Source organism: Mus caroli, unplaced genomic scaffold, assembly GCF_978045245.1.
Source record: "Mus caroli unplaced genomic scaffold, Mus_caroli_1 scaffold_18, whole genome shotgun sequence".
NCBI classification, from domain to species: Eukaryota; Metazoa; Chordata; class Mammalia; order Rodentia; family Muridae; genus Mus; species Mus caroli.
This window is the reverse complement of record NW_028227273.1, coordinates 86,772,521-86,893,532: the sequence shown is the minus strand read 5'-3', so window position 1 is coordinate 86,893,532 and position 121,012 is coordinate 86,772,521. Positions and strand designations below refer to the sequence as shown.

Below are 121,012 nucleotides of genomic sequence, written 5' to 3'. Positions count from 1 at the left end.
CTAACCAAATTTTAGGTTTTTGTTGAAGAGCAGTTTGTTCTTCAGATCTGATTTCAGGGAATAGCTACAGAGATGTTTGCTTTAAAACATTGGCCAAATAATGCTTTTTCCAGAAACAGCATCCTTGCATGTATTGTAAGGAGGTCTATGGGTCTGGACATGTGAAACAAGTACCCTTAAGAGCTGTGCCATCTCTTCGTCACCACACTCCCTTTTTGCCCACCTTCTCTCTTCCTCTTCTCCCCACCCATGCATCTGTCAGACTTATATCATCCTTAGTTTGCCATTGTTCTTCTCATAAAATGTGGCAGTGATACCTGGGATGCTAACACTTAGAGGACTATCATTTAAGCTCCCTTGACAACATCCACTCTTACATTAGCAGGTCACCCAACCATGATTCTGAGCTTAGTCCTTAATGTTTTCCTGCCTCCCTTCATGCTTCTGAATAAAAGGAAGAAAAGAAACAAACCTGAGCAGGGTTTGAGGTTGCTGTGCCAAATATTTAGAGATTGGAGCCAGAAATGAACGTGATGGCTGTGCAGTAAAAATGCAAATTAAGGGCTGGAGAGATGGCTCAGCAGTTAAGAGCACTGACTGCTCTTCCAGAGGTCCTGAGTTCAATTCCCAGCAACCACATGGTAGCTCACAACCATCTGTAATGGGATCCGATGCACTCTTCTGGTGTGACTGAAGACAGCTAGAATGTACTCAAAATAAAATGTAAATTATAAAAGCTTTTAAGTATATAGTTAAAGATGGCAGGCTAAGGCAACAAGCTTGATTAAATACAGTCTTTGGAAGCAATTTGAGGATGGTGTGGCTCTGCTTGCTTAGCATAGTCACAGCCCAGGCCATCCAAAAAAAGAGAAAGCAAACAAAAAAACAGTTTATGAACAAAAGAGATTGGAAGCAGCATCAAGTCTAGCATTGGAAGGTGGGCTAGTTGTTATATACTCAGTTCAGTGAGTGAACAGTTGGTTGTGATGGTAGCTGTTTTATGTTGTCTAATCAAAACACTGAGAGGGTGAAACAGGATTGAGAAATCAAGGCCAACCTGAAGCTACTATCTCATAGTGAATCTACTATTGAGAAGACGAATGTGAGCATGTGTAAAAAGTGCTGCTTATTAAAAATACACTTCAACAGATGAGCTTGTCCTTTCAACTGTTTAATACGGCCTTTTGTAAAAGTAATATTCATGAACAAACAGCATTTTTCTGACAGTTGGACTCCTGTAACTAGTCATGAAACAACCCCAGAATGATTGCAAGACCCCTTAAGGACAAATAGTTTGTAGCACCACTATTTTTTTTTTCCTTTTTTCCCCCAAGTCTAATAGCATATGAATCTAGATATAGGTGTTATTTAAGAAACTATTCTAGGGGCTGGAGAGATGGTTCAGCAGTGAGAAAGCACTTACTCCTCTTGCAGAGAACTCTGGTTCCATTCTTGGCATCCAATAATCTATAACTTTGAATTTTAGGAGACCCAAAGCCCTCTCTGGCCTCCACAGGCCCCTGCACATGTGTGCTGCACACATAACACAGGAAAAAACTGGGCATAGTGAGACACACCTTTAATCTCAACACTCAGGAAGCAGAGGCAGGGAATCTATAATTTGGAAGTCAGTTTGGTCTACATAGTTCCAGACCAGCCAGAACTAACTACATAGTTCCTGTCTCAGAAACCAAGCAGCCAGGCAATGGTGACACACACCTTTAATCCCAGCGCTTGGGAGGCTGAGACCAGTGGATTTCTGAGTTTAAGGCCAGCCTGGTCTACAGAGCAAATTCTAGGACAGTCAAGGCTACAAAAAGAAACTATCTAGAAAAAGCAAAAAAAAAAAAAGGAGTTAACAACAAAAATATTCTAGCCCTCTGGTTCCTGTATAGATTAGAATACGACCAATAGCAGATTCCTTCTTCTGCCATGTTTCCTCTCGCTGTTGCCATGCCTTCCTGCCTCAATGAACTCTCCTTTTGGAACTGTAAACCAAAATAATAAATGAAAAGAAAAAAGTAGAAACTAGCCTCTTACCCTTTTCCCCCTTCATTATCTTTGACTTGCATCTGGCACATACGTCTCTCAGTAGACCATTACCAGGAGCTAAAATGAAGACTTCTCGGTGTTGCTGTCAGTCATTCGACAAAAGCAGTTGGCACTGCTGACTCTGTGTATAGCCTCCAGGAAGGAGACAAGTGAACACCTTGTCCCTAGAAGAAAGTATTCCTGCTCATTTTTTTTTTCATGAGTGTTTACGTGTGGAGGCCTGAGACCAGTGTCAAGAGATCTTCAAGAGCACTTCCTGTTCTTCCAGAGAACCTGAGTTTAGTTCCTAGGATTTACAGGACAGCTGACAACCTATTCTAATTCCAGTCCCAGAAGATGCAACAACCTCTTTTAGCCTACTCGGGCACTGGCCTATCTTCTTTTGAGGCATGGTTGATCAGTAAACCAACAGCTAAGCGATACAGCCGACCTAACTAGCCACTTGTTCCAATCCCCCGATGCCCTGTCTCTGCCTTGAGATTAGGATTATAAATGGACTTTCACATCCACTCAACCTTTACATGCAGTCTCAGAATCCAAACTCCAGTCCTCTTGTCAGCACAAATGCTTCAGGCAGTGAACAGACTCCACAGATCCATGTTTGCTTGTCTTTTTAAAAACAAAACCAAGGGGGCTGGTGAGATGGCTCAGTGGGTAAGAGCACCCGACTGCTCTTCCGAAGGTCCGGAGTTCAAATCCCAGCAACCACATGGTGGCTCACAACCATCCTAAATGAGATCTGGCACCCTCTTCTGGAGTGTCTGAAGACAGCTAAAGTGTACTTACATATAATAAATAAAATCTTAAAAAAAAACAAAAAAAACAACAACAACAACAAAAAAAAACAAGACTCCTGCAGCCCATCTACCCTCGGGCTCTTCATCCTCCTTCGTCAGTTTTTGAAATGCTCAGCTTCTAGGCCTGTGTCACCACCCCTGGCTCATATCCATTTATCTATATGCACAGAACATCTGGAATATATTATTGCTCATTAGTTTTGGTACCTAAAATGTGCTAGGCATATATAATAAAACAATCTGAGAAGGGACCAAGTTTTGTATAGCATAATAAAGAAAACTGGAACTGGGCAGTGGTAGCGCATGCCTTTAATCCCAGCACTTGGGAGGCAGAGGCAGGTGGATTTCTGAGTTCGAGGCCAGCCTGGTCTATAGAGTGAGTTCCAGGACAGCCAGGGCTACACAGAGAAACCCTGTCTCAAAAAACAAAAAGAAAAAAGAAAAGAAAACTGGAAACTAAGAATTATATGGTTAACAAAGATAAGATTAGGAATAAGAGCCAAGGCAGGATTTAAGAAGGCTTCCTGGAGGAAGTGAAGCCTAAGCGGAGGTCCAGAGATTTCTACCTTAGCTAACGGAGCCTCACACCACTCACTGAGACTTTCTTTAGTCAAAAGAAATAAGCGGAAGAGGTAAACACAAGTTTGGGTTAGATGTCATAAGTTGTTTTTTATAGAAAGTTTAAATTGAGAGAGCCAGTCTGCTCACAGGCAACAAAATTAGAAAGAAGGATTCCAGAGTTGTCAGCATAATGGGGGTAACTGAAGGGATGGGGTGAACATGCTGTGGCATGTTGGGTGAGGGGCTGTCAGAGTAAGGCCACAAAGGGAACTGAAGAGTGGCCAGAGTAGTAGAAAAACAGAGGGCTAGGGAGGTGACACAGTGGTGATAAGCACTTCTGCTCCTGCAGAGAGCACGTACCTAGCACCATATGATAGCCCACAACTGTCTGCAATTCCACTTCCAGGGGATCCAGCATCCTCTGCTTGCCTCTGCAGACACTAGGCTCACATGCAAGGACGCATACATGCATGCGAGCAAAGACACATAAAAATAAATTATTAAGCCAGGCGTGGTGGCGCACGCCTTTAATCCCAGCACTCGGGAGGCAGAGGCAGGCGGATTTCTGAGTTCGAGGCCAGCCTGGTCTACAGAGTGAGTTCCAGGACAGTCAGGGCTATACTGAGAAACCCTGTCTCGAAAAACAAAACAAAACAAAAAAATAAATAAATAAATAAGGAGGAGGAGTAAGAGGGGGAGGAAACCATGGGAAGTTCCTTGCATTTCTTGGACCCTTGAGGAAACAGGGAACATAATCCAGAATTTAGCCTCATCTCTAGAACCTACTTTGATCCATCCACCTCTCTCAAAATACTAATTTTTTCAGGTTGCTTTACATTTCAGGACGATATCCCAGCTTAACAGGTTGTTGTTGTTGTTAGGTTTGTTTGTTTTCCTTTCTCACAACCTGTGGCGCAGTTCTCTTACTTCACTGTCCACTGTCCCCACTGACGGCAAGACTTGCCTAGAAAGCCTTTCCTTCCACCACAGGATTCTGCTTTCCTAAACAGATGGCATTCTCTGTAGACCAGCAAGCTGCAGAAGCAAACCCGGATGACTCTCCTTTCAAAACACTGGGGACACCGAAGGTGACCTGTGATAGTGCTAGGGCTGGGACTGGGGGGTGGCAAGAGGGAGCCTGCAAAAGGCATGAGAATGACACAAGGGAGAGAGGTAAGTAGAGTCTGGCAGATTCTGTCTTTGGCTGAATAATAAGTCCGAGAGGATTGGACAGTAGAGATCCACTGCCCTAAGGATCTCTGTTAGTAAGGAGGCTACCCACTCGGAAGCTGTCAGCGCTGAGAAGAACCTTCAGAAGAGACGGGAGATGCCTATGTAGAAAAGGTTAGGCTAGGTTCCAGAGTGTCACCTGGAGAAAAGCCTTACCCTTGGACCCGACTCCACCTATGACCCCTAGACCGTCCGTCTGCACACTGCATCGCTCTCCGACACCCCTAGGCTGTCTACCTCCAACCCAACATCCCTGGATCCTCCAAACCCCACCCTAACCCGACACACCTAGGTTGGGTAGACACCACCCACCCCATATCAAACTAAAGTCTCCATCTTACTCAATTCTGGGACTTAGCCCTACCAGCTTCCTGCGCAGGCGTGAGGAGGCGTGGCGTGGAGGCCGTAGCCCCGCCCCCCCAGCAGGGCCTGTCAGGCTGGAGGAAGTTTTACCTCAGTCGCAGACAGGACGAGGCTCAGAGCTAGCAGAGACCGGAGCGACAAGATGAATGCCGGCTCAGACCCCGTGGTCATCGTCTCAGCGGCGCGCACCGCTATAGGTGAGTGTCCCGCCAGGTCACTTCAGCCTGTGACCCTCCTTCCCGACCTGATCGCGGAGACTCGGGCTCTCGTGACGGGGAGGGGGCGGCCGGCCACAGACTCCACAGCTCGCGGTGCCCCGCGCCTCGCCCGCGGCCCCGCCCCTCGTGTTGCGATTGGCTCCTCGCAGTAGAGCCACCGCTCTGCCAGGCTCACCTATTGGATAACGTTGGGACGCGCTCTCTGTCCTGATCGCTGATTGGTCTGTTCGGCGGTGCACCATTGATCACGCTGTGGTGTCGGGGGGCCGAGAGCTGGTGGTCTGAGCTGGTCCTCCAGGCAGGCCTTGGCGTTGGCATTGTTCTGGAAGTCACCATCGTCTTTGCCCGCCTCGGCTGCAGCCGTTTTTATTTGGAATGCATGTGACCCCGTCTCCCGCTCGGTGGTCCTCACTGAGCTCTTGGTTCAGATTCCTTCCCTCTTCCCCATTTCATTGTAGGCTCCTTCAATGGTGCCCTGTCCACCGTGCCTGTCCACGAAATGGGGACAACTGTCATCAAAGAAGTCCTACAAAGGGCCAAGGTGGCTCCAGAAGAGGTGTCCGAGGTCATATTTGGACATGTCTTGACGGCAGGTAACTCCTCAGTAGCCCAGAACAGATCTGGTTCACTAGAAACAGCATTTCTTTATGTGTGCGCACGCGCTCCAACACACACACACCACCACCACCACCACCACCACCACCACCACCACCACACATTGCTTTGCTTGGAGTTCTCTCTGCTAGGATTCTTTCTGTCCCTGCTCCTTCCTCTGGCTGAAGTCACAGCTTCTTTACAAGCCTTTTTCCCTGAGTGATCTTAGACCACGGGGTCTGTATCGCCTTTGCATTGTTAGAAGCACAGCAAAGTATTCACAGTCCTCCACACACCCCTAAAATGTCACACAGTCAATAAAAGTGTGTGGGCCTGGCACTGTGCCACAGCTGCGAGTGGGGCTGCAGCAGAGCAGCTCTACCCTTGTCCACTTTGTCAGGAGATAGGCTGTTCCTCACTCCAGGGGACTGTCCGGAGGAAGGCAGGAGAGTCTAAGAAGGCTTCATCACACCTCCGATTCCTGCTGCTGGGCTTGGAGACCAGTGACTACTGATCTTGATGATTGGTTTGGGGCCTGGGTGTATAGCTCAGTGGTGAAGTGTGTGGTTAGCATGCATGTGGTCATGAGTTCACCCTCCTGCCCTGCCCTGTGCTCCCTCAGCACACATTTGAATCAACTGTAGAGAAAATTGTTAATATTCAACACCGAGTTCTGCTCTTACTCTGTCTGAGACCATTTGTATGTGTGCCTGTTGAATATTGTTTTTTGAAACATTTGGGGCTAGAATTGTTTTGATATCAGATCCCCACTTTCTAGATTTTGCAACATCTGTATCTATATAAAGGATCATTGTTAGAGAACTTGGTGTCACAATCATTATCTCAAGAAACCAGGTTCGGCTAGTTGTCCTTCATATTCTAGGTGGAACAGCAAAATGGAGAGTAAAAAGGGAGCTTTATTTAATTTGGTTAAATTGGGAGGAGATCCAGGGACCCCCTCAGGTCCATCTTCATGCTCCAGAAGTGAGATTAAACTTTAAATAGACAGCTGGAGATTCGCACATCTAAACAGTCAGGTCATGTTATGGCCCCACCCCCTGCATTGACCCATTGTCTGGGTCTCTCTAGCAGGGTGGTCTGGCAAGTCCTCAGAGTGTGTGGAATCTTTTTCCCTGGAAGGAAAGATCTCCTTTGCCTTGTACCAGGCTTCAACTTGTTCCTTCTCCCAGCGTGAGAGTCCAGTCTTTGAGGAGTTCATTGTTTGGTCGTCTGAAAGAGCAAAGAAGCCAAGTGTCTCTGAGAAGTATCATCATCCTTTAGAGGGGAGAGATTGCTCAGCTGTTAGGAACACTTACTGTTCTTAGAAAGCGCCCAAATTTGTTTCCTGGCACCCTCTTGGATTCTTAGAGCCTTCTTCACTCTTCCAGGAATCCAGAATCCAGCACCCTCTTCTAGCCTCCATAACTACCAGGCACCCTCAAACATACATATATACATACATTCACGAAAAACTTTCATACAAGTAAATATATCACCAGACTGTGGTAGTGCACACCTTTATTCCCAGCACCCAGGAGGTAGAGGCAAGTGGATCTTAGTGAATTCAAGGCCAGCCTGGTCTACCGAGCAAGTTTCCTGGACGGCCAGAGCTGCGTGAGAACCCTGTCTTGGGAGGAAAAGAAAAAAAAGAAAAAATATATCTATGATCTTCATCTTCATCCCTGTAAGGATGTTTATGTGGCTGGAACCCAATTCTGAGTAGGAATTAAATCCTGGTCATCATTTGCAGCCCACTGCTGGACAGTGGTGGTCATGTAGTAGCATCTCAGCACTCAGACCTTTTCCATTGCCTCACTTGGTGATCTATAAATGCAACCTCAGCACTCTGGAGCCCAGGCTGGCCTCGAACTCGGAAATCCGCCTGCCTCTGCCTCCCGAGTGCTGGGATCAAAGGTGTGCGCCACCACCGCCCGGCATAGCAATCTCTCTAATGAAAGGTATCTTATTAGTTTAATTTTGAAATTTTGAATTTTTTTACTTTTTAATTTCTGAGACATTGAGAGGCTACCTTTCAACATATGCGATCCTTGAAGCAAACCCGTTACCTTTAACTCCTGAATCACTGGATTACAGTCAGGAGCCACTACTCTCAGACAGAACATTGTCTGATGCCCTGGCCTGTCTTAACTCGGATCCTCCTGCTGCTTCCTCGTTAGGGCAAAGCATTAAGGAGATGAATCATTTTATGTGCTTTTCACTTCTAAACCAACTTCAGATTAATGGCACTAATTAATATAGTTGCTAAGTTTTGACAGTGTCCCATTAGTACTTCTCTAACAGGCATACTAAGGAAAGGATATGTAGATGTGTGTGTACCTGGAACTTGCAAAGGAGAAAACCACTCTTTGTCATTATTACAGTGTGATTAATAGCATTTCAGAATTTTTGACTCAATTATTTTTCTGCTATTTTTAAGGAAGTGGAATTTTTGTTTGTTTGTTTGTGTTGGCATCTGAAGGAAATCTTAGGTGAATTGTTGGCTCTAATTTTGTTAAGTATATTTAACTTAATTTTTTACTTTCTGAGAAAAGGCCTTACTATGCAGTGCAGGCTGGCTGGAAATTCACTCATAATGTAATTCAGAATGCCTTTGAACTGGCCGTTTGGCTCATGCTTTTCTCAAACTTAATATGTAGCCCAAACTAACCTCAAACTTACTGAGATCCTTCTACTTCCGTTTACAAAATGCTGGGATTACAGTGTGAGCGACCGCACCAGCATAGTGCACAGCTTTTGTGCACAGATTTCCTCCTAAAGGTAACCCTCTTTCCTTCCTAGTTACCTTAGACCCTGAGCATCAGAGCACAGTGCACTGCATGCCTGAGTTCTGCCTGTGTTAGAGGGCTGGAACTAGCTGGCTGGTACCTTTGCTCTTAGTTACGTTTCTCCTCTAACAGGAGGACAAGTCAACTTCTCTAGAGACGAAGATCTTACCATGCTGTGTTACCGTATCAGGAACGCTGTGGAGGAGGAGGCTTCTCTTTGAAACACCTAACAATTGCACAAGGTGGCATCTGTCCCAGGGCTAGAGTGACAGGCAGAGAGGAGGACAGGCTTCTCTGCTGCTGTGGGAACTTAGCTGGCCTGAAGGCACTGCCAAAGCGGCAGGCTGTCTCCTGGCACTGAGCCCACACTTGAACCTGCTGTCTTAAAAACCTTTCTCTTCACGGGCAGCAGTTCCTTTCATACAGTTCCTCATGAGGTGATCACCACAGCCATAAAAGTAGGGCGTTGCTGCTTCATACCTGAATGTCCCTACCGTTATGAATTGTAATGTAAATATCTGAGGTGCAGCCCCCAAAGAGGTCTCAACCCACAGTTTGAGAACCACAGACTTTGAGGCTTCTGTGTTCCTTGTTCCAGGTTGTGGGCAGAATCCTACTCGACAAGCCAGTGTGGGTGCAGGGATCCCCTATTCGGTTCCAGCATGGAGCTGCCAGATGATCTGTGGCTCGGGCCTAAAAGCCGTGTGTCTTGCAGCCCAGTCCATAGCCATGGGCGACTCCACCATTGTGGTAGCTGGAGGCATGGAGAATATGAGCAAGGTAAGTGCAGAGGTGCTGCTCACCTAGAGGGCAGGTCCTGCTGAGGAACCCACAGAAAATGACTCAGCCTGACCCCTGACTGAATGCCCACAGCTCTTCAGGTTGGATAAGAAATCCCATGTGAAGAACCGTCTATCAGCCAGGCAGCTGGAGGAGAATGTAATTTCTCTAAGCTGTTGTTCTAGCAGCATACAGTGCTTTCTGAAATGAACCCACAAGATCATTTGGTTGCTATTCCTGCTTATCATGTAGCTGAGGTTAGCCCAAGACTTGCTATGTAGCCTAGGCTAGCCTTAAATGCTTGCCTCTCCTGCTCTGCATCTAGAGTGCTAAGAATATCTTTGGATATTTTCCAACTCATCTAAACTTTTTAAGTTGTCTTCCTTAAAAATCTTAAAATTTTGAGAAGCTCCTTTTCGTTGTACCCAGAGAGTTAATAAGCATGCCAGGTACAGCACATTCATTTTGAGAACACAAGAAAGGGAAAAGATAATACACAGGCAATAACTTCTGAGGGTGTCATTCTTAGGAAGTTGACACCAAGGTCATTAAGACCCTGAGTCCTCCAGGTTTATAATCCAGCTCTCTACTCATTATCAACAAATGAAAATTCGATGATGCAATGAAGGTCATGACTATCCTGGTGAGGTTCCCAGATTTTCCACTTGAGATGCTGTCATGTTATCTCTTCCCGTGGTGAGTTGTTTCCCATCATGCACTACACTAATTCTCCACTTCTTAAAAAAAAAAAATTACAGGTGGGGTGTGGTAGGGCACAACATTTATTACCCCTTTTACTGGGGGACTGCACATGCACCCATACTTATGGAGGTCAGAGAATGACATCCTGGAGAAGACTCTCTCCATCTCACCAGATGGGGATTGAACTCAGGTCATCAGGCTGGGGGCAAGTGCCTGTGTGTACTGACCCATCTCACCAGCACTACCTGCTTACATTTCTTTTCCCTGTGTGTGTGTGTGTGTGTGTGTGTGTGTGTGTCTGTTTGGTGTTCGAGGCAAGGTTTTTCTGTAGAGCTTTGGCTGTCCTGGAACTCCCTTTTAAACTCAGAGATCTGCCTGTCTCTGCAGTGCTATGATCAAAGGTGGGTGTCACCTATGCCCCTAGTTTAAGCAGGGTCCTTTGTATCTTGGACTACCCTGGAATTCCACATGCATGGCTCCACATGCATGGCTGGCTTTGTTTTGTGGAGAGACAATGGGACATGAGCTCTGCTGTTTGGAAGTCCCTAGTTCATTCTGTTATTGAACTTCTAGAGAGGTGCTGCTTAAAGGCCCACAGCTTAAAATTATTAGGGCAACTGAACTCAAACAAATTAGGTAAGATCTGGGAAACAGGAATGTTCTGTTCCTAGGTACAGCTCATCCCTAGAAAGTGTTCTTCTAATTTTAACCTGGAACCAAAGGTCAGAACAGTCCATTCGAATAACCCACACCATGATCTGCATACAAAGCAGAGGGGCCTCAGCATTACAGATCTCCACTTCTGATCCCAGACCAGGGGGAGACAGGAATCAGGCTGAGTCAGTTTGGACTTGCTTTCCCACTGTGAAGAAGAGTCAAGTCACACATTGCCAGTTAACCTTCTTGTCGTGGTTCTTGGTCAGGACAGACCCCAGGGGTCAGACTTCTGATCTCCTAGAGGGTAGGTAGAACACGTGAAAGACACCTGTGGTGAAGCATGCAGGCCCAACTGTTCAGGACCTGAGGCTGAGAAGCACATGAGCCCTGAAGCTCAAGACAGCTTGGGTCACATACAAGTCCTTGTCTCAGAAACTGAAAGAAAGAATGTAGCTGAGGATCATGGAGAGCTGCCCCTCTCCAGGAGGCTTCCTTCTCCCCCTGTCTCGCTGGCGCTGCAGCGGAATAGCATCTTCCTCCTATGCTGGAGGTCTGACCTTGGAACCCACTGGTCAGAAACCTAGTGAGCTCAACTTCTGCAGAGCTCAGGAGGAGGCAGGCTGGAGGTCACAGAGTGAGCCGAGTCCCTCTGGTTAGATGTACTAAGCTGCATACCAGCACCCAGGACTGTTGTGCGTGGTCACAAGAGCCAATATGGAGTCAGTGCTGTTATTCCCAACTTAAAGGTGGGAATACTGATGACTAGAGCCACCACTTAAATGCACAGTTTTTGTTTCTTTACTTCTTAAAAATAAGAAACATAAAAAACTATTAAGCTGGGCAGTGGTGGCGCATGCCTTTAATCCCAGCACTTGGGAGGCAGAGGCAGGCAGATCTCTGAGTTCCAGGCCAGCCTGGTCTACAAAGTGAGTTCTAGGATAGCCAGGGTGATACAGAGAAACCCTGTTTCGGGGGGAAAAAAAAAAAACTATTTAACTATATCATTTTATTCATAGACATCATTATTTTCATTAATACCTCTGTTGACTCTTTGTCCACTAAGCTTTCCATTACATTCTGGCTGCCTTTGAATCGCTGAATGTTAAAATATCTTCTACTCAGAAACCCTCCTCTCAGTGCATTTTACAGCCTGAATATTCTCACTGTCTCCGACTAAAACAGATACTAGATGTGCTGGAGAAACAGGTCAGTGTGTGAAGAGCCTGTGCCATTCTTGCAGAGGAGCCAAGTTCAGGTCCTACCATCCATGTCCTGTGTGTACCACCTGCCTATTACCCAGCTCCAAGGCATCCAATACCCTCTGTTCTCTTTGGGCACACACTCACATGGTACACAAAATCTCATTCAGCCCCCACCACCACCACCGCTAACCCCAACCCCTGCCATCACACACACACACACAAAACATCTTTTGAAAGTAGTACAGGAGTTAGGTTTCTATGCTATCTCCTTAGGTAATAATTATCTATCTGGAAGGAAATAATAGAATCATAAGAATTAAGACACAGGTGGACAGGTTTGATCAAGAAACAAAAATGGGCAGGTGATAGAGTAATGAAGAAGGAGGAAGTACAAGCCAAGCCTCCTGACTCTGAGTGGGATCCTGAGAGACAGTGACAACCATCCTAAATCTGTTCTTCCTTCCTGTGTCCAGGCTCCTCACTTGACTCATCTGAGAACAGGAGTCAGGATGGGTGAGGTGCCACTGACTGACAGCATACTCTGTGATGGTCTTACAGATGCCTTTCACAACTACCACATGGGCATCACAGGTAAGGTCAATATGGCTGCAAACACTAGATTTAAAAAGACTGATGAGAGTATGGGACAGTGAGGCTCATTTGCATAGACTCTGGGTCTGGTGGTGTCTCACCTCCGTACATTGTCGACCATCTATATGGTCAGGAAGCTGAGACATACCGTAGTACCCAGAGAATCATAGGATATGTGCAGTGTTGGAAGCTTCCTGGAACTTCCCTAGATGGCCTGTACTTTAGTTTTGACCAGATGCAGAAAGCTAGCTGTAATTGTGTCATTGGTATGCATATGACGTTGGTGGCTGGACCATGTACACAGGCAAGAAGAGTTCATGCCTTCCAGATGTATGTAGCTCACTCATTTCTATCTTTAAAGTTCCCTACAGTGCCTATTAAAAATACCACCCACATTTTACTGGCAGAGGGTAGATGCCAATATAAAATAGTCACAAGACGAGGTAAGAAATCTGAAAAAGGCAAGAAGAATGACAGATTTTCACCAGATTTTAAAGTCATAAGAGCAAAAAAGGTGAGATTATAACAGAAAATGAACTTTTGAAGCCGAAGGGGCAGCAAGTGACTTCCTGAAAGATCTGTGTTGCTAATGAACACCTGAACTACCAGTGCAAAGATGACCAATATCAGCTGAAGAGATGATGGTTCAGCAGTCAGGAGCACTTCTTGTTCTTGCAAAGGATCTGGGTGTGGTTCCCAGGACCCACATCAAGTGGCTTAGAACTGTCTGCAGCTCCATTTCCAGACAGTCCTATGCCCTCTGGCCTGGATAAGCACTACATACCTAGGGTGCACATGAGCTAACTCAGCCTTATACACATAGCATACACATAAATAAAGAAAAATAAGTAAAAACTTTTTTTTTTAAGGATTTAGCCAGGCACAATGGTACACACCTTTATTCCCAGCACCTGAGATGCAGTAACAGACAGATCTGTAAGTTTTAGATTAGCCTGGTCTATGGTACTCAGTGAGTTTTTAGGCCTGTTAGGGATATACCACATGTTGCTAATGAACACCTGTCTGTAAATAGAAACTCAAAAAGCAAAACAAAACAAAACTTAAAAAGGTCACCATTGTGTGTACTTCAGGGTCTGGAGAGAGGGCTCAACACTTAAAAGCACTTGTTGCTCTTGCAGAGGACCCAAGTCAGTTCCTACCACCCACAAGGTGATTTCACCAGGCCCAGTGCCCTCTTCTGATCTGAGTTCTACCACCCTCAAGGTGATTTCACCAGGCCCAGTGCCCTCTTCTGATCTGAGTTCTACCACCCTCAAGGTGATTTCACCAGGCCCAGTGCCCTCTTCTGATCTGAGTTCTACCACCCTCAAGGTGATTTCACCAGGCCCAGTGCCCTCTTCTGATCTGAGTTCTACCACCCACAAGGTGATTTCACCAGGCCCAGTGCCCTCTTCTGATCTGAGTTCTACCACCCTCAAGGTGATTTCACCAGGCCCAGTGCCCTCTTCTGATCTGAGTTCTACCACCCTCAAGGTGATTTCACCAGGCCCAGTGCCCTCTTCTGATCTGAGTTCTACCACCCTCAAGGTGATTTCACCAGGCCCAGTGCCCTCTTCTGATCTGAGTTCACTAAGCAGGCATATGGTACATAAACATGCATGCAATGAAACGAAGTAAATAGATTAATTTCTAAAGGAAAGAAGGGGGTACTTCCAAAGGCTCATCCTGTACAGGGAGCTGAGGGGGGCACCACGCCCTTAGGAGTTCAGCAGTTGTGTGAGCCACAGCTCAGGAAGACCTCAGGTCAAGCGGAAAGTGGTGTGTACACTCTCCAGTGTGCTCCTCCTTAAGTCAGCTTTCCTCAGTCAGTACTCTGCAGTTGTGAGTCCTTGGTGCAGAAGGATGTTTGATTCTTCCCGATGGAGCCCCCCACCTTATCAAAGGCTGTCTTGTCAGAGAGGTTCTGTCAGATAAACTCATGCTTCTCTGGTTACACACAATGGAACCATTAGTCATGTGTCTAGGTCCTTGTTTCCTGTGCTAACAGTTGAAGCAATTGGAAGCCAAAACAAAACCTTTACCATATGTAAGTATGACTTAAACAGAAGTAGCATTTGACTATGAGTTAAGTAAACTGAGAAGTGAAGCACATTGTTGAAAAGCTGGCAGCAGTGGCCTTGGTTCTACGGGAAGTGTGAGTCATATGAATAAGGAAATAGGGACAAGGCTACACGCAGAAGCACAAGAGACAACTTGTGCAAATATAAGGAGAGAGGGCTTGGGATGTGACAAACAGGGACTCAAGATGTCTCTGTTTCATGAGGTGATAGAAGGCGCCATGGATCCTGCTTGCCCGAGCAGCTAGCCAGTTGCTTGCTTGGTTGCTTGATTTGTTTTGTTTTGTTTTGTTTTTGTTTTTTTGAGACAGAGTTTCTCTGTGTAGTTTTGTCAGTCCTAGAACATACTTTATATTCACAGACCAGAGTAGCTTCAAACTCACAAAGATCTACCTGCTCTGCCCCCAAAGTGCTGGGAACAGAGATGTACCACCTCTGCACCTCCACTCGCAAAGAGCCAGCTTCTTCTTTTTATTATAAGACAGTATATCTTTTCTCTCTTTTTTCTTTTTAACTTATTTATTTATTATATGTAAGGACACCGTAGTTGTCTTCAGACACACCAGAAGAGGGCGTCAGATCTCATTATGAATGGTTGTGAGCCACCATGTGGTTGCTGAGATTTGAACTCTGGACCTTTGGAAGAGCAGTCAGTGCTCTTAACCGCTGAGCCATCTCACTAGTCTCCACTAGCCAGCTTCTTAAGTGTTATCCAGACCACCTGCACGAACATCAACAACATGATTATTAAATATTTAGGACCTGGGCCTGCAGAGATGGCTCAGAGGTTAGGAGAATACTGGCTGCTCTTCCAGAGGACCAGGGCTCAACTCCCAGCACCCACATGTCAGCTCACAACTGTCTGTGACTCCAGCTTCAGAGGATCTGACACCCTCACACAGGCCCCTGAAACACACATTTAACACACACATATAAATATACATATATAAATATATATGTACATATATATATGTATACACACACGTACATATCCTGAAGCTAGGGGTATAGTTTAGTGTTAGAACATTTGTTTAGCATGTGCAGTTTCTTGGGCTTCATACAAAACAAAACAAAAATATGTAGAAACCTGATCTCCAGAGGCGCCAAGCATAACAGATTATCATGTATGCCAAGAAGCCATTATTCAGTTAGGAAACCTAGACAATGTGATGAAAGGAGGGCCTTCTTATCATTCTTCACAAATATCAAGCCATGGGTTAGAGAGACAGCTTGCTGCACTTGGAGAGGACCAGAGGTCAGTTCCCAGCAGTGGTGTCAGGGCTCAGTTCCAGACATCTGATGCCCTGTTGTGGCCCCACAGACAACTGCACACAAGAGCTCATATAGACACATATACACGTAAAAGGAATAATAAATCTTTTTAAAATTAAAAAAGAATATCAAGCTTACGGAACATTAATGTCTGGAGATGGAAAGATGCTGATAAGGAGCACCAGGTCCTGAGCAGGAAGGGACCTGCAGTGCACAAACCTGCTGCCTAGCTGGGCCATCATGTCTGTCAAGCTGCTTTGCCCCTGACTCTTAGTACAGCCAAAGGTAAGGTTTCAAGATAACCCAGGAGTTAATACTAATGTTACATTTCCTGATATAAAAAAAAAAAGAAGTGAGAGAGAAAACTTGCTATAGTTCTCTCCCTCCACCATGTTCATCCCAGGGTCAAACTCAAGTCACCGTGCATGGCAGCTGGCACCTTTATCCTGTGGACAGTCTGTGTTCTTGGACTTTTTCCGAGAAGGTCCACATAGGAGATGTTAGGTAAAAGAGGCGGAAGTATCAGCGGTGAATCTGGACGCAGGTGTCTGGAAGTTTACAGACCAGGGAAGGGAAGAGTAGTAAGTGTGAGTAACCTGAGCTACCAAAGCCCAGCTCGTGAATATGCTGTTTTTGCCTTTTCTTCTTCTCAGCTGAAAACGTAGCCAAAAAATGGCAAGTGAGCAGAGAGGCCCAGGACAGGGTTGCAGTTCTGTCGCAGAACAGGGCGGAGCATGCGCAGAAAGCTGGCCACTTTGACAAGGAGATTGTGCCAGTGCTGGTGTCTTCCAGAAAAGGTGAGTGTGGAGGCCACAGTTAGGCACGGATGACACCTGTGAGGATGATAGGGAGGCTTGGTGGATTTTGGTCTTTACCGGTTGTAAAGGTGTAGGCATTCTACATCTGAATGGGGGAGGGCAGGTTGTGATGTGTTGCGTTCTGAGACGTGGTCTTGCAGTGTAGCTTGGATGGCCTAGTGCTCACTGTGGACCAGGCTGGGCTCCGACTGCTGGGTGATCCTCCTGCTTCTTCCTGATGAGTGCTGGGATTACGGGTTCTGGCAACATCCTTGTCTGGAAAATACTGCCACCACAGCAGGATACGGTCACATGGGAAACTGTCATCTTCAAAGTGTCCACAGCTGCAGTGTGTATCCCATGGGTTTCATGAGAAATGGAGCATCAGTTTGTGGTTGTCAGAAGAAAACAGCTTTCCAAACCTTTCAGGAATGGCATCTGTTCACCTAGTTGATCTTGTATGTCTCTTAAATTCACATTCTAAAGGGGACACTTTTAGGATCTCTGTCTATCTATCTCTGAGTGTATATGCACACATATGTGTGAATACCCTTGGAGGCCGTCTAAAGGCCTTGGAGTCTAGGAGCTGGAGTTACAGGTATTAATGAGCTGCTGAAGAAATGCTAACCAGTCTCTAGAGTTCCTTAAGGACACATTCACCGTGATCTGAAGCAGAATCTGACATTCGTGCCCAGCTCAGACAAGGTGGATTGCTCCACTTCTGACCCACTCAGTTGTAACTAGATGAATGAATTCAATGACCCAAACCTGTGTCCTCAGGAAGGGCTGAGGATTTGAAACACAGGGTGAGTGTCTCATGAAGAGTTCTCATGGGAGAGCATGCAGTAATTCTAGCAATTTCTGCTCGAATGGAAGTGGGTAAATGGTCATAGACCTTTCTTCCAAATGTCACTCCTTGTTTCTGAGAAGTCCCCAGTCCCAGAACTCTGCCTTCTCTGTACTCATTCCAAGTAACTGGCTTTGCTCTCTGCAGGTCTTACTGAAATGAAAATCGATGAATTTCCTCGTCATGGGAGTAACCTTGAAGCCATGGGCAAGCTGAAACCTTACTTTCTTACTGATGGGACAGGAACTGTCACTCCAGCGAACGCATCAGGTTTGAGTTCTGAGGGGCAGTGGGGGAAATACCAACTCTGAGGAGGTCTACCAAGTGAGTGCGTCTTTCTACACAACGTGACTGGGTTTAAGGGAAGGGACATTCATAGTTTCTGCATGCTTCCCTATTTACTTATGTATACTAAATGTAGTGATTTGCTTTCTTTCTTTCTTTTTTTAAAGATTTATTTATTTTATGTATATGAGTACACGGTAGCTGTCTCAGACACCCCAGAAGAGGGCATCGGATCCCATTACAGATGGTTGTGAGCCACCATGTGGTTGCTGGGAATTGAACTCAGGACCTTCCGAAGAGCAGTCAGTGCTCTTAACCTCTGAGCCATCTCTGCAGCCCTGTAATTTGCTTGCTTGACATCTAGACTAAACATACAAGTTTAAACATAAGACAATTAAATTAAAATTCTGAAATCCAAGCGATGATGGTGTACACCTTTAATCCTAGTTCTCCGTGAACTTGAAGCCAACCCGGTCTAGAAATTTACTGCAGGGCTACATAGAGAAGGAAGGAAAAAAAAGCCTCTGAAGTGGCCAGGCATGGTGAGGCTCTCCTTCAATTCCAGCATTGCACAAGATCTCTGTGAGGTTGAGGGCAGCCTGGGCTCATCGGGAATTCCAGGCCATGAAAGCTAAAATGAGGATATTTGCCTTCACACTTTCCAAATTCTGGGAAATCTCAGTACCTGTGAATGAGGCCTGGGCTTGTTTCTTCAGTATCCTTCTCCCTCTCTCCCTCTCTGTTGCTTTTGGGGGACTCTTGTAATATATTGTGTGGTCAGTATCTATCACGCTCCAGACTAGACCATTTCTAAGTTCACTAAAGTCTGATGGATCACAGCAAACAGAACCCTTTGGCAAGATGTCAGTAGCTTAATGCTTGCAGGTGGGAAGCAGGCCCTGGGTCCATACCTGAAGGAAAGGAGTGCTGTAGACACCAGGTCATGTGTTTTCAGGAATGAACGATGGTGCTGCTGCTGTGGTTCTTATGAAGAAGACAGAAGCTGAGAGTCGGATGCTGAAACCTTTAGCAAGAATAGTGTCCTGGTCACAAGCCGGTGTGGAGCCTTCGGTTATGGGAGTAGGACCAATTCCAGCCATAAAGCAAGCTGTGAGTCTTACACTGTAGTCTTTTAGTTGTTTTGTTGTCTGTTTGTCTGTCTGTCTGTCTGTTTGTTTATGACAGTGTTCCTAATAGCCCAAGCTGCCTTCATACTTGGATGAACACCTGGAGCTCTTAGGCCTTTAGCCTCTTCCTCCCAGCTACTAAGACCACAGGTTCCCACCTGGCCGTCTTTCTGTCTCATCTTTGCAGACCTCAGCTTGGCTTTGTTGACCTTGAAGGCAGCTGACCTGCAGCTCTGTACTAAGCCCTCCTAAGCCCCTCTACGCCCCTTTCTTCTGAAGTGTAAAGATGTGCTGGGCTTTGTTACTTCCACCAGGTTTGATTTGCTGTGTGTCAAACATTGTGTATGCAAACCTAAAGTGAATTGAGTTTGTTTCCTTACATTTGGATGACATACTTGTATATGTATTTGTGACTTTGAGTTTGTATGGAGGCAGAGGATACATTGGGTATTATTTCATCTTATAAAAATACTCTACATATCATGCCTTTAATCCTAGCACTTGGGAGGCAGAGGCAGGCAGATTTCTGAGTTCGAGGCCAGCCTGGTCTGCAGAGTGAGTTCCAGGACAGTCAGGGCTACACAGAGAAACCCTGTCTCGAAAAACAAACAAACAAACAAACAAACAAACAAACAAACAAAAAAGAAAGTCTACATATATGAGGGCTAGAGAGATAGCTCAGTGGTTAAGAGTGGCTGTTCTTCTAGAGGACATGGGTTCAAGTCCCAGCACCCATGTGAAAGATAACAAGCATCTGTAACTGCAGTCCTAGAGGATCTCAGGTGCTCTTCTAAAACCCACAGGCACCAGGCATGCGTGGGACGCACTTGCTTACCTACGCTCAGGCAAAACATCTATCTGCAAAATAAACATTTAAAATAAACTATATCTATCCTTTAGTATGTGTCTGTGTCTCATCTGTGTGCATGTCTCTATGTGTCCATATCTACCTGTCTGTCTCTGTGTCTGTGTGTGTTTGTATGTCTATGTGTGTTTGTGTGTGTATGTCTGTGTATGTATTGGTCTCTAAGTCTGTGTGTGTGTGTTTGTGTTGAGAGCCAGGCCAATCCAAGGCTTCTCAAAGTCTGGGTTGACAGAATAAAGGAAATCTAGTTTCATGTCCTTGCCCAGGAACAGACTTGCAAGATCTAGTCTAGAGCTAGGGTCAGGGCCTGGAGAAGTTAAGGTTTCAGTTCCTGGAAGCATGGTGTTTCCCCCTGAAGAGACAACATGATCAGCCCTAAGGCCATTTTGTGTACCATCTGTGGCACCCTGAAGAGACCCTGTGTTCTTCCTGTACAACATTGATTGATTAGCTTCCTGCGGCCTTCATTATCCCATTTCTCCCCAAGAGCTGTATATAAGGTCCTGTGCTTATTAATAAGCTTGCTCAGTATAAGATATAGCTTGTGCAGAACATCCTGGCACGGCTTCTATCTTCTTTATCTTCCTATCTCCTGGTCATCTGCTTTAGGACCCTGTCACTGAAGAATGACCTCCTGGTCTGGTGTGTCTGTGTGGGTGTCTATGTTTGTGTGTGTGTGCACACACAGAGTATATGATACCATAGAGCTGGAGTTGCAGGCACTGGGGAGCCATCCTCCCTGACCCGTCATGAGCGGTGGGATCAGAGGTTTGATCCTCCTGATAGAGCAGCAAGTGTTATTGACCATCTCTCCAGCAACTCATCTATATCTTTATGTTAGTAATGAACAGTTTGACCTCAGTTAATCTTTTCTGTAGGTTGCAAAGGCAGGCTGGTCCCTGGAGGATGTTGACCTGTTTGAAATCAATGAAGCCTTTGCAGCGGTGTCTGCGGCAATAGCTAAAGAACTTGGATTAAACCCCGAGAAGGTAACCAACATGAAGTTGTGTTTGCCAGTGAATTTGCACAGTTCATATTTAAGGCTGTGAAATATAACAAATGGGGTCATTTCCCAGGTCCTTGGCTAGAGATAAACAAATACAAGTTAATTTTCAGTTGGGTTTTTTGTTGCTTTTCCCAGCAAAGAACTGAGTGTGTTAGTTCACATCACACTCAGTGGGACAGTCTAGAAACAAGAGAGACAGCCGGTGTCACACAGGCCTATTTATTCCTAAGCTTTACAGTGAAAGCTGGGTTTGAAAGGATGGTTTGCTAGCATAACACTGTGGGGAGACTTATATATAAAACAGGCACGAGCCTGTGTCCACAGAGGACTGACTTAGGCTCTTCTTCTCTATAGGTCAACATCGATGGAGGAGCCATTGCCTTGGGCCACCCTCTGGGAGCATCTGGCTGCAGGATTCTAGTGACCTTGCTGCACACCCTGGAGAGAGTGGGTGGGACCCGTGGTGTTGCAGCCCTGTGCATTGGGGGTGGGATGGGAGTCGCAATGTGTGTCCAGAGAGGGTGAGCTGCATGCCAGCCACCACCTTGGACGGTTCTTGTTAAATCAGTGCAACACTAAGCAGAAAGGGAAACCAGAGGACCAAACTGAGGACAGGAACCCAGGTGGACAGCTTGCTGTACTTTAATGTGAGACACCCAAGGCTGAGACATTGCACCTGACACTGTTATAAATAAGAGGGAAATCCAATCAGTCATCAAGGGCTCCAGAGTGAACAGCATTTTCATAACTTCCGTGTTTATCGTCTTTGCTTTCTGGGTGTAATTTTCTCTGATCATTGATTTTAGATTTTATTTTTTCTTTGTTTGTTTGTTTTTGAGTTAGGGTCTCACCATATAGCCTCAAAATCATTTTGTAGATCAGGTTGGCTTTGAACTCCCGGAGATCCACCTTTCTGTGCCTCCTGAATACTTGAATTAAAGGCATGCACCGTCATGCAGGGCCCCCAAAATGATCCATTCAAAAAATGGGGATTCGGCTTCTGTTGCGAACTTCAGGCTCTTCACTTTAACTATGGTTGGTTCAATCGCCCCTGCGTGCTTGTCTCGCAGTTTCCCATTGATCAAATCAAGACCAATCCTGTAATGAAAGTTGGATTCAGTGACCTCTTCCAGACTGAGGTGGGGTAGGTATTCCATCTGTTCTAGTCAGAAGACTGGCAGTGCCAACAAGTGTGCCTCTGGGTTGTTGAAAAGTGGGTAGCAAGCAGCGTCCATGTATTTATTTCTCTGCTTGACGGGATGGGATGTTACCTGCTTCAAATATCTACCTTGACTTCCCCAAAATGATGACTGGAACTGGAACTGAAAGTCAAATAAACTCTTTCCTCCCTTACATTGCTTCTTGTCAGTGAGTTTGATCATGACAACAGAAACAAAGCCAGAGCAGAGGATGTGGTGAGGGCAGCCAGCTTCAACAGAAAAGCTACAGTTTACATTATGTTCATTTGTGATCGTCTCTAATAAGCCATATGTTACTCAGATGAACCTGCTGGGAGGTTTGCATGTACTATGGAAATCATAAGCAAACTATAGTAGAGATAGCTTGCAAAAGTCAGTTACTTAAGCCATGTGTCCCACCTGCATGACTGGTCAGGTGATGGGCCAAATGCACAACAGCAATCCCCTAAGAATATCATGGAGTAGAAAGTACCTACCCAAGTGATGTCCCAGCAGCTGTAGTCAGGGTGGTGCATCCCTAACAAAGAGGACTACAGCCAACATGGTGTGCACTAACCTCCACAGCCGGATGTGTCGCTGCATGGCACCTACAGTCTGATGGGAAGTAGTCTTGCCAGTCCTTCACGCCCAGGGCTACACTTCAGGAACATGTTCTGCCTCTGCCTCTGCCTCAGGAAGATGCAATGGAGTTCTACAAAAAGAAATTTACCAGGAATAAGCCAAGATTGATTGATGTGTGTATGTGTTCCCACGTTTGTATATGCACATTTGAGAACCGGAGGGCATCAGATCCCCTGGAATGGACTTGTAAGCCACCATGTGGGTGCTAGGACTGAACCCAAGTCCCCTGCAAGAACTACTAGTACTGAGCCACCTCGCTAGCCCCATTTTTATTTAAATGGTGGGTGGGCTCCATGTGAATAACCTGAGGAAGCCAGGGGCAATGGCTGCTCCAGTGGTGGTAAGCCAGTGCTGGGTGCTGCGTATTGAACTCCAATCCTCGGGAGTTTAAGTAGAGAGGACCAGTCTGCTCATAGACAACTAAGTTAAATACAAGGATTCCAGAGTTGTCAGCATGACCTGCGGTTACTGAAGGGATGGGGCGGACCCGACGTTTCCCTAGAGCTGCTGCAAAGTTGGCTAAGGGACAGAGTAAGCCCACAAAGGGGGCTGAAGAGGGGCCAGAGAGTGAGGGGGAAGTGGAATGGAAACCGCGTGAAACTGCAGAAGCAAACCAGAATGGCTATCCTTTCAGAACACCGGGAGTCCGTTCAGCAGCCAGCCTGCGAGGGAGGGGGCAGGGGTGGGGAGAATAACCACAGGGAGTCTGCAAAAGGAAGATGTAAAGGGAACATTACAGGAACACAAGGGTGTTCCATCTTTAATTAGATAAGACATTTTCTGGCAAAAATCCCTTCCTGCTCAGCATTTTTTTCTCAGATAATAGTGTGTGCCCAAGGTTACATCTGCTTTCAAAAGTTATACACTTGTAGTTTGCCTTGAGTTAGGCAACTATGTAATAACAGTGTAAGGCTAAAGCCAGGTATGGGGGCACCCAGCTTTCATCCCAGCATTCAGGGAGTAGAAGCAGGCAGATCTCTAAGTTCCAGGCCAACCTGACCTACATAGTGACATAGGTCAGCTAAGGGCTACATTATAAAGTCATGTCAGAGAGAGAGAGAGAGTTAAATTGTTAAATTGTTGGGACCTGAGTTAGTTCCCAGCCCCCCCCCGCATGGTGACTCAGAACCATCCTAACTCTATTCCAGGGAATCCAATTCCTTTTTCTGACCTACCTGGGGAACTAGGAACATAAATGGTGCACATACATGTATGCAGGCAAACAAAAACTCAGAACACTGATATACATAAAATAAATCTAGTAATGTGGCCTCCCTTCCCCCAGCCTGGAACCTGCCTGCTCTAGGGTGGAGCTACCGGCTCATTCGTCCTGCCACGCCCACTGCTGGAACCTGACCTTGCTGCCTGAAGGCACACTCATGTTCGTCCTGCTACTGGACCCTGAGTTACTTGGCGGGAAATTGGGTTCCCTCCCCCTTCCTTTATAAACTGAGTGTCTGGAAATATTAAATTGAGTCTTGATCCGAATGTTGTCTTGACTCCATTGTTTCTTCCGCCCTATCTAGTTACCTCTCTTTGCAGGGAACTGCCATTCTCAGTTGAACCGTTCGTGTTGTGGACCGCGGGCGGGCCGCAACAGTTGGCGCCAGAACTGGGACCTGAAGAATGGCAGAGAGATGCTAAGAGAAACGATTGCTGTGTGGAGCTCCACAAGAAAGGAAAGAATCTTCGTATCGGAGGAGGAGCATCGGAGCAACGGACAGGTACACATGCTAGCGCTAGCCTAAAAAATTTCAGTTTTGAAAGTGTTGCGGGGATGCAGTAGGATACGAAGCAAGTTTGAAGCAGTGCTGACCCAACACTGGTTCTACTTGGGGTCAGCAGTTCGTAAATCGGAACTAGATACGGAGACAGGCGGTGTGCCGCAGTTTTTTTTAGAAAACTGCTTAGGTGGAAGAAAGAAGGGTTCTAAAACATGGATCAGGCAATTGTTTTTAGTTTTCAGGAGTTGCTTAAGGAAAAAGGAGTAAGGCTTGAAGTACAATTAGTAAGAAATTTTTTAGATAAGATAGATAGCTGTTGTCCATGGTTCAAAGAAGAAGAAAGGATAGATTGTGGAACCTGGGAAAAAGTTGGTGAGGCCCTGAAGCAAGTTAAAGTTTGAGATTAAGCTTCAGAGGCTGAGTCTCTTAAGATATTTCTAGTTTAGATAATGATTAATGTGGTTCCTATCCTAAATAGTAAAATTTAAGATAAGATATAAAGCAATGCCTCTTTATTAAAGCGTTAAAGCTTGCTTTAATAGGTATTCATAGGTATTAATTGATATCCAAACTTCGTAATATAATAGTAATGCTTCTAATATTGATTTTAACAGTGATAAATTGCTTTAAACGTAGGTTTTGCTTTCCCAAAGTTATAGGTATTATCCTAACCTTGCACAAAAAAAACTTAAAAATTATGGTTAAAACTGCCATTGTTCCATTGACTGCAGCTTGCAGTTTGATTGCAAATTTAAGATTAATGCTCAGATTAAAAAGTATTTTACCTTTGAGTCAATACAGGGCTCTGGGCAGTCCCAGAGCGGCTTGTGGCCCTTTCTTTTGTTTTGCAAACAATGCCTAAAAAAGTTTTTCCCTGTGTTCAAGAAAGTTTCTTTTTAACAGTGTTACAGATCTATTCAGATGTTTAAAATAATGCTTAAATTCAAAGATTTTTGCTTCTAGTAAACTGGTAATCACTAGAAAATTTTGCCTCTATGTATGGCTAATATAGCTTTACATTATGTAAGAAAAATGTTTATTGTTTCTGCTTCTTTACAAGAAGCCAAAAGTTTTAATCTTTCAGTATATATTGTTTCCTAAGTGGAAAGTATTTTATTAACTAATGCTTCTCAAGGGAAGTTTACCTTAAATCCTTGCTCTCACCCAAAAGATTCAGAGACAGTATCCTTTTGTTATTTGGTGTTTTGGTTTGCTGCAAGGGGTTTTGCAGGAAATAAAGAAAGCTTTTATAATTGTTGTTAATTGGTAATTAAAAATTAGTTGTGCCCAAGACAATTCTTTGGCCAGAAAAAACATTATTGTAAAGTCATTTTTCTCATCCTCCCAGCCGATCGTTAGCCCACGTGGGCCCAACTAGCTGCTGTGGGGCGGAGTCTTAAGACACACAGTTGCCCCTATTCCAGCACAAATAATCTGGTTGTGTGCTGTAGATGGTGTTTTAAAATGCTGAACAATCAAACCTTAATTTATATTGATAGTCAATGCTATATCTCTGAGCTCATAATTACTTAAAATTGTTCGTCCCTCAGATACTATTAATTCTCAAATTTACAATTGCTTATACATATTTCTAGTTAATAAATAAATAAATTATGCACGTGTGACTCTTAATAACTTTTCTAGCCTTCTAGTTACAACCGTTCCTTAAGAAAAATAATTGAAAGTGCAATTAGTCACTGCCCCTTTACAGCCAAATATTTAAAATGTTTTGTCCAAAAAGTTATTAATTCAAAAGGTTAGATATTGTAAAATTTTAAACTTTAACCTCTTAAAAGACAAAAGAGAGAAATTGTATCCCCATATATACTATTTAGTGCATTTCCATGCACACTATTTAAAACATACCTTTATTTTCAAAATTTGAGATTAAAATGTCAAATTTAATAAATGCTTTTTAGTATCTTAAAAGGGTCTACTTATTGGCTTATAGATTAATCCTAAAACAGCTACCTTATTAAGAAAGGGAAAAACAGGTTCTCTCCACAGAACTCTATAAAAGCATATTGGTAATTCGTGTGCTGAGCTGACAGGTAAGTTAACTCAGTGTCCTGATTAAAAGGACTAAAAGATTAAATTCATGTTTTAGATCCATCCTTGCTTGTCATTTTTCCAGTTTAGACTAGCTTCTAGCCTTTTAACTTTATGGCAATAGTACATCAGAGACTGTATATTCAGACTTAGTAAAATTAGTCATTTAATAGAGTCATAATGATTTTTCACTCTTCTTCAGTGTGACCAGCCATTCTAACTCAATCTTAGACTGGTCTAATATTCAGTTCAATTATTAGAGATTCCTATATTCTAAATTACCTAGTAAAGTTAATTCAGAGCAAAGGCTCACCTTGCCTTTACCTTATTTGTCCTAAACTTTTTGCAAACTGACATTAAAGGTCAGTCTGCAGCGGAACGCCACTGGCACCCAGTTACTTCTAATTCTTATGCATTGGTAAAATGGAAGGACCCCCTGACTAATAAATGGAAGGGTCCAGATCCAGTCCTAATTTGGGGAAGAGGCTCGGTTTGTGTTTTTTCACGAGATGAAGATGAAGCACGGTGGCTACCAGAGAGATTAATTCGTCAGGTAAACACAGATTCTGTCTCTCCTCGTAAGTATCACCTTGAGGACTAAAATTCCTCTTGAGCTGGGAGTGGAAGCTCTCAAAAAACACTGTTTCCTCTGAGCCAATTCCCCTACAAAAGGCCGGAGATAAACTTTAGCTTTACAATTTGCATCTAAATAAAGTACCTTGACTTCTCCAAACAGAAAATTTACATTACTACACTCTAATTGTTTAGTATTCTTCCTTCTCTCAAGCAGGTCAATCTACATTCTCCGGTTCTCCGCCCCGCCCCTAAGAGCAAACAGGTGGTTCTGCTAATCTCCCTTCCAGGGACATCCCAGCATGTGGCTTTTCAGTCTAAGATAAGATTTAGATTTACCAGGAGAGCTAGGGAAGTAGAAATTTCATATATATTTACAAAGATTAGTTCTTATTTTGATAGATATAGGCTTAGTCCCTTAACTGGCCTCTGGCTTTTCACCCTTGCTGTTACTGCAAGGTGTCCTTAGTTCCTCAGGCTACTGGGAATAACAGAGATGAAGAGAAAAGACCTTCAGCTCCTAGTTTAACCAAAATTAATGGTGTTAATACTGACATAATTCTTGTCTAGGCCTTGCTAAATCTGAGGTTGACAAGTCTCACATAGAGGCCTCGCAATAACTCAGAATTGCGATACTGATTCATAATCATATGAATACGGTATGGGTACCGCTTGGCGCAGGAGATCACTGCGGAGGGAAGGTCCAGTTTGACCGTTTCTGAGTTCCCTGTGCGACACACCTGATTTGAAAGAGGTTGGTATCTGACTCCAGCTAAACACTAAAAATACTTACGGCTCTGCCTCCCCTCCCCAAAAGATACCAAGAGCCACAGATGTGAGTTGTTACGATACTCACGGGAGGAATCAGGTTAATGTCCACCCAAGTCAAGGTTAAAGGCCCACTCATCTACGGATGAGAAAATCTTTTGATCACCTCTGTTAAGCATTGCCTATTTAAACTTAATTAACAGGGGGGAGAGAGATTGGAGACCTTGCTGTTGTAAGAGCAAGCCCTTCACTGCCTCCCACCCAAAAAATAAAAAAGCCAATTGGCCTTGTACTAGGAGCCAGCCAGTCTTAATCGCTTCTCACTGTTTCCCCTGCCTGTCACCCAAAATTGTGGATAATTATCAGTTCAGTGTTATTCTAAAATTGTTTAGCTAAACTCAGCCAGGGTTCCAACGCCCTACTTAAAAGGCAAACAGGTAGCTACCTATTCAGCACTAATTAGCATTATAAAGTCAGAGCCTACAGCCTTAGCCAGATACAGTTTACCATTAGAATAGTTAAGGAATCCCACGGAAATAGGTTTTTTCTTTAGCCCTAGGAACTTAGGCAGAACTATTGAACATAGATAATTTTTCTGCCACAGGCCACCCCTTTTTTATTTTTATTTTTGTTATCTAATGGGGGGAAATGTGGCCTCCCTTCCCCCAGCCTGGAACCTGCCTGCTCTAGGGTGGAGCTACCGGCTCATTCGTCCTGCCACGCCCACTGCTGGAACCTGACCTTGCTGCCTGAAGGCACACTCGTGTTCGTCCTGCTACTGGACCCTGAGTTACTTGGCGGGAAATTGGGTTCCCTCCCCCTTCCTTTATAAACTGAGTGTCTGGAAATATTAAATTGAGTCTTGATCCGAATGTTGTCTTGACTCCATTGTTTCTTCCGCCCTATCTAGTTACCTCTCTTTGCAGGGAACTGCCATTCTCAGTTGAACCGTTCGTGTTGTGGACCGCGGGCGGGCGGCAACATAGTAAGATTTTTTTCCTTTAGAAAAAAAAATATATATATGTATTTATGCACATATGTATGTATGCGCTTGTGTGCGTGCATGGGTGCGTGTGTGTGTGTGTGTGTGTGTGTGTGTGTGGCCAAGCTCTGAAGTGAAGCACACTGGCCCTTCCTGTCTGAAAATCCAGCCTCACCCCAGCCTGTAGGATTTAGAGTAGTTGCGTGGCCTCTGCAGAAAAACCTTTTTTTTTTTTTTAAGATTTATTTATTATTACACATAAGTACACTGTAGCTGTCTTTGAACACACCAGAAGAGGGCATCAGATCTCATTACAGGTGGTTGTGAGCCACCATGTGGTTGCTGGGATTTGAACTCAGGACCTTCAGAAGAACAACAGTCAGTGCTCTTAACCGCTGAGCCGTCTCTCCAGCCCCAGAAATAACTTTTGCTTGCCCACATTCTGTGGATTATTTGGACCGCTTGTGGGAGGACCGATTTCTAGCAAGGTAGAGGTAATTAGAAAGTCCAGACAAATTCTGACTTTGGCTGCAGGTGTTTTAAACAGCAGTGATCTGTGGCCCTAAGGGACCTTTAATGAATAAGATCTTCAGATCACCTCCCATCCTCCGCCCCTGGGGTTCTCCTCTAGACAAGAACACCTTTTAAGTGAATTAGGGTTTACAGCGCCCAGGCACACTTGGAGGAATCTCAAAGTTCCTGAGAACTGACGGACAGTGTATCCTGTTCCTTCTGGCTTGTTCGGGAATTATAGCCAGGGCATTCCAGTCCCGGCTGAATCATCAGAGGTAGACTTTTAGTCACCCTCACTGTTTCAAAAATACACAAAAACAGACGGAGAAGGGATACAGAGAAAGATTCCGGGATTGTGTTGCAAGCGTTCAAAGTCCACAGCTTGAGAGTTCCCCCAACGCTGATCGATCGCTCCCACTCTAACACCCGGAACCCCCAGGTCTTTATCTATGTCACACTCTAAGACCCCCTGGACCGTGCACACCCTGTTCTCCACCATCCCTGAGCTGAGGAGGAGTGGGGAACCCGGCAGCTGCTGAGTAGAGGCGGGGCGGGGCGGGGCGGGGCAGGGCCGTTAGAGGCTCAGTCTCCAACTCAGCCAGAATTTAGCAAAGTTTGCTTCAGCTGCAGCCAGGGCTGTGCAGACGCCAGGGGAGAGCAACAGGATGAACACAAGATCCGACCCAGTGGTCATCGTCTCGGCGGCCCGTACCGCCATAGGTCAGTGTCGCGGAGGCTTCCCACCTGCTACCCTACAGGTGCACAGAGAACCCTGCCAACTGCCTGCTTGCATGCCTGATGGTTCATCTGTCACCCTGTGGTCTGAATTTGGGCAGCCCTGGGCTTGGCAAAACACTGCTTTAAAGTCCCCACCCTCCCCTTAGGTGGTCCTCAGTGTGCTCTTGGTTCAGATTCCTTCCCTCTTCCCCATTCCATTGTAGGCTCCTTCAATGGTGCCCTGTCCACCGTGCCTGTCCACGAAATGGGGACAACTGTCATCAAAGAAGTCCTACAAAGGGCCAAGGTGGCTCCAGAAGAGGTGTCCGAGGTCATATTTGGACATGTCTTGACAGCAGGTAACTCCTCAGTAGCCCAGAACAGATCTGGTTCACTAGAAACAGCATTTCTTTATGTGTGCGCACACACACACCACCACCACACATTGCTTTGCTTGGAGTTCTCTCTGCTAGGATTCTTTCTGTCCCTGCTCCTTCCTCTGGCTGAAGTCACAGCTTCTTTACAAGCCTTTTTCCCTGAGTGATCTTAGACCACGGGGTCTGTATCGCTCTACCCTTGTCCACTTTGTCAGGAGATAGGCTGTTCCTCACTCCAGGGGACTGTCCGGAGGAAGGCAGGAGAGTCTAAGAAGGCTTCATCACACCTCCGATTCCTGCTGCTGGGCTTGGAGACCAGTGACTACTGATCTTGATGATTGGTTTGGGGCCTGGGTGTACAGCTCAGTGGTGAAGTGTGTGGTTAGCATGCATGTGGTCATGAGTTCACCCTCCTGCCCTGCCCTGTGCTCCCTCAGCACACATTTGAATCAACTGTAGAGAAAATTGTTAATATTCAACACCGAGTTCTGCTCTTACTCTGTCTGAGACCATTTGTACGTGTGCCTGTTGAATATTCTGTATTTTTTTAAAATGGGTGTTTTGTCTGCATATATGTCTATATACCACTTGCCTGCCTGGTGCTAGCAGAAGCTGGAAGAAGGCATTGTCTTATAGATGGTTGTCGTTGTGAGCTGCCGTGTGGGTGATGGGAATCGCCACCCCCGGCCCCCAGAGAAGCCAGTGTTCCTAACCACTGAGCCATCTCTTCAAGCCCCTGAACATTTGGAAAGTTTCTTTTTTCTTTATTCAAGACAGTTTCTCTGTGTAGCCCTGACTGTCTTGGAACTCACTCTGTAGACCAGGCTGGCCTCAAACTCAAAAATCTGCCTGCCTCTGTCTCCCAAGTGCTGGGATTAAAGGCGTTTGCCACCACTGCCCAGCAGAAAGGTTCTTATTTCAGAATTTACAACCCCCAACATACTTTTATTTCAATGTATATTAAATTTTAAGTATATGTTGGATAGGTGTAATTGAAGTTATATATATATATATATATATATATATATATGTGTGTGTGTGTGTGTGTATATATACATATATGATACATATAATCAGCTGGAACCCAGTTCTGTGTAGAAATTTCATTTAGTATAGACTTTACATATATAAGCTGAAGGTTATACAAAATATTTATGATTTTGTACTTGAACTAAATAGTGTGCATCCATGTAAAGGGGCTAGGTGGCCTTTCACAGTGACCTAACCCTGTTATACATATGCATTTTGATTCCTGCCTGACAGGAACTCTACAGTGGCATCATCTCAGCATCCAGAAAGTTCCACGTTGCCCAGCCTGGAGGTGCATGGCTATAGCCCCAGCACTCTAGAGTCTGAGAACTGAGCCTTATGAAATTGAGGCCAGTCTGAGCTACTAGCCAGCCTCTTTGTCAAAAAAGAAAAGAAGGGAAGGAAGGAGGGAGGGAGAGGCTGGCGTTGACACTATAGAGAGCTTTCCCAGCATGCACAGAGCTTGAGTTTAATCCTCTGCACTAAGAAAAAGGAAGTTTTGTATTCTGGGTCATTGCTGATTTTGAGAATATGAGTGCTTACTTGACCTGTAGTTTCTTGTGTTGTTTTAGGTCTTGGAGTTTGTTTTTGATATTTTTCTTGTTAAAAATTTTAAATTTATTTATTTATGTATTTATTTATTTTTGAGGGATGCTACAGTGCATGTATGGGGGTTGAAGGACAACTTGTAGGAGTTGATTCTGTCCCCTCCCTCCACCCTCCACACACACACACATAATACAGGTCCCAGGAATTGAATTTAGGTCATCAGGCTCAGTGTCAAATGCCTTTCTCACCCAGAGAGCTGTCTCTCCAGTATTTGATTTTGTTGTTGTTGTTGACATAGAATCCAAAGTTTATGTGTAGCTAGGATAATGACCTTACATTTTAAAGTTCTTGATGTTTCTGCCTCCACTGCCCAAGTGCTGGGGTTTTGGGCATTCGCCATCATACCTGGCGTTCTCATCTTTTCTGATCCACTTTGTCCTCATGGTGCTTAAAGTCTGGGTTGATCCACACCTCTTTCTCATGGCCATCCAAGGTCTGACTGTGATACCATCAGCTGTCTGTAGTCCACCACTGCCCTCCTCCCCTCTTCCCAGACCAGTGACTCAGAACTTTTCCATGTGTCAAAAGACATCCCATCATTTGGCAATCTAAGAGTCATCTGGTACTAGTTTTTTGGTTTGTTTGTTTGTTTGTTTGTTTTGTTGTTGGTTTTTCGAGACAGGGTTTCTCTGTGTAGCCCTGGCTGTCAAGGAACTCACTTTGTAGACCAGGCTGGCTTCGAACTCAGAAATCCGCCTGCCTCCGCCTCCCGAGTGCTGGGATTAAAGGCGTGCGCCACCACCGACCAGCCTCCTGTTTCTTTTTCTTTCTTTCTTTCTTTCTTTCTTTCTTTCTTTCTTTCTTTCTTTCTTTTGCTTTGTTTTTGTTTTTGTTTTGTTTTTTTCGAGACAGGGTTTCTCTGTGTAGCCCTGGCTATCCTGGAACTCACTTTGTAGACCAGGCTGGCCTCGAACTCATAAATCTGCCTGTCTCTGCCTCCCAATAGCATCCATCTCCTTTCTTATTTCACTTAAGCATTTGTTTGTGTTCTTGAATATAATTATAATGATTTCCTATGTCTGGAGTGTCATCTAACTCACTATCACTATATACCTTGTTTTATGAAGTACAACAAACTCAAGCTTATCCCTGACTAGCTTACAAATGAATGAGACTCGGACTATGGTTATTTTACTCGGCTTTGACGATTACTTGGGGGCAGGGGGTAATCTCTAATCTACTCTTCTTTTTTTCTGTTTTTTGGTTTTTGGTGGGTTTTGTTTTGTTTTTTGGGTTTTTTTTTTTTTTTTTGTGGTTTTTTGGTTTTTTGAGACAGGGTTTCTCTGTATAGCCCTGGCTGTCCTGGAACTCACTCTAGACCAGGCTGGCCTCGATCTCAGAAATCCACCTTCCTCTCCCTCCCAAGTGCTGGGATAAAAGATGTGCGCCATCACTGCCCGGCTAATCTACTCTTCTAACTGCTGGCCAGGCTACTTCCCCAGCCCTGAGCCCCAGATACTTGCTGTTTCTTGTGACCATGTCCATCTTCCCTCATGGCAGCTTCCTCCTCCCCTCCCCTCCCCTCCCCTCCCCTCCCCTCTCCTCTCCTTCCCCCCCTTCTCCTCCTGGTTTCTCTGACCAGGTTGCTCCAAACCCACCCACCTCTAATCCCTCCAGTAATTGGCTGTAGCCAATTTTATTTAACCAGTAGTTTTAAATCAAGGAACGTGTTTGGCAGCACAAGCTTGTAAATGTAAGAAATCGCTGGTAAGTATAGAATTGAGCATTACACTCCACAGCAACACTCCAAACCTCAGCAAGGGGTTGGCTTTTGGAGGGCTATGTCTATGTCCTGTATTGGTGATTTAGGCATCTGGCATTGTTTACTTACCTTTTTTTTTTCTTTTTAAAAATCAGCTCTAGTCTTTCAGTTGAAGTATTTGCAGTGTTCGAGGGGGATTTGGAGGTCCAGGTGTTGAGTGTGTAGTTCAGAAAACAATGTCTCAGTCCAGAAGCTCCGGATGCTAGCCAAAAGATGCTTTATGTATTCCCTGGGAAGGCAACAACTGTTCGTTAGGATCATTAAGCAATTATTATACTAGCCCATTAGTAACAGTGGCACTTTGACGTCAATAACATGGAAAGCAAACGACCAGGGATAGCATGGGATGTACTGGATTCCAGTTAATAAGATTAGGAGGGGGGAGGGAAGTAGGGTGGGTAAGGATAAAGGACACGAGTTAAATGAACCTGGAGAGGCGAGCATGCGTAGGATGACGTAAGCATTCAGGTGGACTTTGAGAAGGCAGAGTGGGTAAGGATTAAGCCTTAAATTGACTTTGGAAAGAGAGGGGGAAAAAAACCTAGTAGTTAAGAGGGGAAAGTGGAGACTGTTATACTCCACAGATGTCTGTAAAAGCTACAGACGGTTATAATTAGGAAGTATAAAAGAGAAGAGGGAAGGGATGAGATGGGAGAAAGGGCATAGGACTAGGAGGGGTGGTGCATCCTCAGAGTGGAGTAGAGCAAACTGGGTGAAGAAACCCAACAACATAGGCTGGAGAGATGGCTCAGCGGTTAAGCGCACTGACTGCTCTTCCAGAGGTCCTGAGTTCAATTCCCAGCAACCACAGGATGGCTCACAACCATCTGTAATGAGATCTGATGCCTTCTTCTGGTGTGTCAGAAGACAGCTACGGTGTACTCATATAAATAAAAATAAATTAATTAAAAACAAAAGAAATCTAACAACAGGCCAAAGACCTAACAGCCATATACAGAACAAACAAAACCATCATTAGACATGCAAGAATAAAATTAGAGACAAAGAATACTGGCACAGCTGGGCTGAGATGAAAGATGAACAAGTCTGAGAACATACAGAGCAGGGTTATGTGGTCAGCATGACACTGCTGAGTCAAGCTATTTTCTGTGTCAATGACTGGAAGGCATGGAACAAAATGGCTTCAGCTGTGCTAAAGGAGCAGGCCTCAGGAGAGATGAAGACGATCTTACGGTTCTGTGTTACGGTATCAGAAACACTGTTTATGGAGGAGGACGCTTCTCTCTGAAAAAAACCTATAAATTGTAATGTAAATATCTGAGGTGCAGCCCCCAAAGAGGTCTCGGCCCACAACTTGAGAACCACAGACTTTGAGGCTTCTGTGTTCCTTGTTCCAGGTTGTGGGCAGAATCCTACTCGACAAGCCAGTGTGGGTGCAGGGATCCCCTATTCGGTTCCAGCATGGAGCTGCCAGATGATCTGTGGCTCGGGCCTAAAAGCCGTGTGTCTTGCAGCCCAGTCCATAGCCATGGGCGACTCCACCATTGTGGTAGCTGGAGGCATGGAGAATATGAGCAAGGTAAGTGCAGAGGTGCTGCTCACCTAGAGGGCAGGTCCTGCTGAGGAACCCACAGAAAATGACTCAGCCTGACCCCTGACTGAATGCCCACAGCTCTCCAGGTTGGATAAGAAATCCCATGTGAAGAACCGTCTATCAGCCAGGCAGCTGGAGGAGAATGTAATTTCTCTAAGCTGTTGTTCTAGCAGCATACAGTGCTTTCTGAAATGAACCCACAAGATCATTTGGTTGCTATTCCTGCTTATCATGTAGCTGAGGTTAGCCCAAGACTTGCTATGTAGCCTAGGCTAGCCTTAAATGCTTGCCTCTCCTGCTCTGCATCTAGAGTGCTAAGAATATCTTTGGATATTTTCCAACTCATCTAAACTTTTTAAGTTGTCTTCCTTAAAAATCTTAAAATTTTGAGAAGCTCCTTTTCGTTGTACCCAGAGAGTTAATAAGCATGCCAGGTACAGCACATTCATTTTGAGAACACAAGAAAGGGAAAAGATAATACACAGGCAATAACTTCTGAGGGTGTCATTCTTAGGAAGTTGACACCAAGGTCATTAAGACCCTGAGTCCTCCAGGTTGATAATCCAGCTCTCTACTCATTATCAACAAATGAAAATTCGATGATGCAATGAAGGTCATGACTATCCTGGTGAGGTTCCCAGATTTTCCACTTGAGATGCTGTCATGTTATCTCTTCCCGTGGTGAGTTGTTTCCCATCATGCACTACACTAATTCTCCACTTCTTAAAAAAAAAAAAATTACAGGTGGGGTGTGGTAGGGCACAACATTTATTACCCCTTTTACTGGGGGACGGCACATGCACCCATACTTACGGAGGTCAGAGAATGACATCCTGGAGAAGACTCTCTCCATCTCACCAGATGGGGATTGAACTCAGGTCATCAGGCTGGGGGCAAATGCCTGTGTGTACTGACCCATCTCACCAGCACTACCTGCTTACATTTCTTTTCCCTGTGTGTGTGTGTGTGTGTGTGTGTGTGTCTGTTTGGTGTTCGAGGCAAGGTTTTTCTGTAGAGCTTTGGCTGTCCTGGAACTCCCTTTTAAACTCAGAGATCTGCCTGTCTCTGCAGTGCTATGATCAAAGGTGGGTGTCACCTATGCCCCTAGTTTAAGCAGGGTCCTTTGTATCTTGGACTACCCTGGAATTCCACATGCATAGCTCCACATGCATGGCTGGCTTTGTTTTGTGGAGAGACAATGGGACATGAGCTCTGCTGTTTGGAAGTCCCTAGTTCATTCTGTTATTGAACTTCTAGAGAGACTGGCCCACAGCTTAAAATTATTAGGGCAACTGAACTCGAACAAATCAGCTAGGATCCTTTGAACTGGGAGCTTCCTGTTCCTAGACTCAGCTCATTAATTCAGGGTACAGCTCATCCCTACAAAGTGTTCTTCTAATTGTGACCTGGAGCCAGAGCCCAGAATAATCCAGAACATGATCTGCACACAAAGCACAAAGAGCTTCTGGTGGTGTAGGTTTTTGCTCTCTTGTTGGATTCTTATATCTCTATTCCCCTTCCAACCTTTGTGTAGCAGCATCCCTCCAGCCCCCTACTGCTAGGTGGGAGAGAGAGAAGGCCAGGGGATAGGAGACATAGACTTCTTTTGACTGCTTCCTGCTGTCCAGGGGCATTGAGTTCCTTAGGGCAAGTCCACTTTTATCTTCAGGATACGTCCCTTCATCTCTCATATATCTCCTCATCAGACCACCACAACAAACAGCAGCAACAGCATGGAGCAGGAGGCCCCTACCTCTTGGGGCTCTGGCATTTATTCCCTCTTCAGAGTCCACAGAATTAAACTACCTGCAGCTGGCAAAAATCATGCATCTTCTAGAACGCAAGACAATCATCGTTAACAGCTGTGGGCAAACTGAATTTAATTCCATATCCCAAACCTAGAATCCGTCTCTGAGGGAGATGGATCAGATTTAGAGCTGCAGAAGGAAATTCATCCAAAATGTATGTGGAAGGGAAAGTGACCCTATGGGAGGGGCTGCCCAGCATGTAAGAGGGCAGCAAAGATCAAACATAGATTTAGAAGGGGTTGAGCCAGGAGTATCAGAGGAAAATGTGTGCTAGCTGTGTGGACAATTAGAACTGCTCAGCCTTTGAATTAGTCAGGCATATTAAAATTAACTGGTGTGTGTATGTGTGTGTGTGTGTGTGTGTGTGTCTTTTATTAGGAAATCCATATAGCTCCTGGGCAGGTTCATGCGTTCGACCCATGTGGAACTCAGAGAGACCTAACTAACTACTATAACACAAGTCAGTGATGAAGAGCCTGTGCCATTCTTGCAGAGGAGCCAAGTTCAGGTCCTAACATCCAAGTCCTGTGCCTCCCAACTGCCTATTACCCAGCTCCAAGGCATCCAATACCCTCTGGTCTTTTTAGCACACACTCCCATGGAACATGTAAACTCATTCAGCCCCCCACCCCCCAAACATCTTTTTGAAAGTAGTACAGGAATTGTTAGGTTTCTATGCCATCCTGTTAGGTAATACTGGTCTATCTCTAAGGATATAATAGAATCATAAGGAATTACGATACAGGATGGACAGGTTTGATCAAGTAACAAAAATGGCCAGGTGATAGAGGAATAGATGGCTAAGAGAAGGCAGGTGGAACTGTCTGCTAACACCAAGATGTTTCAGGTCCTGATCTGGAGAGCAGGGGATGGGGAGAAGGCCTGATGGGTAATGAAGGAGGAGGAAGTACAAGCCAGAGCCTCCTGACTCTGAGTGGGATCCTGAGAGACAAGTGACAACCATCCTAAATCTGTTCTTCCTTCCTGTGTCCAGGCTCCTCACTTGACTCATCTGAGAACAGGAGTCAGGATGGGTGAGGTGCCACTGACTGACAGCATACTCTGTGATGGTCTTACAGATGCCTTTCACAGCTACCACATGGGCATCACAGGTAAGGTTGATAGGTCTCTAAAGCGCTGTGCCCTAAGGTCTGTGCCACCGTGTCTGGTAAGTAAAGGTATTTTTTTATGAAATAATTCCCAGACTTGCTGATTAGTTTTAAATGGAAAGATGGAAACTTTTCAATATAGAGCCCTGAGCTGGAATGGTGATAGACACCCATATCCTAGAATAAGAGTGACAGAGGCACATGTGAGTGAGCTCTGGCTAGCCTGGTATACATAGCAAGTTTCCAGCTAGCCACAACCTCGTAAAACACCACCACCGTGTAAACCTGGCACATACAACTTATGTAAGAAAGCCAGCACTACCTGAGAAGATCGGCTTCTCCTCTACTCTGCCAGTGTATTCATGCCTTGACTGTCCTCAGTTATGAGGAAACAGGAGCAATAGAACAGGACAGACAACCCTTGCTCTTCCAAAACATCACATGTAGAGATTTAAAGAGAAGTGCAACATGCACGTAAGCTCTGGGTCCCGAACCAGGGACCAATTACTGTTTTGTTTAGTTTCTTTGAGACAAGGTTTCTCTGTGTAGGCCTGGCTGTCATGGAACTCACTCTGTAGACTGGACTGGCCTTGGACTCAAGAGATCCACCTGCCTCTACTTCCCAAATCTTGGAATAAATGTGCATGTACCCTGCTTCTGGCTTTTTTTTTTTTTTAAGTAATTAAAGATCTAATAGTATAATAGGTAAATTTTGAAGATGAGCTAAAAATTCATATTGATGTTAAATTTCCTGATTGTTAAAAAAAGTTTTTAAAGTTTGTATTTGTGTATGCATAGGTATACAAGTATCACACTGCATGTATACAGGTCACAGGTCAACCTGTAATAGTCAGTTTCCCAACTATGTGCAATCAAGACCCCCAGGGATGGGAACAAATATTTTTATCTGCAGAAACATATCACCAGTCCTGACTTTATTTTTTTCAAAGATTTATTATTATAAATAAGTACACTGTAGCTGTCTTCAGACATGCCAGAAGAGGGTGTCAGATTTCATTACAGATGGCTGTGAGCCACCATGTGTTGCTGGGATTTGAACTCAGGACCTTCGGAGGAACAGTCAGTGCTCTTAACCGCTGAGCCATCTCTCCAGCCCTCATTATTTTTTTAAACAACCCATTATAGGTAAATAAAATTGTGTTCAAGAGAAGTACATAGTGAGATAACAATTCAGAGGTAAAGGGAATCGCATTTCCATCTTCCCTCAAATGCTTAAGAGAGAATGTTAGGGAAACGGGGCAAAAATATCAGTGCTGATCCTGGATACTGACTTCTGGAGGTTTATACTTCCATATATAGAAAAGGACGATGTCTCTCCTGAGGGGTTACAGTTCCCAGGCCCATCGGGGTGACAGGAGCTACCTGAGAGCATGGCCTCTCCTCCTCCAAGCCTGCTGGTGTGTACAGTTGTTGTGTTATGATTTGAGACAGGGTTTTTCTGTGTAGCCCTGGCTGTCCTGGAACTCACTCTGTAGACCAGGTTAGCCTCGAACTCAGAAATCCACCTGCCTCTGCCTCCCAAGTTCTGGGATTTAAGGTGTGTGCCACCACTGCCCAGCTGTGTACAAGTTAATTCTTGTTTAAATGTAACTGCCGCAGACCCTCTGGGTCCCGTGCCTGCGTAAAACGGTTCTCTAGAGTAGATGGGCAAAGATTAGGACGTGACAGACAGACAAACACACAAGAGAGGTGTTGAATCTGAATGTAATCTTCTGGTTGAGCTTAGACTAATTATATTACAGCGAATATCATAAATTGTAAAACATAACAGATACGGTACATTGAAGTTTCCCAGGTGCAAAGGGAGTGACTGCAAAGTTTACACTAGGGATCAGCATCCCTCCAGATGTAAGAGGAGTGACTTCAAAAGGACTATGTTTAGAGTTAATTGGGCTAGAGGGGTATTAACTCTTGCCTGGCCTCAGGAATAAAGTAGTGTCAAGGACTTTTAGGCCTTGTTAATTCTTATCTATGTCTGGAGAATTCCCATTTATCAGTATAGTTACTTAATTTGCTGTTGGCACGGAATATAGTCTGTAATAAGAATTTCTATCTCAGTGAGAATTCCAGTCTCTTTATGTAGATAGGTGAAATAATGACTAGTACTTAATTGGTTATTGAATAGGTTAAACTCCTTGTTGCTATCTGGAATCTAAGAACACTGGGAAAAGGCTTTAGCTATGTTAGAATACAATCTTAAAAGGCATTTACTATAAGGTAATGCTTAATAGAGTGCACATTAGACTAATGTGGTGGGAATTTGATTATTATGGGTTCAGGAGAAAATGCCAAACCTCCAGGAGGGGAATTACCATGGAACTCTGATCCTCAAGAACAGCTTCCAGGCTTTACACCTGTCAAACTGATACAAACTGGAGGGTCAGACCTCCAGGAGAAGAGTCCTAGGAATTCATTTCTCATGAGCAGCTTTTTGGCATTACTGCCTCAAGCTGGCTGCACCGGAGTTCCTTGGCAAGTAACCTGAGCTACCAAAGCCCAGCTCGTGAATATGCTGTTTTTGCCTTTTCTTCTTCTCAGCTGAAAACGTAGCCAAAAAATGGCAAGTGAGCAGAGAGGCCCAGGACAGGGTTGCAGTTCTGTCGCAGAACAGGGCCGAGCATGCGCAGAAAGCTGGCCACTTTGACAAGGAGATTGTGCCAGTGCTGGTGTCTTCCAGAAAAGGTGAGTGTGGAGGCCACAGTTAGGCACGGATGACACCTGTGAGGATGATAGGGAGGCTTGGTGGATTTTGGTCTTTACCCGTTGTAAAGGTGTAGGCATTCTACATCTGAATGGGGGAGGGCAGGTTGTGATGTGTTGCATTCTGAGACGTGGTCTTGCAGTGTAGCTTGGATGGCCTAGTGCTCACTGTGGACCAGGCTGGGCTCCGACTGCTGGGTGATCCTCCTGCTTCTTCCTGATGAGTGCTGGGATTACGGGTTCTGGCAACATCCTTGTCTGGAAAATACTGCCACCACAGCAGGATACGGTCACATGGGAAACTGTCATCTTCAAAGTGTCCACAGCTGTAGTGTGTACCCATGGGTTTCATGAGAAATGGAACATCAGTTTGTGGTTATCAGAAGAAAACAGCTTTCCAAACCTTTCAGGAATGGCATCTGTTCACCTAGTTGATCTTGTATGTCTCTTAAATTCACATTCTAAAGGGGACACTTTTAGGATCTCTGTCTATCTCTGAGTGTATATGCACACATGTGTGTGAATACCCTTGGAGGCCGTCTTAAGGCCTTGGAGTCTAGGAGCTGGAGTTACAGGTATTAATGAGCTGCTGAAGAAATGCTAACCAGTCTCTAGAGTTCCTTAAGGACACATTCACCATGATCTGAAGCAGAATCTGACATTCGTGCCCAGCTCAGACAAGGTGGATTGCTCCACTTCTGACCCACTCAGTTGTAACTAGATGAATGAATGCAATGACCCAAACCTGTGTCCATACAATACAAAGAGCCGCTGTCCTTAGGAAGGGCTGAGGATTTGAAACACAGGGTGAGTGTCTCATGAAGAGTTCTCATGGGAGAGCATGCAGTAATTCTAGCAATTTCTGCTCGAATGGAAGTGGGTAATGGTCATAGACCTTTCTTCCAAATGTCACTCCTTGTTTCTGAGAAGTCCCCAGTCCCAGAACTCTGCCTTCTCTGTACTCATTTCAAGCAACTGGCTTTGCTCTCTGCAGGTCTTACTGAAATGAAAATCGATGAATTTCCTCGTCATGGGAGTAACCTTGAAGCCATGGGCAAGCTGAAACCTTACTTTCTTACTGATGGGACAGGAACTGTCACATCTGCTAATGCAACAGGTATGAGTTCTGAGGGGCACTGGGGCAAATACCAACTCTGGTAAGGTCTACCAAGTGAATACGTCTTTCTACACAAGATGATTCCTTTTTTTTTTTTTTTCGAGACAGGGTTTCTCTGTGTAGCCCTGGCTGTCCTGGAACTCACTCTGTAGACCTGGCTGCCCTTGAACTCAGAAATTTGCTTGCCTTTGCTGGGATTAAAGGTGTGTGCCACCAACGCCGGCTACATCTGAATTTGATGTTAGCCTGGTTTACAAATTGAGTTCCAGGACAACCAGAGCTGTTACAGAGAAACTGTCAGGACACTCACCCCCCCCCCACCCCCACCCCCCACAAAAACACACACTTGTACTTCCAGCACTTGAAAGGCAAAGGCAGGTGGGTCTCTGTGGTTTCCAGGTTACCCTGGTCTAACAGAAATGTAGGCTAATCAGGAACACATAGTGAGACACTGCCTGAAAACAAAACAAAGCCCTCCAATGTTCATCCACTTCCTATTTCTCCAATTCCAGGAATCCCAGTCCCTGTGACCCAGGCTTACTTTTTGGTTTTCTTTGATCTTCATCCCCATAAGCACACAGTTATTGCGGGACTATCATAATGTATGGCCGATTATCACATTTGACTTGACTATTTCTAACTTTACTAAAGTCTGATGGATCACAGCAAACAGAACCCTTTGGCAAGATGTCAGTAGCTTAATGCTTGCAGGTGGGAAGCAGGCCCTGGGTCCATACCTGAAGGAAAGGAGTGCTGTAGACACCAGGTCATGTGTTTTCAGGAATGAACGATGGTGCTGCTGCTGTGGTTCTTATGAAGAAGACAGAAGCTGAGAGTCAGATGCTGAAACCTTTAGCAAGAATAGTGTCCTGGTCACAAGCCGGTGTGGAGCCTTCGGTTATGGGAGTAGGACCAATTCCAGCCATAAAGCAAGCTGTGAGTCTCTTTAGCAATGTGTGTGTGTTGGTGGAGATATGTGTGACAGGGTTTGGGGAAGCCCAGAGTGCTTTCAAACTCAGTGTAGAGGCTGGCCTTAAATTTCTGCTCCTCCAGCAGTACTCTCAGCTGGTGGGTTACAGGTGCGCATCACCAGTGACCTTACCTTTAATATGCTTTTCTGAGTGTAGTGTTGCTCTGTACTAAGCTCTCTTTAACAAACCTTTCCACTCTGAAGACGTAAGGATGTGCTTTGTTTCTGCTACCAGGTTCCATTTGCTACCACCTAGCTCTAAGACCTCTCCCCCCCAACACAGGGATTCCAAGTCTCCATGCCTGGGTTTCTTAGAGGATTGGACTCTGGTGCCATGTAAAGCACTTCATCTGTAGTTACTTTGCCAGTTCAAGCTTTTTAAAAATAAAGTGTTATATTACCTGCAATAAGAAGACAGTTTGGACTTTGTACCTTAGGGACTTAATATATTTTTTTTAATTATTTGAGATAGGGTTTCTGTGTAGCCCTGGCTGTCCTGGAATTCACTCTGTAGACCAGGCTGGCCTCCAACCCAGAAATCCACCTGCCTCTGCCCTCCCAAGTGCTGGGATTAAAGGCATGTGCTACTACACCCAACACCTTAGGGACATTTTAGATGACATCCTTTTGCTTTTGAGGCTGAGCTTTCTTTGTAGCCTCAAATGAGATGTCTCCATGTCATAAATGCTGAGAGTATGGGTATGCCACTGGACCTTGAGAGGCTCTACACTATGGAGTCACTAAAGGAGCCCACCATAATGCTCTTCTGGGAACATTATGCTGGCTTTAGATTCTTCAACCCCCGGGCAGTGGTGGCACACGCCTTTAATCCCAGCACTTGGGAGGCAAAGGCAGGCAGATTTCTGAGTTCAAGGCCAGTCTAGTCTACAGAGTGAGTTCCAAGACAGCCAGGGCTACACAAGAAACCCTGTCTTGTAAGAAACCAAAAATAAAAAAATAAGATTCTTCAACCCTTGTTATAGTCAGGAACCACTGAGGCACATCTTGTAGCTGTCAATTACTAATGATTTAATTCAAATTCCTTTTGTTTTTTGTAGGTTGCAAAGGCAGGCTGGTCCCTGGAAGATGTTGACCTGTTTGAAATCAATGAAGCCTATGCAGCTCTCTCTGTTGCAATAGCTAAAGAACTTGGATTAAACCCCGAGAAGGTAACCAACATGAAGTCGTGTTTGCCAGTGAACTTGCACAATCCATGTTTAAGGCTGCGTCTGCCAGGTGTTGACTTTTCACAGTAAATAACTGAGTGTGTTAGTTCACATCAGAATTAGTGGGACATTCTAGAAACAAAAAAAGACAGGAGCCAGGCAGTGGTGGTGCACGCCTTAAATTCCAGCACTTGGGAGGCAGAGGCAGGTGGATTTCTGAGTCGGAGGCCAGCCTGGTCTACAGAGTGAGATCCAGGAAGGCCAAAGCCACACAGAGAAACCCAGCAGGTGTCATACAGGCCTATTTATTCCTAAGCTTTACAGTGAAAGTTGGGTTTGATTGAAAGGATGGTTTGCTAGCATAACACTGTGGGGAGACTTATATATAAAACAGGCACGAGCCTGTGTCCACAGAGGACTGACTTAGGCTCTTCTTCTCTATAGGTCAACATCGATGGAGGAGCCATTGCCTTGGGCCACCCTCTGGGAGCATCTGGCTGCAGGATTCTAGTGACCTTGCTGCACACCCTGGAGAGAGTGGGTGGGACCCGTGGTGTTGCAGCCCTGTGCATTGGGGGTGGGATGGGAGTCGCAATGTGTGTCCAGAGAGGGTGAACTGCATGCCAGCCACCACCTTGGACGGTTCTTGTTAAATCAGTGCAACACTAAGCAGAAAGGGAAACCAGAGGACCAAACTGAGGACAGGAACCCAGGTGGACAGCTTGCTGTACTTTAATGTGAGACACCCAAGGCTGAGACATTGCACCTGACACTGTTATAAATAAGAGGGAAATCCAATCAGTCATCAAGAGCTCCAGAGTGAACAGCATTTTCATAACTTCCGTGTTTATCGTCTTTGCTTTCTGGGTGTAATTTTATCAGATCATCAATCCGAAGGATGGTGATTGCAGCCTCTGTTGCGAACTTCAGGCTCTTCACTTTAACTATGGTTGGTTCAAACACCCCTGCTTGCTTGTTGTCTCGTGGTTTCCCATGGACCAAATCAAGACCAATCCTATAAAGGTGAAAATTGGATTCAGTGACCAAATTAACGTGGTGGGGTATTCCAGCTATTCTAGTCCAAAAGACTGTGGGAGTTCCAACAAGCCTGCCTCTGGGAGTAGAATAGCTGACAGTGTAGCAGAGAAACCTCATCTGTTGAACACTTAGCAAATAGTGACATGTGGCATACTGTTCTGGTTGGTGTAAATATACTTTATGCTATCTTTATAAACACCAGGGTGTCTACAGATACAATATTCGGAAACTGTCTTCACTGTAAGCTGAGAGCTGCCTAAAATGAGAAAGCCCTACCCCAATATCATCCTCTTGGCCCTTTCTATAGACTAGCCAAGGAGTCAGAATGGGACCAAGAGTCGTGACACCTAGGGCAGAGCACTAAAAAACCAGCCACCATTATGTAAAGATGATATCATGAAAACGATGCCTGTGATGTTTCAGTATGTGACAAGTCCCTTCATATATTTCTAAAAGGTGGAGGGAGGGACAAAGGTACTATTATGAACTTACAATAGAACCATGCAAGTTGACACTAGAACACAAGGAAATCATATACTCACCACTTTAGATTTTTACGTTCCGGGTTAACTTGAGCCTCATTGTGAAAAGCTCTTAACTTGGCAACCAGGTCGGTGGAGTCCTGGGCAGCATTCACTGCCAGTGTATTAGGAATCACAAGCAGAGATCTTGCAAACTCTGCAATAGCAAGCTGTTCCCGAGATCCCTAAGGAAAAAACCACGAGGTGTGCATACGAAAGGAGTCAAAGCCTACAGCGGGCCTGACAGGGCAAAACCCTACTTGTGAACCCAACACCACACCCTATGCCTTTGAAAGCAGCCTTACCATGCTTGTTGCATAGTTTTCCAGGTATATGGACAGGGCAGCTTCTACAGCACCTCCACCTGGGACCACAGATTTTGACTCCAAAACTCTCTTCACCACACAAAGAGCATCATGTAAAGAGCGCTCCATTTCATCACACATGAAATCATTTGCTCCTCGTAAGATAATTGAGGCAGATGTACGAGCCTTAGTACTACAAAGAACAAACATGAGGCTATTAGCATTTTTGTTAGTGAAAACATTAACTGCAGACACCCTTGATTAAATCCCACTAATAAGATATTTAGACATGCCGGGCGTGGTGGCGCACGCCTTTAATCCCAGCACTCAGGAGGCAGAGGCAGGCAGATTTCTGAGTTCAAGGCCAGCCTGGTCTACAACAAAGAGAGTTCCAGGACAGCCAGGGCTACAGAGAAACCCTGCCTCAAAAAAAACAAAGGAAAAAAAAAAGGTATTTAGACATAAGGCACCAGGAACAATGTCTAGACCATGTACGAGAGACAAAACACATTTCATCTCCATGTACAGTGGCCCAATATTGTTTTATCCCATGCGTATAACCGCTCCTATCACTGACAGACTAGAGCAGCAAATTAATGGGAAATAATTCTTTTTACAACGCAATCTGCATTGCTCTGTAACTTACAAAAGCAGTTCTTACTTTTTGATTAAGATCAGCTCATCATCACAAATTCTCTCCTGTACGACCTCTTCCGCTTGTCCCAACATTGTCGCTTCAAAAGTTTCTTCACCTTCCAAATTGGCCAGCGTAGACAGGATACTTGCTGTAAGAGTCATGTAAGATACATTTTTTTCCTCATAGTTTTAGTATATGGAAAATCAGTGCATTATCTCAAGGTTCCAGACAAGCCACCACCGTAACCCAAGACAATACTGCCTGCCACCTTCAAGGTATAAATACCTTAGTTTACTCATTTCCAATAACTTCAGCATTAAAGAACGTTTTCAACTACCTAGAAAATGGCTCTGTAAATCTAGTAGAGCACAGCAAAGAGGAAAAATATTTCTGAAATTTAGTGTCAATATTTCACTCCAACCCTTCTGACCCAGTGACATCTATCTCCGAGCAGCCCGTGACCGGCCAGGCCAGGCCAGGCCAGGACGTACCTCCAGAAGCTTTTGCAACACGCTTCAGGTCCCGTTTTAAAACTCTCCTAACAGCCATGGCACCAGCTTCCACAAAATACTTGAGACACATATCATCAATGCCACCAGTGGTTAGAATAACATTGGCACCAGTTGCCAGGATCTTCTGAATTCTCTCCTTGGTGATATCTGATTCTCTACAGAGAATGTTTCAATAAACCAAAATTAGCAACTTCAGGTTCTTAAACAATGCACTGTTATCTTTCACTGGTTATACATGAAATTACATTAACTATTCTTTCTCACCAAACCCAGAGGTTAAATCAGTCCAATTTATGTGAGTTTCCAGGACTTGAGAATAACTTTTGCTCTTTCTATTATTTGAGTTCCTATGGGCAGTTTAAAAAGAAAAAATACAAAAAAACACAAAACCCTTGCACCTTCTCCTATCTTGAAGATGCAGTAGAGATTTATTATTAACAATCTCAAGACTGCATCGCTAAAGCTGTATGAAGCCAAGACAGGAACAAGACAGAAAATCGAGCCCCACATAGTGGGATAAGAAAATAGTTCAGAGTTGAACCAACAGAAGTTATGTAAGACCGCAAAACGAAGAATATTGAGATATGTAAGTGTATGTTAAAACATAGATGGCAAAGATGCTTATGTTCTGAGGCTATGATAGTCAAAATATTTCTTTCAAGCGGGCCTAAGTTGTTATCATGAAAATGACTAGAAAGATGAAAGACTTCAGAGACAGAAACCAGAGGTACAGAATGTATCAAGGACAGATACAGCAAAAGACTCCTGAAGTTGGGCTGGCCTCAAACTCAGAGATGCACCTGCCCCTGCCTCTTTGGACTAAATGTATGTGCCACCACTGCTTGGCTAATCTGTGGGCATTTACAAGTCAAGAGGCAGTCATATGATGTTCTATGGAATATGAGACAGTAAATGCCTATTTAAGCTATGTTACATGTACATAACAGACATACTTTAATCATACAACAGCAGTCCCCTGAAAGTAAGAAGAAGTGAAAGCGGTCTGCTAGGGTGATGTCACTGCAGCTACAGTCAGCACTGTGTCCTACTGTGCTACAGAGGCAGTCTTACGTGAACGCTCTACCAGTCATACACAGTATCTAACACTTGATAGTTTGTACTTATTTGATATCAGTTTTGTTTGTGACAAGAGGCTACACCATGATGACCATAATCCTTGATTTTACTTTATTATTTATTTTTTTATTTATGAGTACACTGCAGCTGTCTTCAGACACACACTAGAAGAGTGCATTGGATTCCATTACAAATGGCTGTAAGCTACTATGTGGTTGCTAGGAATTAAAACTCAGGACCTCTGGAAGAGCAGCCAGTGCTCTTAACTGTTGAGCCATCTCTCCAGTCCTTATTTTATTTTACTTAAAAAAAAAAAAAAAAAAAAAAAAAAAGAACATGCCCCTCCACTTACCTCTGTCTAATTTGGTCCAATTTCTCAGGGTCTGTAATAACCACCTGTACACCAAGCTTCATTTTTGTTTTCTGCAGGCTGAAGTCAAGACAAGCAATTTTTGCATTAACTATTCTCTTGGGCATGCCTATAAATGAATAAAAAGGTTAGTTAATTAGTTAGTTAATTAATTTTGGTCCCAAGTACACATAATTTTTTTTCCTTTTTTTTAAAATATTTTTTTTTATTATGTATTTTCCTCAATTACATTTCCAATGCTATCCCAAAAGTCCCCCATACCCTCCATCTCCTTTTCTTTTTAAATGCAAAGTTTCACTAGATAGACAAGGCTGGCCTGAAAATTAAGAGACCTGCCTGCCTCTCATAACTTAATGATAGAATCAAATATCTGAGCCTCTAGGCCAGCACCTATCACAACATTTTGATCTCATTAAGAGTATAGTATAGGGCTGGTGAGATGGCTCAGTGGGTAAGAGCACCCGACTGCTCTTCCGAAGGTCCAGAGTTCAAATCCCAGCAACCACATGGTGGCTCACGACCATCCGTAACGAGATCTGGTGCCCTCTTCTGGAGTGTCTGAAGACAGCTACAGTGTACTGACATATAATAAATCTTTAAAAAAAAAAAAAGAGTATAGTATATAAACCAGAGAGTGACTCTGATTTGTAAATAACAGAACCCCACTTACCCTGAGATCCAACCACACAATTGAGTGCATAGCCATTGATCAGCATGCTTTCTATCTGACTTCTCCCATGGGCTTTCAGAATATTAACAGAATTGACTGGATAGCGAGGCTGGCCTCTGGCATCTGTGTATTTAACAGCAAGCACAGCATCTACTACCATATTAGCAAAGTAATCACCATTTCTGAGACGGCAGTTAAGGACAGCTGAAACAACAAAACAAAAGGCCCAGGGACCAAAAATCTACTCAACTAGACTTACTTTTAGCAAAATAATTCACCAGTGAGGAAAAGTATTATAACTACAATCAAAGTGACTTGTGCATATATACCAGCACCACCTGTACTTCAAATGCAGTTTTCACCACAGAAATGTTGGAAAGGTGGTAGCAGGATCAGTTGTTTCTCTCTAATAAGATCAACTTGCAGTAAATGGCACTTTAAATTTTACTGCAGAAAACTAACATTCCAAAAAGTTTAAAAAGTCATTTTTTTGGAGCAAAAGGGGTTAGGGCCAAACTAGCCAGGAACATTCAAGGATACATCCCAATAATTTTGGAAGACATGGATGTCTTAGCAGCACTGGTCAGACAGTCTCTTCCAAGGTCGTCTGTGTTAATAATTAGGTTCTCATTGATATAACGCACCGCCTCCCTGTTAAGAGTGTGGAAAAGAAAAATAGAAACACACCACTCCAAAGTTTTGCATCTCACCACATTTAACACATTGTCAAATATCACAGGGAATGGTTTCTGTTCAGCCATTTCATATAGAGGAAGGACACAGGACGGCTCCCCCTCTTCAGATCATGGCACCTTTCATCTATCCCATAAGCATAGCCACTAAACTCTATTAGGAGAAAATGTGGTAGTCAGATGGGAAAAGTACACGGAGCTAGCTCGGTACTCTAGGTGAACACTTGAATGCTAAGATACAACAGTTCCAACTTAACGCTTAGTTAAAACAGTAAGATACAATTTACTATTACACAAAGTAACATGTTCTGTGAAAGCAATCTTACTTGCAGGCAAGACGATAGCCACTAATAACTGATGTTGGATGAATTTTCTGTTTGACTAGCTCATCTGCATTTTTCAGAAGCTCCGCTGCAATGATTACCTGTTGATCAAGCATTGCTTTAAATATGCATGGCACTCAATATGCACAACAGGAAAACATGATTATTAAGCAGAATACCACAGTAGACAAGTGAGTAGCAACTTCCTGAAAACACAACATAGAATCACCAGGAAGTATTCTGTGCTTTAATCCCAGCACTCGGGAGGCAGAGGCAGGAGGATTTCTGAGTTCAAGGCCAGCCTGGTCTACAAAGTGAGTTCCAAGACAGCCAGGGCTACACAGAGAAACCTTGTCTCAAAAAAACCTAAAAGTATTCTACGGAAATGGTCCAAGCTGGAAAAGCCAGAAAATGCTAAAAATCTAATACAGCAGAATTTATATCCATTACATTTACAGACTTAGTGCAACAAGAGCTAGATAGCAATCAATGGAAATGACTAGTATTATTCCAGTAATTTCAATAAAATCTTAAGATCATTTAAAATAGAGAACACTGTGAAAAACCAGTTTTCTTAATAATAAAACAAAACAAAATCTCCAAAAAACTTTTCTTCTTTTGAGTGGAATTAAGGTTATTTTTAAGTTACATTGTCTATGAACAAATTAGATAAAGTCCATTTTCACTACTTAGAAAACACAGAGTCAATTCTTTCATAGTAAAGGTTAAGTCTATAAATACTTTTCCCTCACCATTTATTTTGCCAGGTCTAAAATCTGCCTCACCAAACAGTATTTTACTACTTAAGCAGGTTAACTCACAAAATGTTACACTATTCGCCATGTTTGCTGACTAGCCATTAGCACTATATGGTAGCAAACTAACTTCCGCAAATTTCTATTTTGAATTCCAAAGATTTCTTGTTCACATTTAAAATACAAAAGTATCTATTAAACAACAAAGAAAAAAGTCCAAACCTGGTAACATTTTCTACATGTGAACATCATCATGGTAAGTAGGTTTAAAATAAGGCCCCAAATTCACGAGACTCCAGTATTTAAAACAAGCTTGTATTTATTTAATCACCTTGTTCTTCCCTTACTTAAATTGCACTAACTAGCTGCAATGGTTAATTTTCAAACGTTTGTGAGACTGCCTTAAAAGGTGACTGATTTCTGACCTAGAGTATGACTCTCTCATGGACTCAACTCTAATAAGCTGACTATTCTCTAGCCATTTCCTGGTAGCGTCTCACCACTGAGGTAGTTCCATCTCCAACTTCTTTGTCTTGCAGGTCAGCCAGCTCACACAGAACTTTGGCTGCGGGATGTTCTACCTCCAGTAACTTCAGGATGGTGGCACCATCGTTAGTAATGGTTACATCCTGAGAAATATGAAGGAATAAGTGGTCAACACAGAAACCAAGCTCTAGGATGCCATACTCAGGTAAAAACAAAGACTTTGGGGGCCTAGCAAACACAGGAGTGGATGTTCACAGTCAGCTATTGGATGTATCACAGGGCTCCCAATGGAGAAGCTAGAGAAAGTACCCAAGGAGCTAAAGGGATCTGCAACCCTATTGTTGGAACAACATGATGTACTAACCAGAACCCCGGAGCTCTTGTCTCTAGCTGCATATGTATCGAAAGATGGCCTAGTCGGCCATCAATGGAAAGAGAGGCCCATTGGACTTGCAAACTTTATATGCCCCAATATAGGGGAATGCCAGGGCCAAAAGAATGGGAATGGGTGGGTAGGGAAGTGGGGGGCGCTATGGGGGACTTTTGGGATAGCATTGGAAATGTAATTGAGGAAAATATGTAATAAAAATATTAAAAATCAAAAAAAAAAGACTTTGCCAAAGATTTTTTTGAAACTTAAAACAATGTATCTTTATCAAGGCAAGCAAGAACAATTAGATATATACTTACACCAATATCATCCACCAACATTTTATCCAAGCCAACTGGCCCAAGAGAACTTTTAACAATGTTGGCAATAGAAGCTGCAGCCATAACTGTAGATAAACAGTGAAAACTAATTAGAACAACGCATAAACCAAGACACTCAACTACCTATGATTTGCTAAAATCTAAAGTCTGTAATTACTATTAAAAAAAAAAAAAATCAAGCCGGGTGTGGTGGCACACGCCTTTAATCTCAGCACTCCGGATGCAGAGGCAGGTGGATTTCTGAGTTTGAGGCCATCCTGGTCTACAAAGTGAGTTCCAGGACAGCCAGGACTACACAGAGAAACCCTGTCTCGAAAAACCAAAAACCAAACCAAACCAAAACACTTAAGGACCAGTGAAGGTTAACTATTCTTTTTTATATTGAGTATTGGTATATCGCCGATTGTAAAGATTTTAATGCCTCAAATTATAAGCAATCTTAAGTTCATTCCTTACTACTACACTAGGGGGAAAAAACCCTTTAAGGTACAGCTCAGCCTTCCTCTTCAGACTCTGGCAAGTTTTAATAAGAATATTAGATAGTTCACCAGGAAAAGTAGTAGTAATTTCTAAGAGAGCTGTTTAAAAAAAAAAGCACAACACAGAACACGGTTCCTGCAAGGGAATGCTTTCAAGAACAAATTCAACCACAGCAAACCACGTGCTCATTCGTATAACCACGATAAAGGCAGCTAAAGTATCGCTTAATAACGTTCAGTTTGCATTCCGTTACGTTTTACTGGGGGAGCAGCCGTGCAGATTCTGGGCATCCAAGAACCAGACCAGCGAAGGGAAGCAACGCAAAAGCCACCTAGATTCTATGAGCATCTTCTCAAGGGCCAATGGAACCGGTGAAAGCTACGCTTTTCTGGCTATGTCAGAGATGCTCCAACCGGCCTGGAACCCAACAAAGGAGCCGAGGGGAGTGGCGGACATGTCTGTCTGGAGCTCCTCTACTAGGTATTGGGGCACGGACGCCCACACCCATCCTGAGCGCCTCCCCCAGCCGTGTGCATTCTCGAACATTCTTCCCTTACACGGTAGGGCGCAATGGCGCCGAGCCGGCCCGCTAGTGAGGGCGGACCCGGGACGGCTGGGCTTCTCCTGAGGGAACTTCACTGTGCCAGGCGGACAGCCCCGGCCTATCGACCGCGGCTGGGCTTCGGCCTGCGCCGCCGCGAGCTGGACCCTTACCATTCTCTCGCCCTTACCATTCTGGGAGCGGATCGCCTCCCCAGTGCTGCGGTCCCCGAACACGGACAAAGGACCCTCCATCTTCAGGAAACGAAGCAAAGCTCACTACGGCCGCAGAAAACCGATAGCTCCGCTCTGAGACCGGAGAGCGGCCACCACGGCGGGGACCACGGCGTGGAGAGGCCCGAGCGACGCCGCGGGGCCTGCTGGGTAACACGCCCTGCCCGCTCTCCACGCTCTACCAACCGCAAGGCCTGCCGGGAAAGCGGTAGGGATTGACAGACGAGGGCTGGGCGGGGCGAAAACTGAAAACGCCGGAAGTAGGGGGCTGCCGGACGCTGGGTCAACTAGAGACTGTAGAAGAAAGGCGCGAAAGTGGAAAACGGAAGTCAGGCTCTTGGCCACGGCTAGCGTGGCCCGCCCTTCGCCTCAACGTCTGCGGTGATTGGTTGAACCAGGGATACCGATCGCTCACTCGGCCACTCAGCACTAGGGAGCTTGTTAGTTCCGGGTCCTGGAGACACCGAGGTACTGCAGGCCCTTGTAGCTTTGCCCACAGTTAACATGGCTGCGACTAGTTGTTTCCCGAGACGACCCTGAGCAAAGGAAGACAGGGCACTGTGTGACTTTGCCCAGGTCCCGTCAGCCATGGCGCTTCAGCCGCGGTTCTGGAAATGTCTGTCAGTTTGCAGGAAACTGGGTAACTAATCTCGCCCCACCTCCTTGCCTGCGCTTTGTGCACAGTACGTGTGCATTTGCAAAGGCGATTTTGTACCTGATGTGGGAAAGTGAAAGATGCATGTGATCGTTTCCATTTTCTAGAGTGTGGGTTCGCAGCCCTCTCAACCAGTTCCGTGCCGGCCGTGCAGCCCGACGTGGAGACTAAGGAAAACGAAGCGGTGGCCCCGGAGTTCACCAATCGGAACCCTCGGAATTTGGAGCTCTTAGGGGTAGCTCGGAAAGAACGGGGCTGGGCTACCGTGTGGCCTAACCGTGAGTTCTGGCACAGGTAATTAAAGTCGGCTCTTGACTGACTGACTAAGCTGTGCATAGCACCTTACCAATTTCACCAATCCCTGACTGATCCTGCCAGGTAAGCCTCGGGATGTGTCAGGAAGATGACATGTGGGTAGAAAGCGACCTTGGAGCAAGCAACTAGTTAGTTGTCTTGAAGAAAACTTAAACGGTAACTTGAGAATAAGAGGCTATGTCCTGAGGTCTCTCTGAAGGTGACATGTCAAAAAGCTGAGATCTAAAGGACAGGAAGCCGCGAAATCATTTGCCATGAAGGATATTCTAGCAGAGGAGGCTAGGAGGCTGGGATTGAGTGTCTGGAACTGACAGGCCTGTGTACCTGTATGTAGTTCAGTAAGTACAGGTGTGTGTGTACAGTGTTACAGAATAGAGTGCTAAGTAGAATTAGTTATTAGTGTGCACATTAGGGTAACGTTTGAGCCTTAATGATTTTTTTTAATGGGGGAAAAAAGGTTAAAAGTTCATTAATAGAAACATTTTATGAAATACATTTTAAAATTTGTATTCATTTAAAGCACTTACTGAGTTCACTGAGGATCCAGGCAGCTTACAATGGTCTGTAATTCCAGTTCCCAGGGATCTGACACCCTCTTCTGACCTTGGTGGCACACAGCTATACATTCCCCCAAAATAATCATGCACATGAAAATAAATGTTAAATTTTATTTTGGGAGAATTACGCAGTTTAGGCGAGTTCCTTCATCACACAAAGCAAGTGCTTTACCTCTGAACTGCACTCCCCAGCCCCAAGATGGCTATCAACTGAAAGCATTGTATTTATGAGCAGTTATGCTAGATGCTTTAAATGTATGTCTTTTTTTTTTAAGTCAACATTTTTTTTTAAGACTTATTTATTTTGTGTATGGGTATACACTGTCTCTGTTTTCAGACATACATACCAGAAGAGGGCATCAGATGGTTTTAAGCCACCATGTGGTTGCTGGGAATTGAACTCAGGACCTCTGGAAGAACAGTCAGTGCTCTTAACCGCTGAGCCATCTTTCCAGCCCTTAATTCAACTATTTAAACTACATTATTATCATTGTAGGTGTTATCTGTTGTTAGACGGTGGTGATTATTTTTGATAATCAAGTGGGATTTTTCTGGTTTTTGTTTATTTGGTTGGTTTTTTTGTAATTACTTATTTTTATTTTTGTGAGTACACTGTTGCTGTCTTCAGACACAGCAGAAGAGAGCATCAAATCCCATTCCAGTTTGTTTTTATTGTTTTGTTTTTTCAGTAGATTGGTATGTGCATATAGTCACGGGTTCATGGATACACTGCATATACTTAGATCATGGTCCACCTTGTGAGTCCTGGGGATTGAATGCAGGCTGTTGGTCTTGGTAGGAAGCATCTTTACCCATTGAACTGTCATAACAGTGGGCTCACCAAATTCTTGAAGAACACGTGGGCGTTTATTCACCTTAAGTGGCCCAACTTTTTGTTAATAGATTGTTTTATAACTCTTTTCTCCCTGTTTAGGTTGCGAGTTGTAAAGACTCAGCATCACGTAGAAGCATTTGTTGAGCATCTTAACGGCCAAGTTGTTGTTTCAGCATCCACTCGAGAATGGGCTATTAAAAAACACCTTTATAGTACCAGAAACGTGGTGGCTTGTGAGAGCATTGGGCGAGTGCTGGCACAGCGGTGCTTAGAAGCAGGAATCAACTTCATGGTCTACCAGCCCACCCCGTGGGAGGCGTCCTCAGACTCGGTACTTGTATTTCTATGTATTTACTTAAAAGGTAAACATTCAGCTAGGAATGGTGGTGCATGCCTTTAATCCCAGCACTCGGGAGGTCTCAGAGGCAAGAGATCTCCATGGTCAAGGGCAGCTTGGTCTACAGTGTGAGTTCCAGGAATGCCAGGGCTACACAGAGAAACCCTGTCTCAAGAAACAAAAAAAGAAAGCAGAAAACAAACAAAAATTTGGTGTGGTATGGTCTACCAAGGACGTTCCATCTAGTTGGGGATATATAGTGAGATCCTGTTTAAAAATAGAGGCAGCCGGGCGTGGTGGCGCACGCCTTTAATCCCAGCACTCGGGAGGCAGAGGCAGGCGGATTTCTGAGTTCGAGGCCAGCCTGGTCTACAAAGTGAGTGCCAGGACAGCCAGGGCTACACAGAGAAACCCTGTCTCGAAAAACCAAAAAAAAAAAAAAAAAAAAATAGAGGGGGTGGGGGAATAAGATCAGTTGTTTTTGGTGACAAGGGTCAATAATTCCTGCTGTCAAGAGGTTGACTTGGAAGAATCTCAAGTTCTAGGCTTGCCTGAATAACTTAGTAAGACTTTGTCTCAGAATTTTAAGTGGGAAGGCCAGGAACTACAAGTCATTGGTAATGCATGCCGGAGGCTGTGTTTCATCCATAATACACAGAAGGTCCAGAGCTGGGGGCACCTCTCGTGTAATCTCTAGCAGCACGCAGAGACAACAGAGGGTTTTGGTTAGTTCTTTTTTTTTTTTTTTAAGATTTATTTATTTATTATATGTAAGTACACTGTAGCTGACTTCAGACACACCAGAAGAGGGTGGCAGACCTCATTATGGGTGGTTGTGAGCCACCATGTGGTTGCTGGGATTTGAACTCAGGACCTTCAGAAGAGCAGTCAGCGCTCTTAACCACTGAGCCATCTCACCAGCCCTGGTTAGTTCTTGATATTAGGTATGCTTACATTATTTTCTTGAGGGTATTCTATGTGGTGGGCCTTGGCTGGATCCTATGACATTTGGTTTTTACAGTAGTCCATAGGAGCTTGTGTTCCCATTCTCTGTACAAACTGAGGTCAGCCGGTATTGCAAGTTGGTATTGCTGGGTGACTGAGACCCTTTAGTCCAGGATGTTAGCATTGCACTTCCTGTTGTTATACTGGCACCTTCTTTTTTTAAGATTTATTTTATTTTTTATTTATATGAGTACACTGCAGCTGTCTTGAGACACACACTAGAAGAGGGCATCAGATTCCATTACAGATGGTTGTGGGCCACCACATGGCTGCTGGGAATTTAATTCAGGACCTCTGGTCGAGCAGTCAGTGCTCTTAACCATTGAGCCTCTCCAGCCCATATACTGGCATCTTGTTGAATATGCTGATCCCCGATATCTTTCCATTTCCTTTTTCATATGTGTTTTATTAATTTTTATATCATATATTGCATCTTGATGGTGGTTTCCCCTCCCTCCTCTTCCAGCCCAACATCCCCCACCCCTTCCTTTTCCATTTCTCTTCAGAAGAAGGCAGGCCTCCCAGGGATGTCGACCAAACATGGTATATCAAGTCGCAGTAAGACTAAGCACCTCCCCTCATACTAAGGCTGGACAAGGCAACCCAGGAGGAGGAGGAAAGGGTTCCAAAACTAGGCAGAGGAGAGACAGCCCCCTTCCCACTGTCAGGAGTCCCATACGAAGACCAAGCTATATAAGCATAACATAAAGAAGGGGGCCTGATCAGTTCCACGCAGGCTCCCTGATGGTTGGTTCAGTCTCTGTGAGTCCCTGTGGGCCCAGGTTAGTTGATTCTATGGGTTTGCTTGGGTCCTTTATTTCTCTGGTCTCTACAATCCTCCCTCCCACCCCTTCTTCTTCAGGATTCTCCACAATCTGCCTAATGTTTGGCTTGGGTCTCTGCATCTGCTTCCATCAGTTGTTGGATGAAGCCTCTGATGACAACTATGCTAGGCTCTTGTCTGAATACAATAGAATATTATTAGGAATCGTTTCGTTGACTTTTTTTTCTTTGGCCGGACATGGTTGGTTCTATCCTAGGTCTTGGTCCAGCCTCTGGTTTCTGGCCCTCCAGGCAGTGTCAAGGGTAGGCTTCCTCTCATGGCAGGGGTCTCCTGCTGGACCAGCCATTAGTTGGCTACTTCCCCAGTTTCTGCACCTTCACCCCAGCATCTATGTTCTTAAGATTAGTCAGAGAAACACATAAGTACCCTGGGAGGTCAGTGGTTTCTTTGTCTCTTGGAAAACAAACCCGATTTTCAGGTGTTTTTGGAGGCTGACAGTGTTTTCTTTTTTTTTCTCTTCCCGATTTCCAAACTAGATAAAACGTTTACAAAATGCCATGACAGAAAGTGGCGTGATGCTACGGGAGCCTCGAAGAATCTATGAATGAAATAGAAGTGTTAACTGTTGTTGGAAGTGTAATATAAAACTACCATCTATAGCCGCCAGAAGGAAGGAAGGAAGGAAGAAAAGAAGGAAGGAAGAAGCACTTGGAAGGAGAACCAGACTGAAAGCTTCATAGCAATAACGTGACTGAAAACTTATTTAAAGTTAGCTTCTTTCCACTTCTGTGTTTGCTTGTGTGATTTCATTGTTTTAATCAAGGGCTTAAGGTGTCCTCATTCTTGGACTTGAGATGTATTTAAGGAAAGTAGTCACTATTCAAAGAACAAATTAAAGTGTTTATAACAAACTGTGAACCCTTACTGTGTTGTGCTCTGTAAACACCCGGTGGCTACAGGGCACGCGTGGAGTTCTGTGAATCACTGGCCGCCAGGGAGGTTCCTGGCTAGTCATGGGGAAGGAGGATTGTTTGCTGCCCGGGATGTGGGCTGGGCTTGTTTGTTTTGTTTTAATGTCAGTGCAATTGTAAACTCAGAAATAGTATGTGGAGGTAACACCACACGTGCCTTCTAGTCACCCCGGACTCACCCCTTTGTGATTTCAGGCATATCTTAGAGAGGAAATGAGTGTGAGGAACAGTCACTGGGAGGTGGGAATGATGGGTCACTTTGCCTTTAAGTGGGAATTCAAATGTGACTGTAGAAAATGCTTTAGAAATAATCCACAAGGGGCTGGAGCGATGGCTTAATGTGATTAGGAGCACTCACTGCTCTTGGAGAGGATTTGGATTTGTCACAGCCAGCACTACAGTTCTAGGAATCCCAACACTCATTTCTGGCCTCTGTGAACACGTGTAGTGCACACACATGCCAGCAAAATATACATAAAATGTATTGAAATTTGTCATGCTAGATAGCTTAGGTTGGAGCTTGGCGAGATCACGACCCCTCTCCGAAAGTTGCTAAAATGTGAAAAAGACATGTAAACAAAGCGGCTTCATATTAGTCAAGTATTCATTATTTTAGACAAGTGACAAGCATGGCTCAGTTTTTGTTTTTTTTTTTGTTGTTTTTTTTTGTTTGTTTGTTTGTTTTTTTTTTTAAGCATTGATGCTGAGGCATTCAGCATTCAATAGCATGAGTCACTGATCAATATATACCAAACTGAAGACAGGAATATACACGTATATTTTTTTCTTCCCTCATGTTAAATACGGATTGAAGCATCTCACTTAGAAGCCCAGGTTCTATAGGGGACTAAGTCTAGAACTGAGAAGGTGTATCAGACCATGAACAATGAGCATGGAGGCTGGGCATTGGTATAGCTGGCAGGAGTTTCTATAGGCTAAAGACCATACTAGCTGATCGCCGGTACCAACGATGCTTTCAGCACAGCTGGCAGTTTTTTGTTTTTGTTTTTTTTTTTTTTTTTGGTTTTTCGAGACAGGGTTTCTCTGTATAGCCCTGGCTGTCCTGGAACTCACTCTGTAGACCAGGCTGGCCTCGAACTCAGAAATCCGCCTGCCTCTGCCCTCCCAAGTGCTGGGATTAAAGGCGTGCGCCACCATGCCCCGCTAGCTGGCAGTTCTTGATGGCAACAGCCTCCACTTTTCCCAGCAAGAGAAGATCAAGGCTGTGAGCTCCACACTGAAACTCCCACCAGCCGGCTCTGGCCTTGGTGTGACCCGTGCACGAGCTTTAAGGCCCTGCGCAGCGGAAACGCGTGGGCAGCGCGTGGCCGCATCCGGCGCGCCCTGGGACTAGCGGCTATGGACGTGGGCGCGGACGAATTTGAGCAGAGTCTTCCACTCCTGCAGGAGCTTGTCGCGGGTGCGGACTTCGTGGGTAAGGTGCCTGGGGTTGCAGGGACAGCCTGGGAACTGGTGTGTGGTGTTTGTGTACGGTATGGCTTTCCAGGCCAGAGGAGCTCAGAGCATCCTAGGAAGGAGAGGAGGCTTCCTTTCCCACTCCCTCGGGCAGCGCAGCGGGGGTTGAAGCAATCAAACCCGCAGCTCTGGACAGCCTTGTCTGGGACCACATACTCTGTCTCTGTTTTCCATGACTGTGTACATCTGCTTACTTCCTGGGGCATTTGCAGTGTGAAAGGTAGTGGCTTGCTCTGTGCCTGAGGAATTTTGTCTGTTTTGTGCTCCCGTAGGTCTGGATATAGAGTTCACAGGTCTGCGTTCAAACTTGTCTCAGCCCCAACAGATCAGGTACTGCTGTCTTACCTCACCGGTGTCTCCTTAGTTAGACCCTACCAGACAAGCATTGTGTCTGATCAGGCTCCTGCTGGCTGGTTTTGGTTTTTGTGTTTGGTGTGTACTGGGGGAATTATTATTATTATTATTAAATGTGTGTGTGTGTGTGTTGACAAATCTCTCAGTAAGTGACTTTTGTTGGCCAAATGCTGATAGGCTTTCTAATTGTGGTAACAGGGTAATAGGTCTCTGATTACAGGCACCTGTAGTAGGTACGCAGTGCAGAGACTTGCTACCTGCTTCTGATCCCCGTGCCTATGCAGTGAGATGCCTTTTTCTTCACAGTCTTTTTGACTTGCCATCTGAGTGGTATCTGAAGACCCGGCAGAGTGTTCAGCAGTTTACAATCTGTCAGATTGGTGAGTCTGATGTTTACTTCTTTGTTATGGATCATTCTAGAAGCTGTTTTACTGTGTGTGTTTCCTGTGGGTAAAACCAGCTTTGGCGGTTTTCAAAGATATTGTGTATCATTTTGTATGCTTGTTCTGTTTTAAGTCTGTGTGTGTGTTTGTGTGTGTGGTGTACACCACCTGAAACATTTACAGTGTGAAAGATGGTGGCTTTGGCCAAGCAGAATTTAACAGCCTTTTATTTCATAGCCTAAATAGACCAATGCAAGACAATCACTGTTAAACCTATTTTATCATTTGAGCAAAACTATATGTTTTGTCTGTGAGTGTGGGTGATTAGAAGATTTTTTTTTTATATGTCTTTAGTGTTTTGCCTGCATGTATGTATGTGCTCCGCAGGCCTGAGGTGCTTGCAGAGGTCAGAGGAGGATGTCACATCCCCTGTAACTGGAGTTACTGATGGATATGAGTCACCCAGATCCCTGACCACCACTGAGACAGCTCCCTGGCCCCAGTATGTGGGATTTTTTTTTTTTTTTTCAAAAGAAAACCTACAAGAACAGATTGTACATGTTTTACCTCTTGTTCTTTTCATTTAATGGCATTTAGAAGGCTGTGTTAGCATACAGACCTGGTCCTTTCACAAATCCATAATAAAACAAAGTATAGATTAGAATTTAGTGTCCTGCCAGAAGTGGTGGCACATGCCTTTAATCCCAGCACTTGGGAGGCAGAGGCAGGTGGATTTCTGAGTTTGAGGCCATCCTGGTCTACAGAGTGAGTTCCAGGACAGCCAGGACTACACAGAGAAACCCTGTCTCAAAAAAACCAAAAAACAAACAAACAAAAAAAAGAACTTAGTGTCCTAAATAAAGTATGTGTAGTAACCATTTGTTTATAATGAAAAGGATTTTTGCTACAGACAGCCTTCCTATTTACACACCTAGTGCACTTTTGTGTATCTGGGATATTTCCATCAGTGAGACTGAGTTAGAGTGTGTGCATTAAAGCATTGACGATACAGCTTACCATCTACAGTGCTCTGGGAGACTGACACCAGCAATGGTGAATTGGCGCTTATATACAAAACCCCTGGGAATGAACCCGACCTGATAGTCTAAAAAATATTCTGGTTTGATTCTGATTTATAATACTGGGGTCTACAAGTTTATGTGAAGGACCAGATAGTATAAATGCTAGATAGTATTTGCAGGTACTGTGATTTCTTTTACAAGGCCCACCTTTGTAATGGAGGTCCTGACTTTTTTGGTAAAGTGAATTATAAAAGCAAGCTGTGGGCCAGGTTTTCCTGCCTCCTGCCTTCTCTGAGGACGGATGTTTATGTGTGCTGACACTGGGGCCGCTCGCCCTTTCTTCTTGCGTTTTGCTGCTGCCTTTTTTTTTTTTTTCTTTTCTTATAAGATCTATTTGAGAAGTGCAAACACTCACTCCTGGTTAAGCTCTTTTGCTTTCCACCACTTGGGAAGGTTCCCACTTTGAGTGGCTTATTTAACATGGTAATACAGAGATTTTAAAGAGAAACCCTGTCTCGAAAAACCAACCCCCCCCAAAAAAAATTCACGTTGACCCTTTTTCGTTGTTTTGAGTTTTAAAATTTTTTAATTTATTCATTATTTATTTGTAAAATATCACTTATTTATTGTACACGGTAGCTGCCTTCAGACACACCAGTAGAGTGCATCTGATTCCATTACAGATGGTTGTGAGCCACCATGTGGTGGCTGGGATTTGAACTTAGGACCTCTGGAAGAGCAGTCAGTGCTCTTAACCGCTGAACCATCTCTCCAGCCCTAGTCATTATTTATGATGTACGAGTGCGGGACATGTGTGGAGGTCAGGTCACTTGGTGGGTGCATTCCGTCCTTTCACCTTTACCTCAGCTTCAGGGCTTGCTTATCCACTGCCTTTGTCCAGTGCCTTTATCCACTGAGCCATCTTGCTGGCCCCGATTTTTTAGTTTTTCTGAGACAGAATTTCACATGGAAACAGAGGATGGCTTCAAACTCATATTTCTTCCTGCCTTAGCTTCTCAAGAAGAAATGTAGCCAGACTCTTCAGCTTCTGATCCTCCTGCCTCCTTCTCCCAAGTGGCAGGACTACAAGGCATGTGGCATTGGGCCTGACTCTTGGCTTGTTTTAAAGCTACAAAAATGTTGATTTACCACTTTTGGGAAACCGGCCATGAGTACATTTTTGGTAATTTTGGCACAAGCTATGGTGTGGTAGATCTCATGCCATGAGTCTGTTTTGCAGTAAGGATGTGCCCCTGTTCTGCAGCCCCCACCATGTCTGTGGGTACAAAGCTTGGTGAGGAATGTCTAGTCCTTGGCTGACCTCAGGTGACGTTGCCTCCGTGTTCATTACGTCTGCCGTTGCTGTTCTAGGATTGTCCATGTTTTCCAGCATCGAAGGAGAGTCAAACAAGTATGTATGCCGACTGTGATGCACACAGCTTCTCCCATCTGTGTTTGGCAGCTTCACTTTGGTTGTCTGAACCACTTTGTCCTGGACACTGTCTTCTCACTTCTGGCTTTCGCATGCGCATACGCACTGTGCTCTCAAGATTGGAAGTAGTGTCTTTTCTGTGGGGCCTCTCCTGCCTCGTGTCTGAAGTGTTCTTCTGGTTCTTGTCTCCTCCCGCTGGTGCTCCTGCATCTTGGGAAAGCAGTAAGGAGTGTTAACATCTGGAAAGATGTTTAAGCTGCCTGGTAGCTCTCGGGCACCAGTAGTCAGAAGAATGCTGCACCTTTTTGGGACAGCTCTGCTTGGAAGCTGCCACAGGGGACTGAGCTGTGTGTGGGGGGGCAGTGCTGACCTGCTGCTTGGACTGAATATTTGGGTGGTCATGGGCCTATTTCTCCTTTTGACTTTGCACCCCAAGGGCAGTATGACTCCCTGTTTTCTTTGGCCCCTAGACAGTGTCTAAAATACATTGAGCATTCAGAAACCATTTAGATACTTGACTGGAAGTCAAACCCACACGGGGCTGGCCTGTTGTATGAGCCAGGCTGGCTCGCCTGTCTGTCCTGTCCTCATTTGAGGGTTTTCTCCTCGTTCTCTCTGCTTTATAGGTATGTAGCACACTCCTGCAATTTCTTTCTCTTCCCTACAACATTTGGGATCCTGGACTCAGAGTTCTCTTTCCAGGCATCTAGTGTGCAGTTTCTGAATCAGTATGGCTTCGACTATAACAAGGTATGCACCTGCTGAGGGGGCTGTGGTTGTGGAGGGGTACTCTAAACGCTCCGCCATTTCCCCTCCCTGCTCCCTGCCTACACGAGGCCAAGGTGTTCCCCCTCACTTTGCTGCCTGGCCCTCGAAATGGTTCTTACCAGCCACCTTGTTCTTTTCCTGTCTTCAGTTCCTCAAAAATGGAATCCCATACATGAATGAAGAACAGGAGAAGAAAATCAAGCACAGTATCCTAAGAGGGAACTGGAGAGTCCGAAGGTAGGCTCTGCCCTCCAAAGTGCCTCTGGTCCCCTACTGATAGGCTTCTGGCCTGCTCTGTGAATGGGGAGGCTGGCTCATCGTTTGATGAGCTTAGCTGAGGTGGCTTTGGCCACCTGTACTCTCCTGAGAGGAGGGAACACTCCATATCCTCTTCTTTCAACTCTCGGGTGAACATTATTTTAATCTTGAAAATAAAACTACAAGGTTTGGGGGGTAAAGCTCAGTTGGTCACACACTTGCTGTGAAGGACCCCCAGCTTGATCCTTAAAGCACATGTATAATCTTAAAGCAAATTATAATCCCAGCCCTGGGGAGGTAGAGAGACGTGCATCCTTGGGGGCTGGCTGGTTGACAGCCTAGCCAACTTGGTGTGAGATTCAGGCCATTGAGAATCAGGGGCTCTGTCTCACAAAGTGGTGGAGAACACTCAGAAAGGGCGGGCTGTTCTCTGCCCGACCCCCGGGATGCACACACACGTTACATACAGCATAGTGGCACACACGTAATCCATCACCCAGGAGAGTAGGGTGGCACGATTGTGAGTTCCGGGCGAGCCTGGGCTACATAGAAGGACCCTCATCTCTAAAAAAGAAAAACAAAGGAAAAAAGGAATTAACTTTGGGGGTAGGGTAGGGAGGGTTAGAGTCAGGGTTTTCCTGTGTACCATGGCTGTTCTAGAACTCACTCTGTAGACCAGGCTGGCCTCGAACTCAGAGATCTGCCTGCCTCTGCCTCCCGAGCGCTGGGATTAGAGGCATGCGCCACCACTCTTTCTTTGCAGTCTCTTCCCCTTGCCACTTGCACACCCCCCCCTCCTGACCTCTGTTGCTGAGTCTGCTTGATTGCTTGAATCCTAACTCAAAAGGCACAGCTAGCTCTCTTCTTCCTCCTCCTCCTCCTCCTCTTTGCCTCCCTCAGCTGCCAATCACAGCTTTTACAGCTCACCTGCCTTGTTGTTTTCCCTCTCCAACTCTAATGAAATGGTCCTTGAGGTTCAAGAGTGAAAACCAAGGGAAACAGTTTGAATTTCTGATCTTGTATTATTTTCAAGTGTTGGAGAGAGCTTAAATTTTCTAACAGAGGAGCAGAGAGTTCATCCATATGCTTGCCTTTTCCCTCATGTTTTCATTAAGTTCATTCCAAGTCCTCTGGGAGCCACGGGCAGCCAGTCCTGACAGTAGGTTCACTGGCTAGAGCCCCGGCTCTTCTTCCGCCCACCCCTTCAAAGCAGGCTTATGTCCCTGTGGAAGTCTGAAGAACTGAGTTTACTTTCCTCTTGCACAAAAAGACGTGGGTAACAAATGGCCGTTTTCATTGGTGCTGCCAATCTTCACTACGAAGTCACAGCGTTGAAAGCACAGGCTCCAGACACGAGCCAGTCTTAAGATTGCCTTAGGTGTCTAGTATGACCTCTGCCAATGTCTCTGCTTTCCTGTGCCCATTTTCAGCTCTCTGGATAAAGACCAAATCAAGGTGGTGATTAATAAGGTGACCCAGTGGCTGGACCTGGCTGAGGAAGGTGACCAGATGACTCTTCCTGGCATCACTGGTAGGCAGGGCAGGAGGCCTTTCCTCCCCACTTGGGAGCATGGGGGTGTCATGGCAGTGAACCAGAAAGTGGGGGACAGATTCTCTTTCCTGTGTGCCCTGATCCCAAACGTCCTGCTCATGACTGAGTCCGAGGCCTTTGCTCAGTAGGTAGCTTAGCCATGGGATGAAAGTCCTGACCTGAATTCCCAACTCTCAGAGGCTTTTTAACCTACACTGAGTGTCATGGGTGACTCAGAAGCCAATCCTTTTCATTCTACTCCAATGCCCGTTTTACTGACTTTGGGGAATCCATGCCTAGTGTAGCAATGCCCAGAGCCTGGTCTGCAGTCCCTTTGCCATGGAGTCTATGAGGTCAAAGCTGTCTCCAACGTGTTGCTCAGCTGTGATTTGTTAATGTGTTGTTGTTGTTTTCTTTTATGTGTGTGTGTGCCATTTGTCCTGGTGCAGCAGTGATGAAGGTAAAACCTGGCACAAGCTATGGCAGGCTCGGCCTCAGCTGGCAGTCACCGTCCTCTTCCCAGCCGGCCCATCAGGCTCCAAAAGGAAGTTTTACAGGAGAACCTCCTTGGTGGGAAGTAGTGCTCTTAGTTTTATGAAGCCTCAGCCCTTGGTCATTTCTTACTTAAATTTTGTATGTCAGCCTGAGTGTGGAACAATAAGTGTGCGGACAGCGTTGCTGCTTTGGGCCGCAGTAGAGTGGCTGTGTTGGAATTGGGCAGCTGGCTGGCATCTTCCGCTGAGACCAGGATCAGCTGAGTGCCTGTGTGCACACATTGGAGATCACAGTCAGGGCCTTGTGCATTCTAAGTAAGTGTATCTCCAGCCCCAGCTGCTGCTCCTGCTGGAAAACTTGGTTTTAGTATTTATTTACTTAATATTTCATGTGTATGGGTGTTGCACCTGTGTTTATGTATGTCCACCATGTGCATGAGTGATGTACAAGGCTGGCAGAAGAGGGCATTGGGTCCCCTGGAACTGAAGTCACAGATGGTTGTAAGTCACCATGTCGGTGCTGGGAACCGAACACAGGTTCTCTGTAAGAGTAGCAAGGACTCTTATTCACTGAGCCATCTTTCAGCATCTTTTCTTATTTTAATGGAATATAACTTTTTTTTTAAATATATGAATAGTCTATCTGCATGTACACCCACGTGCCAGAAAAGGGCACCAGATCCCATTATAGTTGGTTGTGAGTAACCATGTGGTTGCTGGGAATTGAACACAGGACCTCTGGAAGAGCAGTCAGTGTTCTTAACGGCTGAGCCACCTGTCTAGCATCATATTTTAATGGAATAAAACTTGTACTTGAAATAACTGAGGTGAGATTATTTAGACCTGGGGTATTTTCAGTCATTTTCTTCAAATGGAGAAGCCAGTCATCGTAAGACTCAGTGTTTGCTAGCTGTAACTTAAGCTTTCAATAAAAGATAGGTGTATAGAGGCTTGGGGCTGTAGCACAGTGGGTAGAGTGCACGAGGCCCTGGGTTCATTCCCCAGCACTTTATAAAGTCAGTTGTGACAGCTCCCTCCTTCCCCACCCCCACCTGCAACCCTAGCATGTGGGAGACAGAGGCAGGAGCATCAGGAGTTCAAGGTCACCCTCATCTCCATAGTGAGCTTGAGGCAGCCTGAGCCACATGAAACTGTCGCAGCACAGAAACATGGATCTGTTGCCATAGGCTTGTCAGCCCCCTCAGCAGAGGCCTTTCTGATGAGGTCAGAGGCCCTGTGATCAGATGCTTTCTGTTGGTGTTGGCATGGTGAGCCGTGCGAGCATCTGGAGGGTAGAACTGGCATCTCCCTAGCAATGGGCTTGAGCTGTTCCAAAAGCAAGACCCACCATGGGCCAGTGATCGTCATATCACCCAGTGACAAAGTTCCCAAGTGACAGCCAGCTTGTAAAGGATTGCTGGAGTATACATTACACAGCATACGAAGACCATGTGCAGCCCAGCCTGGTGGCACATGCCTTTAACCCCAGCACTCTGGAGGCAGAATCAGGCTGATTTCTCTAAGCGTCATACCAGCCTGGTCCTACATAGCAAGTTCCAGGCCATAGCTGCATAGTGAGACAGGCCCTGTCTGAAAACAAAACCACCGCCTCCCAACAGTCCTCAATATCCTCCCAACCCCAAAGTCATTCGAGGCTGGTGACTTCCCCCTTCACATCTGTTTGGACCTGTTCTTGTTTGTTTCATTTTTCAAGTGTTTGAGGACCACAGCATGTCACAGTAGGTCACACACATGAGTAGATGTGCGTCCAGCCAGATGTTTGAGATATGAGCAGCAATGTCCCTTTCTGCTACATTTGTTGTTTAAAGGATTTTTTTAAAAAAAGATTTATTTTAGGTTTATGCGTGCTTAGCCTCCATGTATGCATACCAGGTGCATGCCTGATGCCCTTGGGGGGTCAGAAGAGGGCATTGGATCTCCTGAAGTTGGTGTTTTGGATGGTTGTGAGCCACCATGTGGGTGCTGGGAACAGAACCCAGGTCTTCTGCAAGGGCAACAACTGCTCTTAACCATTGAGCTGACTCTCCAGCCTATTTTATTTGATTTCTTTAGACAGATCTTACTGTGTAGCCTTGGCTGGCTTTTAACTTATTTTTTTATTTTTCTGGTTTTAGAGCTTTATTGTAGGAAGGTAGGGAGAAAGAGAGAAGGTAGAAAGAGGGAGGCCGTCCATGGCCACATGGAGGGGGGGGGGGGTAGGGAGAGAGAGGAAGGCTAGAGATGAGAGTAAGGAAGGTGGAAGCTTAAACAGGGCCTGGAACTTTTTACATAGACCAGGCTGGCCTCAAACTCAAATCTGGTTGCCTCTGCTCCAGAGTGCTAGGAGCAAAGGCGCACAGCCACCATACCCAATTTACTAAATATTTTTATTTGAGAAACCAGTTATTTTTCTTAAAATGTTATTTTTAACTTTTTTTGCTATAAAAGTGCCTTCTCTAAGTTGTAATTCGTATCAGTTCCTAACAGGGTTAATATCACCAGCTGCAAACTACAGAAACAGCCACACAAGTGCCCCTAACTGAAGAGCATTCTTGAGATCCAGACCTTTGAGGATGTGGTCCTAGAACATCCCAGCAGGCACACGTGGATGTAGGCTCGGGCACCCTGGAAGCAGGCTTGTGTGCAGCCCACTGGTCACAGGCTCAGAACATCTATTCCTTGCAGGCTTCTCCCACGGGGAAGGAAAGGAGAGTTTGGTAGTGCTCAGGTTCTGTGTATGCCTTGTGCTTCCTTGCTGCAGGGTTCCAGGCCTTTGAGGTCCAACTGGTGCTGAGGCAGGCCCTCCCCAACATCTGGACAGTGCTGAAAGAGGAGGGGGTGAGTCCTTGCCTAGATGTATGTCCTTAGTGCCCCCAGCTGAATCTGGCCTCTGAAAGGCTTTTGTCTCCTGTTTCTCTCTGTGGCAAAGAGACAGATACTGCTTTCCAGCTGCATTGCCAGGCTCTCGCTCAGAGCACGCGTGTCTCTCTTCGCTGCAGGTGATTGTGAAGAAGGTGAGCCAGCCACAACGCTGGTACCTTGAGCACGCCTCTTGTGACCAAGTCAGCTGTTGGAAAGAACAGATTCTTCTCTCTGCAAGAGGCTTCTCTGTCTTTTTTCAGATGTTGGTGAAAGCCCAGAAGGTAGGGAACAGCTCTTCTCTTGTTTCTGCTTTGCCTTTCCATCATCTTTTGTATTTCTAGCAGTAGAGTTTGAAAGCCGCTCTGCTAATAAAGTTATCTTTCTTCACTTGACCTTATTCAAAAGCCAAGAAGTGGTCAGAGATTTTTTTTTTTTTTTAAAGTGATTCTTGGGGGCTGGAGAGATGGCTCAGTGGTTCAGGGCACTTGCTTTTGCAGAGGACCGAGGTCTGGTTCCCAGCACCCGCAGGGCCTCCCCAGCCATCTGTAACTCCAGTGGATCTGACTCCCTCTTCTGGCTGTGGACACCAGGCAGACATGATATATAGACATACGTGCAGCCCAAGCACCTATATAACAAAATAAGTGACAGGTACATTTTGTTTGTTTGTTTGTTTTTTCGAGACAGGGTTTCTCTGTATAGCCCTGGCTGTCCTGGAACTCACTTTGTAGACCAGGCTGGCCTTGAACTCAGAAATCTGCCTGTCTCTGCCTCCTGAGTGCTGGGATTAAAGGCGTGAGCCACCACGCCCGGCTGACAGGTACATTTTTTTAAATACTTTTTATTAGGTATTTTCCTCATTTACATTTTCAATGCTATCCCAAAAGTCCCCCATACCCTCCCACCCACTCCCCTACCCACCCACTCCCACTTTTTGGCCCTGGCATTCCCCTGTACTGGGGCATATAAAGTTTGCAAGTCCAATGGGCCTCTCTTTCCAGTGATGGCCGACTAGGCCATCTTTTGATACATATGCAGCTAGAGTCAAGAGCTCCGGGGTTCTGGTTAGTACATCATGTTGTTCCAACAATAGGGTTGCAGATCCCTTTAGCTCCTTGGGTACTTTCTCTAGCTCCTACATTGGAGCCCCTGTGATCCATCCAATAGCTGACTGTGAGCATCCACTTCTGTGTTTGCTAGGCCCCGGCATAGTCTCTCAAGAGACAGCTATATCTGGGTCCTTTCAGCAAAATCTTGCTAGTATATGCAATGGTGTCAGCATTTGGAAGCTGATTATGGGATGGAACCCTGGATATGGCAGGCTCTAGATGGTGACAGGTACATTTTTAAGGTGACTCTTTGTCTTTAGCAAATTGCTTTTGGCTTTGTGGGCATAGCCTTGCTTTTTATGTGGTTAGTTTGATGGAAGACAGTGCCTGAGATTCTCCTGTGTCTTTGTCCCTTGAAGCAGCATGGGAATTTTAACAGCAACGACCTAAAATTGCATAGAGAAACTGTGTCTGCCTCACAGATTCCCAGTGTGGACCCTGCCTCAGGGTCCCTTCTGTTCATTCATCTCCCCTCTCCTCCTCCCTTCCCCTCCCCTCCCCTTCTCTGTCTGTCTGTCTCCCTGCTCTATTCCCTCCCTCCATCTTTCTCCTCCCCCTCCCCGTTTCCTTCCCTCTTTCCACTCCAGCGGTCCCATTACCTTGTGTAGGAGCTGAAAGACACTGAAGGTGGATTATCAAGTATTGTGGGAAATATTTTAAAAAAATGAACCTGTCAACTCCCACCGGAGCCAGGCCACACTCCTGCGCTTCTGCCACCACCACCAACTCTCTAGAGCTAGCCCCTGCACCAGGTGATCACACTCGCTCAGTCTCTTGGCCTGCCAACTCGCCAACTCTGTGAGGCCACATGGCTCCCACCGGGCCATCTCTTGAATGCACCCCCCCCACCCCCGAGTTCCTCTCGCTTTCATGCAACATCCCATGAACCCCTGGTTAGCCATCTCAACACCCAATTACTGGGTAGAATCAAGACTCTTAACCAATCAGATTTATGTATCAATAATAACAAGATGCCAATACAATAATTTCAGGGCCAAATGATAATGATAAAGCCAATTATTCTAACCTTTTTATTGCTATCACGTCAGCCTCCATTCTGGTTCTCTCACTCCTCCTCAGACCACTGTCTCTGTCTCCTCAAAACCTCTCTCAACCTCCCTTCTCCTGTCCAACCACAGGCCTCCCACTGCCCTAATGTGATTGGACAGGGAAAATCCCGCAACAATCAAGTGATCTAAAACTATATTCTTTATTGGGAAAAAAAACCAAAAACCTGCTTTAGAGCAAGTTTCTGCCCTGATTTTTAGAATTCCTTTCCCTCACCTGTTGCTTTTCTCCAAGTAGCCCTTGGTAGGACACAACATGATGATGGATCTACTGCATCTCCATGAGAAGTTCTTCCGACCTCTTCCAGGTAGGGGGGAAGCCGGGTTCTTCTTCTGGCCTCAGGTCTGTGTCTGTACCACCTTCTGAGTAGAGAGCAGGGAGCCTGAATCTGATTACATACCCTCCTCCTGTGACTGGCCCATGGTGTGACCTGTGTATTTAATCTTAAGGTTGGCTTTTCCTCCTCACGCCATTAGAGACCTAACGGAGGTCTAGATGTTTCAGGGACTGCCTTGGCTCCTGTCTGGTGGCTGTGCTCCTTTCTACACCTGAGTCTGTCCTTGGACAAATGGCAGTACGGCAGAGTGGGCAGTGTCCATCCCTCAGGGTGTGTGTGTGTCTGTGACCTCCAGCTGGTGCCTTTGCCTTCTCTGCTTACCTGTGAGGTGAGATGGCAGTAGTGACCTCAGCTTGGTGGCAGGCATAAGGGGGTTCACAGAGATGTGGTACGCACTAGATGGGAAGGGACAAGAAGCTCCAGGAGTTCTGTCAAACAGGACTGGACAGAATAGCTGCGTTTGAGCATATTGGAAGAATTAGAGGCAATGATTAAGGTGCACACAAAAAGCTCGAGCAAACAGAGAAAACAGTCAGTGGGAGAGGAGACGTGAGGCAGATAGGGAAGTTCCCGCAGGGGGTGGGCTCCCTGTGGCCCTGGGGGCTGTGACTGTGGAGAGGACCCGTGGGAGATGTGAGCAGCAGGCAGCTGGGAGGAGGAGAAGGAGGAGGTCAGGACTGTTTCACAAGCCCACAGCTGTCACAGTACACCGTGAGCTGAGCGCGAGGACCTGGCAGACGTTCTGTTGGGGTAGGCCAGGGAGTATGGTGGAGAATCCTGGGGCTTCTGGCTTGGGGGTTGTGGTGAGGTTTTGTGTGCGGTGAACTTCAGTGTCTAGGTGCAGTGTAATCGCAGAGTGTAACCTATTAGAGTCTGTTAAACCCCTTCCTTACCAGAGTGCCTTACTTAGTTACATGCAGTCAGTCGAACTGTCTCGGACTGTTCTCTGCATAGCCATTAGTGCCTTACTTAGTTACATGCAGTCAGTCGAACTGTCTTGGACTGTTCTCTGCATAGCCATTTATTACTTATGTGTGTCCTCCCGAGCTCCTAGGGTGCTGTTAGCTGATGACCTCAGTACGCTGGGCCTTGAGTTTGGTTGGAAGCCACGTGACCTTTACCATAGAAAGTGGCAGTGGCCTCGTGGCTGGAGAGCCAACGTCCTCCGTGAGGATTAGAAATAGTTCCAGTTTGTGTCTTGTTCTCACTGCTTTACTGGGCAGCACTGGGCAGCGGCAAGGCGGACTGGAGGCTGGCTCCGCGTGCTTCCACTAACCCATGAATTCACGTGTCCCGTTTGGACCTTCCCTCTCAGAAAGCTATGATCAGTTTAAGCAGAACATCCATAGCCTGTTTCCTGTCCTCATTGACACTAAGAACGTGACAAAGGACATCTGGAAGGTAAGGAGTGGCTTGCTTTGGGGTAGGGGTGTTGAATTTCATACTTGTGACACTTTTCAATGGATTTTCACCTATTCCAAGCCCCAGTTGTGATGTATTTGTAGGTAAATAGTGTAGTTTTCATTGGACAATAGAGCAATAATTCTGTGGGCATTTTATTCTGTTTCGGTTTTTAGGACAGGGTCTTGCTAGGTAACCTAAGCTGACCTTGAACTCATGACAGCCCCCCACTCCCCGCACCCCCACCCCACCCTCGGCCACCTCAGCCTTCCACATCCTAGGATTAAAGGTATACACTATCATGCATGGTCCAAACAGTTTATTTTAGAGATTACTACATATTTATAAACCTATGAGGGATGCCTAGAAAGTATTATTCTAAAGAATAAGGCGCCCCTTGTAAAGTCTGGAGAAAACCCTGTTGTCAAACACTAAAGTCATGGGTTCTCTGACAGAGTTAGAATCTCAGGAGAGGTTGCAAACTGATCCTGGCTCCACTGTCCACTTTATGTGTGGTCCAGAGTGGGGGCAGGCGGTATTCCAAAAGCTCCCAGGTGACTGTCCTATAGCCCAGGTCTCACACAACATGTAGAAAAGGGAAGCATTCGGTTACTTTGCATTTCTGCCCAGAGAGGCCTTGGGTGTTTGATCTTCACCTGTTCCACTTTTGATCTTGGGACTTAGCAATCTGACGTTGCCCCAAGGCCTTCTACTCCCCAGAAAACCAGCTATTCTGCAGATAAAGCCCGCCTTAGCCCAGAGTCTCAGATTCCTGTGTTCACATACTTCCTTAAACAGAAGGTGTGAGTTCTGTGGCTGACACTGACCTCTGCCAGGGTCACTGGGACGTCTTCTGTGATGCCCCCAGAGTCCTGCTCTCCTGACCCTGGGATGGTGTCAAGGCCAGCATTTGCCAGGTCCATGTAGTGACCCTTTGTGAGGCCTGCAGCAGATGGTGACCCCAAGCACAGTGCTCCGTTCTTCATGATTGCAGGAACTGCGTTTCCCACGGGTCTCCAACCTCTCGGAAGTGTACGAAGTGCTGAGCAGGTGAGGAAGGTGTTTCTAGAGCAAGGCCTGCAGCCTCAGCTGCCCTTTCTCTGATTTTAACTTATTCCAAGCCCCCTGGTTTTGATATATTTGTATGTAATTGGCATGCTTTTCACTAGAGGGCAAAATAATTTTGTGGTACTGCTCCCTAGAACACAGCTGCTTGGACCTAATGTCCCTCCACCCAGCTCCTCAAGCCTCTGTCCCTGCCTCAGACAGCATTCTTGGCCCCACTTCTGAAAAAACAAAAAACAAAAAAAATCCTCTCAGAGGTCAGAGGTCAAGGTCTGAGCCTGCTGCCTGTCTTCTTGAACATTTTATAAGTTCTGTCATCTTTATTGACATTCCTGTCACCAGCAGACACATTCACCTTTCTTACTGGTTTCTTTTGAGGCAGGATCTCAGGTGTCTTGGGCTGGCCTTGAATTCGCTGTGTAGACAGGGATGACCTGACCTTCTGATCCTTCTTCCGTCTCTCTTCCAGATGCTGAGATTGTAGGCCTGTACCAGTATGCTCAGTTTTATGGGGGTGTTGGGGCTAGAACTCGGGGCTTTGTACATGCGAGGCAAGCGCTTGAATAGCTAAGCTGTATCCCACATACCCTCCTTGTCTGAGGCCAGCAGGGCTGCTCTCTTGCACGCTTACCACCCTCTCCCTGCATCCTCCCTTCTCTTAGACCCTGCCTGCTTGTCCTTTTCCCAGGTATCCAAGCCGCCGCCACCCTTCATTTTCCTCACCTTTACCATCTAAAACTTAAAACCAAGCTGCTCACTTTTTGACCCTCTCCCTGGCTCCCATGGTAACCCCGCAGTTTTCGAGAGAACTTGTGGGAAATACGTGCCATCAGGTTGTAGAATAAAAGTGTCAGAACTTCTTCACTGGTGGGAAGCCTTTGGTGGGGTGCCTAAAACTGGTATGGTAACATACCTGTTCCCTAGAGACAGGTTATCCAATCTGCCTTTAGTCCCCTTCACAGCCTCCCTTTCATCCATGCCCACTGCTATTATGTTTCCCCCTTTGACAGTTACTCAGGATACCTGTGCTTGTTCCCGGCATGAAGTTGCCCATGTGGCATTAGGAATAGACCATGGCCCCTGAGCTGTTCAAATTTGCTGCACAGTGCCTTGTAGCTTGGGCTTTCTCCCCCTTTGGCACACTCTGGATTTCTTTGTCGTGGTGAGAGGGTTGGTTGGTGTCCCTGTTTGTTTCTTTTATTTGTCTCTGATATTGCATCTTGAAGCCACTCCTCCTGAGCCCTCTTCTTGCCCATTGTCTTTTCTTGGCTGGCCTTTGCCCCGCTCCGCTTTTGTTACCACCACACTGCTTTTGTGCAGCTCTCGTTCACAGTTGGCTGGCCTGTTGTCTTCTGTTGTTTTCCTTGTTTGAAGCGCCAGGGATTGAACCCAGAGCCTCAGGGTCTGTGGCCTTGTCAAGACCTCGTTGGTCCATGTCTTTTAAAAAGGGGGTGTGCTGAGCGTGGATCTCTATAACGTAAGGAGCTTGGGGTCAAGAAGGAGGAGTTTCTTTTAGTGAGTTGATCTTTATCCCCCTTCTGTTTTTCTAATAGTAACTTGAATCCCACTAAGGATTCTGGACCGGTGATTATTCACGCAAGACAGTGTAAAAAATACGGTATGTCCCTGGCATAGTTGGTAGTTGGCCAAGTGCCCTGGGGCTGAGTTGAGGGTTCTGCACTCTGGTCCCCCAGGCAGCAGGCTATAGCCCTGGGTTGGGTTCCTTCCTGGCCGCCTTGCTTTGTTCCCCACAACTCTGCCTTACAGATATGCTAAGCTAGAGAACTGTTCTGGGCACAGGAACCTGCTTTCTCTCAGTGTGTGAGGTATAGGCTGCCATCTCCACATAGCCAAGACCAGAGTGAGAAATGTTTATGAGCCGGGAGAAGGGTACACAGTGCGTGTCGCACTTGCCACAGTTGTTGACTAGGATGGGAAGAGGGGTTTCCTCCTCAGGATGGTTCTAATCACAGTTCTGTCATTTGTCTCTTTTGGAAAACCACTTCAGCTGAGACCAAGTGCCCTCACGAAGCAGCCTATGACGCCTTCCTCTGCGGGTCAGGTAAAGTGTTCCGTTTGAAGGGTCTCATGCTCTATTGCTGTGGACTGGGTCTTGTTTGGTTCCTGTTTGATAGCACAAAGAGCTGACTTGGCATTTTCCACAGGCCTGAGATCCGTTCCGTCTCTTGTTTTTTTCTTCTAGTTCTTTTGAAAGTGGCTCACTTGCTCCTGCAGAGGGTGCATGGGTGAGTGTCCTTCCTTTCGTCCTGGTACCAAGTCCTCAGGTCTCACTCAGCAAACCCTTGTTAGAAGCCAGGACCTCTGGTCACAGGACCTCCAAAGAGAAGGAATGTATAGTATGTGGGTGTCTCTCCCACAGCCAGTGCAGTGTTGAAGTGAGCAGTCTGCTCCACGAGCCCTCTGCTGCCACGATGCCTTCTGCCTGGGTCCTGCAGTGCCTTGGCAATATGGAGACTGGCATGTGCATTAGGGAACCCACACAACAGAGTTGGAATAGTGTCCTAATTTCTCGTAGAGAACTTCCCGGCTCAGTGCTGTAGCCTTGCCCGCTACAGATGCTGTAGCCTTGCCCGCTACAGATGTTCCCTTAGCTCTCAGAGGCTACAGTGAAGAGAGAGGATAAAGTGTTCAAATGAAGCACACATCACCAGGGATTCATAAAGGCTGCAGGGACACAGAAACCCAAATCGGAACATAAACACATGGCCCCTGATGGTGGCATTCCATCCTGTGTACCCCTGAGCTGGTCACGGATACCAAGGGCACCGTTGACATGTGCCAGAGCTGTTATGTGGGTCACATTAATTCCATGGGACTCAATGGGCCCACAAAGGGAGCTGTTCACAGTTATAACCTGTTCTTCAGGACTGGCCTAGAAATGTTTGGACTATTCTGTGAATTTAGTAGTCTCTGCTGGCCACAGATATAAATACAAATATTGTCTGATAAACTGATGTGAGGCTTATAACTTATGTGAGGAACCTGCTGGCCGGTTTCCTCTCCCTCTGGTGTGGCAGCATCCTGGTGCTCACTGGCAGGTGCTGTATGCTGGCACAGAGGGGGCTGCCTGCAGCAGCGCGCCTCGTTTTTTGGACCCATGCCCTACCCACTCTCTTCATGTTAGCTCTTGTGACTGGAAAACCCTTCTCAGGTTAGAGAAGCTCGTGGCTGTCTCGGCCCTCCTGGCGCTTTGGCCGCTGCTGCTTCTGGGATATTTGGGGTACAGCTGGCAGTAGAGGTGGTGGGGCATTGGAGTCAGGGTGATGTTACTGCAGAGGTTATAAAGTGGAGCTTCCTCCAAACAGGGGCCTCTCACTCTCACAGCCTCCTGCCGATGCTGGTCAGTGGATACCAGAAGTTCTCGGTCCAAACTCTGCTTGTATGTGTGGGAAGCCCACCAAAATGAGCCCCAGAATAGGAGGGGTAGAAAGGAGAGGTGCCCAAGGCAGCTCCCTCCCCTGCATCCCACCATCACCTTAGCTATAGCTGAGGACCTGCATAGAAACCTATCTACCTGAGTGCTTCAGGGTTTCTCTCTGTTCATACAGCAGCGGTGCTGTGCACGAGCCTGCCTTCCCCCAATACCTCGATGTGCTGGCGCCTTACGTGAACCAAGTGAACCTTATCCGAGCTGGGGTTCCGAAAATTGTGAGTATGTCTCATTATGCGCTCTCATCTCGCTCAGGCCTGGGGTGGGCAAGCAGCCTAGGGCTCCCTGGGTTGTGCTGCAGGGTTCTGGTGACGATTCAGGATGCAGTGGGAGCTGAGGAGGAGGGTCGCACCTCGTGACACTCCCTTCTTCTCCCTGCTCCCAGCCCCAAGCACAGCCTCTTGTACAGTCTTGTCGCATTTTCAGACTGTGTGAAGTATCAGAAGTATGTAGAGTTTCTCTTGGCTTTGTTTCCTTAGAATTTTTCTGGTCCCGATTACCCCAGCATCCGCCCTCCTGTACTCATTCTCACCGTCAAGAAGTGGCCTGGGGTGAGCGAGCATCAGGTCTACCGTGAGTTCCAGAATCTCTGCAAGTTCGATGTCAGGCGGTTCACTCGAAGCCAGTTCCTGCTCCTGACCAATAAGTTTAAGGAGTAGGTACCCTGCTCCAAGCCCCGCCTCTTCATCCTTGCTGCCTCTTCGCCTTTAGTGGCTGTGGCCACCTTGCTTGCTGACCTGAGAAAACTTCTTTTGGCAGTGCCCGCAGTGTCTTGAAGGAGTACAGGAGCCACCCAACCCTGCAGGTCTCCTTGTACCGGTCCTGGAGACATTCCCCCAACATCACCTGCCTGTTACAGTGAGTGGCCTGGCAGAAAGTGCCTCTGCCTGCTGGGGTCCCATGTGGTCTGGCTCTGGCCACTAACTGCTATGAGTTGTCAAGCCGCTGTTGACAGGTGTGAAGTAAAGTGAATCCCACCGGAGTGCTGGGCCCTGCTCCATCAATGCACTAGGGTTGGGTTGGGGAGAGACCTGGTGGCAGGATGCAGTTCAGAGGAGATGGTGGAAGCCTTAGTGAGAGTCGGGGAAGTAAGGAGCTAGCCAAGCTGGGGGTAGGTGGGCTGGGCAGCCACCCTCGTATGGAGGTGCCTGTGAGCGGAGGGCCAGTGAAAGGAACAAGAAAAGAGGAGATAAGGTAAGGAATGGGTCCCATCCCACGAGGCTACACCAGTGAGGACTATGGATGTGGGATTGAGTGGAGGAGGGGGACACGATCCAACTCCCAGTTGCAAAGCCTCCTGTGCCAGTGGGGGACACAGAGGAGGCAGAGGGTAGGAAGCACCAGAGAGCAAATATGGCTGTGAAATGGTCCAGCCTGGGTGGTGAGTGGGAAGGGAACCAAGCAAGTAGCAGCCCCAAGTTAAGTCGAATTTGAGTTTGGAAAACAGACTCGGAGTTGATCCTTAGGCGTTAAAGCTACCGTGGACCTAAAGCTACCTCTGAAGGCAGCCTCTTGTCCTGTCAGTCTCTGACCTGACCTCTAGGGAAGGCGGCTCATCTGTATTGACCCTGAGGGGCGGAAGTTGAACACCTGAAGGATGGGTGAAGGGACGTTCATGGTGGGGATGTAGCTCTGTTGGTAGAGTGCCTGCCTAGCATGCCTGAAGCTCTGGCCTTAGTCCCCAGCACCGCCTAAACTAAATGTGGTGCATACCTGTCACCCTAGCACTTGGGGTGTGGAGGCAGGAGGATCAGAAGTTTAAGGTCGTCTCTGGCCACATAGCAAATTTAAGGCCAGCCTGGGAATACTTGAGATCCTGTCTTAAAAAAAAAGGAGAGAAACATTATTGAACAAAATTGGGAGCTGAGAATGGGGAGCAGAGCCTGTGCCAGTTGCCACCAGTCCCCAGGCAGACCCTGCCTCATCCAGGCCTCTGACTTGTGCCTTTGTCTTACAGGGTCTGCAGCATAGTCACCACCTGGGCCATGATTGCATTTCTCCTGGGAAGACCCATGCCCTGAGAGCAGTGAGCCACCTCAGCTTCTGTCTTAGCCTCTGGAGATGGCCCTCGTGGCTCATTTGTATAAACCAGTTTGTTTTCATGCAGACCCTTGCAGTCCTCTGTACATATTCTGTTGTGTTATAAATGTGAGATTCTGTAAATATGGCTGATGATAAAGAAACCCTTGTATGTCGGACCTCTGTACACGGCCAGTGCATTCCTTCCTGTCAAGTGCTGGGAGAAGTCCCCGGCCTCTGGGGTTGAAGCCACTGCTCCAGCATGCCCAGAATTCTGGTGGCTTTGCATGAGTGAAGGGGCTCCTTGGGACAAGGAGCTGGCAGAGATGAGGGAAGGGGCTGCTGTGGCTTCAGTAGATGCTGTGTGAGCATTACACTGGGCCATCACTGGGCTGCAGAGATCAGTAAGGCCCCCAGGACTCCAGGCTCATGGAACTCTCAGAAGAACAGAAGAGCAGACCCTGAACAGGTCAGCAGGAGAGAAGTTGCAGACAGAATATGAAGGTAAAACATGAGGCCTTGTCACAGAATGGAGTGATGAGAATGACCCACGCTGGGGGAGGCTCCACTCGTGCTGGCCCTGCCCCAGCACGGATTTGTGTGAAATCCGTAGTTACACGACGGAGCAGGCGCTGCACTAACGCATTGCTGCCCGAAGACCAGACACAGCCACCTACCTATCTCACCAGAATGCTTTTAAAGCCTCAGTTTTTGAGATGAAGAGAGGAGCGTTATCATTTTCTCTCCAGAGCTGAGAAGACAGGTGACCCAAGCTTTTAAGTTGTGGGGTGGAGCAAACTCAGTCTCCTCACCCTAGACTCTCGGGGACTTGGGATTGAATGCCATCTCTCAGGAGTCTTATCCTTTTCTTTCCCCAATTCATCCTGGAATTAACCTCTGCTCTCCGGGCTAAGGTGGCTATTGTGTTGCTGCCTCTCTGCACCCCCCTCCCCTGCATCTATTGAGCCCTCCTTTCTTGCCCCATGGTCACTCATTGCCACCTTTTACTGAGATCATAGGTAGGCTCTAGTTTGGAGGGCCCCACCCTCCCTCTTTGCTACACCAGGGATAACGTGGTCCCCCGGGGTGAGTCTGATTTCCCCATTTCACTGTCCCTTGATAGAGGCCACCTTCCTCAGGTGATACGCCACTCTTACAGCAGGATTCAGTCAGTGGAGACCTGTGGAGATGGAGGATGACTGGAGGAGCTGGCTGATCACAACCCTGTTTCACCTGATCTTTTTTTTTTTTTTTTTTTTTTTTTTGGTTTTTCGAGACAGGGTTTCTCTGTATAGCCCTGGCTGTCCTGGAACTCACTTTGTAGACCAGGCTGGCCTCGAACTCAGAAATCCGCCTGCCTCTGCCTCCCGAGTGCTGGGACTAAAGGCGTGCGCCACCACGCCCGGCTCACCTGATCTTTTTGTTTCAGGGCAATGTCTACAGAGCCTCCTGACCCTGGTAACACCAGCTTATCTCCCCTCAGCTTCTCTAAGGAGCCTGGGTGAAATCCGTTGGTCCCAGGGTCTTAGGTGGCTTCCTATCCCGTTGGATGTTTATTTTTCGTTTTTTGAGACCAGGGACCATTGTGTATCCCGGGCTGTCCTCAAACTCACAGAGGTCCATCAGGATCAAAGTCATTTGACTTGCTTCTGTTTTCTTGATGGCCACATGCCACGTGGGTCACAGAACTCACTTAACCTCAGGTGCCAGCCCGTTCCCACATGGCTTTCTCGTATCTGGATGTGGGGTTTCCAAAGAGGGTCCCATGTAGTTGTGAGGCCTCTGTAGCCTGCTGCCCACACGGGCTGTGGCCCATCAGCCCCGGCTCCCAGCAGCCCAGCTGCGTGGACACTTATCGCTGTCTCTCCAAACTTCACTCAGACTCCTCAGAATGTAGGAGGTCTGCCATGAGCAGGTCATGCTAAGTTTTTAGAACTGTGGAAAAAAAAATAAACCAAATAAAGCCTCTCTCTCGAGAGCTCGCTTCTGGGAGTCCAGGCATTTTGGCGTTCATCCCATTGCCTCTTATCCAGCTTTCCAAAACCCTAAATAAAGTAAGCTCAGAAGCCAAGAATTTGACTCTTTGGGCAAGCCTGCGCTCCCCTGAGATGATTGACAGGCAGCACCACCAAACGGGGAGGAACAGAAACCCTCAGTCAAAAATCAAACATTCGCCCCAACCGTACTTCTAGTTTTATAAATAAAATTTCAGTCAGTATTGTGGGATGTGTCAGGCCGCTGTGCCTGGTGACCTCTGACCAGTTGATCTTGTATTCCTTAGAGTCACAGTGCTTAAAAGTACCTGAGGCGTCTCTCTTACTAAAGAGGAAAAGGTCTAGGTGCCAGCTTAGGAAGTTCAAGGTCACAGGGGCCCAGCTGGTTTCCTCTCCTAAAGAAATCACCCCCCCCCCACGGTGGGAGGTAAAGTGTCAGCCACCTCCCATCAGGCCTGCCTTCCTGCTCCTTCCTCACCTCCCAGAGGCACCGCCCAGCGGCCCAGCCCTCAATGACAGCAGCCTCCGAGGGCATCTCCCACAAGCAGGCGCTGTTTAGAGCATAGGCCTTGGCTCCTTCCTCCCTTTTTATTTTAGCAGCTGCTTTCCTGAGCCAGACACCATGAACAAACGCTGTGTGCGCCCAGACCGCCCTGGTCTGGATTGGTGGGAGCCCTTTCTAGGCCTTAAGGCACCAATAGAACTTAAACACTTAAACACAGACTTTTAAAACCACCATAGTCCAAGTTCCTGTCAGCCAGGTTTTTGCTCAAATGCCATTTCTGCAGAGCCTGACCACCATGTCCAACAAAGTACTCTTTGGCTTTTACCCAGCTTCCCCACCCTCCCTGTGGTGTCCTGAGTAGTGTGGTATGTCCAGGGGTCTCCATGACGATGATCATCCAAGAATGAAAACCCTTGGACAGAGGTCCTTGACAGGATGGGTCCGAGTCCATTGACGAAAGAGAGAAAGCAGCATGCCCTCTGCTTTTGGCAGTTTTTGTTTGTTTGTTTGTTTTAAAAGATTTGTGGTGGTGGGGGGGCGTGGGTGACTGCTGAGGGTGTGTGTATGTGCAGTTCCCATGGAGTCCAGAAGATGTCAGATCCACTAGAACTGGAGTTGCTGGTGGTTTGGGAGCTGGGTCCTCCTCCGAGCGAGCAGTGTGTGCTCTTAACCATGGAGCCATCTCTTCAGTCACCCAGGGACGGCTTTGAGTGTTACTATGAGGGAAGTTACACAGGTTAGACATGGATCTCCTCCTGTAATATTTTTCATCATTAACTAGGACAAGTTTCTTAGATTTTTTTCCTCCATTGAGCCCATTTTCACCCAAGATATTTTTAGATGATCTCAGGCATGTAAATCTATGAAGTGTACAAATCAAACATTTAAGGCATGTGTGTAATTCCAGCACATAGGAAGGCGGATCTCTTAGTTAGAGGCCAACCACAGCTAGAGAATGGGAATCAGTCTTAAAACAGGAAAAAACCCAAATCCTTACTAATCATAAAAATTTCCCCTGTGGCATACATATAATTTTTTTTTTTGGTTTTTCGAGACAGGGTTTCTCTGTGTAGCCCTGGCTGTCCTGGAACTCACTTTGTAGACCAGGCTGGCCTCGAACTCAGAAATCCGCCTGCCTCTGCCTCCCGAGTGCTGGGACTAAAGGCGTGCGCCACCACGCCCGGCTAATTTTAACATTAAAGATGAAGACAAATTTGCCCACTAACGAGATAACTGCTTGTTTATATTTATACAGAGAACTAAATATTGGTTGAATACTTGAGAGCCTCACCAGTGCTTTTCAAAACTGTCTGATATTTTGATTTTATAATCGTCAGTTTGTGAGGAGGATGCTATTTTATATAAATTCATAGTACAAAGTGGCAGAGGTATGTTTGGGGCCATTTCAGAAACTGTTGGAATTCTGTCCCGATTCTAAGCCAAAATTCCTGTTACATTTTTTTTTAAGAGATGAAATTTAAACAACTCAAATTTCAGAATGTTAGAATCAAACATTCTAATACAATCCAGGGACCCACGACTGATTGGCAAACACGCTGAGCAGCTATGGGAAGAATAGGCACCCTTTATTTTACCTAATGAGACCATGGCACGTGCAGGAAGCGCTGTGCGTATGGAAAAAGCTTTACAGCCCTGGTCTTGTACTCATAACCAGCAAGCCACCTCTATAGTCCCCCAGGGGACATTTAGGGGGGTGGGGGAGTGGGGGTGGGGTGTTTCAGGCAGTCTTTGTAGGCACAGCATGTGTTGGGGGATAACATGTTCCATGCAAAGCTTGCAGGATACATGTTCTAAACCAAGGCAGTGGTGAAGTCATGTGACACTGGGAGGGCTGTGGACAGAGGCGCCCTGTGGACAGTGAGAGGATGCCTTGCTGTCATTGATACGTGCTGGTGGAATGGAAAGGCAGTTCATGAAACACATCTGACCAGGCAAAAGGAGAAATTGGTTCAGTAAAATATGTCATCACACCGAGAGCCCACGCTGGGAGCATGTCCTCCGTCCAGCTCCTGGTCATCACTTGCCCAGAGTGTGCTCTCACCGGCCTCATGGTTAATACTCCCTGGGTTAGGCAAACAAAGGGTTCCTCAAAATATGCCAGGGAATCCTCAAAAGGTGAGGGAGTGAAAACTTAAGAACTGTGCACGGTGGCCCTCTGCTGGCACATCATTTGTCCTCTCACAGATGAGGAAGGACCTGAAGCCCCAGAGAGCTGAGAAAGTTGCCCTGGGGTACAGAGCTGAGCAGGGTGTGAACCCAGGCCTGGCCACCCCAGGGCATGTGTGCAGAGTCTGGTGGAGTCACACACAGCATGTGTCCTGTAGAAGGGCCTTGTCAGGCCAAGAGGGCAAGGGACTCCGGTTCTTCCCAGCAACCCCAGAGGGTGAGAGGCCTCCAGAGAGAGGAGGGTCTCTGATAGGTTTCCTGGTCTGGCTCTGGTGACTAGTGTCTGTGAGATGTTACTAGACGTCTCAGCAGGGAACTACAGGTCAGTGTTTCCACTGTTCGGTGCCCACCCCCTAACCCCTGAAGAAGTATATAGCAAAGTAAAAACAAAATTTGAGGCTTTTGGGCCCAGGCTTGGGAGTGTAGCCTTTGTGGCTTAGTGCTCCAGGTACTGGTCATAAAACAGATAGCGACATTCCTCCACCCACCCGCTTCCTGGGTTCAATTCAAAGAATGGCACCCTGACCATTACTGGAACCTACAATGCAAATGTGCTATCTTTAGGGGCTCTTGCTCTTAGAAACTGTCTTGAGAGATAACCTGACACTTGTGACTTTATACTTCCTTGTGACTCTTAACTGGTATTTTTGGTATTTTCCAACAACGCCCTCCCCACCTCCTTGAGTTGTGGTTTCTTCCTTTAAATACCCCCTTACTCAGCTACTCGGGGCGCCATGGTCCTCTACCCCTGCATGGTGTATGACCATGCTCTTGAATAAAAATCCTCTTGCAATTTGCAGCAAGATCGTTTCTTGTGGGTGATTTTGGGGTGTCACCTCTCCTGAGTCAGAACGTGGGGGAGTCCTCACGTTGTGGGTCTTTCACCCCCATTATCTGTACTCTGTCTGGGCGGGTCAAAGCAGCCAGTGGCACCACCTGCCACCTTATTTGGTGGGGAATCCGTCACTGTCCCTGAGCCAGGTGCTAAAGACCTCTTCCTCTCCTCACAGGTACTTAGTTCAGCCATCTTGTATTCCTGGATCTGGTACAGGGAGGTGCTTGGCTCTGTGACTTCATCACTTCCGGTCCACAGGATCCTGATTCACCTCCCCAACCTCTCCCGGACCCCTGGGGTTTTTTGTTTTCCTGTTGTATTCCATTTAGTCAGGTTAGCAGGTCAGACTGCTACCCATAGAAGGGCAGGTAACAAGTTCTCCGTCTCCTGGCCACTCCCTCCAGACTCACTGCAAATGTTGCTTACAAAATGGAGCAAGTGTGAAGGGTCTGATGTCTCTGCAGGTGAGTCCCATTACTCCCTTCAGCCCTCATTTGAGTGCAGGTAGAAGCTATCTCCCCAATGGCCACCTTGGTTCTGAGCATCCCCACCCAGTAATGCCTCTGGCCAAGATCTCAAGGAGCCTCAAATCCACTGGCCAAGGGTAACCTTAACCTCCTTTTTCTTTCTGTTTCCACCCTTTAAAAAGCATGACTTATTTTGCGTGTATGGTGGGTGTTTTGTCTGCACACATCTGTACTGTGTGTGTGTGCACTGCCAACAGAGGCCAGAAAGAGGGTGTGGGATTCCCTGGGACTGGGCTTTCAGGGGGTTGTGAGCTGCCATGTGTGTGCTGGAGAGCCAAACCTGGCTCTCTGGAAGACTAGCTAGTGTTCCTAACCACTGAGCCATCTCTCCAGGCCCTGGTTCTACCTTCTGGGTGCTGGGACTACAGTCACCTGTTATGCGCCTCACTCATGCTAATTAGTCTACCCACTGAGCTACACTCCCTCTCACTTGAAATAGTTTTTTTTAAAAGTTATTTTAGAGAAGGAGACAGGAAGATCGGGAGTTAAAGACCATCTTCCACTACTTGCCAAGTTCAAGACCAACCTGAGTTTCTTGTCTCAGGAAAACTAAGAACTATTAGTCCCAGCCCTAGGGTGGCCTGGTCCTCAAAGTGAGTTTTGAAGCCAGCTAGGGCTAAATAGTGAAACCCTGCCTTAATAATAATAATCATAATAATAATCATAATAAATAAAAAGGTAAAACCTAAAGTGTTACTTTAAATAACCACTCACTTTTGATCTTCCTAGCAAGCAGGGGCTGCCAGCTGTCTCTTCCTTGTTGTGCGGACAATTGCTTGAGGAAGTGTCCATACCCAGGTGTGCTCCAGACTTACCTGGGGAGCGATCGTCCGGCATGTGAGGAACAGGCCCCTGACACTGCCACTCCCACAGTCAGGAACTCACCCTGCCCCTGGTACCTCCCTTGTGTGCCCGAGCTCCAGTAAGTTTTGGAACTTAGCCTGGAAAGTCAGCCCCCCAATTGCAGAATAGTCCAAGTGTGTTGACTTTGGGCAAGGGCAAGGGCAAGGAAGACTCGTGTGGACCCACGCCTGCTAAAGTCAACTCTCTTTTCTACTGCCTGGAGGCAGGGAAAGCACCCAGGAGCAGTGCTGGCTCACTTTGATTTTATCTTTTTATCAAGTGGGCAAGGGTGGAACAAGCAAGAGCTTTGACAGCTGGACTGTGGAAGAGCCCCCGTGTTTCCTCCTTAACTAAGTAAGATTAGTCAGCTGCAGCAAAGACTAAGGACACCGATGTCCAATGCTTCAGAATGGCGTTGGTTGCTTGGCTATTCGTTTTTATGGTTCTCCTAGACAGGGTTTCTCCGTGTAATGCTGACTGTCCTAGAACCCACTCTGTAAACCAAGCTGGCCTCAAACTCATAGAGATCTGCCTGCCTCTGCCTCCGTGGGGCTAAAGGTGTGCACCATCACGATGTTTAGGCTATTTGTTTTACAGATCTATTTTTTATTGTTTTAATTATATGTGGCGTGTGTGTGTGTGTGTGTGTGTGTGTGTGTGTGTGTGTGTGTCTGCATGGGATATGAGCATGTGAGCTCACATGCCCATGAAGAGAGGACAAACGCATTGAATCCCTCTGGAGCTGGTGTTACAGGCACGTGTGAATCACCTCACTCAGGTACTCTAGAAGAAGTGCACCTCTTGGACGTCTGAAACTTTCTAGAGTTGATGAGAGATGGAACACACAGGCCTTGGCTTCAGGGATTGAGCAGCTTAGAGCAGTGGTTCTCATGACCCGTTCACATGGGTCTCCTAAGACCACTGGAAATATCATATTTTACATTATGATTCATTAACAGTAGCATAATTGCAGTTAGGAAGTTGCAATGAACATAATTTTATGGTTGGGGAGGGAGGGTTACCACAACATGAGCAACTGTATTAAAGGGTTGTAGCATTAGGAAGTTTGAGAACCACTGGCCTAGAGGCTGAGGGGACCCAGAAAAGTACAGGTTTACTGGGCACTTTTCCTAGCATCTCGGACAAAGCCACAGACAGTGCATGCTCAATGAGTGTTTATGGGCAGGAGAGATGGTTCAGAAGTTAAGAACGCTGGCTGTTCTTCCAGAGGTCCTGAGTTCAATTCCCATGGTGTCTCATAATCATCTATGTGATCTGGTGCCCTCTCCTGGCAAGTAGGCATACATGTGGGCAGAACATTATATACATAATAAATAAATCTTCACAACTTTTTAATATATTTTTATTAAATTTATTTATTTATTTTATGTATGTGAGTACACTGTAGCTGTACAGATGGTTGTGAGCCTTCATGTGGTTGTTGGGAATTGAAGTTTTAGGACCCCTGCTTGCTCCGGTCGTCCCGGCTCCCTCAGGCCAACTCCACTCGCTCTGGCCTAAAGATTTATTATTGTACATAAGTACACTATAGTTGTCTTCAGACACACCAGAAGAGGGTGTCAGATCTCATTATGGGTGGTTGTGAGCCACCATGTGATTGCTGGGATTTGAACTCAGAAACTTCGAAGAACAGTCAGTGCTCTTACCCGCTGAGCCATCTCACCAGCCCCTTCACAACTTCTTATAAGTGAATTTACAATATACACAATAACAGTATTCTAATAGTGTTTATAACGGACTAAATGATAACAGTGTTCTAATATCTCCTTTTATATAGGACCAAAGACATTTGATGATTGAATTCTGCTGTTTAATTTTTAAATACTTATTTATTTACTTGTGCGTGGGGAGTGTGCACACATTCCACAGCACACGTGTAGAGGTTAGAGGACAACTTGCACAGGTTGGTTCTCTGTTCCCACCATGTGGGATCCAACTCAGGTCATCGGACTTAGCACCTTTACCTACTGAGCCAGCAGGGCTGCAGCTATAAAGTGCACTAATACAGAGAGAAACATATATTTGAGACAGACATTTGGTGTTTCTCCGATCCCCAGTGATACAGAATAGGAAAGTTTCATTGCCCTGAATTAACACGGAATGAAGCTCAGAGTCCATGAAGCCTCCAGATCCTGCACGACTTACCCCCTCTTTCAAAGAGCCTCCTTCAGTTCTCAGGGAAGCTTATGAAGGCTTCTGTTTGCTTGAAATTACTTAAAACTCCTGGCACTGAAGTAGTTCTCCAGCGCAGAACGAGCGACCCCTGGAGGTTGAAATAGGTAACTGACTTCGACCGGGGCGGAGTGTAAGGAAATGCTCCACCCAGCGAGCTGCTCTCTGGCATTGCTTTAGAGGGAGGCGGGTCGTAATTTGTTTCTCGGCTTTTTGACATTAAAAACAGAAAAGAGAAAAATGCGAGGCTATCGGTGTCACTCTCGTGGTCTCACAGGATTTCGCAGTTACATTCCTTTCAAGGGGAAGGTCACTGTGACAGTCCCTTACAGCATTTCTCAGAGCAAAGCAAATACACCCCATCCAAGAAGCGCACGTTTTTGAAGCAAAAGTGTCCGTCAAGGAAAGAACGATGTTTTCTGACTTCTGGCTCTGAAGCCTCTGAAGCCGCCTAGCATCCCGCCAGCGTCAGGTCTCAGACTGTTGGTGATTGCAGGAACTTTCTCACACTTTTTCGTGTTTGATGAGGACGTAAGGTTGTATTCCCAGGTGAGAGTTAATGACAAGACATCCTCCTAACTCAGCAGCAGGGTCAAAGGAAAGGCCCGCTTCCCTTCCCAGAACGAAACTCAACAAACCAGACCCATTTCAGGATGGAGTGAGCTGGACGCCACAAAGATAGAGGCTCTGTGTCTGAAGAGACCCCTCTCACCAATGTCGCCCTCGGCTGGGATTATGGATCAGGACAGAGTGCTTGCTTAGCAGATGGTTTGTTCCTCCAGCACCGCACATATACATACATACAGCAATTTATTTTCAGTTTTGCCATGCGTATGAGCTAAAACGACATTCAGATATTTTTATTTTATTATTTATTTTGAGACAGGATCTCATCAGGTTGCTCAGAATGGCATCAAACTCGCAGGAAGCCTCCCGAGTTTCCATGATTGGATATTAATGGATGCTACCATGGGCTCCATTTTTGGTGATGACTGAGACCACTAAGTTCAAACACTTGTTTCTATGGGTCATTTTTGCCTGTTTACAGTGGGATTATAAACCACCCACCATTTAACCTTCTACCCACTTATCTATTGATAGCCATCATTTTATTCTGTTTAGTCAAGCATTCCATATGTTAAGGGGTATTACCCCGCTGTCATGTTTATTTAAAAACCATTTTCTAATTCATGATTCTTTATAGATGGAGCTTCTCATCATAGTTGGGGGAGAGCCAAAGCCCCGAGTGCTAGAGCATTCAGTATGATCTCTCATCTTGTTGGGTTTACATTTAAGGACTTATTTTATGAAATCCAGTCACATTCTGGACTTATTCTCCCAGTAAGAAAATGACTGGATGAGCAAAATCTGTTAACAGTGCTGGGAAGAAGTTGGGCCCAACCTTAAAATAGCACGGTCCATCCACAGCGCCTTGGGACTGCCGAGGAATATTTTCTTTGCAATAAAAAAAAGAACACACTCCATGTCAGAAGTCTCAGAAGCAGCATTTCCAATGAGCTGCTCAGCAAAGAGCCGAGGAATGAAGGAATGATGTGGTATTAGCTGTATGCCGAGACAGCTGAGGGAGAACACGGGTCTGCCTTGTCCACATTTTGTAAGAAAAATGCACTGCAAATTGTTCCTAGGCATGCAAGCAGCTCATATTTAAGCAAAAGGGAGAAGGAGTGGGGAGGAGTGAAAGATAAGAAGCCAGGGATGCTGGAACATGCTAAACCAGCTCTCAGGAGCCTGGGGCAGTAGCATTGAGAGTTGGAGGCCAGGCTGAATTAGATAGTAAGACCTTGTCTCAAAAACAAAACAAAACAAACAAACAAACAAACAAACAAAACAAGGATAGAAGAAAACCAGAGAGGGAGGGAGATGGTGGGGGGGTGCAGGAGGGGAGAGGGAAGGAAGGCAGGGAGGGAGAGAAAGTGAAAATGTTCATGCCCAAGCCAAGCTTCTCTCAGCCTTGTAGAGGCCCCCTCTAATTCTTACAGGATGGCATCTTTAAAGGACTCGTGGGACGACCCATCCCTCTCTCAACTGGTCCCATGATGAGTTCTCAAGGTGTGGTAGCGAAAGTGCTTTGTAAGGTAACTTGGATGTCCCTTATATGGACTAACATGTTTCCCTCTGATGCATCCAGAGCACAGGCTAGAGGCGGCCAATGGAGAGGAACTTGAGAAGTATTGACAACAACCATATACACAGTTTATAGTACCTCTCAAAGACTACCCTGGGTATTATGGTCTCAAGGACGGATGGATTTGAAGGGCAGACTCCTTAGGTCACAGTCTGGTTCAGCACCACCCATATCCTAGAACCTTTCTAACCTCTTGTCTGTGATAGTAGATTAACAACAGTGGCTCATAAGGGTGACAGGAAGACGAAGTGCGACAGTGTTTGGGACAGGTAGAGCCTAGTGCTGGGGAGACAGAATCAGACCAGGGCCAGGTCTCTGAGCTAGAGTCCTAGCCTAGCACGCATGAGGTCCAAGATCCAATCCCCAGTACTGGAAAAAAAAACTAGCTCCCATCAAGTTCTCAGTGGCCAAGCGTGTCACGTGCACAGTGTGCCTTATTGTCATTTATTTCCAGGAGGAATGAAAGACTTTAATCATAGCAAGCCACCAGGTGGGAACATAGAGAAGTGCTTTCATAATAGTGTTATATTCCCACAGAGGATAACATCTGGCATCCTTCCTTGGGGATGTCCTAGCTAAAGGTCATGAAAGCAAGGATAACTGTGTCACATTCTCCCTCGAGGCCACCACTGGCTTTTCCTCGAAGACTTTCTGCAGTGCTTCTTTTAGGGACTTCCTACTCCTCTTCCTCCTCAGGCTGCCTACCACAAAGTAGACAATTGGGTTGATGCTGCAGTTTATAGTGGACAGCATGTTCAGGTAGGGGAGGGAGTCCCATACAGAATCATCAAGAGAACTAGAATAGTAGCCGATGATAAGCAACACCTTCATGGGCATGGCGAAGACAAGAAACAGGATGACTGTGGTCATGATGATCACATAGAGCTTGGTCGGTTGACGTGGCTTCAGGTTACAGCAGACTTGGATGAAGAGGATCAAATTAGAGAAGATCATGAAAGGAACGAAGACCAGGAAAGTCAAGATACAGGAGAATATGTACACGTATCGGCATTCTGGGAATTGGGGCTTCACTTCCAGAATGCAGAAGAAGTTTTCCAAGCCAGACACGAGAACAGAGAGGGCCCACAGCAGCATACAGGCCACAGCGGACTGGTGTTTTGGGCGTTGGCACTGGTACCAGATTGGATAAAGTACGGAGAGGCACCGCTCTACGCTGATGGCCGTGAGGAGGTGGAGGCCTGTGTTGTAGCCAAAGATCATGAAGAGGATGGCATATCTCTCTAAGGACATATTGTAGATGTGGAAAGTGTTCACTAGCTGCATGATGGACGAACAGAGGAGGACCATGAAGTCCGCAATGGCAAGATGGAGGATGTAGATGGTGAATGGCTTCCTCTTGATACAGAAGATTAGGAACCATATCAAAAGGCCATTCCCAGCCAGTCCCAGTGAACAAATGACCAGGGAGACTAAGAAGTAAGTGTGGTCATCCGTATGCTCTGAAGACCAGGTGGTTTCATTTGGGGTTTTGTTTCTGGTGGGCTGTGTGGATTCCAGAGGATACAAGGTCACTGCCAATGGCTCCATTCCAGGAAGATCGCTTTCTCTGTGGCCTCCTGTGATCAGAAACGGAAGGTGGTGACCGGTGCCATCTGTTCTGCACCTCAGAATGGTTTTGTATCACTGGGGAGGCTCTCTCCCATGCTAAGGATTGAGGAAGCCATTTGTATTACTGGGGAGGCTCTCTCCTATGCTGAGGAATAGGGAAGCCAGAGTCCCCCGCCCTCTCTCCTCATCTTCATGCCCTGGCTCATTCCCCCTTTGTCAGCTCTCCTCTCAGCAGATGCTACTGAAATGTCCACATCCCTTCTAACACTAGGGCTGACTCCCAGCCTCAGCCCTAGCTACTGGCACCTACAACAGTTCTTCTTTGTTCATGGCTCTCTGGGAAAACTCTCTGCGTTTCTTATGTCTAAGAGTTCTTTACCAGAACGAGGTGACAGCATTGGGAACAGGAGTTTTAAAGTGATACATGGCAATACAGTGAAATGATTTAAACTGTGGCTGGGGACACAGCCCCAAGAAAGGAGGAGGCTGCTGCTCTCCTCCTGCTGCTGTGGTTTGTCAAGTGGTCGTGAACAAAGTTGATGAGAGGAAGAAACTGGATATCCTGACAATGGAGATCAAACTTGCCTGTAGGAACTCAGCCTCCCTAATCAGCAGGAAGTAGCCTAATGAGACCAACACCTCCTTTCCCCTCTAACCTTCTTTCTTGCCCTCCCAGTGCTGTGGGGTTTGAAGGAATGGAGGTGGAGAAGGGTGGTGGGTAAAAGAACCCAATAACGTAGCCAAAAAGAGCGATTACAATTGCAGCCCATTGAAGGATGAGAAAAACTCTCAGTGGGGCTTTCCCTTCCTTTCTCTTTTTCCCCATGTTGGCCTGGCTCCACTTGTGGTCCTGTCAGTACTTGGATCTGTGCGGTGGTTCTTGGGTTTCTCTCATCAGCCACCAGCCTCAGTGGTTAGTGAGAGTGTTGCTCCACCCTACGCTGGAATGGCTCACCAACCGTCCTCTTCTTTCTAAAGCAAGCAGAGGACTCTCTCAAGCTTTTCCCTGTGACCTGTACTTGGGGTTTAACAGAGGGGAGAGAAAGCAGGAGAGGCAGTTCTTTCAAGCCCCTGCATCCCAGGTAACCTGTGACTTTGTCCTTCTCAGAGCTCTCCCTGATCTCTCTCTTCACAGCCAGATCTTCTCTTCCCATTGATGAACCTAGACTGCCTCAGGATGGGAGTGTCTCAACAACTTCTGTGGTTTTGATAAAATATATAACTTTTATGGATGAGAAAAGTAAGTTAATTTCACAGACTTTGGGGAGGTCAGAGGAAGAAAACCAAACCCACTGGCTTTGCTGTCTGACCACTCAAAGATAGCTGCTTCCTCTGTTGTTTGCCTTGAGGCAAGCTTTTGTTAAGTAGCCCAGGCTAGCCTCAAACTCAGAATACTCCCGCCTCCACCTCCTGAGTGCTGCAGCTTCAGTAGGCATGGGCCAGCACACCCAGATGCATCTTATTTCTGATTGACACACCATCACGGTACACATCTGTTGAATGCATGGTGATGGTTGAACACATGTGAACCTGTGCAGTGGTCGGGGTGGGTGGCATCTGTCATCACAGACGTTTGCTATTTCTTAGTGTTGAGGACATTTAACATCTGCCCCACTATCTATCTGAAATAGTCACCTGATCATTATCAATCAAAGATCACGTCTGTCACAGATTTCCTGGGGGCCACAGTCTGTGTGGTTCAATACCCACCTTCCAAAGTTTAACTTACTTATTTAACTGTGTGCGCGGAGTGCACACATACTACAGTTTGCACGTGGAGGTCAGAAGATGATGTGTGGGACTCCGCTCTCTCCTTCCACCATGTGGATTTTAGGGGTGGCACTCAGAGAGACATAAGGCTTGATTGGCAAGTGACTTTAAGTATCTATACCTACCTTTATAAATTTCATATGTTATCAATATTTTACTGCTATTAAAAGTTCTTAAAAAATGAATGTTGATGAATGCATAAGCTGTTTTATATTTTGTTTATGTTATTGCAAACACATGGAGTGTTAGCAATTCTCCATGTATATGGACCATTTAAAAATATTTATCACTAAAGACTGCCATATCCAGGGATCCATCCCATAATCAGCTTCCAAACGCTGACACCATTGCATACACTAGCAAGATTTTGCTGAAAGGACCCAGATATAGCTGTCTCTTGTGAGACAATGCCGGGGCCTAGCAAACACAGAAGTGGATGCTCACAGTCAGCTATTGGATGGATCACAGGGCTCCCAATGGAGAAGCTAGAGAAATTACCCAAGGAGCTAAAGGGAACTGCAACCCCATAGGTGGATCATTATTATGAACTAACCAGTACCCCAGAGCTCTTGACTCTAGCTGCATTTGTATCAAAAGATGGCCTAGTCGGCCATCACTGGAAAGAGAGGCCCATTGGACTTGCAAACTTTATATGCCCCAGTACAGGGGAATGCCAGGGCCAAGGGGTGGGGGTGGGTGGGTGGGGGACTGGGGGGGGAGTGTATTGGGGACTTTTGGGATAGCATTGGAAATGTAATTGAGGAAAATACCTAATAAAAAAATATTTATCACTTCTGTTTCTCTAATTTCTTCCTTGAAGGGGAAATTATTTTAACAACAATGACTTATGAGGGACTTTAAGGCTTTGGATCAGAAAAGTATAGTAGACATGAACACAGGCCTTGGGCTCAGAGACTTGGGGTTAAAGTCCATCTCCAGGACAGGATTATCTGCTCTGGGCAGGCTTCATTCTATAAACCCGTTTCTCTATCTGCAAAGCAGAGGTGATAATAGCAGCAATTTCCACAGTTATTGAGAAAAATAATTGATTTTCTCTTCCTCTCCTCCTTTTGGCGTGTGTGTGTGTCTGTGTGTGTGTGTGTGTCTCTGTGTGTGTGTTGTACCTGTGTGCATGCATATGTGTGCATGTGTGTGTGGAGGCCAGAGGTTGACATCTGGTGTCTTCTTCCTAGCTCTCTATTTTGTCTGTTGAGGGAGAGCATGCCGGTTGTAGGCTTTTGTCAACTTGAACCAAACTAGAGTCATCCTGGAAGAAGGAATTTCAGCTGAGAACATGACGCCATCAGATTGTCTGTAGGCAAGTCCATAGGACATTGATTGACAACTAGTGTGGGAGGGTCCATCCCACTGTGGGTCACTGGTGCCACTTCTGAGCAGGTAGTCCTGGCAAGAAGGGTAATTGAGCAAGAGCCGAGAGCAAGCCAGCAAGCATTATTCCTCCATGGTCTGAACTCCAGGTTCCTGCTCTGAGTTCCTGCCCAGACTTGCCTCCATGATGGTCTGTCCACTGGGAGACAAAATTAACCCCTTCCTTCCTGTGGTGCTTTTGGTTATGGTGGTTATCACCACAATAGAAAGCAAGCTTAGTGGGACTGGAGAGATGGCTCAGTGGGGAAGAATACTGACTGTTCTTCCAGAGGTCCTGAGTTCAATTCCCAGAAACCACATGGTGGCTTACAGCCATCTGTAATGGGATCTGGGACAGTGTACTCACATACATTAAATAAATAAATAAATAAATAAATAAATAAATAAATAAATAAACAATTTTAAAAAGCAAGGACTCAGGGTGTCTCGCTGAACCTGGACCTCCTCACAGTTTCAAAGGCACGTTTTGCACCCAGAGCCATTGCCACAGCTCTGGATGCAGATTACAGAACCATGTCAGTCCTCAGACTGGCAATTCTCAAAAGTATGGTTCTCAGAGAGTGCTTGCTTATCTCTCACAAAGCCCTGGATTCCACCACATGCATGGCAATAGTGTTTTATACATATAATCTCAGTATTCAGGAGGTACAGGCAGGAATCCCAGAAGTCAACGTCAATGTCATACTCGACTCACTAGCTTGGGAGTAAGAGGCTGGTCTAGGCTAAAAGAGACCCAGCAGCTGTGCACAGTACCTGCACAAAATCAAGCCACTTCATTCTAGCATGGAGTGGGGAGGGGCTCACTACCCCTTGCTGGAGAGCTAATGACAATAGATGACTGCTGGATGAGGGGGAGCCAGCATTCTTTAAGATGATGGCCCCTGGTAGGTCAGTTATGCTCCAGTGACGGTCTCATTCTCCTGTGGACAGGTCAAACTGGACTCTATGAGTCATTAAAAAACAAACAAACAAAAAGAGCACAAAGTTGGGGTGGGGTGGGGGTGAGGTCCTGAGAGGGGTTTAGATGAGGAGTAGGGGTAAGTATGATAAAATTACATTGTGCGCATATGAAGTTCTCAGAGAACAATAGACAATATTTTTTAAAAGGTTGCTTTTGGAAGCAGCTTAAGAGAGAACTTGTACAGCGAAGCCCTTTTCTGTATTGACCATTCTCAAATAAAACTATCTAACAGGGGAAAATGAGATCCAGAAGTTTTAACTGGCAGGCTTAGCACTTAGCAAGGTGGTGTTTCTTGGTATTTTGTTTCTTCTTGGACAGAATGTTCTGGATGCTTTGCTCATATTCTCTCCTCTTGGGAATTGGGATCCTTGCTGGCCTATGAACATGCATCGGTCTTTTCTATGGCCTTTACTGGTCTTCTCCAGGTGCAGCCCAGACCCCCCAGTTTCTTCCCTCTCTTTCTCTTCCCTAAGTCCACTGTCACAACCCCTCTGTCCAAGGGCCAAGGGTGAGAGCAGAATTGGGGGTGGGGGTGGGGCAGAAAGATCCTGCAGGGATCTTTGTCATAGACCAGGAGCCACCAGGCAGCTGCTTGCAACAGCCTGCCTGGGGGCCAAATGTTCAGTGCGGAGCAGTGTGATAAGTCAGCGCATACTCATGGCTATCCTTCCATAGTAACCTGAACAAATAAGGGACAGGGCTGCCTGTGAAAGGAACAGCGTCCACAGTAATCTTTCTGCCCGGGTGCAAGTGTGTCAGTAAACAAAAAGGAACTCACTTAAATCGTATGTCTTAATATTCTGACCATAGGAACATAATTTAAGAGAAATAATTTAAGAGAAAAAGAAGAGCTGGATGGTGGTGGCGGCAGCGCATGCCTTTAGTCCCAGTACTTGGGAGGCAGAGGCAGGAGGATCTTTGTGAGTTCGAGGCCAGCCTGGTCTATGGAGCGAGTGTCAAGACAGCCAAGGCTACATACAGAAACAGAGAGATAGAGACAGAGAGAAACAGAGAGAGAGACAGAGAGAGAGAGACAGAGACACAGAAGACAAGAGCTGAACTAATAAGTACAATTATACTAATCAATCAGATTGACTGGTTCCACATGGTTGTTAAGGAACCCAGAGAGGTTAGAGGCTATCCTCACATAGCATGTTGAGGACTCTGGGCTCAGTCCCCGAACATGCTACCATACCATTTCCTGTAGGTAGGCACCCTTCAACCTCCTGTCTGCATGTAGATACCTCAGTCAACATCTGTCTGCAACTATTCACTGTAGTAGAGAGAACAGGATGGCAGAGCGGGGAAGGGGAAAGAGAGCGGGGTACAGTCTGCACAACCTGCCAGGGACAGTGCCACATGTTCTGGTGGCAGCTGGGCAGTTGCCTTCCCAGTTCCCCCACCCTTTTCTGGATTTACACCCCGGTGTCTAGAACATGTTATTTATGGTCTTTACTAATGAGTTCTCTCAGCCTCTCAGACCCAGTCAATCAAGGAAGCTCGGCGGGGGTTAAATGTGCTTGCATCTGTGTGCCAGTTTTCTACTAGAAACCCACAAAACAGAACAGAACCACATTTTATTTCGGGTGCTGTTTCAGTGCTCCAAGCCAAGTGTCGCTCAGCGGGTGTGCAGAGCCAGCACCATGCACATTGTGCGCACACCCGTGAGTGTACCCACACATATATGGGGCACGATTACTAGGCATGCTTTTAATTTTTTTATGATGCTGTTACGGGGGGCCCTATGTGGCTGTAATCAGACCATAACACCCCTGTTTCAGAAGACTTAAGCCCCCTAAGGTAGACCTTAAGATTTTCTTAGAGTGGATTCTCTTTCCACCCAGCCTGGCCCTTTTTGCAGAGGGTTGGGGAGGAGGAAGGCTCCCGAACACACAAATCACAGAGATCTTTTGGAACGGACAAGTGGGAGCACTCACGGTCTGCTGGTGAGGAGCCACTGTGGTAATCTCTGGTTCTTCCCTCAGGGCTTGCTATTTCTGCTGGTTCTCATACCCTGTTCAGCAGACAAGAAGGTTCTGGAAGGCTGAAAGAGTGCCCACACCAGTCTGGCACCGGTCTGTTCTCAGGGTCTTATTTTGGCTTCAGATCTGGCCAGTGAAATTTAGATTCCTGTTGGCAAGCCCTGAGGGCAGAGGGCGGGGCTAGTTTTCCTCGGAGACCTGTCAGTCAAACTAATAAATAATCACGAGACATTTTTGGTACTTTGCATCAAGTCCCAGCTAATGGGAACATATCCTGATCTACTCCCAGGAGCCGGACGGACACTGCATTCCTCGCTGGTTGTTAGTGAGTTGGATATGTGCATCAGCACTCTGGTTGTGAACACCTTCGTGTCCCCATCCCTCTCACTCCTGCCGCATCTCTAATCTCCACATGGCCCTAGAGTAGCCCTCAGGATCCTTTCAGAGTGGACTCTCTTTCCAGCCAATGTGATCCTCTTTGCAGAGGGCTAGGGAGGAGGAAGGCTCTCTGTGTACTGGGAAGGCCAGCCTACAGGCACCGCTGGGACAGGTACTAGGGGGTTTCTTTGCCAATTCCCACTCTGATAATTACCCTCCCTACCTCTGCTGCAGGTGATGGCTGGAAGACCTGATTTTCAGGACGACTGCGGGGAGGCAGAGCATAGAATGAAAACTGTTTGCTGGGGAGTGGAGGGTCAAGCTGTGGGCCCTGTCCCAGCCCGTGTGTCCTTTCTTGGGGCTGTAGCATTGTCCTGTTTTCATGAGATACCAAGGAGGAGGATGAAAGCTAGCTACCTCCAGCAGGCTGTGTGTGCTCACGCAGGTGTCAGGGAATCCTGTGGAGGTCAGAGGAGAATGTTTGCGAGTAGTTCTCTTCCATCCTGTGGGTCCCAGGGATCAAACTCAGGTTGTCAGGCTTGGGAACAAGTGCCTTTTACTCACTGAGTCATCTTGCCTGCCCTACTTGGGGATTTTTTTTTTTTTGAAAAAGTCATTGGTATTTGTGGAAGACTCCCCCTCCACATGAGTCACAGCCTCTGTAATCCCTCCTCTTTTTTTTTTTTTTTTTTTTGGCTTTTGAGACAGGGTTTCTCTGTGTAGCCCTGGTTGTCCTGGAACTCACTCTGATAGCCTTTTTTTTTTTTTTTTTTTTTTTTTTTTTTTTTTTTTGGTTTTTCGAGACAGGGTTTCTCTGTGTAGCCCTGGCTGTCCTGGAACTCACTCTGTAGACCAGGCTGGCCTCGAACACATTGAGATCTACTTGCCTCTACCTCTCAAGTGCTGGGATTAAAGCTTTGGCTGCATTCCCTCTAAGCTCCGCCCAACAGTTACCTGGCAATAGCCAGGCAGGCCTGGCTTGCTATAAAAGAGGCTGATTTGCCCCCCCCCCCACTTGCTCTCTCTGCTCCTTCTTTCTCTCTGATTCTCTTCTCTTCCTGATTCCTTTCTTCCCCTCTCTCCATTCACCTCCCTGCTCCACCCCTTGTTTGGCCAGCCTCTTCTCATCTTGTCTCTCCTCCCCTTTCCTTCCCTTGCCCCTTGCCTCACCTCTCCTCTCCTCCTCCTCTTTTCCCTCCTCCCTCTCTGTCTCCACTCCCTTCTTAACCTTCCTTCCCATGCCCTAATAATATAAATAAACTCTATTCTATGCTATACCTGTCTTATGGCTGATACTTACAGTGAGGGATGCCTCAGCATGGGCCACGGAGGCGCCCCTCCCACCGCACCATACAGCACTCTATAAGATATATCCTGGCACTTTTTATAAAACACAACTACTACCACCGCCTGGCTGTAATACCCCTTCCTTAGGTGTGTGTGTGAGAGAGCTGGAAACGGACTCAATTCTAACTATTTAGATGTGGCAACGCTGGTGGGGCACTATTTCAGTGCTAATTAGTTGGTTTACTTAGACAAGGTCTCCTATAGACTAGCTCACCTTGAATTCCTAATCCTCCTGCCTCCCCCTGTCATCCATTTCAAAGGATTGCACCACACCAGTGAGAAAAGTCATGACAATGGCCTCTCTCAGTGCCAGTATTCTCCAAGTCAGCCTTCCTTGCTGTGACAAAATAACAGAGGCAACAACATTAAAGGAGGGAAGGCTTCCTGGGCTCAGGGTTTCGGCCAGGGCCCTGTCTGTAATGTTTTGGGGGCCCAGCATAAGGCAGAGAACATCACCGCAGGGAGCAGAGGTTCTCACCTAAGCATCTGGATAATGGTAATAGGAGGTAGGGCGGAGGTGGGGGGTAAGGGGTAGGGTGGGGGTGGGGCGGGGAATGGCCAGGGCCACATACCCTTTTAGAGCACACCCCCAGGGACTTTTTTTCTCTGAGCCTCTCTCCTCAAGTTTCAAGCTCGTTCTAAGCAGCCCCACCAGCTGCAGGAAGAGCTTTCACTGTGTGCGCCTGAAGACACATCCATAGCCAAGCTGAAATAAGACATAAAAAACCTCAGGTTACAGTCATACCTTTTTTAGTTCATGTTACTGTTCACAGGTGTAACAAGACCCCAGGCCAACCTCTAATTCTTCTTAAGAACAGCTGCTATGGGAGTGGAGAGATGGCTCAGAGGTTAAGAACACTGACTGCTCTTCCGGACGTCCTGAGTTCAATTCCCAGCAACCACACGGTGGCTCACAACCATCTGTAATGGGATCTGATGCCCTCTTCTGGTGTGTCTGAACACAGCTACAGTGTACTCATATAAGTAAATACTTTAAAAAAATAACAGCTCCTTTACTCTCAGTTTAACAGTGACAAGTACACTCCTCTTTTCTTGCCCACGAGTGTGGAATGTCATTGATCTCTTCTAGTTGAGGGATAAACATCTTGCTTTTCTATGCCATTTCCTGTCCAGGCCCAGGGATCCTCTCTCTTTTGCACTTCCTAGTGCCAAGATTAGAGATAGTTAACCCGAGTGCCTGAGGTCCGCACATGCTTGCCTTGTAAGCACTCTATTGCTGAGTTGTGGCCCAGTCTCCAAACCAAGTGTTTCATGACATGAGCTTACCTGAGCATAAACTATCACACAGCCTGCCAAGCAACATTTATTTTAAAACACAAAAACAAAAGAAAACAAAACAAAACCCTACCACTTGATGGCACCAGCAAATAAGGAACCTACTGGGGCTTCTCGCTGCCTTCTGGCAGAGTCCTGTGCATTTCCCCAGGGCCAGGGAGGGATGCTATTTTTTTGAGGTGGTTTTGAAGTAGCTCTGTTCTCAGAGGCTCTTGTTGCCTGAGGCTGGGGCTGTGTTATCTGAGAAGTGTGGTCTGACAGACCTCACCACCCAGCCCGAGTTTAATGCAGAATTTCAAAGTTAACTGTGCTGCCAGTGGAAGAAGTGTTCTGGGAACTTCCAAGGCGGGTCTGTAAAAATATCAGTGGTCTCTCACGGAGGACTAAGCATAGGGTGTTTATTTTAAGACAGGCCTGGAGGTTTGGGGCTGATGGTGGGGGTGGGGGTGGGGAGCAGGGGGAAGGAGTCCTGGAGAAGGGAAACTAATTAGTCACTCCTCATGGCAGATGTGTGTGCGTGTGTGTGGTCCCCCACCAACTGATTGGTTTGCTCTGTGCAGACAGTCTCCTGATGCCGTCTAATTACATATAATTATAATCAAAATTCAGTTCTGACATGGTCCCCCTGGAGTTAGTGTACTCCAGCTTGAAGACTCATTCTGGACAACCCATAAGCCAGGGTCCCTCTTCAAGTTTGTTAGTGTGTAAATGCACCTATTGATTTTAAGGCTAAACCTCAGAGCAGCCAATGGGGATGCTCAAGTGAGGAATGTGGGCAGGGACAGAAGCTTTTAGATTCTCTGTGTCCTTTACCCAGCATTCCAAGCTGCATTCCTTTAGACTGTCACACACATGCACCTGGTTACATCCCTGGCAGAGGCAGGTAAGCTCTACCTCCCTCTATGAAACTCCCAATCTTCTAATGCAGCTCCTCTGACAACTAAGCCTCCCTCCTTAAGGCTTTCCACACACTCCTCAGGAACACAGACTTAAGTGAGGCTCAGGGGCTTGAAAGTTATCAAACAGTGCCTCTTTCCACCCGTCATGATACATATACACACACACACACACACACACTCACGCAAGGATGTCTGTTACACAAACACACACTCACACATATACACACACACTCACACACATACACACATACACACATACACACACACACACTCAGGCACACATAAATACACACATACACACACTTAGGCACACACATAAACTCATGCACACAAACACATGCACACACACAGACACACACATAAACACACACTATATATATATATATATATATATATATATATATATATATATATATATATATTGTGTGTGTGTGTATGCAAGTATTGGTGAGGACATAAGACATCCAGATTTTGTGAGTGGAACAAAATGGGGAAAGCTACTGGAGGCCTATAGGGAGGAGGCTCCAGGTAGGGACCTCCCTCCCCAAAACCTCTATATGAGTAATTTAGGATAATTATTGCTCACCATTACAGACAGAGCTAGAGAAGTTACCAATAGCTGAGGTGGTTCTCTCCTTTTGGTCACTTTTTCTGTGTCTGGAGTGGCAGGAGGGGGAAGGGGGTTCCCCACTGAGTCTCTTCCTGACCCTCTACCCACATGCTAGCCATGGGCTTCTGACCTTGGCACAGCTGTCCAGACAGTCTTCATTTTGCTCAAGTACTCTGTTCATAAGGAACAGGGACACAGAAAGCATCTTTAGCATGGGGGTGTCAATGGCAAGACTGAGGCCAGTGCACTATGCAGGGGACCAGGGGTGGCAGGGCCGCTGACTCACTCTGCTTCACGGAGGCAGCAGCCACGTCTTGGTGGAGCTAAATCTGCCGTACGCTTTTAGCTCATGCAGTTGTTGGCAACATAACTCAACAGCCTGGGTTATTTTTTGCCTCCTGGAGATTGGTGAGCCAGCTAACGTTCCTTTAATAAGTGCTCCTTCTACAGAACTTGGTGGTCATTTGAGTTGCCTGCGGATCCCTTGGCACTTGTAAAGTTCGGGACCAAAAATACATGCAGAGTGCCTTCTGGGTTTCTTTCGGTGATGTCTAGCAGGTATTGATTCCATAGGCTCTGGAAAATCATGAAGGAAGAGAGAGATTCGGGGCTTGATCAACAAACATGTCTCCTCTAATTCTATAATGCATCGCTCTGAGAAAAGGTGGCAGCCTAACTATCATGAGCTTGTTGCTCTGACAAAAGCATCTTGCAAGAGAAGTGATTTATCTTGACTTATAGTTTGGGGACACAGTGTTTCATGGTGGGACAGGACTGTGAGGAGGCTGGACATGAAGCACTGGCTGCCAGGAAGCAAAGAAAGATGAACCCTGGGGGCTCAGCTCTCGTTTCTGTTTCGATGTAGCCCAGGACCCCAGCATATGGGATAGGACTACCTACATTTAGACTGGGTATTCCCACCTCAAGTAACCTAATCTAAAAAAGTCCCAGCATGCTCGGAGGCCTTGTCTCTTTACTGACTCTATGCCCATGAAATCGACAATATTAACCGTGGCAGCAATCAATGAAATATTCTCAAACAGCTAAGAGAAAGAATTCTTGTTTCCAGCATGGAGATACATCTGAGGTGATGGACAGACCAGTTGCACATTGTACATAATGTGTTAAAGTGTCACTATACTCTACATGTGTGTGATGGTTTGTATATGCTTGGTCCAGAGTATGTGTGTCACCGTGGGTGTAGACCTCATCCTAGCTGCTTGGAAACCAGTCTTCTAGCAGCCTTCAGACGAAGATGTAGAACTCTCAGCTCCTCCTGCCCCATGCCTACTTGGATGCTGCCATGTTACCACCTTGATGATAATGGACTGAACCTCTGAACCTGTAAGCCAGCTCCAATTAAATGTTGTTCTTATGAGAGCTGCCTTGGTCATGGTGTCTATTCACAGCAGTAAAACCCTAAGACAGAAGTTGGTATCAGGAGTGTATTCTGTTATATGTCACCTAAAAGTAAAGATACTTTATAAAATATATCCTCCAACAATTCAGGGTCTATTCCCAGAAGAATGAATCGACAGAAAGTGATTTTTTTCCACGCAAGATTGAAAAGGGGAGACACATGTTATAACATGTGTTATAACATGTATAGACACATGTTATAACATAGATGGAACTAGAAGACGCCATGGTAAGTGGAAGAAGCCAGTCTCAAAAGGAAAAGCATTGTCTATAAGATATCATAACAGAATAAACAATGGAAAGGAGGGGATTATCCACTTGGGCCTGGTGCCAGGGTTTCAGTCAGCCTATAGTCTTTTGCTTTGTTGCTTTGGGGCCACGATAAGGCAGAACAGATGTCTGCCTCGTGATAGACAAGAAGCAGGGAGAGAAGGCTGAAGAGGAAAGGGCAGGAGGAGGGATCCAGCGCCAGTACCCTACCTCCTTCAACCAAGCCAACCTTCTAATGCTTCCATCCCTTTCCAATAATGCCCTCAAATGCGACCCCATCAATGGATTAATCTGTTCAAGAAGTCAGAAGCTGCAGGATCCCAAAGCTGGCAACCAAGCCCTGGTACCTGAGCCTGGGTGGGAGAGCGTACTTCCATATCATGTCTCCTTTCACTTACAGGTGGTTCCTGAGCAGTAAGAGCTGCAGAGAGAAGGAAGGATGATGGCTGGGAGGAGGGCCTGGAGCACAAAGAACATTTTATATATATATATATATATATATATATATATATATATATATATATATATACACATACATACATACATATATATATATATATAGTATATGTGTGTGTGTATTTTTTTTAAGATTTACTTATTTATTATATGTAAGTACACCATAGCTGTCTTCAGACACTTTTTTCTTCTTCTTTCTCCAGCCCTATTCGCTCTGGCCCAAAGATTTATTTATTTATTATATGTAAGTACACTGTAGCTGTCTTCAGACACCCCAGAAGAGGGCATCAGATATCATTATGGGTGGTTGTGAGCCACCATGTGGTTATGGCATTTGAAACTCAGGACCTTTGGAAGAGCAGTCAGTGCTCTTAACCGCTGAGCCATCTCTCCAGCCTGAGAACATAGTATTTTAATGAGCAGAGCAGAGAGCTTTCATTTGGGAAGATGAGAAGGTTCAGGAGACGGGATGGCAGCGATGGCTGCACAGTTACGTCATCGTACTTAGTGGAGCTGAGGAATGGTTAGAGTTCCAGTTTCCCGAGCTGGGTAAGAAAACAGATCTTAATGCCTTTCCAACGTGCCCAGCAGGGAAGTTACAATTCAGCTCTGTAACTTGGGTACTGTGGTTTGAATTTCTGTGTGTTCCCCAACCCCTAAAACTGCATTGGAGTCTCAACTGCGGGCTCATTTGGAAACCAGGCCATTGCAGTCAATATGGGTCATACTGGAATAGAGTGAACTGGCATTGATTTAATCTAGCCTGATTGGTATCCTGATACAAATATGGAATTGTAAGGGCAAGGCCATGGGACAACAGAGACAGAGAAACGCTGTAGCTTTAAGCAAAGGATGCCACAGCTTGATACCCACCACTGGAAGCTCAAGAGAGGCAAGGCTGGTTTGTACCCAGCTTCAGATGGAGCCTGGCCAAGCTGGCATCCGAATTTGCACTCTTGGCTTCTGACACTGTGAGAGAATACATTCTGTTTTAGGTTGCCCAGCTTGTGGGTTATAGGAGCCACAGCCAATGGGCACAGTGAGTTTTCAGAATCCTGCTTACCAGCACACCCTCCCCTTGTGTCAGGGAAATACACACAAAGAAGCCAGTCTGATGCAACTCACAGCAGGGTCTTTATTCTACTTGAGCTAGCTTGGGTCCCCCCAACACACCACCATCACGCAGGATGGTTTTAGTGGTGGTGGAGCCCCAAATGTCTATCAGGACAAGGCTTTATAATAAGCAGCAAGCAGGGAATATGTGTGCAAGCATCTAATTGGAAAGCTGCTGTGGCCTTTAATATAACTGGCTGGTGCTGGGGGTCAGATCATGGACTTAACTTCGGCTCCTCTCTGCATTGGTGGTCGTTAGACAAGGGGTGGGCTTGTAACCGGGGGTGCAGGTTTGTTGGGGGAAGTAACCTGGAGACACTGGTCTTGTTGAGGGTGTAACCTGGAGACTGGAGCTAGGCTCAAGTTTTGTTGGGGGCCAACTTGGAAATTAGTGCTAGATACCAGCCTGTTAGTCTACTTGAGTTCAAACTTGGGTCAGGTTCTCTAAAATGGAGTCTGAATTTAAGCTAATTTAAAGCTTTGGCGGGGGCTGGAGAGATGGCTCAGCAGTTAAGAGCACTGACTGCTCTTCTGAAGGTTCTGAGTTCAATTCCCAGCAACCACGTGATGGCTCACAACCATCTTTACAGCCACAGTGTACTCATATACATAAAATAAATAAATAAATCTTATTTAAAAAAAAAAAAAAGCTTTGGCATCTCACCCTCAGTCCGCCAGTCAGACTGATTTTATCAAGCCCCCCTTTCTACAGATGGCATTATAAAAACCATGAACTGACTTATTGAAGAGAAATAGAACACCAAATCCAAGATCCACGTGTCTCACTGGCAGGGCAGCACATACTGGGGTGGAGGGCCCTATGATGTGGGTGTGTCATTGTCCCTATCTCAGAGATGAAGCTGAGGCTTTCAAGGTAAGCGACTTGTTTCAAGTTGACAGTGATGGAATTGAATGGGGACTCTGACTGACTGATGTCACTGTCACATTCAGTCTCACGGCTTCGAATTTTCTTCTCCGTCTGTTTCTACACACCCCACTGGGAAGCTGCTTGCACCTGCTTGCCGAGTTTTGCTGAATGAACAGGATGGAGGTTACAAGCTGACTAGAGATGGAGGCGTTCCTGAACATCCCTCCGAGAAGGTTGGGGTATAAAGAGAATAAACGAAGCTGTGTCCACAGTGTGGGCTGGAATACCTGCCGTCTGGTAACAGCAGGGAGTTCAAGCCTTCTAACTCTGTTAGCTAGAGAGAAACCCTGGTCTGGTTTCAGATATGGTCTCTAGCAAGGGAGCCCCCGGGAAGTGTATGCCTCCTTCAGGGAAGCAATGGGTGAGACAGAAGGATTTCTCAGGGAGACTGTGCCAAGGGGGCGCTGGGGGTCTGTGGAGTTGGTCCGTTTCCCAGGTAGAATGTTCCTCTACAAGTTACTCCCCCTGCCATCCTGGCGATTCGGAACTATTTACGGGATGTGCATGTAGATCCTATGAATCTTGACAAGATCCTGGGTTGGGCTGGGTTTCGTTTGCACCAACAGTTTTCTGACTGTGATCTTGGCTTGGAGAGGTTCATGAGAAGCCAAGTACATTTCCCAGAATTCATGAGATTTTGTCTTTTGTGGAAACCTTCTTCTCTGCCATCTTTTCCTTTGCCCAACACTTAGAACTCCAGCCCACCACCTGCCCGGCAAGCCCCTCCCACGTCTGTACCTGCCTGTCTCAGGGCCCAGAGAACATTGAGGCTTGCTCAACAGGAACCTAGCCTGGGCTAACTGATGTGTAGGGGCAGCCAACCACTAAGAGGTATTAATGGGAAGCCCTGAAGCTCCCTCATCTCCTATGGCCATGAGCACAATCCCCTCCTCCAGCGTGTTCTCATAAGAATGTTTGTGAGCAGGGCTTGTCACCCTGGTAGGTCAGAATGAAGAAAAAGCAAACAGGAAAGAGACACAGAGACCACACCCACTGTGTGGTTCAAGTCAAAGACATCAACACTAACACAATGCTCTTCTCTCCTAAATGGTGGCTGAAGTCGGAACAAAGTTAAGAAGGTCGACTTTATGCATTTATTGGGTTTCACTTGTACTGTCCTGGCAGGACATATATTTTTATTTTGTCTTCTCCAACTTGGAAACTAAGAATAAGCTAATTGGGTGGCTGTTCAGTAGCTACAGTGGCAGGAATGTTAAGCTCTGACCATCTGGCTGTTGATGAGGGCCCAGAATTGGAACATTGACTTGTCCATGGCGAACCCCACAAAGTGTATGAAGTTTGGGTTTTGTACTGATTTATCTTAGACCAACACAGCAACATTATTTGCATTTTCACCTTGGCAGTCTGTCACCAAAATTGTTTAGTGAGTGCACATTGGTGTGGTAAGGCATTCTGCTCTTCCATAGGATCTTGACAAGATATACTAGGGATGCTGAGGGTACTGTAGCCTTACCATTTACAGGGCTGGATCATCTGCATTCAATGAAGTTATCACCAGGGAGTGGTCATTATTAACCAGAGGGCTCTGGGTCACTCATCACAACAAGGAAGCAGACACTTGTCAGACCATCAGCTGGCTGCCATACTGTGTCCTTACGGGGACAATCAACACAGTTTCTTTCCCAAATGACTTTCGATCTAGACCAGACAAATTAAATTAACACCCAAGAAACCAGTCTAAGGTGGGGGAGATAAATAGCTCTGAAGTAAGTTGCCCACACCCCACATAATAACCAAGAGGAGGCATACATTTGTAATTCCGTCACTGGGTTATAGGACGTGGAAACAGGAAGAGCCCAGGGGTTCAAAGACTAGCCAGTCTAGTTGAAATACATCATTCAAAGTCATTGTCTCATAAACTAAGGCTTTTGTGGATGGCCCCAGACCCAGAAGTATATGGACAAAACGAATTGAAGTTGGTGGATAATGAAATGAAAAAAAAAATAAAGGAGGGCATAAAGGAGACTAGCAGATCTGGGAGGAATTAATGGGATGGGTCAGGGTAAGTGAGAACAAATGCTTTGTGTGAAAGAATTAATGAAAAAAAATAAAGGTAGAGTGTAATAAAGACATCCAAAGTTGATCTCTGGAGTCCACATGGCACGGACAGGCAAGCATGCCTGTACACACACCTGCTCACATGCAAACACACACATACACATACCCGCTCACATGCACACATACACACATACCTGTTCATATGCACACACACACATCTACTCACATACCTATATACACATATACAATCATTATAAAACAACCAATATTTTAAAATTGCGATATGAATTATAAACACAATTTAAAATTAAGCTAATTTGGGGCCGTCTTATTTAGGGTTTTACTGCTGTGAACAGACACCATAACCAAGGCAACTCTTATAAGGACAACATTTAATTGGAACTGGCTTACAGGTTCAGAGGTTCAGCCCATTATCATCAAGGCAGGAACATGGTGGCATCCAGGCAGGCTTGGTACAGGAGGAGCTGAGAGTTCTACATCTTCATCTGAAGGCTGCTAGGAGAATATTGGCTTCCAGGAAGCTAGGATGAGGGTCATAAATCCCACACCTACAGTGACACACCCACTCCAACAAGGCCACACCTACTCCAACAGGGTCACACCTTCTAATAGTGCCACTCCCTGGGCTGAGCATATACAAACCATAACAGGGGATTTTACCAATTCTAAATCAATGAGGCAAAATTGTTGCTTCTAGGTGTTATTTTTTTATATGAAAACTAGACACACAACAAGTAGACACGTGGAATTTAATACATGCTATCACAGAGTTTGGAGAGCCCTCCTGGAAGGATTCAGGCAGTACTCTTGGCGTTCATTTTCTGTGAGTGTAAGAACACCACACAAGCTGCTCTCATTTGGAGGGGACTCTTTTTTCAGCATCGTTGAAGAAATTACAAGTGAAAAAAACCACCACTTTCCACAAAACAGTCATGGGCAGAAAAGAAAAAGGAGAACAACTTTAATGGTATCCAGGGTCGGCCTCTGACTAAATTATTTCAGGCAACGAAATCGTGTATTTACAAAGCAGATCAAATGTGTGCTCTCAGGATCTCTAGCAGTGAACCCCTGAGGTGGTTAATACTGTCAGCTTGACAGGGTCTAGAATCACCATGGAGACATAGGAGTTTGTAAACTCGGTAAACTGAGGCAGGAAGACTCACCCTAAGGTAGACGGTGCACTCTGTGGGCTAGGGGTTTTAGACCTCGTGGAAAGGGAAGGTGAACATACACATTCATCTCTCTCTGCGTCCTGATAGCGAATGCCACGTCCTGTGGCCAGCCACCTCTCACTCCAGCTGCCAGAGCAAACCCCTCCTTCCTTAAATTATCTTTCTCAGGGATTTCCTCACAGCAAGGGGGAAAGCAACAGAACCAGGCCTACTACCTAGTTTATCACAAGCACTGTATCCGTGTGGCGAAACCGGGCGTCGTTCTGAAGGTCCAGAGTCTCCATGCAAAGCCAGTGGGTGTTGTGGGAAGTAGTGCCCATAACCCAAGGACACAGCTTCCAGCAGTTTATGCCTTTTCTCTTTGTACAGCTGATGAATATCTGCAAGGGAAAATTTAGACGTTATATTTCTATGAAACAATGCTGACCAAGTATGCAGGGCTGAATCCAGGGAAATATTTAGAACAGCCACTGGCGTGGACAGACTCTGTGTCCCCAGACAATACTCCAAAAATATTCTTTCTCACAACTGGACGTTTTTTTCTTGATGTTTGGATAAGCACATGATCAAAATCTAGGCAAGCGGCAAGGAGGGCAAAGTGCATGCGTCCAGTCAGGCATCTGCAGAGGACAAGGAGAGAAATGTTTATTCCCATTTCAGAGCTCACCTGTCCGAGTTTGCTTTCTCCCGCTGTGATACAAATACTGACCAAAAGCAGCAGAGGGGAACATTTATTTCCGCTTACATATCCCCATCATAGTCCATCATGGAGAGAGGCCTGGACAGGACCTCAAGTCAGGAACCTGGAGCAGGCTGTGAAGCAGACCAGACAGGCATGCTGCTTACTGGCTTGGTCCTTGGTACATACTCAGCTTGCTTTCTTATATTGCCTAGCATCACCTGCCCAGGGGTGGCATTGCCTATCATGGCCCTCTGTATCAATCATTAATCAAAACAATGCCCCACAGACTTGCCGATTTGCCAATCTGATGGAGGCATTTTCCTTTTTAATTAAAAAAAAAACTTTTATGTTTATTGGTGTTTTGCCTGCATGAATGTTTGTGTGAGGGTGTCAAGCCCCCCTCAGGACAGGAATTACAGATAGTTGAGAGCTGCCATGTGGGTGCTGGGAATAGAACTTAGGTCGTCTGGAAGAGCAGCCAGTGCTCTTGATTGCTGAGCCATCTCTCCAGCCCCAGTGGAGGGATTTTCTTTTTCTTTTTTTTTTTTTTTGGTTTTTCGAGACAGGGTTTCTCTGTGTAGCCCTGGCTGTCCTGGCACTCACTTTGTAGACCAGGCTGGCCTCGAACTCAGAAATCCGCCTGCCTCTGCCTCCCGAGTGCTGGGATTAAAGGCGTGCGCCACCACGCCCGGCTGGGATTTTCTTATGAGGTTCCCACTTTCTGGATGACGTTAGCGTGTGTCAGGTTGACAAAAACTAACCTGCATACTGCTCAACGACGTGTCTGTGGATGGTCACCTTATTAGGACCCAGAGCAGGGCGTTCTTGCTTACGAGGACGTTTTATTATTTGGTATCTGTAGAAGCAACATCTCTGCTTGCTTTCCAGCACTGATAATTTTATTTTTTAACATTTGCCAAGACAGTACAGGAAATTGACAAATGTATTTTGGTGTTTATTTTACATGTTTTTATTGGTAGTCTAAATGTGTGTGTGTGTGTGTGTGTGTGTGTGTGTGTGTTTTAATCAGTTGGCTGGAGATTGTCATAGAGTAAGCATGTTACTCCTTGCTGGCCTAGATACCCCCTAGTGGAAATATAAGGGAACAGCAAACTAACTTTGGAAAGTTCATGAGCTTCCGGTGGTTAAAGTATCAGAATGCGGCTGGGGAGATGGCTTGGCTGTTTAGAGCCCTGGCTGGCTGTTTCTGCAGAGAATCAGGCTTGATTCCTAGCATAAACGTGGAAGTTCATAACCATTTCTAACTCCAATTCCAGGGGACCTGATGCCCTCTTCTGGCTTTCAAAGGCACCAGGCATGTACACGGTATGCAGTCACATGCAGGCAAAATATCCACACACATCAAATCAAATTAAATAAAAATAAAGTATCATGGTGCTATGATGCTGTAGGCTGACATGAAGTCCTCCACTTACAATTAAGGTCTTTGTTTTGTTTGGTTTGTTTTGGTTTGTTTTGGAGGAAGTCTTGCTCTGCAGCCTATGTTAGGTCCAAATTCCTGCTTATTTAGCTTCAGCTCTCTGAGCATAATTAATTTCTTAACCTATCCTTTCCCACCAAAGATTTCTATCAGGTAACAGGAGCTACTTAAAAACGTTTTGAGTGTATGACAGTGGAGAGCAGAAGAAAATGGAAGTGAGTGGGGAAACAGCCTGTCACTTTAACATGTGACTTGAAGTTATAAAATAAACATGAAATTTACTTCTCTTGGAGTTTGCAAGGAAGGCTTTTCAGTTTGCCATTCCACGTGGGTTCCAGCACAGACTTGGACTTAGCGCCTTCAGTTCAGTAGCAAGTCACCTTCTTAGACATTGAAGGAGGAACATGTGACCTTTAAAATGACAGGCTCAGCTATAAGAGTTCTTTGAACTAAAAAACATTTGTATAGAGGCAAAGCTTACTACACCCAGTGAGAATCACATCTCTTAGTTGTTCCCTTTGGCCTAGCTTGATAAGTGCACATACCCATGCAGGCTGTGTCCCACCCTAGATGTGGGACACATTGTCTTCCCTCGCCAGTTTGACATGACCAGTGAGTAATAATCAGATTTCTATCACTATATGATAGAATGTTTTATATTAGATGGCTATCTATGCTGCTGCATGTATCTGGGAGTCTGTGCTTTTTATTTCAGAATAGTTTTATATTGTGTGAAAATATATCAATTTGTTGATCCAGCTTATTTTTGATGGGCATCTTTTTTTTTTTTTTTTTTTTTTTTTTTTTGGTTTTTAGAGACAGGGTTTCTCTGTATAGCCCTGGCTGTCCTGGAACTCACTTTGTAGACCAGGCTGGCCTTGAACTCGGAAATCCACCTGCCTCTGCCTCCCAAGTGCTGGGATTAAAGGCGTGTGCCAACACTGCCTGGCACTTTGATGGGCATCTTAACTGTTTTCAGATTCTGAAGTTTTAAAAAGGATTTATTTATTTATTTATTTATTTATTTATTTATTTAATGAACATGTATACACTGCAGCTCTCTTCAGACATATCAGAAGAGGGCATCGGATCCCTTTATGGATGATTATGAGCCACCATGTGGTTGCTGGGAATTGAACTCAGGACCTCTGGAAGAACAGTCAGTGCTCTTAACTGCTGAGCCATCCCTCTAGCCCCCAGATTCTGATTTTTTAAATAAATAAGATGGTTATGAATAGTCTCACATGAGGATTTTGGTGAATATACATTGTCCCTTTTCTTTTTAAAGAGGAGCATCGAGTGCTCTCAATCTCTGAGCCGTTTCTCCAACCCTAGATCTTACTTTCTCATGGATAAATACCTAACAGTGAGAAGCTGGCTCATAAGCAGCCGCATGTGTTTGCTTTTTAATGAAATTCCTGCCCAGCTTTGCCAACTGGTTCTGCATTCCCACCAGAGCTGCTAAAGTGCTGTGTGTCCCCTCTTCACCAGTGTTTGGTCTGGATTCTTTTGTTTGCACACGTTTGTACCCACATTTTAGCAGGTATGAGACAGTACCTCATTTGGGGAGAATTTACATCCCTCTGGTGATTAATGTTTCGAGCACCTGTTCATGAGCTCACTAGCCATTTGTTTAACTACTTTTATAAAATATTTGTTCAATGGGGCTGGAGATATGCTTCAGCTGCTAAGACCATGCACCTAGGACCTAGATTCGGTAACTCTGGCCTCTGACACCTTCTTCTGGCCTCTGCAGGTACCAGGTACATGTATGGTGCACAGACATCCCTGCAGGCAAAATGCCCGTGCACATAAAAATAAAGTTTAAACATTTAAATGTTTTGCCTGCATGTATTTCTGTGCACTAAATTTATGCAGTACCAGAAGAGGAGGCCAGAGAGGGCATTGGATCCCTTAAGACTAGATTAACAGATACTGGTGAGTTGCTGTGTGAGTGCTGGGAATCAAATCAGGTCCTTGGGGAAAGCAGTTCCTAACCACCGAACTGTCTCTCCACCCCCAAATAAATATTCTTTTTTTTAAAGATTTATTTGTTTATTTATTTATTTAATGTATATGAGTACACTGAATTTTATGTACGTGTACACACAGATGGTTGTGAGCCTTCATGTGGTTGTTGGGAATTGAGTTTAGGACCTCTGCTCGCTTCAAGTCAACCCCGCTCACTCTGGTCAACCCCACTTGCTCAGTCCCTGCTTGCTCTGGCCCAAAGATTTATTTATTATTATAAATAAGTATACTGTTGTGTACACTGGGGAATTCTCCAGGCCCTTAGCATAAATGGTGTCTTTGCTTAAGACTACCACCCATTCTGTGTCACTTGGTTTCCTTATAGCTCAGGAAAGGCTCTTCTACTGGGTGGGCAAAAACCTCCTTCCAGGTTTTTGTCAGGGATGTCAGGGAGTTCTTGGGGCTGGGCCACGTTCAGGCTGCAGCTGTGACATCCTTGCTACACCTATCTTCCTAAACCAGTTTTTTATCCTCTTCTCATATCTAGAAATCTTCCATCTCGTAGAGTGTTCTCACCAGACCTCACCATGTGGGCCTGTCTAGGTGGAAGACTGACCAAGCACATGCATGAGGTGGGACAGTTCTCTTTCAAACTCCATGTCTAAGAAATGTGCGCTGAAAAAATGAAAATCCTTGCTTGGGACAGACAGATCCAGCCAATCCCTGTACAGGGTTAGGAAAGAAGATTGCCCTGGGCTGGTGGGATCAAATGGGCCTGGGAGAGTTTCATTTTCAGGGTTTTATCTTTGGCTTTCATCTGGTCACTGAGATCTGAAGACTCTGTTGCAGGATTAGAGGGCAGAGGGTGGGAAAGTCCTGCCCTGAGAGCCTGTCAATCAGGAAGATGGGGGACTGGTTCTGTTTTGAGAGCCTGTTAGTCACAACAGAGAGATCCAGAACCGCTTAGCCAATTTTACTCTAGTCAGGTTTGGAAGATCGGATTTCTAGCATCCCTGAAGTCAATTCTGTTCCAAACGATGGAGCAGGACAGTGCACACTGGGCTGTCTGTCAGCATGTTCTGTGGCTCTGACCCGTCTTCCTTCTGTCTCTCTAGTTACCAGCTCTTCCAGCTCTCTGGATTCTCAAAGTCAGAAGGGAACCCTCAGCTTTGGGGAAGCGCTTGAGGCTATCTTCCTGGGATCGACAATCAACATCTAGGACTGGGCAGAGCTTGGTTCCAGGTGAGGATACATATGAGGGTACGGCTGAAGTGCACCGCTTCCCTAGGTCAGCGAGAGTCAATCCCCAAACCCGGCCCCCACCCAGGTACTAAGAGGCTTTGGAACATAAGAAATGGGGCTCAAGTTAGAAGGAGGGGATTCCAACGCAGGGAGCAGGGGTCGGTCCACTTCTGGGTTTTGCCGCTCTGCCACATACGGACTCCACCGCTATGAATCTATCACCTGGCGTCCTGGGTTACCGTGTGTGATAGTCAATGTTAATTGTTAACATGACTCACCTAGGAGGCAAGCCTCTTGGCATACCCGTCAGGGATTATCTCTTAGGGTGACTGACTGAGTTTGGAAGCCTCTGGGCAGCGCCCTTCATACCATGGGTCAGGGATCCGGACTCAATGCGGAAAAAGGAAGCCTGCTGAGTGGCAGCGTTCGTTGTTCTCCACCTCCTGACTGTTGATGGAATGTGACCCGCTGCCCCAAGCTCCTGTCCTCTTAACTTCCCCACAACGACAGATCAGACCCTTGAACTGTGAGCCAAAATCCTTCCTTAAGTTACTTTTGTATTATCTTTTCTTCTCCCTTGCTTCTCTGAGCCCCTCAGGGACTTTTTTCATCTTTCTGTTGTTTGACCGGAGGAACAGGCATGTTTAAGGAACTCTGGAAGGTATGACTTATCTCTCGGGAGTGCAGTCTAGAACTTCTATGGAAGGAAAGTTGGGGGCCACAGACTTCTCTTCCCCGGGGTTGGTTGGCCCTGTTCCTGCTCTTTCAATACCTCCTTCCCCCTCAAATCTTCCCACCTCTGAAGAAAATGATTCCTTGCAACGACAAACCAAGCACAGAAATAGCCGTCCTATTTGTGGCTTCAATGCAGGCAGCTTTATTTTTACAGTAAGTTGCTGTATTTTCTCTAAGCATAAATAATTATCTACCACAAATGAAACTCCAGCCCCATCTGTGATAGTTCCTGTTTTGTTGGTGGTGCCAATTCGTCACAAAACACTTGGCACCTTCTCCCACCCACTCACTCTGTGGGAGGAGAGCGATCCCTAGCAGAAGTCCCCTTCCCTGGAGACCAGCTGACCTCTTAGCTTCCTGGGAGCTCTGCTCTGCATTCACCTGGTGACTAGTAACAACTTCCAGACTGGGCGACTGGTCCTTGGCCAGAGTGGCCAGGCATCTCTGTTGTGATAAGAGATGGGACAAATAAATTGGTGTGCTCCTCTGTTCTGTTGACTTAAACAAGGAAGGTGGAGTCTTCTCTCTAGTTGGTCACTCTGCTCAGGATTCCACTACCCGCCTGGGGACAACTGTTCACCAAATCCGGACTGTCTCAGCTCTAAGAAGCTGCAAATGTGGACTGAGGAGCAGAGAAGATCCTTCTGTTCCATCCTTCCTTCCTTCCTCCTCTTCGCCCCTCCCGCATGCCATGCCAGGGGAACCTCTTGGCCAGCCCCTTTCTTGGCTCTCATTGGATCCTCCTGGCTCCTCATGAATCCCTCCCCACAGTGTGTCCTTCCTTTTCTACCTTGCAGTTTGTCCCTAGTGGGGTTTTCTGTCTCTCTCTCTGACTTTGCTCCTGAAACTTCTCCAGGAGGCAGGCCTTCCCCTCTGTTGGGACATGGAAATCAGGTAACGGGGAAGTGTTTTTGACATCTGGCCAGAGCTCACTGGTTCTGTTGACTTATCCTGTCTGTCTGCGTCTGCTGCTGGGACCAGCTGTGCTCTGAAGGTCTTTGGGGGTAAACCTCTGTCCTGTGGTGCCCACCCCTTCACCCCTGGCTCCCGGGAGAACTGAGAATGGGGTTTCCTGCAAGGCAATTGCTCTCCTGCCCTTCAGACCTGCTCTGGAAAGAGTTTAAGTGGACACCTGCTTTCCAATGGGTTGGAACCACCTTTCTTCCCCTTTGATCTGACTGGTTCCAGGGTCATTGCTGCTTCGTCGCTGTGGTAACCGGAGGAAGCCCTCTGAAAAGAAGAGGTGTGGAGCAAGGGTGGCACTTCACTGTGGGCGTGGCTACCTGTGGTCCTTCACTGTGGGCGTGGCTACTTGAGATCCAGGTGATCTAGAATTCTCTTGCTTGGTTTTATTTTGGGTTCTTGGAAAAAAGTGGGCAGAGGTCAGGGGAAAAGATGTTTAATGTTGTGTTTCCGAGTTCCTGTGTGAGAACCTGTACCTAACACAATTCCCGGGAAGGAATTTGCCTGTGTCCTGCCACAGGGCAGACAACCCTCCTCTACCACAGACCCCTCTACTTTGGCTTCCCTTCCTCTCCATTACCTCAGTCCAACTTTCTGCACTAAACTGTTCATGGAGATATACTCCAAGGACTTGTAAGAGGGAATGCATACTGAATTGTTTATCCATGTGCCTTCCTCTATGCAGAGTTAGACATACATGTCCCTTTTTTTGTTTTTGTTTTTGTTTTTTGTTTTTAGAGACAGGGTTTCTCTGTATAGCCCTGGTTGTCCTGGAACTCACTCTGTAGACCAGGCTGGCCCCGAACTCAGAAATCCGCCTGCCTCTGCCTCTCGAGTGCTGGGATTAAAGGCGTGCGCCACCACGCCCGGCTACGTGTCCCTTTTAATACTCATGCTTTTCTGAGGTAATATTAAAAATCCATTTTATAGTGAAGAACACTGAGTCTTCAAGAGCTCAGTGCAGGTCATGTGATCATTTCTGAGCTCAGCTAGGAATAGGAATGGGTCCTATGTATTCTGCCCTCTAAGACATCATAACGTCTCAGGAGCACCGTTCTCCTTAGCCCAGGCTGGCCCTTGTCTTTGAGGGTGACGAGTCACTTTGTGCTCTCCCCAGCCCATTCCCACTGTGGCTCAGGGCACAGATTTTCACTTGTGTGTCAGCGGATGATGCCATCTGAAGTTCCGCTTCTGCTGATAAGCGTGGGACCATCTGCCTAGTGCAGCTCAAATATTTCAGCAGTGGGAGAGCAGTTCTGACTTCAGAGACTCGTCTGCAGCAATCCTGGGAGATGCTGGGACTGGGGACCTGGCAGGCTGGCCGAGTATGGATGCCACAGGATTCAAAGGAGCCATTCCCTTGCTGTCACCTCTGACCCTTCCCGAGCAAAGGACACCAGGGAGTCCACGCTCCAGCGTGTGGAGTTGTTCAGATGCTCTTAACAAGCACAGTAAGATCTCTCCCGTTCTGAGAGCTGTCACCCAGGCAGCGATTTCTATGCCGATTGCTTTTTGTGGAGTCATATTTGCTGTCAGTGTGTGTTGGCAAAAACTTCTGTCTCCCACTGCCTTCATTTGGGGAAATTTGCTTTTCTGCTGGGGGAAATGTTCCCAGATACTGTTTTCCAACTTTTGGGTTGAAACTTCTGCCATAGCTTTGTCGTTGTCTTGACTCATGACTGGGAAGGTATGGAAGAATCAGAGGACTGATTCACAGATTGGATGGTGGATGTAGATGCTTTCAAGGTCACATCAGGAGTAAGAGAGGAACTGGGCTATAATAGTACTCGACTCCTGCTTGACAGAGCCACCGGGCATGGCTAGAGGCAAGCTGGGCAGGTTTCTCTTTGCTTTCCTTAGCACCAAAGTTTCTGAAGCCCTATCCAGTCCAGTGGTGACAGAGTATATACGAAGCAGGCTTTGGCATATCTTAGCGGTATTTCCAAGCCAGGGTGGCCTCTGGAGAAGGGAGGCTCAGCACTGTGGACAATTGAAGACTAAAGAGTTCTGGTGTGGGGCTGTCCTACATTTTGAAGGACATTCAGACACTAGATATGAGCTTGACATTCAGACACTAGATATGACACTCAACTGAGCTTGAACTCTAAGTGGCCAGGCATGCTAAATGCCCCAAGGGAGACATAATGCCCCTCTACCCTGGAAAACAGTGCACTAAGTTATTGTCCTGTAAACTCAGCAGGGGGACCTGTCCTTGCCTCTCTGCCCAGGTGGCTATGGTGTGAGGGTGATATGCTTAACACTGGACAGCTGTGCTGCCCCACACATGCCCTTCCTTGCAACGGATGTGCCATCTCACAAATGGCTTTCTATTTGTGCAGGTTAGTGTACACACACATACACACACACACACACACACACACACACACACACACACACACAGAGAGAGAGAGAGAGAGATGCATCTACACATTAAATTCCTGCTGGGGTCAACTTCTCTGTGGTTGCCTGGGAACGGGAGCAGGTTTCAGATACATACTCCTCCAATCCCTCGTTTATTGTTGTTTCTTTTATTTTTTTTCTGCCTCTATCCTTTCTTTCCCGACCCCTACCCCGATCTCCTGTCCCTCTCTCAGAAGATGTGTAGTCTGGGGCTCAGGAAAGACTGTTTAAATGAGCAGGAAGGCAGGAGGGGGCATCTGCTCCTGAGTTTCTAGAGAAGGTACATAAAGATGTGACATTTGTTGTTTTAAGAAGATAAAATGTATTATCATTTGTGTGTGTGTGTGTGTGTGTGTGTGTGCATTCGAGAGCACATGCATGGAGACATGAGTGGAGGTCAGAAGAGAAACTGATGGAGTCAGTTCTCTCTTTCCACCTTCAGTGGGTTGGAGGACTTGAACTCAGGTTCTCAGGATTGCATGCAAGTGCCTTCTGTCCGCATTCATTCTCCCCAATCTGCTATCAGCTCCACTGTGCAAAGTGCTCCTCACACATACAGGGGAGAGATGAGTAAGCCCCAGGAGGAGCTGTCAGGGACCTGGCTCTGCACACTCCCCTCCTTCCACGGTTAGGAACCTCACCATGCTTGCTCTGCTCTGCTGATGATTCATCCTCTCAGCCTGACATTTCCACAAGGCTCCTGTTGGCAAAGAACTCTCCAATCTCTAGA

The 121,012-nt window shown here is 46.2% G+C and overlaps 7 protein-coding genes, 1 long non-coding RNA gene and 2 other non-coding genes across 12 annotated transcripts in view; 5 read left to right on the top strand and 5 right to left on the bottom strand.

The window, feature by feature from the left end:
• The first annotated feature begins 5,041 nt into the window (after nt 1–5,041).
• On the top strand, nt 5,042–22,163 carry LOC110283774 (acetyl-CoA acetyltransferase, cytosolic). Its single transcript, XM_021149257.3, has 9 exons — nt 5,042–5,200; nt 5,680–5,814; nt 9,200–9,381; nt 12,416–12,533; nt 16,537–16,680; nt 17,675–17,797; nt 18,768–18,922; nt 20,683–20,793; nt 21,165–22,163. Exons 1-9 carry the CDS (start codon nt 5,146–5,148, stop codon nt 21,333–21,335), a joined length of 1,194 nt encoding a protein of 397 aa, XP_021004916.1. The 5' UTR covers nt 5,042–5,145; the 3' UTR covers nt 21,336–22,163.
• Nucleotides 22,164–22,570: 407 nt separating this feature from the next.
• On the bottom strand, nt 22,571–34,039 carry LOC147000561 (uncharacterized). Its single transcript, XR_015045865.1, has 3 exons — nt 33,803–34,039; nt 24,161–24,249; nt 22,571–22,700 (listed from the first exon to the last, which is right to left on the bottom strand). It is a non-coding gene; the product is annotated as an uncharacterized LOC147000561 (long non-coding RNA).
• Nucleotides 29,648–45,017, top strand: LOC110283775 (acetyl-CoA acetyltransferase, cytosolic-like). The gene is made up of 9 exons (XM_085832787.1): nt 29,648–29,959; nt 30,181–30,315; nt 35,092–35,273; nt 38,091–38,208; nt 40,765–40,908; nt 41,921–42,043; nt 42,825–42,979; nt 44,072–44,182; nt 44,624–45,017. Exons 1-9 carry the CDS (start codon nt 29,905–29,907, stop codon nt 44,792–44,794), a joined length of 1,194 nt encoding a protein of 397 aa, XP_085688913.1. The 5' UTR covers nt 29,648–29,904; the 3' UTR covers nt 44,795–45,017.
• Tcp1 (t-complex 1) lies at nt 44,896–53,718 on the bottom strand. Its single transcript, XM_021149256.3, has 12 exons — nt 53,488–53,718; nt 52,256–52,341; nt 51,580–51,708; nt 50,328–50,425; nt 49,850–49,960; nt 49,310–49,491; nt 48,622–48,748; nt 47,172–47,347; nt 46,705–46,828; nt 46,044–46,236; nt 45,760–45,923; nt 44,896–45,194 (listed from the first exon to the last, which is right to left on the bottom strand). Exons 1-12 carry the CDS (start codon nt 53,549–53,551, stop codon nt 44,978–44,980), a joined length of 1,671 nt encoding a protein of 556 aa, XP_021004915.1. The 5' UTR covers nt 53,552–53,718; the 3' UTR covers nt 44,896–44,977.
• Nucleotides 46,520–46,647, bottom strand: LOC115029775 (small nucleolar RNA SNORA20). The gene has a single exon (XR_003835341.1). It is a non-coding gene; the product is annotated as a small nucleolar RNA SNORA20 (small nucleolar RNA).
• LOC115029778 (small nucleolar RNA SNORA29) lies at nt 50,053–50,189 on the bottom strand. The gene has a single exon (XR_003835344.1). It is a non-coding gene; the product is annotated as a small nucleolar RNA SNORA29 (small nucleolar RNA).
• A 98-nt stretch (nt 53,719–53,816) lies between the features above and the next one.
• Mrpl18 (mitochondrial ribosomal protein L18) lies at nt 53,817–58,936 on the top strand. 2 transcript variants are annotated; one of them, XM_021149461.3, is made up of 4 exons: nt 53,817–54,170; nt 54,293–54,479; nt 55,992–56,074; nt 58,555–58,936. In XM_021149461.3, the coding sequence occupies exons 1-4, from the start codon at nt 54,119–54,121 to the stop codon at nt 58,620–58,622; spliced, it is 390 nt and encodes a 129-aa protein (XP_021005120.1). In that variant the 5' UTR covers nt 53,817–54,118; the 3' UTR covers nt 58,623–58,936. The 2 variants fall into 2 exon arrangements, with proteins under 2 accessions (XP_021005120.1, XP_021005119.1); XM_021149460.3 differs by having other exon boundaries at nt 53,994–54,170; nt 55,992–56,223.
• A 1,088-nt stretch (nt 58,937–60,024) lies between these two features.
• On the top strand, nt 60,025–80,196 carry Pnldc1 (PARN like ribonuclease domain containing exonuclease 1). 2 transcript variants are annotated; one of them, XM_021149725.3, is made up of 19 exons: nt 60,025–60,424; nt 60,738–60,795; nt 61,126–61,199; nt 63,596–63,635; nt 64,283–64,406; nt 64,573–64,661; nt 66,113–66,213; nt 69,469–69,545; nt 69,707–69,850; nt 71,984–72,053; nt 73,399–73,484; nt 74,479–74,534; nt 76,103–76,167; nt 76,558–76,611; nt 76,753–76,795; nt 78,122–78,218; nt 78,480–78,655; nt 78,760–78,858; nt 79,958–80,196. In XM_021149725.3, exons 1-19 carry the CDS (start codon nt 60,349–60,351, stop codon nt 80,019–80,021), a joined length of 1,593 nt encoding a protein of 530 aa, XP_021005384.1. In that variant the 5' UTR covers nt 60,025–60,348; the 3' UTR covers nt 80,022–80,196. The 2 variants fall into 2 exon arrangements, with proteins under 2 accessions (XP_021005384.1, XP_021005383.1); XM_021149724.3 differs by having other exon boundaries at nt 78,119–78,218.
• Nucleotides 80,197–91,831: 11,635 nt separating this feature from the next.
• On the bottom strand, nt 91,832–98,959 carry LOC110284394 (mas-related G protein-coupled receptor member H). Its single transcript, XM_029470859.1, has 2 exons — nt 98,876–98,959; nt 91,832–92,826 (listed from the first exon to the last, which is right to left on the bottom strand). Exon 2 carries the CDS (start codon nt 92,795–92,797, stop codon nt 91,832–91,834), a length of 966 nt encoding a protein of 321 aa, XP_029326719.1. The 5' UTR covers nt 92,798–92,826; nt 98,876–98,959.
• A 20,121-nt stretch (nt 98,960–119,080) lies between these two features.
• The window catches only part of Mas1 (MAS1 proto-oncogene, G protein-coupled receptor), a 10,946-nt gene continuing 9,014 nt past the window's right edge, over nt 119,081–121,012 (top strand). The window contains exon 1 of the mRNA XM_029471233.1: nt 119,081–119,333. The gene's annotated coding sequence lies outside the window, so the exon portion shown is untranslated. The remainder of the gene's footprint in view (nt 119,334–121,012) is intronic.

What these genes read in the sequence shown, in the direction of transcription:
- Mrpl18 (XM_021149460.3), top strand. Translation starts at nt 54,119, where the DNA reads ATGGCGCTTCAGCCGCGGTTCTGGAAATGTCTGTCAGTTTGCAGGAAA. An exon ending in GTCAGTTTGCAGGAAACTGG is followed by an intron (nt 54,171 to 54,292) that starts GTAACTAATCTC and finishes TCCATTTTCTAG; the next exon opens with AGTGTGGGTTCGCAGCCCTC. An exon ending in AACCGTGAGTTCTGGCACAG is followed by an intron (nt 54,480 to 55,991) that starts GTAATTAAAGTC and finishes CTCCCTGTTTAG; the next exon opens with GTTGCGAGTTGTAAAGACTC.
- Pnldc1 (XM_021149724.3), top strand. Translation starts at nt 60,349, where the DNA reads ATGGACGTGGGCGCGGACGAATTTGAGCAGAGTCTTCCACTCCTGCAG. An exon ending in TGTTGGTGAAAGCCCAGAAG is followed by an intron (nt 69,851 to 71,983) that starts GTAGGGAACAGC and finishes TTCTCCAAGTAG; the next exon opens with CCCTTGGTAGGACACAACAT. An exon ending in CGCCTTCCTCTGCGGGTCAG is followed by an intron (nt 76,612 to 76,752) that starts GTAAAGTGTTCC and finishes TTTTTCTTCTAG; the next exon opens with TTCTTTTGAAAGTGGCTCAC.
- LOC110283775 (XM_085832787.1), top strand. Translation starts at nt 29,905, where the DNA reads ATGAACACAAGATCCGACCCAGTGGTCATCGTCTCGGCGGCCCGTACC. An exon ending in TGGACATGTCTTGACAGCAG is followed by an intron (nt 30,316 to 35,091) that starts GTAACTCCTCAG and finishes TCCTTGTTCCAG; the next exon opens with GTTGTGGGCAGAATCCTACT. An exon ending in TTGGATTAAACCCCGAGAAG is followed by an intron (nt 44,183 to 44,623) that starts GTAACCAACATG and finishes TCTTCTCTATAG; the next exon opens with GTCAACATCGATGGAGGAGC.
- LOC110283774 (XM_021149257.3), top strand. Translation starts at nt 5,146, where the DNA reads ATGAATGCCGGCTCAGACCCCGTGGTCATCGTCTCAGCGGCGCGCACC. An exon ending in GCATGGAGAATATGAGCAAG is followed by an intron (nt 9,382 to 12,415) that starts GTAAGTGCAGAG and finishes TCCTGTGTCCAG; the next exon opens with GCTCCTCACTTGACTCATCT. An exon ending in TTGGATTAAACCCCGAGAAG is followed by an intron (nt 20,794 to 21,164) that starts GTAACCAACATG and finishes TCTTCTCTATAG; the next exon opens with GTCAACATCGATGGAGGAGC.
- Tcp1 (XM_021149256.3), bottom strand. Translation starts at nt 53,551, where the DNA reads ATGGAGGGTCCTTTGTCCGTGTTCGGGGACCGCAGCACTGGGGAGGCG. An exon ending in GAGATGGAACTACCTCAGTG is followed by an intron (nt 50,426 to 51,579) that starts GTGAGACGCTAC and finishes CTTGATCAACAG; the next exon opens with GTAATCATTGCAGCGGAGCT. An exon ending in GGCTATCGTCTTGCCTGCAA is followed by an intron (nt 49,961 to 50,327) that starts GTAAGATTGCTT and finishes CACTCTTAACAG; the next exon opens with GGAGGCGGTGCGTTATATCA.
- LOC110284394 (XM_029470859.1), bottom strand. Translation starts at nt 92,797, where the DNA reads ATGGAGCCATTGGCAGTGACCTTGTATCCTCTGGAATCCACACAGCCC.